The sequence below is a fragment of the Tympanuchus pallidicinctus genome, unplaced genomic scaffold (assembly GCF_026119805.1).
Source record: "Tympanuchus pallidicinctus isolate F22 unplaced genomic scaffold, pur_lepc_1.0 scaffold8, whole genome shotgun sequence".
Lineage (NCBI taxonomy): Eukaryota > Metazoa > Chordata > Aves > Galliformes > Phasianidae > Tympanuchus > Tympanuchus pallidicinctus.
The window spans coordinates 28507178-28616692 of record NW_026294802.1 but is presented as its reverse complement, the minus strand read 5'-3'; the positions used below and the strand labels follow the sequence as shown (position 1 = coordinate 28616692).

The window sequence follows — 109515 nt, the reverse complement described above, 5'->3', positions numbered from 1 at the left end:
GTTAGATTAAATCTTTTTAATCAGAGACAGCATCCATGGCATATACTGTCCCACCAAAGATTTAAGCTGTCACTCATCACTTTCTATCAGCAGCAGCAACTCTGTTCGTTGAGAACAAGGGGGATGTGTGCTTTTATTTCTAACAGGACTTCCAGCTTTTCTCATTGCCAAGCCCCTTAAGGAAACAGATAGGACTTAATTGCCCTGATCAGACTTAGTCGGAGCTCCTAGCCAGGCACCTTCTCCCTGTATGGGAAGAGGCAGAGGCTCAAGGGCTCCCTTTAAGCTCCCAGGTCACCAGGATTTGCTTGCACTTTGTTTTGGGTTGTCTTGACTAAGCAGCCTTCCCTGATTGTTACTGCCTTGGATGAACCTCAGATCTACTCATGTATAGCTTGGGAAGGAACCATGGGTTGAATGAAAGTGTTCTTTAAAACAGATATTTTGGGGGGAAAAAATTTACTCTTTCTTTTTATGTCTCTGGATTTAATAAAAGGGTTTCAGCTTTTAATTTTAACCACAGTTTCTGTAGTTTGACGCTGTCTGACTACATACAGCATAATACTGGAATACTCTGACAAAATAAATCTGTTGGTGATTAATTTTAGCGCAGTGAAATGTCTTTGGAAGAGTATTGCTTTTATTTCCCGAAATGCAAGATGTCTAATCTGGTTAAGACAGCAGATTGTCATGCCAAGTACAGTCATGTACAGGATTAAGAACTATAGGATTACAGATCCTAATTATAGACTCCTGTCGGTTTACTATGTCTTAATACATTGTTTTCAACTTCTGATTACACTTGTCACGTCTCCTTTGCAATCCTGTTTTAATGAACTTCCTGCCGCATCTTCTAATTTGGCAAACCTGTGTTCTGATAGCACTGCGTGGGTTCTATTGCATGGCAATATTAGCAAATTAAATCATTTTAAAGGTCGGAGCTCTTCAAGCTGAAAATCTCTTTTCTATGAGGCTTTGTGCAACAACCTTCAGGTTATACTGCTATTTGAGTACTCTACTCTTTGCACTGCTCAGTTTTTCAATTACATCCAGAAAAGCTGTGGGTGATGATTCTCTGAAACCATTTTTGCTGTCTGAGCCTCCTCTGTAGATTTACATGCTGAAAAGTGGTTTAATCTTACCATTTATAGTTAATAAATCTACTTTGTGATGAACTACATCAGTGTTTCTCTTTTGTTTTTCTCACCTTTCTCATCTTAATTTGTCATCTTATTTTGCCCCAAGTGAAGACTTTGCTAGGTGGATGCAGTAGTTAATGCATCACAGAGAATATGATTTGTCTGCGGCTGTGTCCTTAGGACTGGTCAAACAGGATTCTGTCACATTCAGTAGAAAGCTGTCAAGACAATTAACATTTCAATTATTGACTAGAATGTGGCCTGGATTCTTGACTGATGAATAGGACAAGACCTTGTTTACATGTATTTTTTGCTTGAGTAATGCCTCCTATTTTATTATGTTGGCTGATGATGCCACAGACGGATGTTGGTGGTGTGGCAGTAGAAGTTAAACCTTCTCACCAATATCCCATTCCGTGTTGTTGCTGTGTGACAGATGGCAGCAGAGGGGCAGTCTGACAGAATGGCATCTGACATGGAACCGTGGACTGAGCGAAGGTGTGTCACTGAATCCCATTTGGGAAAAATGGCACCCACCAACATTCATAGACACTTGCTGAATGTTTATGAAGACCAAAGAGTGGATGTGAGCACAGTGAGGCAGTGAGTGATGTGTTTCAGCAGTGGTGAAAGCGACAGTGGATCACCTCTACTGGAGCAAATTTGGCAAGTATGGCATTCAGGCTTTTGTTCCTCAGTGGCAAAAATGCATAGCTAATGGTGCCGACTGTGTTGAAAAATAGTGTTTTATAGCTGAGAATTTGCTCTACCAATTAATGTTATCATACTCTTTGCACTGGTTGCAGTTTCTATGGAAATAAGTAGGAGGCATTACTTTTGGAGCAACCTATGTAATTAGGCCAGTGGTAAAATGGAGTCTTGTTTATACCAGCTTTCCAACATTTTGCCCATTGCTTTTAAAGGTATATAAAACATAAAATTATTCAGTTCAAGGCAAGAAAACCCGTGAAGGCCATGTGTTAAACTCCATGCAGCTGGAGAACTGCTGGCTCTTCCTGGGCTCCATTGAGGCAACTGTAATGAGGGCTTTTGGAAGGAGGTAAACCAAGAAGTGGCAGTAACCTTTCTTTACCGGACAAATTAGCAGAGTTCGAAAAACACATCAACACATCCTTTTGGCGTGCGAGCTGTTTTAGCTGTGTATGTGGCCTAATTTCACAAGTCTCACACACACGTCGCAGCTCAGCATGACTGCAGTGGACAGGCTCAGAGCCGGACTGGGGGCAGCGCGTGCCTCACCGTGTGAAAACCACCACAGAATCACCTGCCACATGCCTCATTTTCTCAGTTTCAATTGTGCAATAAAGCACCTTTGTTACTGTGTGCCACTAACCACAGGAGGATCAATTTCCCTACATTTCCACAGTAAAAAAGCGTTCAGGCTTTAGTAGCCCTGTCCTTGAACAGCCTTGAACACAGCAGTGCCTCAGCCCTCGCTCCAGATGAAGAGCACAGAGATGCCGCCGGATCCCTCCTGACATCGCAGGGCTGTCTCTCAAGAAGCGCCTGGCACCATTTACACCAATTCTCTCAGCGCAGCATTTCACTGCGGGCAGCCACGGCTACGGGGGTGTGAGGGCGATGCCTCCCATTCGAGGCGCTCTCCTCCCTGGAGGCCCCGCCACCATTACGAAGCCAACCGCAGCCCAGCGGAGGGCGCGCACCTGCCCCCCTCCCAGCGGGCGGGCCGGTGGCGGCGCGCATGCGCGACGGCGGCTCAGTGCCCGCCTCCCTCAGGTTGGCGGAGAGACGCGGTGCGGCGGCGGAGGTTGGGGTTGGCTCGGCGCAGGTACGGAGCGCGGGGCAGTGCCGCTGGGGCGCCGTGCGGGCGGGGCCGGGAGTGGGACCCGGCGGGACGTGAAGTGGGGGTGAGGGGATGTGCGGTGGGGACGGAGCGCCGAGGGCAGAGTTTGTTGTGTGGCGTGAGGGGAAGCCGAGCGAGCGGTGCTCGGGTCGATTCGTCGTCGCCGAGCCGCGGCGGGGCGGTCGCCGGGTGTCGGATCCGCCGTCGCGCGGCATTGCGGAGCGGGGCGCGGAGAGGCGGCTCCGCCGCGCGCCGTGTCCGGGGTCGCCCCGCTCACCTGTGGGCGCTGCTGGGAGGCGCGGCGCTGCCCCTCGAGCGGTCGGGGCGGCGTTCCGGCCGGCCGTGCGGTCGCCGGCTCTTCCTTCCAGGCGGACGTGGGGTTGTTCGGTCTGGGAGCCTGCATTGGCGGCTGCCATCTGTTCGGTGTTTGCGTTCGTCAGTGACACGCAGGGCAAAGCCCGCTGCTGTGCTGCTGTGGTAATTTTATTGTTGTTGTTAGAGCCGCTCAGCGAGGGGCTCGGGCCGGGCCTGCCGTGCCTCTAACTCGCAGCAGGTCCGCTGCCCTTGGTTCGCGTTACCGAGCGAGCCAGCCGGCGAAGAGCCATCAATAATTCACCGCTCTCGTTATGGTCTTAATAAATAACAAAGGCGAACGCACCGCCAGCTGCGGCGGAGGCGGCGGGCTGGTACGGCGCTGGGTGCCGTGCAGGACCGGCTCCCGGCAGGCTGCAGCGCTTGGTCAGCGCCGTGCGAAATGCCACGGCAGCCGATCTTCCTTCTGCTGGATGGATTTTCCCCGGAAATAAACGCGTACTTCAGGTGTTTGTTTTTCTTTTTAATACGGCGCTCGGAGTGTTGTCTGCGGTAAACGGACTAGAAGTTGTACCGGACCCCGTAGTTGCGGTTAGTAAGATGGAATGATAGAATGGGTTGGAAGGGCTCCTATCGATCACCTGGTTCAGGCCAGATGCACACGTGTCTAGAAGGCTTTACGTACTTTGTGTGATTGCTTTTAATTAAATGTTTTCAGTGCTAACTGGAGATGAGCTTATCTTTAGCCAAAGCCTCGGCAGGAGTTACACCGATTGTAACGGTGCGACCCAGAGCAAAGCTGAGCTGTGCTGCGGGGCTCCTCCCGAGGTAAGGCAGAACTGCACTGTGCCTTCAGAGCAGCGTCTGAAAAGGGAATACTGGCTTCTGGTACATCCACTGCTTTTAGTGAGGCTTTGTCATCTAAGTGCTGTGCTTTGGATGTTTTGAGGGATTCTACCTCACAGAGTGCTGATTTTTCCTCTGGATTAAGAGGTATAATGTGTAGCCCACTCTAAGCCGTATTTATAAGTTTCACAAGGGCTTTATAAATGCAGCTGTCTGAATCTTGTGTGCTACCTCCTGTAAGAAAGGCAACACTTGCTGTTTGCACCCGACTTCTTCTAGTTGGAGATATCCCAATGGTAATTTAAAAGATATGTTTTGCTGAGCTGTTGATTTAAAAAAAAAAGAAAAAAGAAAAAAGTTCTTTTTAACTTTATGTAATCTTGTTATTAAATAGTCTTATATACTTCTTCAGAACAGTGTGAAATGGTGTTTGAATGGCTAGCAGAGTAAAGAATGGAAGAAGACTGCATTATAGCATGATATCACAAAACAAGGGGGAGTGCAGTAGAAAAACCTCATATTCAAGCAATTTTTTTTCTTTTTGCTAGTTCTTGAATTATGTGGACTTGCCTGTTTCTTTTACTGCCTGTTGGTAAATACATCATCTAGTATCACTCACAAATAAAAGCTATTTAATAGCTGTTACAAGGGTGGGTAGTGATAGGACAAGGGGAATGGTTTTAAACTGAGACAGGGGAGGTTTAGGTTGGATATTAGGAGGAAGTTTTTCACACAGTGGTGATGCACTGGAACAGGTTGTCCAAGGAGGTTGTGGATGCCCCATCCCTGGAGGCATTCAAGGCCAGGCTGGATGTGGCTCTGGGCAGCCTGGTCTGCTGGTTGGTGACCCTGCACATAGTAGGGGGGTTCAAACTAGATGATCACTGTGGTTGTTTTCAACCCAGGCCGTTCTATGATTCTGTGAAAAGCAGTAACTAAACACTGGAAAGGACAGTATTTTGTTTTCTCTTGTATGTTTCTGCTCTCCAAGTAACTTGTTGCGAATTTGGATGCCCTGAGTGAAAAGTTCTGCAAAAAAATCTCACCTTTACGGTTATGACAAATTTGAAGGAAATTCCTGTGTCAAATCTGGAACTGTCAGTGCAGTGAGCTAGCATCAGTAGCTGTGTTTAAATTTGTTTGGATCTTGTGGCTACGTAGAAGTAGAAAACAGATTAGCCCTGGGGAAAAAAAAAATAAAATCACCAAACCTCTTTATAAAGCGCCAGCATCTGATGAACATCTCATACACTGTGTTGATTTGCTGTTCCTTAAATTTATGTCCACATAAGCTCTTACAAAGAATATTGGGTATGGAGTTGCAGTAATAGGACTGCTTCTTTACCAGGTGTGTATTTGTTAGTCCACTACTATAATTCCCTATTGAGTTCTTTAGGACTTAAAGCATCTCGCATTCCAGGCTGTATAAATGCCAAATATTTCAAAACCCACTGAGAAGAATGCAGGCCTTATGGTGGGCAAATGCCAGTCCTGAGGAACTGGTACAAAAAATCTGCTTGTCTGTCCTGCTCCCCCTGCTGCCCCCCCTGTAGAAGCAGGCTCTGGACTCTAGTAAATGAGGCCTTTGAGATTTCATTATCCCCACACAGAGGGCCTTTCTAGATATTAAAACACTCCAGGCAATACACATATTTTTTGGAAAATGCTAACTAGAGTTTTCTTGTCATCAGAATGTTTAGAAATAGTGACTCCTTTCATTTGTATTTTTTTTCCCCTCCTGTTTCCTTGAGCAGGTAACAGTTTTGTTGTGCTCTTGAGTATTGAAGCTAAAAAATGAGCTTTTTGAGGTATAAAATATTGGAAAGCAATGCCACCACCAAATGGCTTTTCCAGCAATTAGGAAGTTGCTTCCAAATACCAGCAGACAGAAATGACAGCTTTGAGCAGACTGTAAAAGAGAAACTCCAGAGCTTGCAGCAGGCAGTCTTAAACAAAAGCTTTGTTTTTTAGAAGAAGACTTTGCGCTGTGATAAGTCAAAGCTCTGTGGTGTTAACTGCTCTGACTTGGGCCAGGAGCTTCTCAAAGCTAGATGAAGCATTTTGATCTGGCTGTTCACAGCTCTTGGTTCCTGTTAGAAATGTTAGGAACATACTGAACTGTTTTTTAACTGGTTTCTTTGTAATCACGTTTAATGAATCTTGGATAAAGTAACAGATTTGTGCATAGTTCCTTTGGGAAGTTATGTGGGTAATCAGCAGTGCAAATGGGACAGCGGAGAGGTATGAAGAAGGGGCAAAGTTCTGATAGTGTACACCAAATTTGCATTATTTTCAGGTAATAATATAAGGAAATTAACTTAAGCTGCTGTTTGATACTGGTTTATGGCAATCACTTGATTTTTGTACATCATCTGAATTGCATACTATCATCTAAAAGAAAAGGGGTCACATTGGGTAGACGCAAGTGCTATTCCAACCTTTCACTGTATATTCATCTAGCAAAGAAAGTACAAAGGATATTCATGATTTTGTTTGTTTAATAAGTGTGCTGCCCTGATATGTGTTGGGATATTGGCTGCTGTTCGCAGCGGCAGTGAGATAGAGCAGTGTGTCAACACTGGTTTTTACACGCTGTCACAGCACAGCTCCTGGTGAACGCCCCTGCTTGCTGTGCACGTTGTCGTGTGCCTTCACAGCAAGGCTGTGTGTTTGTCACTTAATGGGGAAACCCACAAGGCTTGAACGAAACCCATGCTCCTTAATAACACTGACATTTGATATGTGGTGGTGGTGTTTACCAGTACTTTACAGAGCTCTTTGCCAGAAGCAAACTGTTTTTTTTAGGAGCGCTAAGCTTTTTGCATTTAGGTTTGGTTTTGTCTATGCATAACGTGTTCAGCAGACATGTTGGTAAAAGTATTCTGGCACTGGCCGGTTTGGGAATGGAGCTGCTTCACACAGGCTTCTTCTGATATGGATGGTTTGCCTCACTGCTGCCTCTCCCTGCAGAGCGAGAAGTAGCACAGGGAGGAAAAAAGATGTGAACGGAAAGTGTTCAACAGATGGCATGCCTGGCAGTGCCCATCTGACGGTCTGTGGAGAGCCTAACTGAAGGGTTGTGCTTTATCACTTCTATGAATTTTTTTTTACTTACTAAACCAGAAGAAGCTTCCTTTTTAATAACTGAGAAAATTTCATCTCAGTTGGGTATGCAACTGCAAACAGCTGGTGATGCTGAGCAGTGAGCTGGGCCCTGCTGCTGGGCATTGAGTTGGGCTGTTTTCAGTGGAGCCAAAATGGAAACACTTGAAATGGAAACGAGTCACCAAAGGGAAAAAGTAAAAGAGTAGTTGTTCCCATTTTGCTTTCATCTGCGTTCTCTCTGTGATTCTGGTGGGTGGTTTTTGGTGCAGTTTCCTAGGTGCTGTAGGCAAAGTGTGCAGGCAGTCTTCCAGCATTGCTATGCAGAAGCCTGTGTCTTCCTGTATCTTGTGCTAATTGTGAAGGCTGGAATCCAAAGGAACTGGGAATGAGAAGAGACATCAATGGTGCTTGTAACTCGTGTAGTATTATTGGGTATGATGTGTTTGGTAGTGGGAAAACAGGCTGGTGGCAGCAGTGAAAGGAGATGTGTTCTTGTAGATGTGAGTCTGACTTCGAGACTAGGGATATGGATATTTTCAGCTTCATCAGTGAGTTTTGAAGGACTCTTTCTGGCACTTTAGTTCTTTCTGAGATGGCAATGTTTAGCTTATTAAATGCTGAATGCCAACATGGAATTGTTTTACTGTTGATCTGAAAATGTTTTTGGCATTTAACCTTAAAGAAATGTCCCTCAGCTTTGGCTGTCCCTTTGGTTTAGTCTGTTGGCTCAACAGGTTTTATCGTCACACAGAGTATATAATCAGAATGTTTCTAATAGCTAAGGAGAGCTATAGAGAAAGCAAACAAGAATATTTGTAAAGCTTACTTGAATGGAGCTCAAAAGTAAGCTGTTAATGTTTGCATTGCAGAAAAGCTCTGTTCCACAGAATTGTGACTGTTTTCTTTATAAATGACGTTTGTGTGACTGTTCATCAAAATAAAACAGATTCCTGCATAGAATGGAAAATGGAATCACAGAATGGTTTGGGTTGGCAGGGGCCTTAAATACGATCCAGTTCCAACCCCTGCTGTGGGCAGAGTTGCCAGCCACTGAGTGTCCCTTGTCGTTTATGCAGGGTCCTCTGTGTGCTTGTTTGGTGGTTCCTTAGCAGTTGTTGGTTTTGGGGGCGAGCAATTAAGAAAGGCAACAACACTGTAAGGAACTCATTCTTGCTTTCTGTGAAAATTAATTTCTGACTTTTGCTCCAAATGTTCCTCATGATGTGGTAAAGCAACTTGTTCAACGTGGCTGTGCGTTCACTCAGTCAATACAAAAAAACAAATTTTGAGCAGAGTTCTTTGTGTTCAAGGTGATCGAAACACGTTGATGTAACTAAAACACAGGTATGTATACTAACTTGGAGATTCCATTCATGGCATTTCCTTTGCTTTATGAAACAGATAATAAACTGGACATACATTGCAGCAGTAAGTACCACATCTCTGTGGTTGTAATCATCATCTTTCTAATCTGTTTCCTATCTGCTCTTTTCAACTGGAAGAGTAAAACAGATTTTCTCTAAAACAGAGTGGATTGTCAGTTAGATGATGCTACGGTTCTCTTCCATGTTGGGTTTCCTCGTGAAGTCTTAATTTTATCTTTATAAAGTGCCAGTTTATAGTTTTGAATTGTCAAAGATTTTATGAGGTCTGATCAACCATGAGGAAAATAGGAGCTTCTTTGGAGCTTGTGTAATTTGCTGTACCATATTGTTATGAAAAGAATGAAATTAAAAAAAAAAAAAAAAGATAATGTGTGTTAGATTATCTGAATTACCAATTAATTGCACACTTTTATGTGTATTATATGCAGTGAACTCATATTTTATGTGATACTTATTAAATGCACAGTCATCATTCAGTTATGTTAGATATTAAGCGCACATCATGCTTCAGGAGAAGTTTTATTGACTAGCTCTGTCACTCCAATGAAGCGTTACAAGGTTAGACGTAAATTAACCAAAACTGTTATGGACTATAATTTATTTAAAGGTACACTGATCTCTGTCTCTAGAATATTACACACTGGAACAGGTTCCCCAGGAAGGTTGTGGATGCCCCATCCCTGGAGGCATTCAGGGCCAGGCTGGATGTGGCTCTGGGCAGCCTGGTCTGGTGGTTGGTGATCCTGCACACAGCAGGGGGGTTGGAACTAAATAATCATTGTGGTCCTTTTCAACCCAGGCCATTCTATGATTCTATGAATATTTGCTTCATTGAGATTAAAAGTGGAAGCTTTGGGGTTTTTTTTCTTCTGGTTCTCGTTCTTGAATATAATGTGTGTTTTGATACAAAACAGTCTTAGACTGTATTGACTTTTAGACTGGGAGTTTGTCCTTAGGTCTTCTGAGTTCACAGTCTAATGAAGAAAAAATTTGAGGATGTTGAAGTTGATGCTTGTTTCCATTCCAACATGAAGTATTTTGATTGTATTTGTCTAGTTTTAAAAAATTCGAATGACTGTAACAAATAATATAATGATGTTTATGAAAATGTAACTATTTCCTGTTTGCATTCTGACGATGTGACTCTTTCATTTAGGGCTTCATATGATGAGGCATTTATTATGGCCAGTGATCCCTTGGAAGGCTTTCATGAAGTGAACCTCGCTTCGCCCACCACCCCGGATCTTCTTGGAGTGAGTGAGCCAGGAACTCAGGACCAAACTACCTCACCCAGTGTTATTTACCGACCGCATCCGTCTGTTGTGTCCTCCACACCAATCCAACCCAATGCACTGAATGTTTCCGACCTTCCCACACAACCTGTTTATTCATCTCCCAGACAGCTGAATAGTGGGGAAGTATCAGGTGTCAGGTAAGCCTTGTGCATCTCTTTACTGGGGCTTTTTGTTTGTAGGACTACTTGCTTTACTAAACATAGAGTTTTAATATAGTGTATAATATTAAATTGTATCTGTAACAGTGCATTCAACATTACTACTGCCATTTCTAAAATACTTTTAATTTATATTACAAATTAAGAAAACCCTATCCCTTTCTTTGCAGCATCAATGTTACCGACGCAGTGCTTTGTTCTACCTCTGGACCCCAGGGTGGGTCATTCAATCACAATAATTCCAGAAAGGAGAGCAATAATGCAGAGAAAGAGTGTTTGCAGGGTGCTACAGTAGCAGATGTTGCTGAAGGAAATGAAGATATTTTTGGTTTGAGTACAGACAGTTTATCTCACTTACGGAGCCCATCTGTACTGGAAGTAAGAGAAAAGGGCTATGAAAGATTGAAAGAAGAACTTGCAAAAGCTCAGAGGGTAAGGCTTGTTGTCTTGTCTCCTCCTCCTTTTTCTCTGTTCAATGTGGTTTTCGTGTGGCAGAATGATAGGTGGGCCAGAAGGTGCTGTCTGAGTACTCATTTATAATAGAATTATTACAGTGTAATTGTTGGAATTTTTTCTGCATGTCTGCAGTGCTGATGTCTTAGATTTATTCCTAGACAGTGGTTTTTTTTTTTTTTTTTTCCTAGTGCTGCTGCTACATAACATGTAAAACTTTTGCTTCATTTCTGGTTAAACATTTTTTCTTAGAATTTAGCCCAGTCTTTCATTCTGACATTTGAGAATAAGAGTAATTCTTTTGTCATCTCGTTGTTAGTTTTTAAGTATTTGTAATGTTGATGATATACCTCAAATTTTCTTTCTCTTAGGAATTAAAATGGAGCTTGTATTGTGAACTATAGAAGTATTTTAGAACGTGAATACTTCTGAGGCATCAGAGGGAAATGCTTGCATAGGAAAAAAGCAATAGAGATGTCACTGCAGCTCTTTAGAGTACTGTGGCACCACACTTCAGACTGAATATGGACACCTCTGAGGGAACTGTGGCTCAATTTGTTAATATTTGTAAAGCGCTTTGTCTTGTTTGGATGGGTGGAGCTATATAAATGCAAAGCCATTGTTTACCATTCTAACATCCTTCTATGTTTAAACTCCTAGTAGACTTTGTGCTGTTTGTGCCCTCTCCTCTACATGATTTCATTCTTGTTGAGATTTAAGCTCATCTTTCCTCGTGTTTGAACTTTTCCTCTCTGCTTGCTGCCTCTTTCTGTTGAATGTAGCCATCGTTTCTGTCGTAGCTGTATTTGCCCTTGTCAATGTGAATCTTAAATATGAATTCTGATATCACTGCTTCTCTTGGTTGTTTTGTCACTGAATAGTTGCTTCCTTTGCCAAGGTGTGTTTAGTGTCTGACCAAAGAAAGGAAACATTAACCTGAGCTGAGTTTGAGAACCTTGCATGTGAATATTTAAACCAAGCAGTTAATCCTGGAACCTTAGGAAGTAAGATCAAACTAAAATTTAAACTTCAGAAAAGGCATTCCTGCTCCTGATGGCATACAAAATTGTAACTAAAGTAGTTAAAATCAGCAACTCAGATCTGTTACTGTTATCTTTGAATTACCTGAAAATGTTAATTCATAAAAGTAGCATTAAAGCTGTTAAGACCATAAAAAAAAAAAAGAAAAAATTCAGTAGTTTCAAACAGTTTGGATGTTATTAAAATAATAATAATAATAAAAAGATTCATCTCGAACTTGAGAATGATGTCAAAATCCTTGTTAGTTCTCAGCATATAGGTTGATCCTTACAGTATTAGTCTTGGAAGACAAGCAAACAAATGTTGTCCATCTGAACTTCCACTGGTTCAGGATTGCTCAATAACACAGGAGGCTTTACAGACTACATGACAACAAACCCTATTCATTTTATAGTGTATGCTTTCTTCCACTGTGTAATAGGAACTAGTTTTTGTAAGACATGGCTGTTCATGTAGGGCTGTGTCCCCCTGCATTATTCAGTGTCGTGCAATCTTTGAGTGTATATCCAGCTACATTTAGCTTTGTCAGAGAGTACTTAGTGTAAAAATTTGCAAAGAAGTAATTAATATGTGGTGCTTACATCTTGTTTTTTTTTTTTTTTTTTTTTTTTCTTGTGCTTTTAAATTCTCTTTAAGACTCTGTGGTTCCCTTGGGTTTATGAGCTTTGTCAGGAACAGTGAGAAAAGTAAGAATGGCAATTTGCACTTGAATTTTATGAGATCATTCATCCTAGAAAGCATACGGACTTTCCAGGAATGAATAAAGTGAGCACCAATTTGCTATCTTACTTGTTTCATTTCTTCCAAACTTCTTTTTATCCAAAGCATGTGTGCAATTGTACCATGTATTAAAGACAGATGGATTTGAATTTGTTGCAGTTGTGATTGGAAGGAGAACCAGAAGGGAAATAGAAATTTTGAAGCTGAGGAATCCATTATCTGAATTCTTTTTTAATGTCTCTGCTTCTTTGAATGCAACTTTTTTCTTCATCCCTGTTTGTTTTTTTTTTTTTTTTTTTCTTAATGTAAGAGATATATGCATGTAACATTTTTCTGTGTCAATCTAGGTAAGTTGCAAGACTGAATCATAGCATAAAATTGTGAGAAAGGTTGAGCCTGGGGTAACAGCAGGACAGCGTTTTGCAGTAACAGTGTGTAAGGTTGGGTGCACTTTTGCCTGAGCATAGTTTCTAGTTATTAAAACTTGGCAGATTTTTCACCCTTTGCTGAGCCCGTTCAGGCCTTCTTTTTTTTTCTTTTTCCAATGTAGGCTTACCTTCTGGCTGCACTCTCTGTCAAATGGAGCTGAAGAGCCCATTCCAATGATCTCAACTTTTTTGTGTGTTTTGTTACTCTTTTTAAACAGCATCAGGAAAATTGAGGTGTTAAAATATGTAATGATTCAATGCCTGGGAGTGCATCTCCTCAAGTCTCTGTATATTTCTTTATTTTTCTTCTTCAGCTATGATTGAGACATAACCCTATGGCTATTGAAAGTAAATAAACCACATCTAGGTAACATTGAGAGAAAAGTGGTGGCATTTTGCTTTACGGAATTTCTTGACATGCAAGTTTAGTGGAGCCTTTGCCATAGGACGCCTTCTGTTTGTCTTTCAGATGAAGTAACAAGCACATCACCTGTGCTTCAGATTGCTCACTTACAGTTTTTGAGCTGTGGCAGCTCGTGGTCATGTCTTCCTTCAGTTTTTTTGTGCGACTTGGCCATGAAATTCATCACTGACCATCAGTGTAATTATGCTATCCATAACCGCAGAGACAAACTTAGGTTTGATGTTTTCTCTTGAAATGTTGAAGTCTCCAGCTCTTACTACTAGTTTGCTCCTTCTTGCTGGATGGAAGAGCAATCTACCAGAGACGACTGTAAATATCATACCCTGAGGATGAATTCCATGCTTTCCACTGTCTTTAGAATGAGATCTGTAGGCTTGTTGGCAGCAAAGCCGCTTATGATTTTTGTAGCAGAAATCTGCATTATTGTTATTTCCCTAGGAAGAGTCAAACTGAGAGGTTTTCTTGCACTGATGAAGTGACTCTCACAAAAGAGTAACAGTATAGAACATGGCACTGTCAATTTCAACGTATTTTTTTTGACCATGGTACTCAGATCTGGATTTTGTTCCAGAGCTTTCAGTTTCTGTATGCATTCTTCCTGTCATAAGATCAAAGTAGAGTACTCAGCATTGTTTGTCTTCAGATCTTATGTATCACCACAGGGTTTGAAGTAGAGTGCAGAGCTGATTGCTCCTGCTGTAGTGTCTCTGAGTAGACTAATGCTAGTGGCTAAATCTTTTATTTTTTTCATAGACAAACATGTTATTTTGCAAACTCTGTATGGGTTCATGGATAAATATATTCACAATAACTACTAAGGAATTCCGGTAGCATTGTAGGGGAACATCTGGCATTCTTAAATTTCTGCAGTCATTTGCTTGTGAACTAACAAGAGTAAAAATGAGAAGGGCTCTAGCATAAAATAACATCCCAGAACTCCACCAAAGAGTGTTTTCAAGCTTTATTACATTGCAAAAGACCGCTAGCTTTTGACTGCTAAAGATGAGTTGTAGCTGTTCTTCACTGTCTTTATGTGTTGAAAGGCTTTTTTCATACCTCTGCTTTAAGCCAGTATAGCATCATGCTGCAGATAACAGATTTATTCTTTGGCTAGTGGAAGTTTACATGCAAGCAAAAGAAACGTTTTCACTGGCAGCGTAGGACCAAATGATTCAGGAGCCTCTTAAGTCGTTACCTCTGAAGAGATAACAGTTTCAGTTGGAAGGGTCCCTGTGAAAGTGGACAGTCCAATTGTCAGACTGCTTTTGAACTGACCCATTGTTAAAAGTCTAATTAAGAATGTTATTTGAATGCCATAGACAGGCATTGAGGCAAGATGCAACTGCTGGAAGTCTGTTCCAGTGTCTGAGTATCCTCCTCTTGGTAAAATGCTTTTCCTCATGTCTAGCAGGAACCTCCTTGATGCAGCTTGAGCCAGTGCCATATATCTTGTCATTGGATACCAGGGAGAAGCTGGGTGCTTCCCTCTCTCCACTCCTCCTTAGGAAGCTGCAGAGAGCAATGAGGCCATGTCTTAGGCTCTTTTTTCCTGAGCTTACCAGACCCATTGTCCTCAGCTGCTCCTCTTGGGACGTGCCTTCTGACCTATGAACTTTTTTGCATCCTCCTCTGGATGCATTGAACTATCTGCACCTCTTTTTGAAACACGGAGCTAGAAACTGTGCACAGTACTCCAAGGGAGCCATGCAAACACTAAATACATTGGGAGAATCACCACTTTTGACTGTGCTGCAGCTAATGCATCCCAGAGTACAGCTTACCCTCTTGGCTGCTTCAGCAGTATTCCACAGCCCTCATTTTAGGTGATATGTATATAATTTTTTTTTGCTCTCTTATCTTCTGCATCTAGTGGTGACTTGCTTAAATTGTTGAACTTGATCCAGGATGATTTTCTTTCTAGAATTCAAAGCGTTAATTGTTCTGAAGCAGCAATTTGTGTTTCTTATTGCTTCTTTCTAGAGAACCAACCTGCATTCTTATCATGAAAATCAAAGTGAAATAAGCAATAATATGACTATTTGATAATAGGAATGTGTATATATATGTATATATATATACATTATATATATATACACATATGTATACACACAAATATATATAAGTGGGCTTTTTGCCCTGCAAGTTAGAAACTTTTATCACCTGCTTCTGTATTTGTGTGTATTTTGCTTTATAATAGCTCTTCTTTTTTTCTTCATGTAGTTACTTTTTCAGAACAGCAATGTTGGAAGGACTGCAGCATGGGGGCAAACTCATTGCACACAGTTGTCTGTTCTCTAAGGCTGTGTTCAGTGATGACTTTAAGGCACAAGCAGTAGCAATGGCTCCAATAGCTTTTGATTATTTGAGCACTCTTTATTTTTTTTCCCTGCATAAAAAACCACATCAGCCTCAGCTATTAAACTTATTTGACAAAATAAGGTGACGTTATATTCCTCCCAGATCATGTTGCAGGAATTTGCCCCATATTTGAGAAATGTAGCTAAGCTGCTAAGTGCAATAGACAGCATGCTGTTGTCTCCTTTTTGCTTTCATTAAGTAGCTTTACTTGTCTGCCTAAATTTTAATCTAGGCCTCTGCCTGATCTTTCCATTTACAAGCAAGGCTGCAACAGTCTCACCTAAAATAGTGTATTGATAGAGATAGAACAAGGGTAGTTCTGCCTACATGAGTTTGACAAGTTTTGACCTGAATCTTATTCCAATCTCCTTCTACAATGTCTTGTAGCACTTCTGTGTTTAAGATGTGCGTAGCATATTCCTAATAAATCAGTGAAATAAACCAAAGAGCTGAAAAGTATTTTTAGCTAAAAAGATGCATTCGCTGTGTTTATAGGAACATGTGAAACTTGAGCTTGAAGCATTTTGTATCAGAATCTTTCGTTTCTATTAGCAAATGTACCTTATGTGTGAAATACTGGAGAAATTAGAACCTCCCCCCAAAAAAACATTTTAGTGGTACTTTTTTATAACAGCTAAAAGGCCACATATGGAAAGCAAAAAATCAAAATAGCAAACTGGAATAAAATTTGATCAAAGTGTCCATAGTTGAAAACAAATAAAAGGAATAAATAATTTATTTTACAATACATAGGTCTTGAACAGCCCCCAAACGCTTGTCAAATTTAGGAGCTGAAGTTTGGCAGGAGGATCTTCACCCCAGAGGAAAATTGCTACCAGTTTGGCTGCAGAAATAGAGAGCCTGCTGTAAGGCAAGATTTGGTTTGCTACGTTATTGTGTGCACAGTACTCAGTCACAATAACTTTGGGAGAAATGCCTTGCAGGAAAATACAGAAGCTGACTCTAGAAACTGGCCTGCCAGAGGTTTCTGAAGGCAGGTGTATTCTTTGTTTCTACAGTTTTGGACGCAAACGATTGCTAGGTTGTATTTGGAATCTCTGAAGTGTCAGTGACAGGTTTGGATCAGTCTTGGGAGTGATGGGAGTGTAGTAGCAAGATAGGCAGGGGAGAAGAAGGGAGAGAAGGTCTAGATTGGGGCTGGGGATGGGAGAGGAGTTGTGGGCAAAAGGAATGCTTAAAGGTCAGAATGGGTTGCTTTCTGCTTTTCTTACCCTTGCTTTTTTTTTTTTTTTTGTTTTCCCCTGTCCTTCTCTTTCCTGCTACATCTTCCAGTGTTTAATGGGTGTTTAAAGGGGAACTCTTCCAAACTTGTCAAACTTTTTGTATTCCTGAAAAAATACTCCCCCTTTTCCCTCAGACTTAAGAAAATACAGACAAGATTGGGCATGTTTAACCCTTATGCTGCCAAATCTGTGCTGGGATCTTATTTTGATTCATGGTCAGGCCCTTTTCATTCAAGTGATGTCAGGGACAAAAAACATAGTTTGAATTTCATAAGCTACTTTCATTTGATTTATGAATCTGCATTAATGAGAGTAAGGATATAATTACGTGTGGCTTTGTAATTGTGTTAGTTACAGGGAGACCTAGAAGGGAGCTGCTATTTCCATCATGTTTTAAGATTGTAAGGGAATTTAAAAAAAAAAAAAAAAAAAAAAAAAAAAAAAAAAAAGAAAAGCAACCAACTCCCACACCCAATAAAATCAAGTACTTGTGTATTAAGTATCTGTTAAGGAATAAGTAAATAGAATTGATATTCTGTCCTATGTTTAAGTCTTCTAAACTTTTGGGAAAAGAAAAGCTGCTTTTGTTTTTTTTTGTTTTTTTTTTTTCCATAGAAATTTGGAAATGCTGACGTTCAGGTTAGAGATACTGTAGACATTGCTGCATAGAGGAAGAAATAGCTACGTATGTACAGCATTAATTTAACTGCTTCTAGTTTTAAGATGAATATGTTGAAAGGCTTTGTTTAGCAAAGGGTTTTGTTTCCCTCTGATCTTTTTTTTCCCTTTTTTTCCCCCCTTTTTCTGTGGTGTTAGCTTTAAGAGGCCAAATTACTTCTCTAAGTCAGAATAAACAACTTTTAATTTTCCATAGGAGCTGAAGTTAAAAGATGAAGAATGTGAAAGGCTTTCTAAAGTGCGAGATCAACTTGGACAGGAATTGGAAGAACTTACAGCTAGTCTGTTTGAGGTTTGTTGGAGTCTTCGATGTGATATACTTAAAGGAAGCTGAGCCAGATGTTTTATATAGAATCAGTGTTTTTCATGCAATTTCTCTGCAATAAGCTTATAAAGGGATTTTTGTTCTAAAGTCCCGCGTGTGGTGATAGAGAACTTAAGAGCAAGTAGTAGGCTTTTCAGTCAGATGAGAGACTTTGTTGAGCTTGTCAGTTTGCCTTGGCACAAAATGAAAAAAATAAGGAAAATGTATCAGAAAGCTTGAAAGCATTTAGGCTTATTTTTTGGCATAACTGTTTTGATGCAGCTTCTGTCTGACAACGAGGCTATTTAGATAAGAGCTAAATTTGGGGTTGTCATGGTGATTAAATACAAAATAGCATAGTTCCCGATTAATAGAGGGTGGAACATAGTATAGAACTCAACCATGTTTTCAGCTTTTGAATTTTGGGTCTGGCAGCATGTTACACCCACAAGTTTGAAGACAAACTGAATAATGCACCGGGGTGGCGCCTGGTTGCAATCTGAAACGCCTTGAACTTTAAGTGGGATCTTTTCTTCTGAGAAAATGGCAGTGATGCCAGCAAAGATTGTGAGCTTGCATCAACCAACTAAACAAAAATCTTAAATCCACCACTTGAAACAAGATTAGTTATCATTTTCTCATTGAATGGAGGCATACCTGTTCGCATAAACTTCATGAATCAGTTATACTTTTTGCTTACCAAATTGAAGGTCTTAGTTTTCAGCATATGCATAAAGAGAAAACATGATTTAGAAACAACATTGTTGATGTTGTAATGCTACAAAAGTGCTGTCAAAACCTGGAAAGTATTGGCATTCATAAATAGAATTGCAAACTGCTCTGTGGATTGGCAGAGCAATTTATTTCATCATCCCAGTAGTGCAAAGCTACTAAAAATATTAAGTGTTATAAATATTAACCAGTGTAAGTGGAACACTGGAAGGCTAGTTTTTTTAGTATAAATATTTGTGTATACTGGGGGGAGGAAAATGCTGGGCAGGCATTTTGACTGCAGAGGAATAAAACTTATGTTATCCATTTAACTTAAAGCAGTTAATCAATTTGTGAAAGCTACATGTGAAATGTAACACACTGGTAATGATTATTTAATGAGTTTTAATTATTCAGAACTCCCAGCTGTTGTGGGCACATCATTTAAATTCTCTTTTGTGGTATGTTTTCACCAAGAGTCTGTAGTAAAACACAGTGCTGAGGTTTCTTCACTTTTACAGTGGAATCTGTAGTCCTAGGACTCGATTCTATACTGAATCCCACTAATTTCAGTGACTGTGTAAGATGCTGCCTAAGTTGGTATGGTGGAGCTGATGTTAGTGCATCTCAGTTGAGGATCAAGACTTGTTTTACACAGCTGGTTCTATATGTTACGTTTTTCCACATATAACATGCTTTGCTTTCCAAGATGCATCACTAAACAGAAACTGCATGGTCAATGTTAAATGTATTTGTACACATTGTATAAATGTGTATGTTCTCATTCCTGCATGTGTATGTTACTTAAGAGAATTTTAGAGACCCATACTGTACAGCTGTGTCGTTTGCCACTGGCAGCCAGATCTTTTGGTATCACTATGGATGAACATTTTGTTTTATTTATATAGTGTCCAGACACGTGCTAGGCGCTTTACAGATATGAGAAGGGTCCTACCTCAGGTGATTTGGTTGGTGGCCCTGATCTTTCCTTTCCTTTTTTTTTTTTTTTTGGCCTTTGTTAAGTACCAAATAAGAACAGAAAATTGGATCATGGGTGCAAATTGCTGGATCAGAGCCAAAACAAATAAGTTACCCAGACAAAAGGCTTAAAAGTCTGACGTAAAATGATGTTTGGGAAAAACAAAAATTGAGAAAATCCCAATCCTTTTATGCTTTGTTATTAGCTTAGTCCTGCTTGTTTACTCAGATTGGTTTCTAGTGCATTTTCTGTTCTACTTAAGAAATGTTTATTAATCCATAAATTATTTTTAATCCTTTACTTTACATTTTTATTAATGGTGAAACTTCAGGCTTGAGTTGTTTGACCAGTTCCTTCTGCATTTGAGTAAAACTGGTTATTCTGGCTAGGAGAGAGAAATTCTTCTGAATGTGCCCTTGTTGCTTTTGTTGCTACTGGTTGAGTCTTTCCCCTGGGGGTCAAGAAACTTCAATGGTCAGCTGCTGAAGTGTGTCCAGAGGCTGGCATTCATGACAGTTATTGTTTTTGTTGGGGGGGAGGGAGGAGGTTGGCTGACAGCGGAGGGAGTCGTTGAATATCTGTATCTCGGCTCTGGACCAAGGAGAAAGGACTTGCTGGTGCAGTGAGGAATCCAGATTATAGATTTCCGGCTATTTTTTGGTTTGTAACTATTTAGATTCAGCATATTGTTGCACAACTTATTTACAAGTAATTGCAGTGAAGCAAAAATATGATGCAACTCCTTAGGTTGTTTTTTTTTCTTTAAACTTGTAAATTGGTGTGAAACATTTATTCCAGCTAAACATTTTTTACAGGAAGCACACAAAATGGTTAAAGAAGCTAATGTCAAACAAGCTGCAGCAGAAAAACAGTTAAAAGAAGCACAGGGGAAGGTGAGTTTATTTCCAACTTGCTTGTTTTGTCTTTTTACATGAACCTACAGCTGAAATGTGAATGATGGAAAGATTATTAAAATATAAATTGACTCGTTCTGTGTTGCCATGTGTTCTTAGCTAACAGCAGTGGATGCAGCATCGCATTAGGTAACTAGCAAGGTGTGCAGGAAACCAGCTACTGTTGTGGTAACAAAGAGATCTCTTGTTAGCACTGCTGGAAAATGAAGTCGTGATTTGAACAGAAGTTACTGGAAATGTCATGAAATGATTTAACATCAGCCCACAAGTACGATATTTTTGTTTGTTAATGACTTTGTATTTTTGTTTTCAAGATTGATGTCCTTCAGGCTGAAGTAGCGGCGCTGAAAACACTAGTACTGTCTACTTCACCTACATCTCCAACTAAGGAGTTTCAGTCTGGTGGAAAAACTGCTTTTAAGAAAGGGCACGCAAGAAACAAGAGTACAAGTAGTGCTATGGGTGGAAGTCATCAGGACCTTACTATGATGCAGCCAATTGTAAAAGACTGCAAAGAGGTAAAAGTATGAGGATTGTCTTCTTTTGCTGATAAGCCAGTTTAATTGCTTTGTTTTTCCTCACAGTAAATTTGGTATGTGCTAGATCTTTATAATACGATTGTAGAGAGATTTTTCATTAATGAAAGAATTTTTCTTATGTACCAATAGGTGTTGATTTTTCACTTGTATTTACCATTGAATCTTTAAGGAAGGATGCGATAAAAATTGAAATGCTGGAATTACTAATGTAAAGGTAGGAATTAAAAACAAAGGAGGGAAAAGTAATAACAAAATTCAACAGTGTAACTGAATGGCAAGTCCTAGTGGCTTTTTTTTTTTTTTTTTTTAAACCAAATCCATCACCAGCTGCCACCAGGAAGAGTCATTTTATAAACAAATAGTGGATGAAAGAGTGTAGGAAAACCTTATCAATCAGAAAGTATTAGAGAATAGGAGAGAGTTACCACTGGAGTCCTTGGAAGGCCTTGGGTTTATCTCCTCCTGCCATTGAGAATGGGGAAATATTGAGGCAACAGCTTGGTGAAAGCAATCTGAGAGTTGTGACAGGGTTGGACCTGCTGGTGGTGAATGAGTAGTGGAATTGAGGGTGCTGAGGTTCTGCACACAGCTATGATACCTTCATGTCTGAAATAAAGTAGTGAAAACGTGATGGATGATCAAAGCCAAATGAGTCTGTCTGTGTAGGGAGACTAGGGCTCTTTATGTTGAGACTTTCTAAAAGCAGGACAAAAATGTATATAATCACAAGTGACATGGGGAAGATGAATGGTGAACAAGTTGTAATTATTTCCTGTAATGAGAAGGCTCTGGAAACTAGAAGGAAAATCATTTTGGTCAATATATAACTAAATTTAATAACTAATTGTCACAAAGTGACAACAGGACAAAAAACAGTATTCAAAGTGATGCATAGTTGCCGTGGAAAAACCCATTGAGGTACATACAAATATATGATTTGTATATCAGGAAGCTTTTTTAATTACAAATTGCAGGAAATTGGGGGGTACATAATGAAGGCACGTTGCTGTATTTCTTCTCATTCTGTTCTGCAGGCCCTCAGTCACTGCAGGTCATTAGCAGAGAGAGGGATGAGCTAACTGGATCTGTAATATGATTCACAGTGGTCAGTTTTATACTTCTTTTTGCCAGTCATCATTGAATGCATTTATGCTATCTGTCTTTTCATTAAAGATTTAGAGAAGGTATAGTTATGTTTCCAAAAAAAGACAAATGTCCTGTTAATTTACTCTCAGTGATATTCAGGATATTTTTCTTACTAAAATCAATTTTGTTGCTCTTCAGAAAGATACAAACAAAAGGGGGAGAACTGGTATGGAAACCAGTTCCAAACCTAACTAGTTTGGAAGCATAACACTGAGGTTTTGACTAAATAAATTTGTTAAATGTTGGGCAAGAGCATGAAGAGGGGAAAAACTGATTTTGTTTCAATTTCCTATGGAAAGAAAGTGGTCAGTGTAATGGATATATTGCAGAAAATCCATCCCAACATGCCAACATCCCAGACAGCTCCTTCCTAGTATGCATGAGTGATCTCAAGGATAAATAGATGTATCTAACTAATTTAGAGTTTATGAGCAGGATTTAGATAAGCTGAACATCTATACCCAGTGTAAATGCTAAATGCATCAGTGGATTTATTTTATTTTCCCAAGAGCTGGAGTGTTTCTCTGTTGCAGGTAATCAAAACTTGGATCTAGTGAAAGTGCAAGTTAAGACAGAGAGCAGATACACGCATAGCAAACTGTAGGCTGGAAAGAAGGAGCATCAAACTATATTCACTGAGTAATTTTTTCAAGGCAGCTTCTTTATAAACTATAGCTTTGGGTGAAGTTTTGTTAGATGTGGAAAACAATCAGTAGTTCCTAATAAATGCGTGGCACTTTCTTGATTTGTGCTGTATGGTTCTAAAATAGCATTTTTTTTTCTGCTGATGTCTCTTGGTTGTATTTATTTTAAAGCCAAACTGATGTGGGTTTCAAGGTATGAGAAGTACCTTGCTCATTCAGGGAGCAAGTTACACCTATTGAGTTTCATTTGTGCAGTGAGGTTGGTGGCTTAGCAACCAGAACAGTTATGGACTAGTTTAATTAAGATGGTTCTTCCTGATTGTACCTGAGTGCAAGACAAGTAGCTCTAATGGAAAACGAATTTGCCTGTCTAATTTTTGTAGGTTTTTTCTCATGGAGGGAGGGGGAAGGGGAAAAAAAACACACACAAAAAAACCTCCATGTGAAAGAATGGTTAAGTGTGGGGAGCTGTGGTAAGGAGTAAAAGACTGAAAGAGGCTGGTTCAAAGCAGTGATGCTCTTTTAAAATGGATTAAAAAACAATTTCAGCTCTTAGCATATGTTTTCACTTTCCACACTCTCATCTATATTATTTGCTTTTGATATTTCAAGACTTTCAAGTCACATTGCTTTATAGAGGTGCATATTATGAAAGCAGTATTACTATTTGTTGGTGGTATCTAGTGTTTTCCTGAAAATGTTTTCTTCCAAAATACTGCTTTTCATTCTTGTTCTCTCTTTTTTATTCTCTTTGTACTCTGGAGCGGAGCAGCAACCTAAGAAGCCCACAGAGGGAGCAGCATTAGGATCTGCTTCTCATTTTTCCACTTCAGTAACCTTTTTGTTTGTCTTCTGTGCTTTGACTGTACATTTAGTGTTTTTTTCCTTTGTTCTCCATGACTGCCTGCCTGCCTGCCATTTCTAGGGGCATTTTTTCTACATGACATTTTCTTTCTTTTGTTGCATGGTATTTTTGATGCCCCTAACCTTCCTGGCCTGTGTTTGGCCTGCAGTGTCTTTCCCTTCATATAGCTTTTAGGTTTTGGTTTTGGGAGTACAAGCCTGTCACAATACAGGAATGGGATTTAACAGCCAGTTGGAAGGAAAAGGTGCTGGTGTCAGCAGTCTCAAAGCCAGTTAGGGTAAATCAAGGTGGTACTACAGTCTTGGGAAAGTGAACTGGAGAAGATGTTTGTAGCTGGGACATAATTATATTCTTTCACAGTGTGGAAGAGAACACAGTTCTGATGATCACTGTTTACCTGTGGGTACCTGTAGGTGACACACACTAGTGTGATAATTACAGTGTTTAAAACTTGTGAATGTTTGTGTGTTTTAGGCTGACCTATCTTTGTACAACGAATTCAGATCATGGAAAGATGAACCTACTATGGACAGAACATGCCCATTCTTGGACAAAATCTATCGGGAAGATATTTTTCCATGTTTAACCTTCTCAAAAAGTGAGGTATGTACTCTAAGTGTTGTCACTGATGCTTTTTATTTAAATGTGTTACATGGAAAAAGTAGACTATCTTAATTGACGTATGAAGTTCTACCATTTTGTTTGACTCGGGTATGAGAGTTTACAGTGAAATACCCAAGCTTAGTGTGGAGCATTGAAGCAGTCAGTTTTTCTTCTCCATTTGCTATTCTAGATGTGACTCTCTTAGGTGGAAGCTGTCTACACCTTTCCGTGTTAATACTACCTATCAGAATAAGTCTGTAGGAAGGAGTGCTGGGTTTCCTCCTAAGTCACAGGTCCCATTTAGTAGAAATGGTGTCCTGTCACTGTCCGTTGTTCATACAGTATGAACAGTATGGACCAACATAGCAGTATGGACCAACATAGCTAATTTTGTGGACCTGTTTTTCTCTCATTAAGCAGAGCAGGTGGAAGGCACAATCTGGGTGTCTTCTCGAAGAGAGGTTTGTGTTGCATGAATCAGACTTTGGGATTTGAAGTGATTTATCATGGACAGTTTACAAATACGGTTTCAGATGAAAGAAACAATGTGGCTTTTTTCTTTGTGTGATTTTTCCATTTCCTCTTCCTTTCCTAATATAGAGGAGGTAATGGTATTTTACTCATGCTGGGAACATGATGGAACTGGTTCCAGCTGCAGCTTCAGTACCTAGTCTTTGTTCTTAAGTAGCATTTGTAGGCTATAGTTGCAGTATCTGTCTTCGGGGGAAGGGGAGGCAGTATTGCATACCTTTATTAAGAGTAACAAATTTTAAAGCTCTCAGACTTGATTTTTTTTTTTCCCAATGAAATTAAGTAAATCACATAAAAAAAAGGTGGTATATTTTCCTCAAATTTGTCTCTTACGGTGTGTGCACTTCTCCCGTATTCTTCACTTGTATGAAACTCTCCCACTAAGATGTTTGTTCACTTACTATTTAACTTAAATTACTTCTGCACTGTGTGTAAGTAGGTCATCCTGTTGTCCCAGCAATTTCGTTTTGTTTTCTTCTACTTCAGTGGCAATATGGTTACTGTATTTGTATTTCCTCTTTAAGGAGAGAATAAGGCTTCTAGCACAGGTCAGCTGTGTAGTTAATGCTTGCAAATGCTGTGCACAGTGACATACTTTCCTTTGAGTATCAATAAACTGCTGTGTAGCTAATAAGTGACACATTGTGGTTTTTGAATAATTGAAAATGCAGTTATCTAAATGGTTGAAGTAATACTTCAGCTCTTTGGAGCCTGTTGTCTGTGTGTGTAGTCTCCTGTTTTGCGTTTAGCAAATAGTATTGGGAAAGAATATTTTGTATGAAGTGCTTTTGTAGTAACATTCTAATTTTGAAATGCTCAAAGTACAATAGAAAAATATTTATATTACTCAGCAGCAAAGGAACGTGGACAAAGAATTATTAAACAAATAAAATAAATTGCACCTTATTTTAAATCAAGTAATGACTATTTCTTGTCCATACTTAAACACTAATCTTGGGCAACTATTGAGTTCAGTCAAGCAAAATGAGCATATTTCTAGTGTGTTTTTGTAAAGAATTAACATAAAAAAGCCTGAGGGAAGTTGCACTTCCTTTATGAAAGTGATATTTTAACAATACCAGTGTTCTGAAGGCACAGTAACCTGTTGTCTGTTTTATATATTGTTCAATCTTAAATCTTTGAATGTCTTTCTGAAGTAATCTTTGGCTGAAAAATGGGCTAATATTCACTTTGTTTTACAAGTTACAGAGGTTGCGTGCTGTTGTTTTTTTTTCCCTGCAGAACACAATAAAATTAGAGCAATTTTTGAAATACACAAGGTTTGTGCCGTGTCCAGTATCTGGCAAAAACAGTGTGCAAATGTATGTGCTGCTTGGGTGCATGAGGAATAACTGAATATATGGTTAGCATGCTAACCATACATTCCCTGCTGTAAAGGCAGTTGTCTTGCCTGAGGGAGGATAGGGTTATTTGGAGGGCAAAATTTCAACTGAAGCCTAGGAATTGGGCCTCTTGTGTAGGAAGCAAGCAAAAGCTTATTTGTAATTGAATTTGTTTGGTTTGTTGGCTTTTTCAGTGTTCCCAACTTAACAGAGACAGAAACGTGTCACTGCTTTGAGGCAGTGGATCACATGGAGCTGTTTTTAACTGCTTTCTACATTTCTCTTGCAGTTGGCCTCAGCTGTTCTGGAAGCTGTTGAAAACAACACTCTGAGCATCGAACCTGTTGGCTTGCAACCTGTTCGATTTGTGAAAGCTTCTGCAGTTGAATGTGGGGGACCAAAGTATGTTAAGCTAACAGACAGAGGGGAAATCTGGACTCATTTGAGAGAACTGTATTCTCAATCCAAGAGTTATCAACTGATCGCCTCATTGAAATTTGTATATGTTAATCTTGTAAATATTTATTAAAATATCAGACTTCAGAATTGCTCTTACAAAATTTTATGGGGGAAGTAAGCAACTAACAATGCAAATGTTAAAGGTTTGTTTTATATTAACCTTTTTTAAGATAATTCCCTTCTTGAGAGAGCTGCTTATGATGCATTGACTGTAAGAGTAGCATTCTCTTCCTTGGAGAAGATCAATCTGATTCTTAAAGCAGAGATTTCCGAAGTAGGGGCTGTCACTTGGAAAGCATCGTGAAAAAGGTATAGAAGTAGTGGGGGATCAATGTCAGACAGCTAGATTTATTTGTGGCATAAGAAATCTAATACGTACAGAGCATATTGACAAAGGCAGCTGAAGTATTTGAGAGGAGATAAGGAAAGTAAACCCTCTGAATGTGAAAGAAGGAATGTAATCAGGGAGTAAAGGTGAGGGTGAATTTGAAGGTAAAGAAGGAAATATGGTTGAATGGCAAAATGATTGCTTTAGAAAGTTTGGAATGGCTTCAGATTCCTCTAGGACAAGGCTTATGTGTCAGGTGCTGATGTAGATGTTAAAATGAGTGAGAGGGACCTGCCTGAGGCACTGGGGCTCTGAATATGAAAGGATTTTAGTGCTTTAGCTTTAGTGTGTATCATGGTTAAGCATGTAAGGCCAGTATCACAATCCTGAGCTTTCCAAGCGTATTAGAAGTCTTGACTACTTGTGCAAAAGATGTCCAGCAGAAATAACATTTCTCTGTAATATTTTTTTTGTTAGAGCTCAGTTTTCTGATGGAAAACTTAAATCAGAATGTGTTTATCAGGATCAACTTTTTTTTTCTCATTGCTGCTGTTTTTCAATTCTCATTTTTCTTCATGGGTTTTGAGTGGCAGAGAACATTTAACATGCCAAAGGAAATTCTTGCTTTCTCTCTAAAGAAGCTGTATTGTGTTCTCCAATGTAATCCATAAGTAGTTGGCTGGGTAAAAATTAATGTTTCGAGATGCCTGTGCAGAAATTGTACTTTAGTTACATTAGTTACATTGATAGTCAAGATTTACTCTTGCCTCTGTTTTGCAATTGTCATGAGGTGACAAAAACTTCTGTATGCTTGTTTGTGGTTAAGTAATAGGTAAGGGATAGGCAGTACGTAAGCTTAATTTGACAGCAAATGTGCATTGCCTTAAATATTACTGGCACTGGGTGGGAAACAGCTGTTTCACCTTTCACGTAATCAGAGTAGCAGCTTTGTATTTTCTGTTTTTATGTGGTGAAAATCACTTTTTATTTAAAGGGCATGGTTTCATAGGTAATGTAATACATACAAACAGCATAAATAAATAATAACAGTAACTGGAATAATGCTCCTGAAGGAATGATTTCATTGTCCAATTGCCTGGGGGACAGGAAGAACGGATGCATAAACTAGTGGGATGGGTAATAAACCAACAACAAAACATTGAGTGGAGGTCGGGGAGCTGTGATGTAGTAAAGAAAGGTTTTGGCATACAGAAGTTACTGAATGGTGCCAGTGGTGGTGTGTAGTAATAAAATACAGCTGGGTTTCCCCACAGGATTCAAGTAATTGTCCCCATGGGGAACAAAGCACTAAGCTGCATGTGTGCTGTACAGTGCAGAACTGAGTCATTAGCAGTAGCTGTCATTCCAGCATTTAACCTGGTGTGATGCAACACACTGTATAGAAGGTAAATATATTGCTGGAAAGAGAAAAGGTTTTTTTTCCTTCTTCTTCTTGGCATTAAAAATCTGTCTGTCTTCTCACAAAGGCTGGACTGCATTTGTGATCAGCTTGCTTCTGCAACTATACAATTTCTTGGATCAATGTCAGTCCTCATAAATTACTGTGGAAAATCATATACACTACAGTTTTCTCCTGTGTTGCATGGTTCTATGGACCAGCTGCAGACTATTAAAGGGGCTTGTAGGCTGCTATTGAGACTGTGCGAGCTTAGAAAGGTGGCTGCTTCTTAAGACTCCCTAATTTTCTGAGATAGAGATGAAAGGGAGGAGATCCAGAAGCTTTTCAAGTCAGTGGAACAGTGGATACCTGACAAGCCAGTTCATCTGGGATGGGATGCTGCAATATAAAAATTCCAAGTCAAATTCCTGCTGTTTACATTTATTAAGATAGTATTAATAGCAGCTTCCTCTTCAGGAGAGATGTAAAAATTTTTTTTTCCTGAAGAATGCTGGAAGAGTTGTTTGGAATTGAAGAATTTCTGACTACTGACCTCTCTTTGTTCGTGTATGATATATTTGCATATACACTAGAAAAAGTAAATGTAATTATTTTGCCATCACTTCCTGTAATGATAACGGAAAGAATTATTACAGTCAACCTGTTTTCCTTCACCTCAAGTTCTTTTATACTCTGAATGTAAAAATGTGATTTCAGTTTGGGCATAAATACAAAGCTGATCTTAGAATGTGTCTGACAGAGACTTTGTGAATTGACTGTTATTCTATGGGGCTTGTTTTATTTCTTGGTATGCAACATCAAGAGGAAATTTAAAAAAAAAAACATTTTAAATGTTGGGGTCAGCCGATTATTTAAACAAAGCTTATTCCATATATAAAGAGTTAAAGAATTCCTGCTGTTCTAGACTGTCAGACTTGAAGCTGTGAATGTGAAAGTATCTGACCAATGCTGATAAAAGATGTAAAATTAGGAATATATCATGATGTGCTGGTGTTGGAACAAAATTTGTCCTTATCAAGCTAGAGTAGTTGATACCATTTTGTAAGCTGCAATTACTACATTAAGGCAGAGATTTGAGTACCTATGCAAATAGGAAGTAATTACATTAACACTCTAAACACATGCAGGTGTTAGACATTAATGTCAGATTTGTTTATTAACTTATGTAAACTTCATGTTTTGTAGGAAATGTGCTTTAAGTGGACAAAGCAAGTCGTGCAAGCATAGAATCAAATTAGGAGATTCAAGCAGTTACTACTATATTTCTCCTTTTTGTCGTTACAGGGTAAGCAGATTTACCACAATTTCATTTTAAGTAGTATTTTTTTCTACAGTCATACAAAATGATGTTAACCACCATTCTTTTATATGGATTTAGATAACTTCTGTGTGCAACTTCTTTACGTATATTCGATACATCCAGCAAGGACTGCTGAAGCAGCAAGATGGTGAGTGACAAATTGCATTTTGGTCATATGAATCAGAGAATCATAGAATGAATCATAGAATGCTTGGGTTGAAGGGATCTCAACGATCATCAAGCTTCAACTGCTCTGCCGCATGCACAGCCACCAACCTCCAGATCTGCTACTAGACCAGGCTGCCCAGAGCCCCAGCCAACCTGGCCTTGAACACCTCCAGGGACGGGGCATCCACAACCTCTCTGGGCAGCCTGTGCCAGCACCTCACCGCTCTCTCTGTAAAGAACTTCTCCCTGACATCCAACCTAAATCTTCCCTCCCTCAACTCAAAACCATTTCCCTTTGTCCTGCCAATATTTACCCTTGTAAAGAGTCGACTCCACTCCTGTTTGTAGGCCCCATTTAGGTACTGGAAGGCTGTAGTGAGGTCGCCCCCACAGCCTTCTCTTCTCCCGGCCAGCTCCCTCAGCCTGTCTTTGTGGGGAAGGTGAAGAAAAAATGCGTACAGTGAATGTGCCTGAAACTTGCAGATGGTAGTCATTGTGACTGTGAGACTTTGGTGAATTTTCAGTAAAATAATAAAGAAAGAAATGGTGCTTTTCAGTCTATCTTAAAAAAACCTTCACATGAAAATTCAAGAGAAATTCCACGATGAGTGGAGCTATGATAATTTTCTACACAGTATTTAAAAAAATAGAGACTGGCAAAAAGACTGGCAAAGTATGGAAATATTTATGATCTTTCCACATCATTTTTGCCTTCCACTTCCATTGTTTTGTTGTTAAAGACTGAAAACAAGTTCTATTTTATTATTATTTTTTTAATCTAATGCATGGAATAACCAGCAATATCATTTTTAAAAAAAGAAAAATTCTGCATTGGTAAGGGACCCCAAAGAATCTTAAGTTGGTTTGACCTGGTACATTCTTCCCTCCCTTAATGCACAGACACATCTTCTCTCACTTCATGCACTGAAAATTCAGTCAACCCTTCTTTGTCAGATTGTTGTGCAGGGAGAACTGATTAATTAAAACAAACAAACAAAACCCCCAAACGTTAAACCAGACTGTAATTTTATTTGAATGCAGCTGAAAATCAAGCAATTAATCTTCAAATGTGGCATCGCGAGATTTCTTGATGAGGGCTCTCTGTATAAATGTATTAGCTAGTGTGAAGCATGAGTTTTTTCATTGTGCTCTGCCTCCCCTCTCAGCACAAGAGAAAGGTAATTTTACTTCTGTTGCTATTTTTCCTCCCCAGAGTTACCTGGTTGCTTTTTTACTGTCAGGATAGCAGTATATATCCAACAGCTGCCTATTTAAACTGTTATCTCTGCAGTAAATCAGAAATGTGCTTAAGTGTGTGTGCTATTTGGTTTCAGTAAGTCTATGTAAAAGATGGCTGTGTAAACACTGCGCACCTCTGAATTTGAAAAGTAGACTGCATGTAAGAGTTGTGGTTGTTCTTCATTTACTATTATCACTCTAAAAGAAAAAAATCATGATTGTATTTAAACAATTTAGCTAAAATTTCCTGTCTAGGTAAAAGGATAAAACTAAGTGGCCTTCAATTTTTACTTATCCAACAAATTCTACTTCTTCTTCGCAGTCTTTTATACAGAAAATGAGTCAATGAGCAGAACAATTAAGTTAAGAAACTAATTAATTGAAGCTGAAGAGCACTGATGCATTTCTTTTCCCAAGTTAAATAAAAGCATCAACGTTTAAAAAACAAAGTAAAATTTGGTCTTTTACTATGACTATCTCCTAGAATGTTCAAACTTTTATTTCTTTATTTTTTCCAAAACCAAGCACAGAGAGCTCGCACAGCTTAATTCTGATTTCACTGGGAAGTAACAAACTAGGGAATTTGTTGCTTCTGAAGTTTCCTTAAACTAATGTACAGGGAGGCAGAGTGCCTATTTCAGTTAAAATAAAAACCTAATTCATTGCGTCTAGTGATATTTCTGTCTTTTTCAGTGGATCAGATGTTCTGGGAAGTTATGCAGCTGAGAAGAGAGATGTCACTAGCGAAGCTTGGCTATTACAAGGAAGAACTCTAAATCTTTTTACTCTTGAGCATGCATGAACTTCATGTAAGATACATAACTCTAAAATTGATGAATCTTTTTTGTCACTTGATATTTATTTCCACAAAGTGGGTCCAAGATCTTTCTCCTTTGGCAGATTGCACTAAGAAGTACTGTGATTGTTTTAAACTGACCTATGCTGTATATGTGTCCATATAATACCTAGTTGAACAAATGTGGTAAGCATTTGCAGGTGTATTAGTGATTGTAATTTACATTTAAAAACAAGACTTCTGATTAAATAAACGTTGGTCTGAAGCAGCATCTGCAGCATCTGTTGTCTGTTCTTTGTGAAGCAGTGTGACGTGAACCTGCCTGAGAAGATAAGCAGTTTCAAACTGAAACCAAGATGGTTATTGATGGTTTTGAGGGAACAAATGCCTGACATGGTGCAGTGTGAAGATGTATGTATGCATCCTTTGTGTGTGTGTATGCCAATCCAGTTGACAATTAGAAGGTCGTGATATTCTTCTAAATGCTGCATTCCTATATTCTTCATTTCCAAGTAACATAAGAGAACTGTATACTGCAAATATTCATGCTGTCAACAGCATAATAAATCTGGCTTTCTCCTTAAACAGGAGTGCTTTTCAGACGTCATAAGATAGCCTTGAACACTCTTTGGGTCTTTCTTTGATTAGAAATCTATCTGTGTGACTACTAAAAACTTTATTCTTTTGGTTTTTTTCTTTTTGGCCTTATTGCCTTTAGATTAATCTTTGTACTTTTTTTTTTTTTTTCAATTTTTTTTCCATTGTTTTAGACATCCATTTCCCACAGCTGTCCTTACATCTGCAAAATATCCATTACATGATTTTTTTTAAACATGTTGATTGTAATTTGCATGTAACGTTAGTGGCTTTTTCACACAGGCAGCTTGCTCCGAAGACAACCAGAAAAGGGATCATGGCTTTTTTAAGGAAGATCTATTTTTTGTTCAGCTGCTACTTTTGCTAGTCCTTTTTCCCAAGGTGTAGTGTAAGCTGAAGCAGAAAATTCATTAGGAAATGTGGAACATAGTTGTGCAGGTGTGGTATTGTGGTGGTTTCACACTGCCTGAGCAGTACTGTGTTGCTGTTGTTCCCCTTTCTCAGAAGGGTGGGGAGAGAAAAAGGGATGGAGAAAAGCTTGTGAGTTGAGATGTGGGCAGGGGCATAGCTCACCACTTACCCAAGTGAGCAAAACAGATTTAACGTAAGGGAGTTAAATGTGATTTTCTGCATACTGAAATAGAAGAGAACTAAAAGCAAACTAAAACCACCTTCCTCCCATCCACCTCTTCTGCCTTCTCCCTCTCCCTGAGGAGAGCAGAATGGGGGCTGTGATCTGATCAGAGCAGCTCTGGCTGCTCCAACACAGCCCTGCTGCAGCCAGAGCTCTGCTCACAGAATGCATCCCTGCAGACCCCAGCTACCAAAACCTTCCCACATGAGCCCTATACAAGGAGATTTGCATGTAAGAGACCTTCTGGAAAAACACTGGAGTCTTGATTATGACAACAATTTGTCAATCACAGGTACTCATAAAGCAGTGGCAGATAGAGTTTCTGCTGCAGAAACCTGGAACAGTTCTCACTGCAGCTTCTAAAGGAAGGTTTTTCTTATTTCAGTTGAGCTAAGAAAGTCTAGTTTCTCTGTCTAAGAAAACAAATTCTATTTATTGCTGTTACGTTAGGCTTATAAATGCTTCCTAAAAGATTGTTAATCTTTGGTTTACATAATGAAATCAAACTGTTTCCGGGATTAGCTAACAGTAGTTAAATTATAGCCCGTAGATGCTGCTATTCTGACTTAGTAATCCTTTACAGGTGTTGCCCATTAAAGCAAAGAGATTTTTTTTTTCTACATAATAGTGCCTAGACAAAAGGTATCTAAAGTTTATTGTGCGAGGACTGTCTTCATGTAGAAGAACTACAAAGATGTACCACAGGTGGTAATGCCTCTTTGGCTTGATTACATTGATGTCTTGTAAATACTGGGCTTGCTTCTGCCTTTATGTCCCTTTCCCAAAATTATTGTCTATTTTTTTTTAATACGAACTGCCTATCATGAGAAACCTGTGACACTGTAAGTGTCTGGGACTGGTAACAACTGCACAGCGGTTACATGTCTGGTAAATTCAGCTGCTTTAGAGAATGGCTGCCTCCCACGTTTCTTGACTCCATTGGAGCTTTTGTTCTTAACCAAAGGCCTTTTACAGATCTCCACTCAAAAGGTCTGAGTATTTGCCTCCTGTTTGTTATAGATGACAGACCAGGGCCAAACCTGAGTGTGCAAAGACCAACTGGGATGGAGTGAAACGAGTTTTTGCTGTTAGCCCCAGTTGAATTTTCAGCTTTCCCATAGGCTTACCTGGGATGGACAGACTAGTCTGTAGTTTAAATTCACTACAACAACGTAATTCTGCTCCGTAATCTGCGCTGCAAGATGAAACAGTTCTTAGAGCCATTGGGTAGCGTGGCGCTCAGCTGCTCTGGTGGGACAGTGCGCATGGCAAAGCTGCTGCAGCTGGTGGAAGTGCTGCTCTTTACCAGGAGCTGTAATTGTATCACCTGTGTGAAAGTACAGAGACAAGTCATTTTTATTGCCGCATTTTTTGCGCATGTGTAACTGTGATCAGTGTTGGGAACAAAGGTCCCTCAGACACGAGCATTAAGCTCACTGCACTGAAGAAAGCACATCGCCTTCATTTCGCCTCAAACTTCGTTCCAAATTCTTTACGCGTAGCAGGGTTGAAGTATATCCCTGACAGGATATATGAAGGAACAGGAGCAGCTGGGATGAAGTCAGCCGAAAGCTCTGCTGGAAGCATGATTTGCTCCTTCATATATTCCTGATTGCCTGGGAGGGGACGGCGTGTTTCCTCTGCAGGACGCTTCTGACTGCAGGAAAGTAAAGGGCCTCCAGTGGCTCAGCATGGATGTGGTGGGAGAAAATGAGGCCTTGCAGCAGTTCTTTGAAGGTAAGGGCTTGGCTTGGTTTTAAGAGTCTCAACAATCTGTTGTGGCAGCAAAAGTATACCAACTGTTTGAGATGAATTGAAGAAGAAAGGAGGAAGCCCCCAAACAAAAGCTCTATTTACACAAAGCAGTGGTGTAATGTGATCCTGGAACGAAAACAGCCCCGGCAGGAGAGATGTGCTGCTGTGCGTTTTTCCTTCAGGGAGAGCAGCAAAAGGAAGGTGCCAGGGCTGAGCCCGTGGGAGGGAGGCGCTGGTGACTGCTGGGAGGAGAATGGGGAAGGGGCCGAGGGCTCCTGGCAGCTTCTTGCTTCTGACGTCCCAGTGATCTTCATGAGGTCAGGGAGCTCCCTCCTTGTTCCAGCTCATCCGCTCGGGTTAAAGATGGCTGTTCTTTCCACTCCTATGTCTAACTGCCATTTTTTGCCTTTCTCTGAGATCTGCCTTTTTTCCCAAGACATTTCCCACTCAGGCAGGTCTCTTGTCTTTCTCTTACCACAGAGAATTTGTACTAGACTCCTTGATCAAACTGCATTGCTCAGACCCTGCCATAATGTAATTAAAAATGACTGTTAAAAGGTTATGTATTCTTTTACTTTCTAAATCTTTCTTTCCTCGTGTAGTGTTCTCCTTGCATTTTTTTTCCATGTTAACCTTGCAATTCCAAGTTTCTGTATTCTTTTTCATTCTGTGTATTCTATTTTTCATTCAGTGTCCAGGCATTCTTCATGTGATACTGGTCTTATCTAGAAAGGCTACTTTTCTGGCTTGGCCAAAGCGGGCATTTTTTCTTCACCTGCATTTAATTTTCCATTATGCTAAACAGGTGAATTATTATTACTACTATTATTTTGGCTGGCATTTGTGGTCTAACTGAAAGGTGGCAGCAGCTCTAACTTTTGACCTTGAATTTCAGATGTGGAAATTAAAGTTTTGCTTGCAGTCCTCAGGGAATTGTTTTTAAGGCAAGAAATAGAAATCAGTGACTCACAGCTTCTGGCTGCTAGCAGACGAATGTGTCTTTTTCTAGATATTACAAAATTCATGTTTCTTAAATTTACTTTAAGTCACAAAGGTCACATGTTAGTAGACTTTCCTGGCTTTGCTTTTAGCAAGGCGTTTGTTTTTATCAAGCTACTGTTCAAGTACTGTGTTGCACAGCTGTTAAATTCTCTAAATAGCATTGGACATGAATTACCTAAAATGTCTGAAAACCTGACTTGGGAAGCAGGGTTTTCTAGGGAGTGTGGACTGTGTCATATTGACTTTTGGGACATTGATACTTTGGTAGAAGGTGTGTCAGGGGTTTTAGCTGTTTAACGGTAATTAATAACTTTAATTCTAGAATGACTGATTTAAATGATGTTTGGTAGAACATCTGTATAGGGAAAGGAGAGAAGGAGAAGCTCTGTCAATTCCGTCAAGTAAAAGGAAGGGTGAAACATCTTGGAAAGTTGACATCCTTCAGAAAAATGCAGTTCTGCTGTGCAGCACTAGTACATGGGAAAGGTCTGATTTGAAGCATGGTTTGCATTGTTTTGAAGCAGGGCTTAGCTCCGCTGAACCTGCTTAGCGCTACAGCTGGTGGTTTGGCTTGTGTGTTTGTTTTGACAGTCATTGGTATGATCAACTTGCATTTATGTTATTGAGAGAGGGCAGTCTGGAGTTCTCGAGAAAAAGGACATAATATTTGTTTTCCTATCAATACCTACTTTCAATATTCAGTAGACAGACTAGATACGACACTCACTGGGATTTGACCCTGGCTTTTTCTTATTGAAGTAAATGGCTTTTCTGTTGTGCCTGTTGTCTTCTGCCTCATTTCATTCCTCTCACACTAGATACTCCAATTTTGACCTAAAACTTTTCTATTGTTTCTGTTAAAATTAATACTTATTAAAACGTTTAGATTTTTGACTCTGTAACTTCCTATTTGCCAAGGATAGGGCCTGCCCCTGCATAGCAGAGCAATCTCTTATTGCTAATGTTATCAGTAGGCTGAGACACTCAATGAAGGCCAAACTAATTACGCTATTATTTGTTTTTTTTTTTAATTGCTGGAAGGTATTTTCGTGTCTGAGATGCGTGTGTTTGGCCTCAGTGCCCTTTGATACCAAGATGTTTCTTGGTTGTGGAATCACCCCCTCTCTTTGTAGTCCTTGTCCTGCATGGATAACACTGAGTATAGTTTGGTGCTCTTGGCAAATGAATGAAGCCACAGAATAAACACGGCTTTAAACATGAAAAAACCAAAGGCCTCTTCTACTATTTTAAGGATGAGAGATTAAAAACAGGATTTAAAGAGGAATTGAGCACTCGCTGTGAGATTTCTGTTTCTCTGGAAAACGCTGATATTTTGGGGGAAAGCTGTCTTTCTTGACACAAGCTTACTCCTTGCCTTTTGGAGTGCTATAGTTTCTACCACCACTGAATACCTGTGGTCTGTGGTATATCCCCACAGGTTGTAGTTCTGCCAGGTAAAGCTTTTTTGACCTAAATCCTCTCCTGCTTATTGCTGCCATGTGCCTGAGCTCCATGTCCTTGGCTCTGATGGATGAGCAGCTTCTATCAATGGCTGTAGTCTGTTTTAGTCAAAATGACCAGGACTATCTTGCACAACTTAAATAGTGAGCAATACCTGAAGTCCTTTAGTGTGAAAGAAATTAAGGAATTATTAATTAGCCCCCTGTGTAAGAGTAACTCAGTCAGTATAAGTTGATGAAGTTCTGCTGGACTTCCCACTGAACTCGTACAGTGACTCAAAGTATTTTAGGGGTAAAGTATCTTCAGATGAAGATTAGTTATTAATTCTCAAGAAAACCTTTCCTTCAAGTTGCAAGAGTTTGTAGCAAACCTCATGATTTTGTCCTCCATGAAACAGGTACTAATTATTATTGAATGTGTGTTATTTTTATATCTCCAGCTTTATGAAAGGATTGTTTCCTGTATAGAATAGCTGATATTTTAACACAAATCTTACTACAAATAGCTGGACTTGACTAGGAACTTCCTGGCATAGCTCTTTTAATGATACATAATGATCAATTTAGTACTGTTTTAGTCAATGCTAAATGTTTGAAAGGATATTTTATTGGTTGTGGACTGAATTTGTTCACACAAACAGCACAAATAGCTTGGTTATTTGCTGGCTCCTTTGGAAAGTGGTGGCTGTGGTTTAAGCCACATTCAGACGTGTGTTTGACTTCTCTGAGATAACTACTCTGAGGAAGGCATCAAAAGTACCATCCCCCTCATCCTTCACTTTGCATTAGATGTTGCTGGAAAGAAGGCAACTGGTTTCAATGCAGTTGTGTGTAAGGCTTCTACAGCGAAGTGCTGGGAGAATTAATGAGGCAGGTGATTCAGGGATTGAGTCTGGGGCTGCTGTCTTCAGGAGCATAGATGGAGCTCAGGAGCCAGGTTACTGGAGCTTGGTGGCAGGAGGTTGCCAAAAAGAGAGATAAAGTAGAAGGCCAGTGATCAGCATACCGTGGTGCCTGTGTCTGGAAACAGGGAAAGGCTAGGGGAGAATGGACAGGGAAATAGAAGCCAGTGTAGAAGAGAGGCTTTGGACTTCAGATCAAAGGGAACAGAGCAACAGAATACTGGTTTGATGGAGAAATGGGCAAAATATGATCCTATGTTGCCTATGACTGCAGGCTGTTCTGCATGCAGCTGTGTATAAAAGCCATGTCACAACACAGCCTTGTACCTTCATCTTCCCTTGCTCCTCACAGATGACAACTGTTTATTTCCTGGGTTTCTGGCAATCCTCTGCAGTGACACCAATCCTCTGCAGTGACACCGCTCAACCAGGGCATGTTGTAGACTGGAGTGTGGACTGAGAGCAGAGATCCCCAAGCATGCTGATAAAGGCTGCTGACTCTGCGGGTCCCCTTTTCCATGTACATACACATTGTTCTCTGCCCTCATAGTGACTTTGGATAGCTGGCTTGGGTGCTACCAGGGAGCAACAAGAACAGTAACCAAATTCTCAGTCAAAATATCAGTGTATTTTACCCAAAGCCTGTAACTTTTAACCACTTACTGTGATCAAGGTCTGGGAAATGGATGCCAGTGTTTTAAATAAGTTTGCATATGATCCAACAGCTCCTCCTCTGCTGAAACAGATGCCAAAGCAAGCACAGGAAAGGAAGTACACTTAGAAATAAAAAAAATATTAGAGTTAGGCTCTACAGCGCAGCCAGCTGTAGTTTGTTTATTCTGTGCATTGGTACTATGAAACTTTCATTAGTGGCAGATGTCTTCTTGCTGGTGTGCTTCCTTCCTCTCCCAGCATAGATTTGCTTTTTTCTTCCTGCCCATTTAGCTATGCAAAGCAGAGAGATTAAGAGAGAATGAGGCGTATTGCTGTTGTTGCTTCTGCATTGCAAGAGACCTACTCTCTGGACTGTGGGATGCCCATATTGAAGGCCCTGTCCTTTTATGGCCACAATTCAGAAAAGCTTGTTTCTGACCTTGGTCAAAATAAGCAATTCCTGGTTTTGTGGTGCAGGAAAAAACACATCAATAGCAAAATTTTTTTTAACTATGCATGAGGGCCGGGTGACTTGAGCAGGTGTTCAAGTTTGAGGAAGATAGGTGAAGAAAGCCAGCCCCTTGTGTATTTTCAAGACATTTTTGCAGACAGAGAAGTTCACCACCATTTCAAGACTGCACAGGGAACAAGAGCAGAAAACAGAAGAAATTGTATGACTTCTGCTATGCACGTTGTGTCCCAGGCAGTGGCAGAGTGAAGGGAAAATAGCTGGTGTCAGCTGCTCAGGGCTGAGCCCTGCAGCTCTCAAGCTACTCCACTCTGTCCTGTACAGCAGTGGGACAGAGTTGGCTAGCTCCAGTAGATGACTGTAGAGAGCAGTAACTTAAACTTCCTTATCTTGCTCTCTTTCTGACTGGCCACTCCTTTATTTATAGAAGGCTTGCTGGAAAGGTGGTGAGTCCACACAGTTTTGTTTGCTTTTGGTTCTTTTTCTGTAGGAGAGTTCCGGCTGACTTGATTGACTTTCTACAAAAGAACTCAAGAATTTCAAAGACTTCACAGTCATCAAGTCTGTTTATAGCCTTCCGTAACCAAGCAGCAAAGGACAAAGTACTGAACCTTTCTGCTCAGTAATACATCTAGCATATTATTGGACTGTTTTGTTGGGATTTTTTTCCCTCTAGGAAAATAATCAGAAGCCTCAAATTCCTTCAGTGTTTCTAAAGCTTTATTTATGCTTCCTTAATCAAAGCTTAGGATAGTGGGTTTTAAAACAGTTTCAGAAACTCACTAGTAGTACTAATGCAGGGAGTGGATCTCTGTGAGACATCAGAGCTTTGCTTTGCTCACCTGTTTTGATCCCAACATAAAGGAGTGTAACATCTTCAGAACCTTATTTTTGTAGTTGCAAACAAGGAGCCCCTCTTGCTGTGGCAATGCCGTGAGGCCTTCGTGACAGGCACAAACTGATGCTTTTCTGGTTCTGTCATCTTCACCTTCTCTCTTTTACTCTGCATTTCCTGTCATTCTTTCTCCCTCAGTGAATATGCCCATACTTCCAAATAGAAGTGTGACTTGTCTGTAACACACGAGATGCTCACCTGTGGTAGGACAGGACTGATCTTATTTTCCTTTGAGTGAGATAGTGGGCAATGTTCCTTAGTCTGAAGTGCTGATGACTGTGTACAAATGTCAGAAAGACAAATTCCAAGAGTGACCTCTTTGATTGCAGAGCAAGATGTTCATAGAGCCTTGGAGAACCCCATGGTGGATACCAGTATGTTGGAAGAATTCCTCAGCAGTGACTTAGAGTTTGGAACCTTGTAAGTACTATAGCAGCAAATTAAATTGTTTTCAGTGGTGCACTGGTTAAAGTCTGAAAGCAGCAGTTAGACCTGAAATCTCTTAGGTTCAATAGGATTGTAGGGTGCTTATTTCCATACTTGAAACTGCGTGAAAGCTGGAAATATAAACTGCAGATAGTAAGGGAAATATGTTATTTTGGAGTTCCACAGAATGGATGGTAATGAAGTCTGGAACAATTCACAACTGTTATGCTAATTATGGCATTAAATGCAAAGCTGTTATTTTTTAATGTAACTAAGTGCTAGTTTAGTGTTTATGTGCAGAGTAAATGATGTAAATGAGATTAACTGTATAATAAATTGAGAGACTAATGTAAACCTTCCAGTCTAAGGGAAAAACAGGGCTACTGCTTTTATTCTAATGCTCCCTTCAGAGCAGAGGAGTTCACCATTAATCTTTTCTGAGACTTGTTCTTAGAGTTGCAAAGGCTGCGTAATACAAGGGGTCATGGTTAAGGGAGAAAGGTTATGCAACACATCTATCAAAGACTTCAGACCCAAACTGTTCATCTAGACAACTGTCACATGATTGTGGTTAGATTCAAAATGCTACAAATGTGCCGACGTTTGCCAAGAGCAAAGCTATAGTAGATGTTTTTTATAGGGTAACAGCCTGCAGGATTTCTCACTGTGGACTCACTTGCCATTGCACATATTTATTCACAGTAGCTTAAGTAGGCTTCTCTCTACTCTAAATAACGAATAATGACTTGATTATTTCTCTGGCCACAGTCATGAAATAGCAATGAATGCTGTTTATAGATCTTCATAGCATTTGATTTTCAAATGTCTAAATATGTATCAGATTAAACAGATTATCAAACTCCTTGATCATAACTTTCAAATGTATTCTGTTGCTTTCATACGCAAAAGCATGTAGCAGTTGCACAGATGTACGTATCTGCTGCCATGCAGCTTAGGTATGCTACATAGATATTACGGTTGCAGTGCTACAACTCTCTATGTGCATATGCAAGAAAATAATCTGCTCCAAGGCAGTGTTTGAACCTACAGTTGGTAAGTATGCCTGGAAGGGTTAAAAGCCAATTTCTGAACCTCCATCATTTCTAATGCAATTGAGGATCGCTTTATTATGTCCCTTCACTGAATCACAGAATTGCAGAGTTTGGAAGGGACTTCTGGAGGTCATCCAGTCCAATTTCCTACTAAAGCAGGCTCCCCATAGCACGTCGCACAGGAAAGTATCCAGCCAGATCTTGAGAATATCCAGAGGAGGAGACTCCATAGCCAATCTAGGCAGCCTGTTCCAGTGCTCTGTCATCCTTACTGTAAAGGAGTTCTTCCTTGTGTTTGAACAGCAGCAAGATGGCATGGGATTTTCTCTCGCTCAAACTGCTTTAAAACATGATTGTGAAGAGCTGAAAAACTTAAAAGAATTATGAGATGTGACAGACCTATGCCCTCATCTGACTGAAGCCAGCAGCACAGCCTCTGTAACAGTCTGCTGGTGACTTAAGCTGCTCCCACTTCCAGCACAGAAGAAATGGTTTTGCTATGTCGTGTGGGAACACCTTGCTGCTGTGCTGTGAGCTACTCAGGAGGGATTTGCCCTAGCTTAAATCATGGTCTGGTTCCACACCTCTCTGTAAGGGAGTAATCCTTTACAGTCTCTGAAAGGAGAAACTCCAGAAGCACAAAAGTAAAACAGACTATAAACTACAGTAACTTCTATGGGGTGTGCTACAGTATAATCAAGTAAATGTGCCAAAGAATAAATAATCAAGAAACATCTTTCAAACCTCAGCCATGAGAGTGAGGCTGAGCTCTTGGTTATCTGTTGAGCCATAAACAGAGCAATGCTCCTCATGTCAGCTGTAGACAAGGAAGTGTTTGGTTTTTTCACCTGTAAATCAGAAGGAAGCAGCAACAGTAAAATACCACAGGCAAGCTTGTTCTTGTACAGAGCAGCATTCCTGAAGTTCTTTAAAAGGAACCAGTTCTTTTTCTCTTAGATGCATCTGTCTGAATAACAAAAAAAAACCCAAACAAACCAGCAAGCATTTTAAAAATCAGTCTAGGCAATAACACACTGTAAACTGCTTTGCTTGCTCAGTGACCTCTCCCAGCAAGGCTGCTAAAACAGAAACCTCTCCTGCTTGTCTATGGGTTTTGGCACAGAGGCTGCTGTGGATCATGTGGAATATCTGAGTCCCCAGCCAGGATTCCTCTGTCAGGCTGCCACCGCTTGGCTCTGGTCAGAGGACAGCTGCCTTCCTGCCTCTTAGCCCCTGTGCCTTCACACCTGCTGCCGGCCACCGGTGGCTGAAGGAGCTGAGACCTTCCCTCACAGAGGGGTGTGAGGATTCCTCCTGTGCTCCTAATTCCCTATTCATGTAACACGAAGTGGGAAAGGAGCCTCTGCTCGTGTCACCGTACACAGAGGGCAGCCCAGCTCTGCCTGGATGTGGCATTACACAGTGCTGTCCTGCAGGTGTGACACAGGAGCTGCTGAGCGGCGGTGCTGTGTGTGGTGTCGCATGGTCTGCTGCACTTTGTGAGCGCTGGGACTATCTGGAACCACTCATGTCTGGCTGCAGTCAGCTGGGATAGGCACTGGGCTCATGGCTGCCTCCCTTCATGCAGCCTGCAGCTCCTGCTGTGCAAACTCTTAAATCCTTTCCAGTACACCTTAAAATTTGTTCTTCCTTCGAGTGTACATGTCAAGATTCTGCCAGCTGCTAAACCCTTGTATTATATGCAACAAGTCAGCAATGGTAGTCAGGGGTTCTTGTGCCTTTTTCAAATTAATCTTTGCTTTGAGAAGCTCCTGGGGCTGACCTCTTAGTTGTCTTTATTTTTAATTCTTTCATCATCTAGATATAGAAGGTGTTGGTCCCCCCTCAATGTTTTCCAAATGGAACTAGGAAATTTATGTAGGGTTATGAAGAGGGAAAGTAGCTTGCAACTTTAAGCTTCTGGACACTTCCGGTGATTTCATAAGGAGTTCTTGCTTTAAATAGGACCAAAGTGCTTCTCACCGTTTCCTTCCTCCCTTGGGCTGCCTCCTGGTGCTGCAGTGTGACCTGCTGACTCCTTGATGGTGACTGAGGGTGCTGTGCCCAAACTAATCTCAAGAAATTATTTATTGTTTGCTGACAAAGGTGTTAAAGATCTTTAAAATGTAGCCTAGAGAGAATGGAGCTGTTGTGAGCCCGTGTGCTCTGCTGTGCCAGGAAGTTACTGAAGACCAGCTCATGGGAAAGAAGAGGGGTTTGAGTCCCCCGCCTTGGAGGGATGTTTGGTCAAGAATTGGTGGCGATGGGAGCTCTCTGCAAGATAAGGAGGTTGTCATTGATCTGTGAGAAGGGGCTGCAACCTTGGTAAGCAATATATCCTGAAAGCCATTCCATGTAGCCTTGTGGTCCCTCTCCAGCTGCTTTTAGTTTTGCCTTACTTCCATGAGAAAGAGAGGTCTGTTCTCCAGATCTTCTCTCAGTAAAAAGTTAAATCTGTTTTTTGTTCCTAGGCAAAGACAGTTGCCAGACTCTCCACCAGACTCTGGGTCAGAAGCATTTTCTCCACCACAGCTCAAGAGTAGGTGACGTGAGTTCTGGCTCCCCCCAAACTGGTAGGAAGGTCTCCAGCTCTTTTTTTTACTATTTGCTTTCTTGTCTATTTGCTTGTAGCCCCGTGGGGTGATGCTACGTTGCCAAGTGGGCAGCAGTCTCCATTCCCATGTCCATCGGCTGTGGCACCCAGCAAGCTTCCCTACAGATTCCTGGAGACTTCTTCTGACCCCAGTAGCAGTGGACATCCTTGCAGCATTCCTTGCAGTATGAAGAGAGATAATGCTGTGACTCCATGGAATGACTCTACGTCCTCCAACTCTTTGGGTTTTAATTATTCATACTTTCAGCCAAATGTATCTCAGATTTATAGGTAAAGCCTTTATACAGGAAATGAGGCAGATACAGTAAAAAAAATAATAATAAATAGAGCTGGTATGTGATGTGGTGACGGACTAGTGTAAAATCCCTGTGGGTACAGAATCTTCCACAGGATGGCAGTGTTTAGACGCGTTTGAGAAACTTAAGGTTGAGGGCTCTTTAAACATCTTGATTAAAATTAGGATTAAAATGCCGAGGAATGCATTTCAGTTTGAAGAAATATACAGGGCTAAGGAGGAATCCGCAGGTAGCTGATAACTGGATTATAAAAACAGTTAGGGGTTTTGCAATACTTATTGTAGGGACTTGTCCATAAGGGTCTTGGAAGTATTCTGACACATGGCATGAGAGGAAAAGAATTGTCACATCCATGTAAGCAAATGAAATGGTATTCGTATACCATCTGCCGTATTTATCTACTAGTGTGTTCTGGATGCTTGGTTGTTTAAAATTCACTGGGTAGTGCAGACATCCCACCATGGTACCTACTAAATAAGAATGGATTGACCAATGTGTGCTGGAATGGGATCTGCGCAGTTGCTGGGAGATCGTATGAATTCATCAGCATGAGTCTTGGGGTTGTAGATCCTCTGTGTGAAAGTCAGTTGCATCTTATCTTGGTGATGCGAGTAAAGGAAGCTGGACCTTGGTTCCTTGGTGAAACTGGTTATATATGAATTGTTTCCTTTGCTGTAGAAGGTTCCAGTTGGTCATAATCGTTTTTTGAGAAAAAGTTTTCATTATTGGAATTTAAGGTGCAAAATACTTCTCAACCTAGTGTAGATTTTCTGAACAAATCCAGAAAAAACTTTTCTTCTACTTGTGGAGAAAGCTAAACATCCGAGCCTATTAGGACTGCCTGTGACTTGGAGATTGGGTTGGCTTTTTTCCAGAAGGAGTGACCCATCCATCAGGATATTCCAAGTTCCATCTTATAATATCAAAATTTTGGAATAGGGTTTCTCCTTTGCAGAAAGGGAAAATATTGAAATCTCACTTTCTGAGAAATTGCGTCTAACCAGTTTTTCCTTGAGGTGTCTTTATTAAGAGATTAGTTTAATAACAGTTGATGGTATTTTGTTTTCTGTATAAGAAAATGAATCCACACTCAGTAGAGTAAAATCAGTCAAGAAAATGCTATGTTATTAATTAGGATATTGTGATTTTGCTGATTGCACTCTGTAAACCTTTGTAAGAGATTAAGTTCTCCATTAATATGATACAGAAAAATATATTAATTTATGTTTTAGAAAGAAAAATGCATAATTCAGTTTTTAAAAGCCATAAACAATCTCCTCGTCCCAGCAAATTAAGATCTGGGTGACAGTACAATTAGATTGTGATAGCCGAGTGTTCTCTTATGACTCTAATAACTGTGTTTAGACTGAAATGAGTAATTCAGTGTGTTTTTTTAAAAGCACTCCCACACCATCAGGCATAAAAAGGAAGCTCTCACAGGTGCTTGGAGATACCACCGATCCTCAAGTCTGGTGCAACAACTCCAGTCAAGGTAAGCAGCTCCATGCAAACAGAATTTGATATTTCATACCGCAGGCAAGTAGGCATTCAAAGAGCATATGTCCTACTGGCTCTGAAATGGTAGAGGTATTGACAACCCATTTGCCACTACCAGCTTTGGAGCAGTTCATCTTTTCAGTTTTTTTGAAAATAAAGACCTATTTATATTTTGCAAAGGGATTTGAAATATTACATCTATTCTCCCTGACTGCCTGCCCTCCAAACGTTGTGCCTTTCTCCACGTGTGAGCCTGAGGATGACACCACGCTCTGCTGACATGCTTGGTGCTAAATAGAATGGGCAAAGAAACGTGGGTCAGTTCAATAGGGAATTAATCTGGTGTGTGAGCAAAACGGATCACAGTTTCTCTTTTTGATCTAATTTATCAGCTCCATACATTTTCTACAGTTTGCCTGAGGAACTTTTAGCCTCGTGGAAAATGTGAGAGTTGCATGTTATTTCCTTAGAGTTAGTTATTTCTAAGTTTAAGTCTTTTAGATTTTTTATTTATGAGTAGCAGGTGGAAACCCACTATGGTAGTTTGCCATCGGTGCCTCCTTTTGTTTGGTCAGTGTCACTTGCTCGTGACTGGCTCTCTAAGTCTGCCACTGCTGGAAGAAGAAAAGAGGCAGTTCCAGAGCCTCTGTCTCTGAAGTTGTTGTTGCTGGTTTTAATACTTCAAAGACATGATTTTAAATATGCTATCTTTAGGAGTCTGTGTCACACAAATCTACACCTAGCAGGAAGAAGAACACAACCATTGAAAAGAAAAGGCATGGGAATCTTCTAGAAATGAAGTGTGAATGTCTTTTTTTAATTATTTTTTTTATTTTTTAGTATATTCACTCCCTTTTGTGTGTCAGACATGGGGATTCACAAATGATGCTTAGGTTCTGAAATTGTTCTGCTCAAGATGAGCTCTATCTCACTGTGCTGCCACAGGAATATCTTTGCTTATATGCAATCATAGAATCGTAGAATCACTCAGGTTGGAAAAGACCTTAAAGATCATTGAATCCAACCACAACCCAACCATACTACCCAAACTAACAGTCCCCTGTTAAATCTTGTCCCTGAGCACCACATCCAAACGGTTTTTGAACACATTCAGGGATGGTGACTCAGCCACCTCCCTGGGGAGCCTATTCCAGTGCTTAACAACCCTAACATATTCTCTCCCATCCTTACTGCACCCCATTTATCTGTCTCCCTTACTGCATTTTCCTCTGTCATCATGAAATGTAAAACATCTCTAAGAATTACAGTTTACACTGTCTCATAATGCTGTCATATATATGCAAAAAGCATTAACCAGGTAACCAGAATGGAAACTGTGTCTCTATCTCTGGAACTAAGAACCTATTGCAGTGAGTACATTCAGTTCAAACTTCCACTGGAAAGAATGGGACTTGTCTGTATTTCTTTTGCTTCTTGTACTTGCACTGCACTTCTTTATCCCACTTGCTTCATGCAGTTTCTTACAGAGCTACTTATTTAGCTCTCCATTTGGGGCTGGTTCCTCCCCTCCCCCAGTTCCAAAGGAACTACACTTCCTTTGGGAGGTAATAAAAATAGGAAATGCTACTTGTGTAATATTTTGCAAATCAGGCAAGCGGAAAATTTTATTTTCTAGGACAAGGTCTTTTGGAATAGTTGGAAGGAAAGTTAAGATTTAAATATATTTGGAATAATTTGTGCTTTATGTATGCAATTATATAAAGATGTTAATGCGGGATTTCTATCTCTCTACAGCAGTTCTCAAGGACTGTGCTGCTGAAGTGCAAGAATATGACAGTGATGGACAGAATGCAGCTTTGGAAAAATGCTGCCAAGCTCTAACATGGCAACCATATCAAACTTCTCAGTGGAACAGCTTAGTGAACTCTAATTATGAAAAACTGTAAGCACTGAAGATTGCACTTGGAAAAAAAAGTTTTTTCTTTATTTTTTTTTCTGGCACTGTGTAGGAATAAATGCTACATTTGTCATCCCTTGCTCTTCCTGAATATAAAACTGGAGAAGGAGGTGTAGCAGTGGTAGGATATGAATTTTCGGATGTATCAGATAAGCTCAACTTCAAACACTGCTTGAAATTCATGCTAGGTTTTCTAATTTCCCTTCAGAGATTTCAGAGAAAAAAAAAAAAAAAAAAAAAAAGAATTTAACCCGAGTACCTGCTAGTTTTTATTTATTTTTTTAAGCATATTAGTGAATATACTTACTGAGCATAAAAGAAATGGAAATAGAAGATATCTGTTTTACTTCTGGGCTCACGTAACTGAAGTCTTCTAGCTACAGACATGTATGTAAAATGTTCAGTCAAGAATTAAGAATATTCCTGTATAAAGGAGAGCTGTAAGAAACCTCCCAGTGCTTCAGATGTGTTTGGGATATGAAGTGTCCATCTGGATTATTGCTATACTTTCAGCTCGTGGCTACAGTAGATCTTGGAGATGGTGGTGGGAGACTTCTCACCTGCTGCCTGCCCAGTTACATTTTAATTCCCGCAGTCTTAAAACTGAAATTCCAGATTCACCTTTCTTGGTAGCTTGTATCAACAGAGATAAGACAATGTGATGCTTATCTTTAAAAAATCCAAAACCATGTGTGATTACGATAAAGGGCGATTAAGATACTATTAGCAGAAGAAATCAGTATTTCGCTTTAGTGAGGTCAGCGGCAGAGCTGTTGTTCCAAGATGCGCTGTAATTTATAGCACAGCACACAGTTTTTGCTTCCGAATAAGAACACAAATTATCAACAATCTGACTGTGTTGTTTTGAAGTAGTTTTAAAGAACTTTTCATTTCTTGTGTCAGATGGTCTGTGATGTTTGGAAGGGACTGATTCATCAGTTATAAAAAGATAACAAAGTTTGTACATTGCCTGGGAAGTCTGTACATTTTGACTCTTCCAACCAGTAACATGCAAATAAATGGATGAGTTCTGAAAAGCCATCTTCAATAGTTGTAGTAATCACAGAATCATAGAATCATAGAATCACCAAGGTTGGAAATGACCTAAAAGATCACCCAGTCCAACCGTTCACCTATTCCCAACAGCTCCCACTAAACCATGTCCCTCAACACAATATCCAGTCTTTCCTTTAACACCCCCGAGGTTGGTGAGTCCACCACCTCCCTGGGCAGTCCATTCCAGTGCCTGACCACCCTTTCTGAAAAGTAATACTTCCTCATGTCCAGCCTAATGTAATGAGAGTTTCACAGTAGCATCAGACAAGAGGTAGTAATTATCCAACTTTTTATAGTTTTATAGTGGTCTGTCCAGAGGGTCAGTTTATAACTTTCCTGTTAATTTGAGCAAAGGCTGCAGAGGAACTTCATGTGGGAACTGAGGAACAGAGTAGGGAATATTCTCTCTCATTAGTGCATTGTTGTCTGCATTAGTAGTTCAACTCTGTGGTTAATAGCAATGTTGTAATGAATACTTGAATATACTAAAATGTTTTGTTGTACTTGTAGGTGCACAGAGTTCCTTCATATCATCTTCAGAGTTATAAGTGAGGATTATGTAAGCTCCCCATGTCTGTTTTTCAAGCATTTAATGTGTCCGATGAGAATTACAGTACATTTTACATGCATTTTCATTCTTACACCTTGAAGAAGCTAAGAAGAATATAACTGTAGAACTGGTGATTGAATGATGTATTTCCACTCCCGTTTGTCTGTAAAAACAGATGAATTTTTAATCCATGCAAAAGTGGGAATTAAAGATACAAATATGCCTGTATTTAAAATTGCTATCCTTTCTTGTTTTCACAGACCTGCTGTAGGATATCACATTGTCACAGACAAAGGATTTAATTTTTCAGCAACAGATGATGCCTTTGTGTGCCAGAAGAAGAATCATTTCCAAATCACAGTCCATATTAGAATCACTGGTCATCCAAAATATGTCAAAACTCAGCTGGGGGTGAAACCAATAGAGAAGTTTTACTTGAAAGCTTTTGGAATAAGGGCAAGTATTTATCCTCTTTGTGTGCGTTGCTTTTAATGTTAATACACGATTATCCATAGAATAAGATCAATAAATGAATCCTTTTTGTAATGATGTTTGACCAAGAACTGATAAAAGACAACTCATCAATTTACTAATGACTTCTGTGTGGAACGTTACGGGAGTGATGGTTTGTGGATGCTCGTGCTTGATACATGGTGAAAGATACAACGTTTGTCTTACTCACCTTTCAGTCACGTCCCTCTCACTGTCTGGAATTTTCTTCCCTCTGTGGGTGGTGTAGTGATGCCAGTTGGTGTGTAGGTGGCCAGTTTATCCACTGGCCGAATAGCAGTGTTAAAAGAAAAGCTCAAAAATCAAAGAAGATGAATCAAATCTTTTTTCTTTTTTTTTTTTTTTTCCCCTGAACAATTCACATGTAGAAAACCAGTGCAATACCCATGTTTATTCTTGCCAGGTTTTCATTCTAAGAACCAAATTCTTCCCAGCCAGTATGGGTTCACAGTCTTACATATAGAGAATTAATATTAAATTTTCTTCTTCCTGACAGATTTTACCAATTTTTCACTTCCTTTCAAAATTTAGTGATTAAAAAAAAATTCCTGTGCCTGTTTTGATTCATATGTTCTAAAGCATTAATGTAGTAGAAATTACTGAGCATTAATATTGTGTGTTTCCATCTGAAGCAAAGCGCTGAGTGGTAACATCCAAGAAAGGCTCAGACATTTACATTAAAGTAATTTAGTGAACTGCCATACATAGCTCAGTCCTTGTTAAATATTTACATCTACGATTTAGGATAGAAGCAAGCAAAATTCAGAAATCAATCTTTCTTTTGCAAATTATTACATGTTTTTTCCTATTTTCTTTTCTTTTCTTTCAAGTTATGCCATATAGACTACATGGAACAGAGCACTGATTAGCTGTCAGCTGAACAGGTGTCAATTCCCTGTTACTTTCTCAGCTGTTCCATGTGAAACGAGAGAAACTGCACTGTTTTAGGCACAGTTTGCCTGCTGATTAATATTGCAAAGTTCGTGTGCTTCCAAATTTAATATTATTGTCATTATTTTTTTGTAGATGGAAGCTCCAAATCAAACAATTGCTATTGAGCAGTCTCAGTCAGATCGAAGTAAAAAAACTTTCTATCCTGTTAGGTAAGAATTTTGAGAAATTTATTCAATTTTATTTCAATTTGACACACTTCTTTCTTGGAAACTCACAGTAACTAAGCCAGTCTTCTTGTCTTCATTCGGTTTCGTTCTGGGTGAGCAGATAGAATTGCAGATATATACCTGGTATTCTTTCACAAAGGGAGAAATTTGGCAGCCTTACAAATGTATGAAGTATGCCCATCCAAAGTATTTGTACTCAGCTGGCAGCATTGCTGTGTGGCACTAACGCTGGGTGGTGGATGCATTTCCCACCTTAAGAAATGTAAGTAATGCTCCTGTTCCTGTGCTACAGGGACATGAGACTACACAAGGATGAGATGTGTTTGCAGTGCTTTTAAGGGGAAGTGGCTCTGCTAGAGACGTATGTGCAACTTCTCTTGGGAATTGTCTGCCATTCTTCCGCATCTTAGTCAGTGGCAGAATCACTATTTGTTTTTCTGGTGTGTCTCCTGCTGGAGCTGATGTGTTCTTTATAAATAATTGAATAAGCCTTAGAGCAAAAAAAAAGATAAGCTGATGTCAACTTTGACAGGACAGTGTTATGACAAAGGTTGCAGTACACAGTCTGCAAAACTGAACTTTGAACTTGGACAGAGAGCTGGATTTTCACTTAGCTATCATAGCATTGTCATTCCTTTTACATTCTGAAAAGTAATGCATCTGGGTGCGTGTCAGTTGTTTCATGTGTGGTGATGGTGCGATCTGCACCCATAGCAGCTGAGAAGATGGAAGGTGTTTTTTCCCCATGCAAACTCCTTAATGTTATTAGTAATCACTTACAAAAGTGGTGCCACAATGTGTACATTTTATACTTTCAAACACACAAATTAGATGCAGATGAACAAAACATCAAGCAGTAAAATTTATTTATTTTATTTTGATGTGCAAATTCAAATCCAATAGTGAGAAATGATGCCCTTTGCAGGCAACAGATTCTCATCATATAGAATCATAGAATTGCTGAGGTTGGAAAAGACCTCAAAGATCATCAGTCCAACATCAACTCAACCATACTACCCCAACTCTAACAACCCTCTGCTAAATCATGTCCCTGAGCACCACATCCAAACACATTCAGGGTTGGTGACTCAACCACCTCCTTGAGAAGCCTAATTCCAGTGCTTAACAAGTTTCTGTAAAGAAATTTTTCATATAGTTTTATTATGTTCAAGACCGTGTACAAACAGACCAAGAAACAACGATTCTTACTAATAAGAGCAATTTCTCTGTTTATATCACTGATATAATCATTGTGATTTTAATGCACTTTCACAAAACCACTCTTGCTGCATTTTTACTGGAGTTCCCCTGTTGTTGCTTTCATTTGTCAGTTTCTCTTAAGACTGCTCTAATGAGTTTGAAAAAATCTGGCTAGAGCCAGGTAAACATTTATTTCCCTGATCTTGTTTCTTTTCTTGTTTCAGAGTTGATCTGCCAGGGGATCAGATAACTAAAGTGACACTGGGAAGGCTGCATTTCAGTGAAACGACAGCAAATAATATGAGAAAAAAGGGGAAACCTAATCCTGACCAAAGGTATTGTTGTAGCTGATTGGCCAGAGTGTGGGAAGTGGGAAGAACATCCACTCTACCATGGAGCTTAAGTTTGTGGATCTGCATGTTGCCAAATCTGTGGTTCATTGCTTTCAAACTCTTTGATACTGGGTATCTGCTTTAAGGCCCCTCTTCTAGAGTCACAGAATGGTGTGAGAATTAAGAAACAAAAAAGGGGAATGCCTTATCTTTGTGGTTAAAGATCATTTCAGGAAAACATTGCCAGAATGTTGCCTTACATAATGAAGAGGTCAAAAAAAAAAAGCCAATAACCCAATCCTTACTTAAATATTTCAGTTAATACCAACTTTGTTCCTTTTAAGTGACTTGGGGGGATTGAAAGAGTGTAATGTTTGAGAGTGGAGGAAAAACTTTCATATTCGCTTTCATATTACAAATAAGTTTAAAAAACATTCTGACTATCTTTTTATGCATCAGTAATAGAAATTGTATTTAAAACATTTCCCTTTATGACAAAGTGTTATTTCATTTTTTTTCTCCATTAAATCAATTTCAAATTAGATACTTCATGCTGGTGGTTGGACTTTATGCTGTCTCTCAGGACCAATTCTACTTGCTGTCTGCAAATATCTCTGAAAAGATCATTGTAAGGGTAGGTAGAAACATATATTGCTTTCACGTTTACTGTTTTGACAGTAGACTGTTGGGAGGGATCCTTGGGCATAAAAATTATATTTATTATTAAAATAAAAATTATCCAGAAAAAATATCAGTTGCATCTGATATGAATACATTGGTATCTTGTAATTACCAGGATTTTGAAATGCTAGAAGTAGGGCAAGCAAAGAAGGACGAGTAGCTCTGGGAAGATTAAGACCTATTGCTGGCACTTTGCTGTGTGTATGAGCTCTTAATTAAGTTGGTGTTGTAATACATGTTTCAAAACAGTAACAGGGAAAATTTCTCTCTTATTTTTTTTTACCTTTATATGGATAAGGGAGTCGAAAAAATTATCCTTTTAATATTCAGCCTTAGCCTTCATTTAGGCTTCATTTAGGCTTTAGGAAAAGATTAAAAAGTCATAGCTATAATGTAACAGGAGCTATGGAGGGGCTGTGCAAGGATTTAAAAGCCATGCAGGAACTTAGCTTCTCCCAGCAGTTTGGATTAGGGTTCCAGTTGGATTTTAGAGATAGAAATAAAGTGAAGAGATGCAGCTGAATACATGGGCTGCTTTCAGATTCTTTTTCTTTTGTGTGAGCCATGTCTGAGGGGTCTGTGTTGTTCCTGAGCACTGACTAAAAATGGGGTTAAGGTTTGAAAACTGAGGTACCATAGAGTTCTAGCATACCTTAGTGTGCAAACAGAAGGCTAGGGCTTCCAAAACATTTATTCCAGGCCCCTTTTTCATGTAAGTTGTGTGTGGGAGTCTGTGTTGGATCTGGGCCTCGTCCAGGGTTAGGGCTAGGGTTTGTTGAGAGAGGAAGCACAGAGTTCTGTTGTGAATGGGGTTTTAATGGCACTGCAAAGGGAATGTAAGGGCTTCCAAATGCTTTCAGTCCCAGCCCCTTTTGTGTGTTGGTGTTAGGTGCAGGTCTGTGTTGAACCTAGTCATTAGTGTTAGGGCTAGCATTTGTAAAGGGAGAAAGCCTACGCAGGGTGATTTGGGCTGAAAATGAAAAGCAAAGAAAAGGTGAAGGCTGCAAAAACCTGTCTCTTTTTCTGTGTGAGCCATTGACAGGATTCTTTGTTGGACCAGGGCACTTTCTCTGGTTTGTGTTACAGTTTGCTGAAAGAGGAAGCCCAGAGCCCCATACTGAGTTGGATTCTCCTGGTGCTGTGAAAGATTGGTACGGGTTCCCCAGAGATTTCATTTCTGGCTTGTTTTCCTTGTGAGTCTTAGGTGGGGATTCATGTTGCATCTAGGTGCTTCCTAGGAGTAGGACTAGGGCTTGGGTTTTGCTGCGAGAAAATGTCCAGAGCTCCACTGTTGGGCTTAATTGGGCTGAAAAGGGCTTGCAAAGAGGAGGTGAGGTCTGCCAAAAGCTTTCAGTCCTAGCCCATTTTTCACGTTAGCCAAAGGTAGTGTTCTGTGTCAGATCTGGGCAGTATGTAGATTTACCTACAGTTAAGATTAGTTGAGTGGTGACAGTGCAGATCCTGTGTGTGTGATTGAGTACAGTGGAGCTGCAAGGGGAAGGTGAGGACTGCTAAAACCTTTCAGTTCTCACTCTTTTTTACTGTGATTTGTGGGTTAAATTTCACATCTGATCTGGGCACTATCTTGGATAATGTTTAATTTTAGTGTGGAGATTATTTTTAGGGCTTTTAGCTGAGGGAAATTGTAGTCCTAGGGTCTAGGAAAAGAATATGAGTGTCATCAGAATATTGCTGTCCAGAAAACCTTTCTACTTGGGCCCATCATGGAGCTTCTTGTTGGGATCATGGAGCATTTCTGGGGTTTTGGTTATGGCTAGTAGTAGGCTTTGAATTTTGTCTTAGAGTCTAGTAAGACTAAGAGCTTTTGCACTGTTGGAGTAGGAAGGGGCTTCTGAAGAAAGATGAGTTCTTAAGGTATTTTCAGTCTTAGCAGTTTTTTTTCTGTGTAGTTGTTCATGATGAGTTTTGGTGGCAGTTTATCTGCCTAGGTTTAGGATTACAGTCTGGTTTAGGGCTAGGGTCTGGAAAGAAAGTGCATGTGCCCAGGATGTGTAGTGTTGCATGGAGGCTGCTGAAGAAAGATTAAGAATTTCAAACCATTTCACTATTGGCTGCTTTTTCGTCTGAGCCATGCCTCTTGTGCCACAAGACTCATTCCTGGAGCCATGGTTAGGTTTTTGGAAAGTGATAAAGCCTGGAGCCCTTTGTGAGTGGAGCTTCGAGAGAGCTTTGAAAGCAGAGTTTGAAATTTCATTAGTGTGGTAAAGAGTTTTGTTGTTCTGGCCGCTGCTGTGTGTTCTTCCATTTCAGTGCACTGACACACTGTGTTTGTATTGTTTCTGTATGTTTATTTCTTTTCTTTTTTTTTTTGTTCATTAATTTCCACAGTAGTGCTCTCCTCTGAATTTTTCTGAATTTGGCAACGTTACAAATATTGTCTCCCTGCTAATGTGGGAAAGCCATTGAATTTTCACATTTGATTCCTTCTTGGGATTCTTTTTATTTCCATGATAAATATTTTGGGCTAAGATTTAGAAATGCACATTCTTCTCTAGTTTTTAATGTTAGATTCTGTTGAAATTTCAGTGAAGAATGCTTCTTTGATGCATGTGTGAACAGAGATTTTTAAAAGAAATACGGTGAATGAGATAGGGCAAACCTGCCCACTATTCCAGCCAAAGGAAAAATAAGGCAGAAAAGCAGAAAGAAAAGCACTGGCTGTGATTTAAAGCAGTGAAAATGTCAACAGGAAAGCTGGACAGTATTAAAACAAAAATTAGTTTTCCAGGCATCTGAAAGGATTTCAGTGGATCTTGAGATAGCCAGTGGTTCCTTTAAAGGAGCACAGCTCTACAAATGCACTGCTGGAGAAAGTGGCTCCTGTTCTGGCCCTTTATACCCTGAAACATAACATAACGTAACTACCATCTGAATAGTGGTTATCAGGCATATCAGATCATGCTCTAATTGAGGCAAACAGTGAGAAGTGCACAACACGGTGCATTGTAGATGTCAAAGGCTTGAGAAAACCTGAGACTTTAAATACACCCAAATTTCCTGTTGCAATCATCCCCCAGTCAGGCTCAAATTTGAAAGAGCCAATTCAACATTTAAAAAATAAAAGGAATAAATGAATCAACAAAATTGATTATTCAAAACAAATGCTTTTTCTAATTATACACAATTGTGTGTGTGTGTGTTCTTTGGAAGACGCTGGTTGCTCGACATGAAATGTCTAACGTGGATTCCTTTTGAACACTGTGGAGTGGTTTAGAGAATTTTAAAATGTGTTTACTTTTGGATCCGCCACTGAAAATGGCAATTGGTTAAATGGATAGTTGTCATGATTTGTGTTTCCAGATGGTGTTCTCTCCAGCAACTGCTGTGTGTAGACTTTGTAGGTCTGTAGAGCCGAGCAAACAGGGTTTGAATGTAATTTACACTTGAGTAGCTCAGTTTCTGAATGAAAGCAAAATTCATTTGGTAGCTGTAACTTGCGGGAATTTCTACTGGAAAGAAATTTTGTTCCCACCTGTTTCATTAAGCCTTGTTTTCTACCAGCTCCAAACTACAAATAATTAAAAAATATATCATCATTCTGTTTTCTTTTTGTGGCATATTAGTAAGACTTACATTGCTCAAAATGTCAAATGACTTTTGATTTAGTGACCTTTTTGTGCATGTGTGTATTTTATTGTGAAAATGCCCACAACAAGACGTATCTCCTGGGCCATTTGGTCTTAGGTACATTTCGTTTTGGGACAGTGTTGAATGATCAATGCTTGACCCATTTTTGTTCCTATCAAGCCTCTTGCTCTTGTTTCCACACTCCTCCTCAGTCATGCTGGCGGAACTGCTTTTCTGGGGTCCTGCAATGAACTGGAATGGGGGTGGATCGGTGTTAAAAATAAATCTAATTCTTTTTACTTGGTTAATTTTAAGTCAGGTTGGCTCCTCCATCCTGTTCTATGTCAGGGTATCAACTGTGGTCTCTCAGGTGGGGGTGGTGGTCAGGAGTGGGCTGCTTACATTGGTCCTATTGTCAAAAGGAATGTACATCAAGCTGAAGCCCCGGGGCAGGTTTTGGATGCCCTTCTCTCCCTGAGCCACCGTTCTCCATTCCTTCAGTTCTGGCTATGTGATTGTCTCTGTTACATTGCTGCAAAACAACTGCAGGAAATAGAATGGACCCAAAAAGAAAATCTAAGCCCTATAAAACCCAATCTCCTCCATGATCATGACTCCCCTGCAGATGTTTTGATGCTTGTGAAAAGGCAGTGTAGGGGTAGTGACCTCACTACCTCTTTCTGCCTCCCTTTCTGCTCCTTGTCTCAGTATTTCCGTTGAGGAGCAAGGCTCCTCTGTACTTGGTGCAATCTTAACAGAGAACAAAACAATCCCTTTCCACAGATGATTTACAGCGAAGTTTGTAATTTGCCATTTAATCAATGTAATCGGACTTTTTTTCCACTTACTTGTTTTCAAGGGTTATTTGCGGAATCTGCAATATGTGATGTTTATGGTTTGGAGCATCTATTCTATGGATCCTGTGAATTCAAGCAAGATCACCTCTGATCTATTCAGCACAAGCTCTCAGAAAGTGCTGAATATGTTTGTGAAATCAAGGGAGGCTATGTTATGTTAAAATTTGAAAAGGTTTAAATGTTGATAATTTAGCTTACTGTGGTAATAAAAAAGAACTCAGGGGACAAAGCAAGTGCTGTATGAGCAGAAACTGACTCCACTCTGTTTTTTTATGTTAATGTTTTAAAAACCCCTCATGAATGCAATTGCAACATTAAAGATTAGTTATTCCAAATTCCCAGCGGAATACAGCAATACCTACATCTATGCTATATTGTATTTTTAAATACATATTTTTTCTTGCAGGCATCTAACCCAGGGCAGTTTGAGAACGACAGTGATGTGTTGTGGCAGCGAGGACATGTTCCAGAGACGGTAGTCTGTCACGGTCGAGTAGGAATTAACACAGATGCACCAGACGAAGCACTGGTTGTCTGTGGAAATGCAAAAGTTATGGGCAGAGTCATGCATCCATCTGACAGCCGAGCAAAAGAGAATATCCGGGAGGTAAGGGCTGTGGAGTACTTAGGGCTTTTGTGTTTGCACCACAGCGTGTTTATGGATATTGCTCTGATACACAAAGCTGTGCCTCTAACTTGAGTGTGCTGAAATTCTGGCCTAAGGAGATTCAGTAGAGCCACGACCAGCGGCCTTTGGGAGCCTGCCTGTAGAAGTTGGGGATATCTGTAAATGTCAGTTTTTAGACTGAAGGGTAGCTGGCAATACAAATACAAATAGCATTCTGCTAATGAGGAATGGGAACACTGTTTATATTGTTTGATGCTGAGATTGACTAAACGACCATATCAGGCTTGTTGCTATGTCAGTGAAGTCCTAAAGGCCACTACTATCCTTGGTGCTTCAACACATTAATCTTGGTATTTGTCCAACTAGGTCGATACAAATGAGCAGTTGAGAAGAATAACACAAATGAGGCTGGTGGAATACAACTACAAGCCTGAATTTGCATCTGTTATGGGAATAGAAAATACTCATGAAACAGGTATTCAGTCAGTTCTGTTGCCAGTTTTCAGTTACATCCAGTGTTAGTCATTGTGCCCTACTGCCCTTTAAAATTTCATCCTAATTTCTAGAATACTACAGTTGCTTACTTTTCTGTATTTCTCTTGTGAGTTAGAAGTGCCTAAACTGAGCATTTCTGGTGTTTTTCCAGCTGCTATTTCAATTATTAAAGACAGGTGATAATTTTTCCAGAGGTGTAACAAGAATGAAGTACAAAATCAGAAACAATTTTGTTCTTATGACTTTCTACTGTAGAATAGAAAAATTATGAAATCACAGATTTTCCTACCATAGATACATTCTAGAGTATGTTTGGCCCTATTTGCAGCTTGTAGGACGGACAACTCAATTTAAATACACAGTCATGATCAGTGGTATGTCACTGCACTTCCTGACTTTAGTTTCTGTTATCTTGTGAACAGGAATAATAGCACAGGAAGTGAAGGAACTTTTACCTCAGGCTGTTAGAGAAGCTGGAGATGTCGCTTTTAATAACGGCGAAAAAATAGAAAACGTCCTCATGGTTGACAAGGTATGGTCTCGAACAAGAAAGTGGGGATGTGTCTTTAGACTGTTCCTTTCATGTGTGGTGCTATGAATAGATGCAGTGCTTTATACAAAGAGGTCAGCCTGCACAAAACCAGTTTGTGTCATGTTCCTGGAAAAAAACGGAGCCATCAGGTGTTAGTAAATGTATGAATCTTTTAAAAGCAGGAAGTATTTACATGAATTAAAACGGCATCATAAATCATAAATCATACAATAGCAGGGAACATACAAAAAACTTCAAATTCACTGAAAAATATGGATAGCAATTTCATAGCATTGGTCCAAAGGGTTGGACTCCAGAGCAGGTGGGGAGAAGGGCTTTCTGGAGAGAGCACTGAAAGAAAGATTAGAAAATTTGCAGCCTTCATAGCTGATTTATAGATCCTTATAGAAAAGAACTAGGATTAGATGTTTTACATGGTTTGATAGTGATAGGACAAAGGGAAATAAATTTAAACTAAAAGAGGGGAGATTTATGTTAGGTGTGTGGAATTTCTTTACTCAGAAGGTGGTGAGGCAGCACAGGTTGCCCAGAGAAGTGGTTGCCCCATCCTTGGAGCTGCTCAAGGCCAGGTTGGATGGGACTCTGATCCACCTGATCTAGTGGGTATCAGCCCTGCCCCTCCAGGAAGGCATTGGAACTAGATGGTCTTTCAGGCCCCTTCCAACCCAAATCATTCTACGATTCTATGATTTGCTGCTGTTTCAACAAGGCTGGGTCATTACTGCAGCGCTTTCTCTTCTTTCTCCTAACAGCTGTGGCAGAACATGTGAATATTCAGTTCTGTGACCTTGATGTAGGGGGGACAGGGGAATGAGAAAGAGCTCCACCTAACACCTCAAGATGTAAACTGAATGTAGAGCTTTGGGATATCTAATGTTTCAGATAGAATATCTGCGCTAAGTACCTGGAGCTCCCATCATCTGAATATCTCAGTCTCTTCAGTAACAAGAGTACATGTGTATAACAGTGCTTTTTGTCTCTTTCCTTGCAGTTAGGCAGATGATGAGGCCTTGAACTTTGTTACCTTGCATTCCAATTTTTGTTCAAAATAAGCAAGGTACTCGCTGGTGTGTTGTGTCTTAGTTGCCTGTGGAGAGCTCTCAAGCTCTGTAAAACTGATTCATTGCATTACATATTTGAACTGGGCTCTGTTACATTCTAGGGAAATATCTTAATGATGTGGAAATTTGATGTTTTGGGACAGGAATTATTCTTCTCTCCTTAACCTCACGGTGCTGAATATTTTTGTCATCAATGAGTCAGTAAAACTCTAATCAGTCCTATCTGTTTGTTTGTTTGTTTTTCTCAAAATAAAGTATACCTTCATTTTTTGAGGGTGAGCCATTTTCTTGACTACCTGAAGCCACCCAGAATAAATTCATGCCTGATTTGAAGAGAATGGAATGAGTGGCTTCTGTGTAAAATTGACATGAGGGTGACTGACTTGTAGGATTGATTTTTCACAGTTCTATGCACAGAAGGTTATTTTGAACTCACTCTTTTATAAACAGGCTGTTTGTTAAGGTCATCTGTCAGTGGAGAAGTCTGCAACTTACCATACCTGTGATCTGGTTTTGTTTATACAAAATACTGTTTTTGCAGAATGTAGTCATCTTTAAATGAAAGGTGTGTGAGGTATTTACAAAGCAACAGGCAAAATTAATTTTGCCTTACTGCTCTATGGCCTAAATAGGCTGGGACAGTTAGCAACATTAACTGCCAGTAATAGCTTTGTTTAAGGTGGCATCCAGAAGAGGAGAAGGCAGTATCTGACCATCACAGCTTAACCTTCTGGTTTGGATCTTTCCCCATCTTACTGCTTTTGTATAATTCATATTATATGTGGAAAGAGCCTGGCTGTAGGTAAATGGATAGATGGACATTCTGTTGGGGGTTTCTGAAATCAATGCTCAGCTCTAACACTACAAATCAAATAGCCAGGTCCTGCTTTGACAGATGTAGTATTTAAAATTCAGCACTGTATGAATTCAAAATATAGTTTAAATCCTTGGTCTCCAAGCCCTTTAGTTTCAAATTTTTCGGTAAGTCCTCGTTTTCAATTTACTGCAAATTGAGTACAAGCAATTTTTTAATCTAGCAAATGGGTTTTATAGTCAAAGTGACCTCCCATTTATAGTGGCTTAAATTGTGTTTGCATTTTAAATATTCAGTGTGTTCTTCCATAGGTGAATTCTGCATGCATTACTGCTTGTTGCATCTAATTGGTGAATGTACTGTACCTGCTTTTGTCATTATTTTGCCCATTTTGCTTCTTAGGATCAGATCTTCATGGAAAACGTAGGTGCAGTAAAACAGCTTTGCAAACTAACCAACAGCCTTGAAGTCAGAATAGAAGAATTGGAACAGTGGAACAGAAAACTGGCCAGGCTGAAACGGTTAAGCAGTTTAAAGTCAACAGTCAGCGAAAGGAGCACAGTCAGGTACCTCAGTCTGGAATATTCTCTGATCATTGTCACAGAAATTAACAAAACAGTCTCTGTGGGAGAAATGAAAACTGATTTTGCTTGATAGTTGAGTTCAGCTCCTTTCAAGAAATGAAGTTGGGCAAAAAATTGCAAAATTCTTGTGTTTTAAATCACTGCCACAGTTAATAGTGAAATGGCAGTTACACTGCAGTCATTTCTGTAGTTGCTTCAGTTGTGTAAATCAGAGATAGATTCTGTCCAGTTACAGCCTGCAACTTGGAAATTAGTGCTGAGGGAGGTCTGCAGAGCCTCTTCTGCAATAAAATATGTTCATTACTGCTTCAGTAAAAGTGATGATTATTTCTTATTTCTAAGCCACTTTTCTTTGAAATCAAATGTAGCATCTAATAACACACATCCCAGTGAGTTAACTGGATGCTTTTCTTCTTGAAAAAAAAATCTGATGATTTTTCTGCCTTTCTCTTTTTAAATGTTACAATTGCAAAGCAAGCGACATTGACACTCTAGTGAAAAATGTCATTTTTTTTTCATTTACTGCTTGCTGAAGCATTTGAATGTCAAAGAGGCTTTGTCTCTTACAGCAGGTGTAGTCGAGTCACTAGTCTCTTGCCATCGAGAAAATCAGTCCAGCCAAAATCCAGCAAGGTGAGTGACACTAAATATGTGAAAGATGCCTACAAGAGAGTTTTTGTATATGCTGAATTACAGATGAAAGTTTTGTGCTTCTACAAATACAATAAAATCCCTTAGCTAGTATTATTTAGCATCATTCTAGAAGCTCAAAAGCTCCCTATACTAAGATATAAAAGATGTATGAGACACTTCTACTTCTTGCCTATGCTTTGTGTGTATGGGGTGGATCCAATATGGCAGGAGGAAACCATCAGGAAAGAACTGCTGAGCTAGTTGGTGAGCTTACACGATGCAGTGCAGCCTTACATGAAAATGATGCAGTTGCAGTTTGGAAGTATGTACAGCGATCATTCTTTCTCAGCTCAGTTTCTTGGTTGAGTCTTTCTCTGTGGCTTGTTGTTTGCATGTCTTGTTTTTACTTGTTAATACTATCTTTCAGGGGATAGAAACAACCTGAAGCAATAGGATGTCTTTCCTATTGCTACATGACTGTAAGTTACCAGTCCTGAATAGAATGAAGAGAGCCATTTTAATAGGGACTGAATGAGTTAGGGAATATCTCCAGGTTGATCTCTTTCAGGACAGCCTTCCTAGGATGCTAGGTCCTTTTTTAAGCTGATTCGGTGCACGTTTACCTGTCTTGCTTTGTCAGTGCCAAAGTGTGAGAGAAAATAAGAGGTTGAATGTTCTTAGATCTGTAAGAACAATCAAATACTCTATGACCTAAACTCATTCTACTTGCCTGAAAAGTACCTTTCTTTTGCATTTACACCAGCTCTGGTTTAATGAGGTCTAATCATACACTGAAAGCTGCTCATCTTTCAGATGTGGCCACTGCTTACAGAGTTCTTCATTTGATTTTTAAATTCTTGTGGAACATGAAAAATGGCAGCAGGAAAAGAGAAGGAGCTGTCATTTTTATCCATTCTTTCTTTCTGTGTAATGTTTGTGTCCCCTGACTATCCATAGTGCGCACATTCATGCTTTTCGACAGCCTGTCATTGCCCAAGTGTTTTGCTTTAGAAGTTGACCACCATTTAAGAATGGTGCATATGATCCCTCTGAAAGAAAAAGTCAGACTAGTGCATTATTTCTTTATTTCTTTACCTGACCAAGCATGCTTTTTTTAGGTTTGTATATCGAAGAGGAAAGATTCTTGCTCCAGGAAGATTTTCCGGGTGACTGTATTAGCTTTGGTTGCTGTTATGGCACTATGGTAACAACTAATTATCAACAGTTGCCTTGTTTCTCTCTTCCCCCTTTCTAATAGTTTCATCAGAAAGAAAAATGTGATTTCTTTTTTTTCTATCATCCTTCCTACTTAAAGAACACAGTATATTAAAATTAATAGTGAATGTGTCTGGTCATATGTCAAGGTTGAAGTTGTTTTAGGAAAGTGAGGTCTGTGTGTGGCACACGTACAACTAATCACTGTCCATGTAAAAATGTGTGATGCACCTTGAATGCATCTTAGTGGCTCGTGCTACAGGTCAGACTTGTGAGGCTCTGTATTTTATGCAACTCTTCTTTGCCTAAGTACAAATTCTGATGTGTGAAATTAAACTACCCCTCCCACTGTGATGGGCACTTCTGTCACTCTGAAAATTTAACTTGTGATGTTGGATTCTTGGAAAGAAAATTTACTTGAGACATTGAGATTGCCATTTTTGTTTCAAAGATGTGGCTCACAATCTCTCCACGTATCTTGAACTGATGTTTTGATTCTATTTGCAATGGAAAAAATAACCATAGTTTGTTTTGAATTTATCTGTACGCAAGTACTTAATCTAAAAAATATTTAATTCAGTGAGATTTCCCCTTTCCTAAAGGGGAAGTGATTGGCTAGTTAACCCTTCCATTACTGCATTTGGGCAAGGTGTTATCGCTGTGTCACTTAGAAGATTGATGTGAATTAACAGAAAAATTCTCTTTTTACAGTGTTTTGACAATATCGACCCTTTATGTACTTAGCATCCATGACAAATATCTTGAGAAACATCTTGTTTCCAGGCAAGTAGTTGAACAAGTGCTAGAATTAATATTGGATTGCGGACCAATGTGTTTTGGTCCAGAACTGTGAAGACCATTTCTTAATGAATTGTTTTTCTTTTTCTCCATCAGCAATACCTCAAGTTCTGTTGTACTCTTTCCCTCCACCACTACAGCAGGTACTGTATCTTTGCCAATCTGCATGCAAATAAAAGGCTGTTATAAATTCCAATAGACACATAGCACTGGTGAGAATTATGTCGTATTTTCTTTAGCATTACAGGAAAGCACAATTTCTCAGAGCACACAAACCGTCAGCGGGATTCCTGATGTGAACTTTTGTGATCTTTTGCCTTGTGACAAGGTTTATTGTTGTCCAATTCATCAAGCAATGGTCAAATATCAAAGTTATGAGGAAACCAATTCAGAGAGAACACGTAAGTTGAAATGTGAATTTCCGTTATTTGCTATTTCAATACAGATTATAGGAAGAGAGTGAGGGAAGAAGCAGGAATATTTGAAAGTAAGCTACGTGAGATAGGGCCTACTGCAGAGAGTTACAAAACTGCTGATAGAACTAGTAATCACTGCTGCCAGTATTTTTTGAAATCTCTGGCCTGGTTACCTTCAAGAGTTCTGGGTCCTAAAATGTTTTGTCAGATGTCACTGTTCTTCCTGGACATTCACAGTAAATGAATTGATGTGAACCAGAAAGATCACTAATCCCTTTAATTAACCTTTGGCTACAGTTGGCCAGGAATTCATTGAGCATAGTGAAGGGTGAATGTACAGTTTTAAAACAAAACCCAAAGCACTTAATAGTGTCACAGTGTGGTCATACTGCATCTGTTCTGTGGGCAGAAACAGAAATTCAACTGCCAGAAAACATAAAACTTCCAGTTATAACTGATCATTCAGGCAGTGATTTCGAGTAGGGGAATATTATTTGAAGGCAGAGCTCTATGAAATAAATTATTTTTATTGGAATGAATTCTCCTTCAGATATTGTCTGCCAGATATTATGTGTGTAATATATGAGTAGGTGCATTGCTCACAACTTTTGAGACATTTATAAGAAAGAGTTTATACGTAGAGTTATGTGCCAGTTGTAATCTGTATTCCTCAGTCGCAGACCTTAACACTGTTAATGTGAAGCAGTAAGTGTTCGTCTTACTAAACTCAGTATTCATACTTCTTCTTTCTTGGTCTTGGCAAAAATTCTTGCATCAACCACAACTGATGTGTTGAGGTGAAACTGGGGACAGACACAGTTCAGCCTCTGAAGCACAAATTTCTACAAGGACAGGCATTGCCACTTGCTGTGAAACTCTTGCCTCATGAATTGCTTCAGTGAGGTTCGCTCAGTGGCCATTTTTTATACTGCAAAGTGCTGTTGTCTGCAGACAAGCTGCATGTTAGTGGTCTTTGCCATTCTTGTGATTAATGCCACAGTAAGCCCTGTGGCAGATATAGCTCAGTACAACGCTTTCAAGAGGTCATGTATTTAAGTGATTTGTATTAGTCTGAAACCTGAAAGAGTGTTGATTAATTAAAAAGATGTTGATCTCATTTACAAATGAGGGAACTGGAGACAGATGAAAATGAAATATGAAAACCTTCTATCCCCAGCTGGCTGCTTTTGATATTAGGTGGAAAGAGAAGATAAGAATAAACACAAAGCATTACATTCTCAAAGTCTTATGCTCCAAATAGCATTAAGTGTAGATCCAACAGTGAAAAATCAACACAGCACACAAGCTACTGAAAGATTTCAGAGCTGCCCAAGTTTAATGAAGCTGAATTTATCCCCAGACAGAAGAATGTCAATATGAAATCTAAACAGAAGGAAAACCAACAAGCTGCTTAATGTAGCTGTAGCCAAAATAAATGAAAAGCGAAATCAAAAAAGAAGAAAAAGCTGAGCATTAAGTATGGGGAATAATCAAGATAAAATGTGGATATTTTATAATCAACTGATAGGTCTGTTTCATGGAAAGCTAAAACTATTTGAAGTACATGCTAACTTAAGAGTGCATGCTCAGTAGACCTTTTATTGTTCTGCCATATGAAATTCTGAATTCTGTGCTTAAAGACTACTATTGAGCACATCCATTGCAGATCCTACTTTCTAACTTCTCAAATTGGTTGAGAAGGCAGCTGTTATGAGTGCTCAGCCAGAAAGGAAAGCATTCATAAGCAAGACAAAATTTATTAAGCAAAAATTCAAGACATCTTTGTGTAGTCTACCTTAATATGGTGTTGTTTCCTCATACTTTATTTCTTGTAAAAACTGGATTCTCTGAAAGATTTAGACTTTCTGACTTCTGCTGGCTTGAGTGGAAATGCAAAGAATGAATACTCTTTGGCATCTGGGCCTTTCTACCAACTGCTTCCATTCCAGTAATACTCATTGCTTGCCCATTTGTGTATTTGTGTAAAAAAGTATACCAGATTTATTTGATAAGTTTATGTGAATTATGTCTGGACAGTGAGGTTGTTATCATTTCATTCTTGTCATGTCCATACTTCTGTATTTGTTAGTGAATAAAAGTGGAACTTCCCACCCCACATGGATCTTTGAGAAAAACATCTGGGTTGCTGTAGGGGATAGAGCAGAAGCATATCACCATTTACTGAACTCTACAGTGTTTTTTCAGTAGTTCCTGATGTAGTGGACTAGCAACTGGAGTTCTACTACATGAAAAAAAATCTGTACTGGCAATTGACTCAGTTTAAATTGTTGAAATCTCAGTTAAGAAAATCTGTTTTCTTCCTAGTTTTATACAGTTTTCTGGTATCCACTTAATGCCTTCTTCTACAATCTGCCAGACAAGAAATCATAATATTAAATATTTAGTAATTCAGAGTATGTAATGAGTATTCCTGCCAGCACTTGCATAGTTGAAGTATTATACCTATGGGGAAAACATCTTTCTTTCAGTGAATAATCTATTGCTTTTACCAATTGGTTTTCCTACAGAATGGTTTTCAGTTAATGAAAATGCAAACATGAGGGAACATTCAGTGCGTTGCTAACACACCAGATAGCAGATGACTTCTAAATGCAGCACTTGCCATCTAAGTTGGTGAAACTGGCAAATCTGTATGAGGAGCAGGTAAATAGAAAATGGATGCAAAGAATAACTAGCAGCAGTAACACAGATTCACAGCAAAAAAAGAAAAATGCTGGAAATCTCTGGATGTTGTTATTTCCCAGTACAGAAATAAAACAAAAGCCAAAATCTGGAATAAATAAATGAACAGTAGCATCAAATGCAGCTGTTCTGTTTCAGTCTCATGGATATGATGCATTTTGACCCATAATTTTTGAAAGCAGATTTTTATATAGTGAAATAGGGACTTCTGTTCTAAACAGTCACTCTAAATCAGCATGTTTCCTTTGGAAAACATGGAAATGGAGTATTTCAGTATTCTATTAATGCATGATTCCATTTTTTGTCCAAATGAAATGGTATTTGATGAAGCATATTATTTTAGGCAAGGTCCACATTTCTCAGTGCCAATTTATTGGTGACATTTCTCAGGACGGATACTTGGCTGGCAATTAGTGTAAAAGCACAAGAACAGATTTAAACCATCTTCCATGGGCTTGAAGGGCCTTTTGCTCTCCTCAGATTCTACTCTATAATGGTTATTCGAACAATACTTTAAGGTTCACTTTTCTGGATAAGTGCTGCGTGCTGAGAAAATTAATAGAGCAAAAGAAAATTCAACAACTGAAATTTCCCAGCCTAATTCAGTGTTAGAAATTACAGAGGTGACATATCATGACCGTGGTGATGATATTGTTAGAGTTATGTATTAGTTTCTTTAGTTAAATGACACATCCCTCTGTGTTTGAAGCACCACGTCTTGGGTCAGTCCTCTGCATCTTACATCTCAGATTCAGAAAGCTAAGTTATTCTTCGCTCACCTCTGCACAGCAGATGCCTACTTCCACATTTTCTCACTAATAAGAAAGAGTTGCTTTATGATCAGATTTGTGCTGGATGTTACCTTTCACTTTGTCTTTTTATTATGATTATTTGTGATATTCTCAGTGTGGGATAAATATTTTCTGTTAGGCTATTCTTTTTTTTTCTTTTGGTGAAATATCTGAGATATCCTGCAGAATTTCAGAAAACTGTTTCTTGTAACCTACAGACATCTTTTGTCTGTAAATATCTTCTTCTTAATAGAGGTGGTTTGCATTTTAAAGGTTTCTCCTGTTGGTTATAAATGAGATAATTGACAAAAATGTCTTGGGGAGTTGTATCCATATTTTATTGTTACAACTATGAAATGCTAACTTGGAGGAAATTTGTAAATACTCCTCTCACAGGAAACAAATGTGACGTGCTGCTTGGAGGAAATGCTGATGGGAGACCTGATCTTGGAACTGATTGTAAGTCCTTTTTTTAAAAAAAAAACAAACTGTTGAAATTTGTAATTGTACAAATTTGAAAGGCTGCCTTTAGGGTTGGAATTATACTGCTGGAATTTGGGGAAGTTAAAATTATTACTGGTCATTATAGAAAATTAGAGCTTAGGAATCTGTTAAATATCTGCAGTTGACTTTAATTTTCTTATTGCAATTCTTACATCTTCAGTAGGTTTTCGTAGACATTCTGGCTGCCTTCTTCAATGAGGTCTACTACTTGGCTTCAGATGCAGTAAAATGACAAGTTACTTTTTCTTCATGAGCTGAGATCTTGTAAGGTGATAGGTAGTGCTAACTCCTACCCAGCAAAATGCTTAAGCATATGACTGTGGCAGAAAAAAACATGACAGAGTGTAAAGGAAATGTTTTGAGGTTGGCCTGGATGACCTACAGGATGCTAGGTCAACATCAGCTGCTGAAGGGATTCATCTCTGCCTTCATCAGTCATTCCACATGAGCAGAAGTCTTTTCTAGACTTTTCTAGTCATGTGAAAGCTCTGTTTCAAGTGGTATTTTGTTTGCTTGTTTGGTTGTGTAAAAATGTTTGATTAAAGACTGGGGAATACTTGCACAACAAAATGTCTGTATACTGACATGAACTTAAAGCAGGTTGGCACCTGGAGTTGTCATACAACTAACAGAACACAGGTTCTGTTTGTAGCTTGGATGTGTTCCAATTGGGATGATCTTGGAAAAATTATTCCCCTTCTAAGTTGTTTACAGTGGCTACATAACTCAAAGCATGGCCTCTGTGGCGTTGCTGTGATATATATATTTTAGTGAGGCACTGTGTCACAGGGAAATGTTCTTCCACACTAGTTCTTTGGAATGAACGTGCTCAGTGTTCATCTGTGTGGAAATGTGCTTGTTGGAAGTTGAGTAGATACACTCACACGTCAACCTATAATCATCAACTTCCTCTGCAGTGTTCACAGTTCAGTGTGGAAAACAGGCTTGGACCTGCAGAAACATGTCCTCTACGTGCTGTCACATGTAAGATATGAGCACCTCTGTACTTCAGGGAAAAGCCAGAGTGTAGCTCACTCACTGCATCCGCACCTGGGTTTTCCCCATCCTATTGGCAGTGTGAATCTCAGTCTTCCTGGTGGAATTAAACCAATTCATTCCCTTCTGTTTATGGACCTCAAGACAGGCTGAAGTAGGTTGGCATAGGGTCTGAGTTGTTGCCTAATCATGCACATACACTGATGGATGCTATAGATGTATCCAGAGCAAGTAAGCTTTGTGAGATGCAGATCAGTGCAGTTACTCCAAAGCCAGATGTGAAAGCAGAAGCTGTGCAGCTGTGTCAGCGTGCTGGTTCTTGCCCTGAACACTCCACAGGGCTAATCTGCCTCACGGAAAAGCCATGTCATTGTAGCTCACCATAACTAAGAGGTGCTGGCCCAAGGTGTCACAGGAAGTTTGTGGCAAGCAGGGGAACTTGATCCATCCTGGCTAGGAGCAAAATCACTCTGATGATCACTTTCCTTATCTTTCCTGGTAATCAGTGCACCAGCTGTGCTTTGAAGGTCCCTTTTTCCTCTAGAAACTAGTGTTTTCAATTACCAGGATCTAAACATCTAACTGCATTTTGTGTTACCCAAAAAGATATTACATATATGTGCATATGCACAAACTCAATTTATATATCTGTTTATACATAAGATGTTGAGCTAATTCCAGAATGTGATTTTTTTTGGTAGAGGTTTTTATTCCATGTTCCTATTTATTGAGCTGTAAACTTCTGCCAAATTCAGGATGTAGTTATTATGAAGTTATCAGTCTTGCTAGTGCTGTTTTTAGTTCTTCTTATTGCCAACATGGGACACTGAGAGGACTGTTGTAGTTAAACCCAGCTTCAACTCAGCACTGTGCAGCTGTTTGCTCGATTACCCCAAGTGGGATGGGGGAGAGAATCAGAAAAAAGGTGAAACTCGTGGGTTGAGATAGAATTAAATAAGATAGAAAGGGAAGGTGACGATAATTGTAAAGATTGAATACACAAAACAAGTGATGCACAGAGTAGTTGCTCACCATCATCACTGACCAATGGCCAGCTATTTTCTGAGCAGAAGCAGCCCTCCTAGCTGGTTTCTTCCAGTTATCTCGTTCAGCATGATACCACATGGTATGGAACATCCCTTTGGCCAGTTTGGGTCAGCTGCCCTGGTTCTGTCCCCTCCCAGCTCATTGTACCCCCTGCAGTATCCTTGCTGACGGAGCACCGGGAAAAGCTGAAATGTCCTTGACTCTGTGTAAACACTGCTCAACATCAACTAAAGTATCAGTGAATTATCAATATTATTCTTATTCTAAATAATTCTCATTCTAAATCCAAAGCACAACGCCATACCATCGCAGAGCCAGGAATGTGGCCTTGCAGCCCAGAAAGCGATCTGTATCCTGGGCTGCATCAAAAGAAGCACAATCAGCAGAGTGAGGGAGGTGATCCTTCCCCTCTCTACTCTGCACTGATGAGACCTCACCTGGAGTAATGCGTCCATATGTGGAGTCCTCAGTACTGGAGAGATGTGGACCTGTTGGAGTGTGTCCAGAGGAGGGCCACAGAAATGATCCAAGGGATGGAACACCTCCTTATGAGAGGCTGAGAGAGCTGGGGCTGTTCAGCTTGGAGAAGAAAGGCGCTGAGAGATCTGAGAGTGACCTTTCAATATCTAAGGGGGGATCAAGGTCAGGCTGGACCAGTCTCTAAGCAGCCTGATCTAGGTGTGGGTGTCCCTGCTCATTGCAGGGGAGTGGGACTAAATGATCTTGGAAGGTCCCTTTCAACTTAAACAGTTCTGATTCTATGATCTACAAGAAAGAAAATTCACTCTATCCCAACTGAAATCAGTGCAGCGTGTTTCTATCCTACTTGGACTTTCATCAAAATAGCCTTCATTGTCTGCGCAAAAGAAAGTATTGCAGTATTACGTGCATGGATATGTCTTTGAGAATGCAACAAGCATTTTTTTTCCCCCTGTAACTGTAAAAGGCAATCAACCAAAGTCTTTTCACTGAAAGCTGATTTAGACCTGTAGCAACTCCTGCAGTTGCATGCAAGGGAATAACTGCTGCTCCATTATCTGCAGTTTTATTATAATTTTATCTAAGATTTTGGAAAAACAAAAAACAAAAAACAAAACAAAACAAAAAACAAACAAGAAGAAAACATTATTTTTCTTATATCTTCAGGGATTGATACAACGATCAGATCCGTACAGATTTTGGAAACACAGCAACTAATTGACAGTCGCTACTGTAGTAAAAATCTACAGTGCAGGTAAGTAAATTATTTTATTATGCTTCATTATACTGGGATAGAATACAATTAAGGTGGCATGACTGTCTGGCTGGCTCCTTCTCGCTGTTGTTTCCTCTTATGTCCGTGGATTTTTTCCTACCTTTAAGTAATTTTTCTTTTTCAAATTTAAATATATTTCCATGTTTGTTTTGTTTGTTTTCAAATATACCATCTGTTTTGAAATCCGATGTGCACTAATGTCATCTTTTTCAGGTCTGGAAATTACAGCTGTAGTATTCCCATTAGCAAGTACACACCCATAAATGTAGAAATCTCACTGGAAATCAAGTAAGTATAATTAAGGATAATATAATGATAATGTTATGAGATGATAGTACTTTGTTTTTGACAGTAATTCTTGCATTATTTCTTTTGTGGCACTAATTTGTCCATATTCAGAGAAGTGGGACAAATCTATGCACAGGCAAATCCTTCTTGTAGACTCTTGGGTTGATCCTCTGCTGCAACACAGGCCCAGTGCCAATCTCAGTTTAAGGACAATTTCATCCATCGATGTAGGTATTAAAATGCAGTAATCTTCAGGTTGGAATTCATAGGAATTTGAGCTTATTTTTGTTTGTTTGTTTTAAACGTAGAGGAATATTATTAAGAACATACAAAAAAATCTTATGTGAACACCTTTTCTAAACATGAAGGGTTTTTGAGACTGTCTTTTTGCCTTTTATGCTGAGCCCTGCAAAAGGGAATTCTTGTGCAGGAATCTTTGGCAATACATAACATTATAGCAGGAAAAAGTAGCAGACTTACCTCTAAGCAGTTATTTTCACTTCAAATATTAATCTGGCTTCATCATGTTCTCCCATGTTCTCCCATAGTAACAAATCCTTTCTTTTGGGGATCATCTCTGATAAAGGTCACTGATAGCCATAACAGCTGCCAAGGACTGCTTGATGACACTTCATGATTCCCTTGTCTTCAGTACAGTGCTTTATAAAGTTATGTATGGCCCTTAGGCCCAGCTTTTTGATTTTGGAATACAATGGTAGTCCTGAAGCAACTGCTTGTTTCATACAACAGTTGAGCATCTGTCTGTTGGGTGTATGCCATTATAAACTAATAACACAACACTCTCATGTAGGGATTAATACACGATTCCCAGAGTTTCACTGAAACAGTTGCTGAATTTATTTTGGATATTGGTTTTTGAATTTGGGGATGAGTTTTTCCAGTATGTGCCTTCAATAAAGATAGCTACAAACTGAAGAACAACATAAAACCAACAAGAACCAAACAAGAGTGGTTTACTAGATTACTGCTGTGTCTCAGTACTGTAAAACACTGTGAATACCTACAAATTTGGGAAACTTTTATGCCCACAGAGTAAAATCAAATGAAACTAACACATGATACTGACAGTCCCTTAGGACACAGGGAATGCTGTACGTGAATTCATTGCTCCCCACTGCAAAAACTGTAAATAGTCATGCCAACTTTTCCACACCTTCTGCTTTTATTTTGCCTCTAGCCATTTGCATATATGTATTCCTTTGGATCTCCAGAGTACCTTTGCTCTGGATGCATTGGGTAAGATAGGAAATGCTGTGCAATCTCTAGGGATAGTTTGGAGAAGATACGGCTATAGGGTCTTTGCTCTTGAAGAATTATGAATGAAATTCTGTTTAACACTGTATACCCAGACAAGGACACTTTTACTTCTTTTCATGATATATCTGTATGTGTACAGGGACAAATGGAAGTTACTTATATAGATCCCCATCTTAAGGCTTTTTTTATTTTGTTTTTTATAAAATTATCTGCTGTTGTGTTTAGGTGTCAGAGCACTCTTTGACATAGGCATGTGGTGCCTGTGGATGACATAAGACATGCAATTCAGACATGTTGTAACCATTAATTTGTACAAAAACTCATATACGATAGCTTCTGGTATGAATGTGCTTGAAGTTTGAGGAAGTTTAGTGTACATGTCTAAATTTATCTTAACAGCTGCAAAGACCACCCAGGTTTCCAAATACAAAGCTTCCGCCCTGCTTGGGGGGGAATGGGACAAGTTTAGAGGTTGGTGGCTCAGGTTCCTTTGTATGAACCAATGAAGTAAGGTCCTTTGCTTTATTTCTCCAGAATTGAATTCTTTGGAATGTTTACCTGTGATTATATTGTATTATATTCATGATTTCTCTGTTTAAGAGTGATGAGGTAGATCCTTGTTTTTCTCTTTCTTGAAGCACAACAGAACCATTAATTATATTGCTCTGCAAAATCACATTTGGAAATTATTGCTCCTATTATTCTTCAAGGCGAAACAGTGTGAAAAATTTCCAAGAAACCACACAGGTAATGTTAAATTCTTTAAACAATACTCTGGCTTACAGGAATCAACTATACATGCTGCCCACCACATGGTCGTTTTTTCATCTCTTTCATGGAGGTACTGTGCCATACTGAATATAAAATTGAGCTTCGTGTAGAAAAAAAAGTATTCAGTTTTCTGATGGTTTTGGCTATTGAAACCATACAGTGCTTAAATATTTTATTTGCTTTCATATCTTCACTTGCTTGTCTGTCTAACTCAACTCCAGAGATAGTTAAGAGTACTTTTCACCCAGGACATTAGGAGAGTTGTCTAACCTCTCATCTTCTGTACTTTTCCTTTATCGTCATATGGGCAGTGAAGTACAATTTTTAAGCTTTGAATTCACTAAAAAAATATTGGTAGTATTTCCCTTTATTCTGTGCAAACAGGAGTTTACCAGCAAGCCCCTCTAGGGAAAATTATTCAGTGAAAAAGCAAGAAAAGTTTTCTGTCATTCTCTTGGTTGATGGGAATAAAAGTTAAAACATCTTAACTTTTCCCAGGAGAGATGATCTTGCAAACTTTTGATTGTGTCCAGTAAATTAATGAAGACCCTAAACTCCCCTCCAGTTCTCTGGAAGTATAGAACTCTTCCATGTGACCAGGTTCTCAGATTTGTCCACTTAGCTTGGAAATGTTTATTCTGGCTAAAACAGTGGGAAAGGCTGAAGCAAGGATAGTAACACTTCTCCTAAACGGAGTAGAAGAAACCTCTGCTAAGACGAGATCTTCTAGACTTCTGATTCATGGAACCATTCACAATAAGTTCTTAATTAGTTTTAAATTACTTTTTTTGCACTTTAACAGATCAGAGCATTTGGGATACGTTTTGTCCTTAAGTTGACTTTCTGATAAACTTTTAAAATGTCTTCACAAAAAGTTACAGGCTTCTCTGCAACTGCGGCAAAGTCATCAGACTGAAGTAAATAAGTTGTCCAAGTTTTGATCTATCAGCTGCAATTCTAATAGTTCTTGAAATTAAGTCAGTCCCAGAGAGTTTTCCCGTGCAGAAATATCCTTGAAGCTTACTGCCAAAAGTGGTCAAAGTGATTTTCTGTGTCAACCTGAAATCTACATCAAAAGACTAAAGCTAACTAGCCTCCAGCAGCAGTGTGCATTAAGTTTGATGTGACTTGGAATAGAAATGCTGCCTGGTTGGATAATATTTGTCAAGAGGATTTTTCTAAGGACTGGAAGGCTTATTACCTACCAAAGGGCAGGATGGCAATCATTTAGACTCCAGGCAATATAAATATAAGTCTTATCATGTGAACACACCATCTCTAACAGAGAATGTGTCAGAAAGAAGGGAAAGATGAAGGAAACACTTGAAACTGAAGAAATGAGTTATCACAGGCATACCTAAATGGATCACCAGGTCAACAAGAGGTGAAGATTGAATTTTATTCTGTGTAGCATAAAAAATTCAGATACAAAATCTGTTATTTCAGTTATACTTGGCAGGACACTAGAATCAAAAGAAAAGTGAAATCTTCCCTTCAGACTTTTTTGAAACACTGAGTAAAAGTGCTGCTCATATCTTGAGCATATGTGTGGGAATTTTCACTGCCTTCCAAGGACTGCTAATGTTGCTGTTTCAAAATCAGCAGAGTTGCCATTTGTTGCTGTTATGCTTGAAAGCTTTTGGGCCACACGGCACATCAGGGACAATCCCTACTTGCTGTGGGATTTGCTTGGAAAACTAGAGTTATACAGTTACTCAGAGCCAGCTGAGAGCTGCAGGGAGCCAGATGTCTGTCAGATCCTATGCAGAGCTGATCAGAGGAAACCCAGATTTGCAAGGTTTAAAGTCAGCACTTTGTCTTTAAATGCTCCGCCTGCGGCTATCAAGTCTCGTTATCGTAATTATTTTGCACTGCATTTATCAATGAAATGTTTCCAGAGCCTATTCTTCTCAACAGTTCCATGTGAAATCAGGTTATCTAATCTCTCTCTCACTTATCATCTAGGGACGTCAGCATATTTGGACTCTCCCAGTCGCTAGGCTGTATGACAGCGCTTACTATTTCCGCGTAGCCACACCGGTAAGCCTTTTTCAAATGGGAACACAAGAGACAAATATCATTTGAGCTGAAAGGAGAAGATCCCGCATGAATCCCTTTTATTTTTCTTCTGCAGGGTCTTGTGAGCTGCTCAACAGATCCTTATTATGCTGGAATTTTTTTTACTGATTACTACTTCTATTTTTATCGGAAGTGTAACTAAAATGTTGCTGATCACTCTGTACTTTGGAAAAAAGAAAAAAAATGAAGTTCTTGATATGAAAAAGAGACTTGTGTATGGCCCTGGATTTTTATAAGCGTTTTACTGAGTTGTATGCCATTTTCTTGTTTGTTTTGCTTTTAAATTAAAGAAAAATAAAATTTTTGACAACAACTGTAGTTCTACATTTCCAGGAACTGTTTCTAAAAGGTCATGAGGCAATAGAGTACATGACGTATAAACAAATAATCCCATCCATCTTAGTGCAGTTGCATGATAGTATACATACAGCAGACAAAAACAAATGGGTGGGAGCTCTGCTGAACTGGGATATACTCCAGCCTTCAGAAGATGGTAAGATAATACAATGTTACTTGCAGTTAGAAGGCGTAATTCTGTCCTGCAGCAATTTAAGTTCTCTTAGTACCTGCTGCCTTTTGTTTGTACATAAACCCACTTCTTCTCCAGAACCTAACAAAACTTCCAGGGAGAAGTGAAGCGCAGCGCAAATGTCCTCTAAATTAAATGCTGTAAATTGAGTAACAGTGGTGTGGTTCCACTGTGTGTAAATATTTCCATCTCAGAAAGTAGGCTCTCGTTACCACTACAGTTGTGTGACTGAACAAAGCTGCAGCTGTTTGGATGAGATGTGTTTCAGGTAACTTTTCTTTAAAACTGTACAGCAGAAATGAACTGCTTACTCCTAATTTTCTTGGTGGTTGTGATTTGTGCTAGTGTGATGAAAGAGGAGAAATATTTGAGAAGAATAATGACTTGCCTGCATAGCTTTCCAAGATGGATGTGGATACACACTTGCATGGGAAAAAGTCAAATGCAATTTCACATTAGTTGCTCAGACAAAAGGAGCACAGATGGAATAACCAAAAACAGTATGAGTAGTGATGTGGGACATGCCTAGAACAACCAACCGTTCATTTTGTGTGGAGAAGGGAAAGTAAATTTAATGGTGAGACTGTAGGCTTTCTAAGATTTATAATGTAAAAGTTAATGTGTGGGCAACCTTGCTCTGCATGAGATTCTTTATTTAGTGGTGGAAAGGAAACATGAGGAAGAAAAATTAATCTCTGAATATGAGCTAACCATAGTCTTTGTAAACACCAATGCATCTTAATTGCATATTTCTTGCCTGACAAAGTGATGGCAGAGTTTAATTTGTTTCTGTTTCTATGGCTTCATTTGCTATTTCCTTTGTCAGTGTTTCTGGATTTCCTTTAAGAGTGATCTTCTTACTGATTTTTTTAGTTTTATGTGTTTCTGTTAGTGGTTTTTTTTTTTTAGCTTGGGAAGTATTTACAAAGCAGATGACATGTTCTGTTGTACTTTGAATCTTCAAATCCAAAAGCATCGTTTGTTTGTGCCTGTAGCTTTTTATGGTCCGTGCTTGACAGCAATTCCTAAGAAACATCACCCAGTCTCAGATGAACAATAATGTTGTGTGCATTTTGAAAGAAAATACAGATTGATTTTTCCAAATGAAAAATGTGGTTCTAGAGCACTCCAGAGTTTGTTTCTCTGCCATTTCTGTTTCTCAGTGACAAAGCTACAACAGTTGTTAATAGCGGGCATTACAATGTAATTTGAAACAAATCTTGTGATTAATGAGTTATGAATGTTTTACATGTGCTCTACCTGGACCTGCTCACAATGTGGCTGAATTGCAGAGACCTTCAGACATCCTTGAAATGTTTTCTGCTAACTTGGGAGGAGGAGGGGTGGGGGGAGCTGAGGCAAAGCAAACTCCAGCCTGGGTGACAAGCCAGATATGAATAGGGCAGTCTGGTACAATCTGAGCTCGATTTCAAACCATGTTGTTCATATCAAGAATATGATACAACAATTCATATTTTTACTTGATTTTAATGCAAACTGCGTAGCCTGAGTTTCAGACATTGATCTAGCAGTGGCATTTTTAATGAGGACTGAGGTCACCTGAAAGCCTGATGAGCTAAGAGAAGAGACTATAGATGGGAAGTCCTATGGAAACAAACAAAAAAGAGGTACAAGAGAAAAGTGAGTGATTCTGGGGTAAGTCTCCATCTGGAAAGGGCAGTAAAACTGTTTTGCCTTCAGGCACAACCTGAGCTGAAGCTGTACACTGATCATTCTGCTCTCTGCCTGCAGCTCAGTTCATGTAAAACAATGCTCTCTTTCATTTGGGTGAGGTCTGGAAAGTAGTGAGGAAAGTACTCCTGATGCATTGGTCAGATGATATGAACCTACTGTGAGAAGCCAGCAACCTAAAAACTGAGTTAGGGTCTGGCACAGCACAGGGTTGAAGTAAGCGTCCTCCCTACCTGCATTTTTTTGCACTACTTTAGCTTGCTTTCTGAAATCAGAAAAATATTTGCATTAAGAATCATTAGCAAGTGAAGTTATACCTGCAGAGTGAGAAGTTCCTCACTCAGGAATCATTCACTTCTTATCTTACAAAATCCATTGGAACCTAAGACAATCCAAATAGAAATTGAAACTAGATTTGTATCACATTTACTCCTGCTCTCACTGTTGAACTTCGTGCTAGAGTACCTTAGAAGTAATCATTGTAGATATTGAATCTAGTTCCAGGATACATAGAAAAATAATCATAATTTAGAAGCTAGTTGCAGTATTTTAAACTAATTGCAGTGTTTTAAGACTTCTGTTTGGTGTGGTGCTTTATTTGAAGACATGGCTTTTATATAGTGACAGCACAGTATACTTAGAAGCATTGAACATGTATGGTAGAAACTTGCTATAGGAATTATTATAGGAATATAGGAAACTTGCTATTGTTTGCTGATCCTACCTTCATCCCCGAATAATTCACTTAATGTCTCATCTAAATTGTGGCACAAAGAAGCTAAATTTCCTGTAGAGCTATGTCCTGAACCCTGACAGTGCCCTGCTGAAAAAACCCATCTGCTCTGCCATCCCTTGGATCTTTCAGCCACATAATATTTGCTTCCTCCCACCTTCGCATTGCCCCAGAGAGGACTGCACGTGTTTAACTTTAGCTGTTCAGTTTGAATGCTTTGGTCTTGGTATGTTAATTCAAAGTCCTTGTTCAGCTTGAACTCTGTAGCTGTCTCCTACAGAGATGCTTCTTCTGCAAAAGCATGAACGTTTTTTTAAGGGGACAGCACTGATTGGAAGAAATGGTTTCGCTGCTAAATTTCAACATCCTCCCCTGTGTATGCACAGTACTTGTCACTTTGTTCTATTCTATTAAATATATCTTTACTCACCGTGGAATGAATAACTTTAATGAACATTTTCAAGCCTCCAAATAATACTCCCAATGGCAGCTGCTGGCTGTGTCCCACATTTGTAAAAGCATTTGGCTGAAAGGACAGTTCATCCCAAGGAAAGGCCAAGACATAATCATGTCCCAGTCCCAGGTTTTATCTATTTTTGTCTGCAGATTTGCTCAGATGGTGATTACATGCCTGGGCGATGCTGTGCAGGCCCTGTGGGTGCTGCCTTCAGGGGAGGGCTTGGCCAGATGTGGAGGCTGCCGTGAGCTGTCACTGGACCACATCCTGGATGCAGGAGAGGATCAGGCACAGCAAGAGAGGTGTTCAGGCACTTTGGTTGGTCCCAGTATGTCTTACACAGAACCAGTATTGATTAAAGGATGAAAGCGTTGCTGCACTTGCAGCCTGAGGCAGCCTGATCACCTCATAGAGTCTTCTCCCCACTCCAGATTCCCCAGATGTTTTTCTACCAAAATTGCACCGGAGTGAACATTGTTAGTGCAAGTACAAGCCCTATATTCAAAATAACCAGTTTCACACTGGCAATCCTGACCCAATTTTAACATTGGTTGCTATGGTGCTGATGCAGGTTGGGTGGCCAGCACAGTCGGCGATGTGGGTATGATGCATGAGCCTTTTGTTGCCACCTGGCTCGGATCCAGCCAGTGTTTCCCTCTTCTCCCCTCAGCAGCTGGCAGCAGCCTACGTCTGCTGGCGAGGAGCAGCCCGGCAGCTCTCTGTTTTGTCTCCATAACGAGCTGCTGTCATTGGGTTTCCCTGGTTGGTCCAAGCTAGGGAAGCCTTCATCCCTCTACTTGTGGGCTTTCGGTGGGTTCCCTCTCCTCTCCCCTCACTGGCTGCTTCCCAGTCATCCTGCATCACTCTTTCCAAACAGGGAGCTTGTTACGATAATTATAATCAATGAGATTTAAAGTAGGTCATCTTCTTAGCAAGGGGTAGAAGGGAAAGTGACTTTTATGAACAGGATTTAAAGCAAAACTCATTATTTTCAAGGCGGATGTTTTAATTTCTACTTGATGTTAAATATATTGCAATTGCCTACACACAGTAATATAAACACAGGATTTGCAAATTTGAGTTTAATGTTAATTTAGCGCACAGAGATACGCTGTGGGGTAATCAGTGTTTTGCATTTTTCATTCAATCTTAACGTTACACTTTCCCTTCCACAACATAATCTAAACCACAGACCAGCTGGCTGTGTTGATTAAAATCCTCTTTCTGCTTTTTATTAATCTTCATGGTTTTGCCCTGGAATTATGAAGTGGTCATGGTTTATCAGAAAGGAAATCTGTTGGAGCAGAATGCAGTATTTACAAATCAAGATTTCTGCCCAAAGCATATTGCTGATGCCTAAAGTAAGTCATGTCCTGAATGCTTTGTTATATGCAGAGAGCCTTACATGAGTTTGGAACAAAGCTCTTCAGATTAAATTACAAATAATTCATTATATATTTGGCAGACACGTGTCCTCGGTGAAAACCTTGATGAAGAGAATGTCACTGGGGATAGGGCTGACTGAGGACTTCTGTTGTCAATAGGCCAAATCCTGTCTTTCAGAGGGGTACAGTCTTGAGAGCTCCACATGTGGACCCTTGTTACCTTTACTTCGAGAGTAGAAGGAAAATGGAAGGAGCCAGGGTATTGCTGTAAAGGGGAGCATTGATCCAAGTGTCAGGGATTCCTCAGTGGTAAATCATGGAATCATTACAGCTGGAAAAGAGCACAAGATCATCTGGTCCAACCACTGAGGTTGGAAGGTAAGCAGTGGGAAAGCAGCTCTATCTGCCAAAATTCATCCAATAGGACACAGCCTGGGCTCTCCTTGCTCTGTAGAAGTTCCTTGCATGAAAGCTGTTTGTCCATACTAGATGAGATTCACCCTAAACAAGTGGCATTCCTGAGTACACCTCATTATGGATGTGCTCTGTGTGTTGTCAGTTTTATTTCTGTAAATAACTGTTTGAGCACGATGAATTGATTTTTTTAAACTAATTTGAAGTGATGATTAGGCAATCACTTTAGCATGCGTGTTTTCAACTATCTCTCATTAACAAAATGAGGCAGTAACTCAGTGTAATCTGTCCTTTCCTGATTTCTCACAAGGATGATTTACACCACCAATATTCTTGCTGAGGTGTCTAGATATCTTTGGATAAAGAAGTAGTTAACACGGTTGTATCCTGTAGTTATGCCACCTGTACTTCAGCCAAGACACTACCCTTAAGGATAAATAGGCAGTGAGAATTTTCCACAGGCTGAGAGCTCAACTTTTCCCTTCCTGTGGTATATTGCTGTTGGGGACTGTGTCAACGCATAACTTGGAGTAAGGGTAGGGACAGAGTGAGCACAAAACGATGGTGGATGCCTGTGATTGCTGCCTCAATGTAAACAATAATGCATACTAATCCCTCAGACTCTTCTTACCTTGAAGACTGTTTCTCATTTTCTGGGTTGGCTTGGAATCTACTGCAAAACCTTACAATTTTGCGATTTTCATCTTCAGCATTCCTAGTCTCTTACTTTGGAGGGTTTGGGGTGAAAAAATGTCAGTTCTGGTTTCCACTCTCCACTTTTGTCTGTTTTCCAGTCAATAAGATGCTGGTGGGCATTGACTGTCTGGATACAGACGGTTTGTGTGCATCACTTAAAAACCACCAAAACCCAAAAGATTACTGGGTAGGGCAGGTTAATTGACTCCTCACGGCTGCACAGCTCTTGTTTTAATTGGACTTTTGCTTTCTTAGGCATTTTCTGAAACACAGCACATACAGTGGCTAAGCTCTGTCTCAATATTCAATTGGTGACTTCCCTTGTAGCATCTTGAATTCCTATCTTGCTTCTCCCTATAGCACAGAGACTGAAGGAGCTCAAGCCATCCTTTTCACAGTTATCACTTTTTTTTGTGACCTACTTGCTTTAAGGATCAATTTTTTTGCCTTGTTTACCTGCTTTTGCTTGGTCTCTTGGTAAATATCATGTCAAATTCAAAATCCCTGCCCTTATCCTTCAGAAATATTCAGCAACTTGCAATCCTCTTGCTTTTATACTTGTTCCTCTTTTGAGGCCAACGGTCATGTAAATTCCTGTTAGCGTTTGCTATGTCTCAGGAACAGTAGCTCGGGTTCTCACAGGTTATAAATGCATGTTTAATGAACTTTCATACCATGATATTGCACAAGGACTGCTCTGAAAGTAATGCCTCCCATTTCATTATGTTTGCCCATGACATCACAGGCAGACATTGTGGTACAGCAGTAGCGATTGGACTTTCCCACCAATGTTCCATGACATTTTGTTGCTGTGTGACAGATGGCAGCAGAGGGGCAGTCTGACACAATTGCATCTGATGTGAAAGTTTGTATGAAGCAAAAGTGTGTCACTGAATTCCTCCTTGTGGACAAAATGACACCCACTGACATTCATTGACACTTGCTGAACGTTTATGGAGGCCAAACACTATGTGAGCATGGTGAGGTGGTGTGTGGTGCATTTCAGCAATGGCAACAGTGATTTGAAAGCAAACTACTTTCTGGAAGTCCATGCACCATTGTCACACCATTTAATGAGAATGTCTCAAGCAGGTCATCCATGTGAATTGACAGATTACGATAAGGGAACAGTGTGTGGAGCTGAATATCAACTTCAATGCATTGGAAGCAGTGGTGATGACTTTGGAATACCACAAAGTTTGTGCCAGGTGGATCCCACTTAATGCACACACAGGAACAGAAAGAACGCCATATGCAAGTTTGTCAGGACCTATTGAACTAACATGAGGCTGACAGTCACATGAAAGTAACAGTTTTATGGATCACATCATTATTGCTGGCGAGACGTGGTGTCACCGCAACAACCAGAATCAAAATGTCAGTCCACAGAATGGTGATGCAAATTCCCCATAGAAGCACAAGACGCAGCCTTCAGCAGGTAAAATGATGTGCAGTCTTTTGGGATTGAAAAGAGGTTTCTGGATTGCCTGGAATGGGGATGAACCATTGACTCTGACGCACTGCATTGTGACCCTGACTTAGCTGAAGGCTTGAACATCCAGAGTCAGGCCAGAGAAGAAAACAACCTTTCTCTTGCGACACAGTAATGCCAGGCCCTATGGAGAAGATAATGGAGCAATCTGCCAGTCTGGGTTGTCCTACCACACCCAGTGCACAGCCTGGGTTTGACAACTTCTACCTTCTGTCTGTCAAGAATGAGGAAAGATAGACTGTATGGACAACAGTTTCCTAGCAGTGACACCATCATAGCAGATGTGAAACAGTGGGTCACCTCTGCTGGTGCAGGTTTTTACCAGTGGGGTATGCAGGCTCTTGTTCATCACTGGTGAAAATGCACAGCTAACAGTGGTCACTCTGTTGAAAAACAGTGTTTTGCAATGAGATTTGCTCTATCAAATAGTATTGTTGTACTCTTTGTCTATGTTGTAGTTTCCATGGAAATAACCAGGAGGCATTACTTGCAGAGTGACCTACATGCCTTCAGTGGGCTTCTGTGCTTGGAGAGGGTTCAGATGCCTTCAGCTGCTGCTCCATGTAGCACTGGTGGCCTTCTCTCACCCAGGCCTCGGGGTGAGCAGGGCTCTGGGTTCAATCACACGTGTTCCATAGCACAGAACACAAGCACTTCACAAAGCAGAAGATATAAAAATCAACAGAACTTCTTAACAAGAAGTTTACCAACTTTGTTTTCCTGGGTCACTTTACTGTCCCTTAAGTATTTCTTTTTACGTTAGGTTATGCAGCTAAGAGTATTTTTGAAGGCAACAAAAAGACTGACCTAAAGGATCTCCCTCAAGTTGGAGCAAATCTTGGAGATGAAGGAGTTTTGGGTTTCTTTGCTTCTGTTCAGAGAGCTACCAAGAATCATACCCTCTGTTTTTACAGTGAGTGCCTAACTGAGTTAGGCACTGTGATTACACAAATCAGAAACCTGTCTGTATATATAAGTGGCAGCTGATGATATGTTTCTGGTATAAAGTATATGCAGAGACTTTTTTTCAGTGCAAAAAGAAGAAAAGAAATCCTAACCTGACAAAGTCAAGCATATTTAAGGAGATGGCTGCCAGAAGACCTACAAACTGTACATAATATATGACTTTCTTTCTCTTCTATGCCTGCCCTCTGAAAAATGAAAAACTACAAGGGCTGAAACTGAAAGCATCATTAAATGTTAATCTGCTGGGGCTTCCTTAGTGCTAGTGAGGTCAGGTTCTGTTGCAGAATATGGTGACAGATGGAGTTTCCTCTGTGAAATAATGCAGCTCTGCCAAGCACTGTCAGCAGGCAAACCGCGCGTCCCTGGGCACATGCTCTCACACACAGCCGGGGCTGGAGGGGTGCAGGAACACTTGGGGAAGGCACTGTGTGAGGACATGGAGTGGGGGGACCAGCTTCAAGTCAGGCCCAATGCTAAGCTCTATGTCTCTTGGAGCGTACTGTAACCTCTGGGCAGGAAAAGGCACTTTCTGAAAATGGTTTGTCCTGTAGCAGTGCTGAGTCAGGGGATGCTGTGAAGGGCAGGCACTGGTCCCTACAGAGCATGGTTCCTATATTTTTCATCAAGTTATTAAAAAAAAAAAGCCAATCTTGGAGACTTAACCATGACTGCAAAATTATTTTTAAACCTCTTGGCTGACAGAGTTTTTCCCATAAACAAGCAAAGATACTTTGCAACTTAGACAGAAATGTAGGGCAGGAGATGGCCTTCGCTTATTGTCTAGATAGAACTGATTTTGAACGGGCCTCCTTGCCCATTGCTATGCTTTTTGCTTCATGACCTTGTAACTCACCAGCTAACTGAAGATGATGGCAGGAAGACAAACCATGTAAATCCCTTCCTAATTCTTCAACACAGCAAAAATGGGAACAATCTCCAAACCAGTGTCTGTCCCAAGTCCTTTTTGCTAAACATAATCCTTTACAGCGAAGGAGCTGAGACTGCGCCCCAGGCTGGCAGAGTTGGCATGGAGGCATTGCGATCTTAGGGGCTGTCCAGGTTCAGGCAGGAAACAACATGAGCACTGGTTTGATGTGACCTACCCCACGGCCATTTCAGGGAGCTGGTCAGCAAGCCTCACCCTGTACCTCCAGTGCACAGCAGAGCTCTTCCCACTAAGCCAGCAGACGAAACAAAGAACACCTCTAGTGCTAATGTACAGGTTCTGGTGTCCTGAAGCTCTGGGGGTGTTGTCTTTGCCTCAGAGCTGATCTGTTCCGTTTTGGTGATGAGATAGCAAACTGTACAATATACAAATGTGTTTCAAGCAGCACCTGAGATGTACTTTCACCATCAATAAATAATACAATGTTTAGGGTTTTACCAAAACCCTGAGCAATGACACTTCACTCAGTTGCTGCTGCTTATGAGCCCAGGGTAGCACATTTTCCCAGTGTGAGCAATTTCCAAAAGTAATTTGCTGGGCTTGATTGACTTGATTGGATGACGATGGTTTGTGAAAACTAAACAGAGCTTTTAAACTGAAGGGTTGGAACAAGAATTGAGTTTTTATATTCAGGTTCTTTCCTCAGCTGGAACAGGATCCAACCTGATACAAATAGGCTGTGTCACTTAAGCATTATATCAAACAAAAAAAGCAACACAATCATCTGCTAATAGAAATATCTGCTAATAGAAATACAACCAAAGTTGTAGTATTTTCTAGCTTTTGAGACATATATAAGCCTTCATTCTTAGTGAAGAAGAGAGAAATGCCTAGAATATGAAGATGGCTCATGCCAGAACAGCATAATGTCATAGAACCACACTATTGGTGGTGTAGCTTAAAATGTCAGTAAGTTAATGCCAAGCTTTAGCTGACAAGCAGTTCTGGTGTCCACGAAGTGCGGACAAGGCAATGCACTGTCAAGCTAAGCTAGGAACAACATGACAGACTGAAATACTTGACCTTACCAATAAGGGCACTATCAGAGCAAGGAGAGAAACCGCATTTCCAAATTGCAGAACACCTCCAAACCAGCTGCTCACCTTTATTCTCCCACGGACATCTCCTAACCCCATTCAAGAGCTCTGCTCTGTGCCTACATTTCAGTAAGTGGCAAACAGTGAAATGTGTAGGCTGTCAAGGAGTTCTGGAGTCTGATAAAGGTTTGTTCAGAAAGGCAGGCATGATTGTGTTGAGGATGTGACAGTTTCATTCAGCATGCTGAAGATTACTAATCTTTTCTCTCCAATAGACAAGCCCTTGTTTTTTTTGTGTGACAAACGCAGGGGAATTGTAAATATGGAGCAAGAGTGATGTGAATTTGCTTCTACTGAATGTTGCATCATGCTAAGCAGCTCTGGTCAAGATGTGGACAGTGATATCCAGCTCTTTATGTCTCTGAAGTAAGTATTTCCAATTTCCTTGCTTGCTTATGCAGGGAGTACGCTGCAGGTCTGAGCAGGGAGATGTCCATTTGTGTAAAAGAGATGTCCGTTTGTGTAGCACATCTTCCAAAGAAAACCTGGAGACTGCTTTTCTTTTTCTTCTGTTACTGTTTCAGTGGATTCATATTAGCTACTCAAACTAAAAGTGTGTAGCTGTTTCATGTGCAAGAAAGATGCAGTAATGATTGCTGTTGGATGATACAGTCCTGATCTCTGCAGTGAGCACTATAAAACCGAGGTGCTGTCATTTGGCTGTGTTCGTTAGTGACCCAGAGGAGAGTATGAGTCATTACCTTGGTTGCATACACTGCTTGACACTACAGGATGATGGTAGTTGTTATCACAGTTTGCATAACTTCAGATATTTGTCCTGGTGATGAACTTCTCTTTCAAGGATCTGGGCAGGCAAGTTGTTGTCAGGCCAAGTGTTGAATGCATTCATGCTGTGTAACTTACTGGGTGGCCAGGGCTAAGCACCAGCTCCCAGTCTGCTGAAAGACATTTGGGCTGTGGCTGCCATACATCACAGCTGCAAGATGGGAACCAGAGGGAGCCTAGGGAGCACAAAGGCCACTGGCTGCCTCCTTCATCCCCCAAAAACAAACCCACTTCCAGAATCAATCATTAATCTTGATTGTCCAGCCAGCAGCAACTCTACTCTGGTTTTCTTATTATGTGATGCTTTATCTCTTGGAACAAGGGCTTGTATTGATTTTGTTTGTCCCACTATTTGTTGTTCTTTTAAATGAGTTCCTCCAAGAAACCTTAGTTAATTAAACAAAACTGGAAATGTGAATATTAGAAATATTTAATATGCTGATGTATCTTTGGCTCAAGCCCAGCAGGCAGGGAAGATAGGAACTCACAGGAGAACGGGAACACTGCCTGAGAAACTGCTCAGTGAAGAAGCCCTGTCCATTCTCAGGCACTTTGAGTGATTTCCAGATGAGATTCTGCTTGATGGCTCTTTCTTCAGTCGCAAACTATTTAAAGGCACAATGGTACAGGCTTGCTGTGAGATGGGGATGGTGCATGCAGGCTGCAGAAGATATTTAACCAGTCTCTGAGACTGCTTTGCACTCACTGGTTTTGCTTTTGTTTGGATTATAATGTCAAAGGACACAAAATAACCAAAGTACACACAGTCAGAATTTACAGGATTAGAGATTTGACTGCTTGAGGAGGAAATAATGGAGTTTAGTTACCCGAAATGCAAGCTAGATGGTGCTAGAGCACACAATTAAGACGATGTTCAGCTAATAGCTATGTGAAATTATAATATTCAGAATGAACTAGAATAAGAGAAAACTCCTCAGAGTTCAAGGCTTTCTAGCATCTGGATTTGCCTTTAGTATTTTTTTTCTGTGTAGAAGTGGCTTCTGCTTCCCCGAACCTCACAAAAAGCCTGGCCAAAACTTATGGAAACCTGCCTATTGTGTTCTCATATTGAACAGGTGATTACAGACCATCTTACTTCGTGATTTGAAATGAGGTAAGTGCTCCCCTCTGCCTTTCTGCAGAAGCTCTTTATTACCCCTCAGCGCCAAGCTGGGGTTCAGCACTGGGGATGGCACCACCATGGCCACCGGAGCAGTAGGTGGGAGAGCAGTTGGCATTCACCAGAGCCAAGGGGCAGGGACTCTGTGTGCAGCCTATAAAGAAGGACCCGTGTTGGTAGAGATGATGTTCCACAGCATTTGCAGGGCTGAGGGGCATAATCCCCATCTGAAAGCAGCAAGAGCTGAACTCAGAAGGGTTTCTTATACTGCAGATTTTCCCCAAGTGCTTACTTGGGTACCACGCCAGTCCAGCCTGGGAAATGATGCACCCTTGGCTGTGAATGGCTTAGATGATTCGGCAATTTTTGAAGTTCTGGCTTGTTAGAAAACTAGCAGGTTTGACCCAAGGGAGGAAAGAACTTCACTCTTTCAACTGTGGCTCCAGTCAGAAATTTTGAATCACCAGTGTGGCTATAGGATTGGATTCCTCCAGGCTCTGACCCCTTTCTAGTCCTGTGCCACTGCTCTGCATTTTAATGGCTCCTTAAGGCCAAATTGTCTCACTGGACCTAGCTCAAGGTGCCATTGGGCATAAGTATGCACTTCATTCAGAGTAGAGGAGGAGATACTGTACAAATTAACAAAGTCTCCTTTCATGTTTCATATTTTAGTAAACTTTCATTCTTACAGAATTTGAGATGCAAAATTTTTATATTTATAAAAACAGGGTCCATGGAATGTCTAGTGTATTTATTTTATCCATGCGAGCAGCTGCACTGCAAACAAAGGCTGTTTGTTTGGGTAGAAATCCTGTATGTGCTCTGACTGCACACTCAGCAACTCTGAATTGGTGCAACTTTGTCAATGTGGGGCAGATACACTAACGTCTTGGTGGAGAGGTGAGGTTTGATGGATACACCTCTGGGTGGCGAGTCAGGAGATATATCTTCTATTTCTGGCCCTTCCCTTGACTTGCTCTTTGATCTTCTGCAGGACTTTCTCTGCTTTTCTTCACTTACAAATGGTATGAAGATATTCTCTGTGACACATGTATGACTGAATATAGCAGAAGGAGTAAAACTGGGAAAGCTGAATATGTTCAATGCATTTAAACAAGCCTGGAAGTTAATGACATCATTGGCAGACAGCTCTGACTCTGTGCATCTGGAGATCCAAACAGCCCTGCTCTATCCTGGCACATTTTGGTGTGAGTGTCAGGACGTGGTGACCATGATGTGCTTGACCAAACTTGGTGCTGATGTCTGGGACCTGAGGAAGTGGCTGAGATCAGTAGAAGTTCTACTGAAATACTCCGTCATTGCAAGTTTTGTTGCTGTTTGCCTAAATTTGGATGGCTCACGCTGCGCAGCTGGGAGTCCAACTGCCTTTTGGGTGCAATAGAGGGTTTTGTTCAGAACCAGCTGCAGTTATGATCAGCTGGGGACAGTAGCTTAGTGGAGGAGACCTTTCATATCCTTTCTTCTAACACTTACTGTTTTATTTGCTGTTCTGCAAAGCACATGTTGTGAGCTCCTGACACAGAGCTCACAGTAAGGAAGAACTGAGCTCTCTGTACATACTGCAGCAGAAGCACCCCAAGCTGCTGCCCACAGCTTTCTTTCTGCTCTCCTGAGGCCCGAGGACTGTACAGGAAAACATCCAATTCCCAAACTTCCACTGAATACTTTACTACTCTTCATTCTCTCTATGGGCTTACTTGCCCTTGAAATTTGCCCACATTTAGGAATGGCTAAAAACTTGCTCACAAACTTAAAAAATTGGCATGAGACTTCCATGGGCATGGTGATGGTAGGCTAATGGTTGGAGTATAGGTCTTTTCTGACCTTAATGGTTCATGTTGGCAACACAAAGACCAACAAAGCTTATTGTGGTTTAATACTGAAGAACACATTTTTTGAAGGAGCCATTCTGACAAGCATTATGTTCCTAGTCAGGTGGGCTTGTCCAGAATTCTCAAGTACCCCCTTCCCTAACTCAGTAATGGAAACGTACTGCAATCAACTTCCCAACATGTAACCTCAACTTCTTGATGTGATGAATCTTCTGCCCTTATGCTGACTTCAGCTTCTTTAGATAAGGGAAGGAAGAAAGCAAAGGATTAAAAAACCATCTCCCCTCTGATATGTTCAGAAACTACACTAGCATTGACAACAGGCTGGCTGATATTCATAATAATGTTTTATCTGGACTGCAGCAAAAGTTGTACCGCCTGTACTAAGCTTTTGGCTGTTCATGTGTATTGCATGAAAGAATCCAGATTTATCAATGTCAATCTGTAAATTGGCAATAATTTCTGGTTTTGCGTTAGAAAAGTGGGGGTCAAGAGAAAAAAACAGAGGCTTAAAGGAGGATGGGATTGTCTTCCTGCCATTTAGTCTACTGTGTTTGATTTCTTCAGCTCTGTGCTGCCTGGAAATCAGCCCAAGATGTTACAACAGATGTCTGACAGCACTTCAGCTCGCTGCTCAAGATCTGAGCAGTGCTGGGTTTGAAGTCAGCTGGTGGTAGCACTTGACCCAGGTTCAGTGAGCTCACCCCAGGGCTTACTGAGTGTGCTGTGATTGCTGGGGAACACTATCCAAGCAGATGTTTAGCTGGCAAACTTGCCTCTCTCTGTTGTTCTGTCCCCTGTGAGAACATGTGAAACACAGGATGCTGGATTTTCCTTGGGGGAGAAGCAGGCCGTGGGGAGAAGTGCTGGCTGGTGGTTGTAGCCAAATGTTCCCATCAGGAATTCAAACTGTCCCCCTGCACATCTCAAAGCAAAACTGCAAGATTTGGTCCACCGCCAGTGCTTCCAAGTTTCCTGCGGGGTCTGGTTTGTGAAATGAACTCTGCAAAACGTATTCCATATGTTTGTTCCACCAGAAATCCTATCGGCTTGTGATACCACAACTGAGCTTGCTTATGGATATTTGATCCCTGACTGGGTAATATGAAGATTCGCTCTATAAGGAATTTAAAGTCAAATGTTAGTTTTACCTCAACCTGGACTATATAGGTGCTGACAAAAATAGATATGATATTTTATTCCTGCCTTGAACAATGTGAGGCTCCTTTTCAGGGATTCCCAGATTGCTCTTACCTAGTAATTAAATCTTCATCATGTTTTTGCCAAAAGCAGTATGTTCAGCTCCCAAAGGGGGATTATTTCTTCTGTATCCCTCCACTTGTCATACAAGATCTCCCAAGGCCCATCTGAACCTCCTCCTCCCTCTCAGCTGCACTTGTCTCATTAGTTGTTCGGCCCCGACTCTGCAAGCTGATGCCTAGATCTGCTGTGCTTGAAAAATCCCTCATCTGTATCCTGCCAGGAGGCATTTTGTTTTGCTCACTTGGCGTCTAGGACAAGGTTTTCCCTCCCATGAATTACACTCTTTCTTGGCCAGGAATTACAGATGCAGATTTTTCCTTGTGGGGGCTGCTGAGGGCCTCTGGTCAGGAGCTTCAGGGAGCTCAGGTTCCTCATCCATCCCAGAGCTTTGCTGACAGTGTGACATTGGCCGTGTGGCTTCAGCCCTTGAAACAGCCAGCATGGAAAAGCTTGTGTGTGATGGAGCAGGGAGACACGCTAGGGTTAGAAGAAATGTTTATAATGCACTGGGCATCTACTGTACCTACAGAGTATACACATGTATATGCGTACGTGTAGTGTTTGATCAACATTGTAGAGGTGTGTCTTCTTATGAAGTCAGTCCTGTATACAATCTGTCCTGGGTTCTGACATAATGTTTATCTTGTCACGAGTTAAGTTCCCAAACCCAAATCCTTCACTGATATTCAGTTAGAAAATCATCCCTCCATATCCACTGTTTTTGTGTCCAAGTGCCATTTTACTGCTATCCCATTTCTATAAATGCTAATAAAAACAATGTACTATTTTTCAGGAAGGTGGTTAGCTATCTCACTGACTTCCAGCTTCAGCTTCAAAACAGTGGTGCGCCACACTAGTGGTTTCACAATGCCTTGTTTTGGATAGAAAGGTAGTTATAAAAAGCATAAATTCATTCAGCTCTACCCAACATTTGTGCACATAGTTAAATCTATAAATGAATTAACTGGTAGTGAATTGCCTAACAGAAAAACCATCACAATAACAATAACAAAAAAAAACAAACAACCAACAACCCAGCGAACAAAGATAGAACAACAAACAGGTTCTGATCAAATTTCATCTCTTGCTCAGACTGCATTTATTTGTTCCAATGAGAAACCTTTAGAATTAATAGTGGTTTTATAAAATAGTCCAATAGTCCTTTTTTTTTTTTTCTTTTTTCTTTTTTCAACTAAGGACAGACTATGATAATGCACTCTAATGGAATGAAGTTTTCTTTTGCATTCTGGAAATGTTTCCTGTGCTATAAGGGCTTTTCAATTTAACATACAAGCCTTTATCTTTTCCAGCCAAGAGCAAAACTTATTTTATATGTATACAAATGTAATTACAAATACTTGTTTCTGTAAGAACTCATATTTTTACCTTTTAAAATGCACATAAACATTGCTAGATATGAAACCTTTCAGCTTGTAGGGCTGCTTTCTACTGCTTTAGCATTTGCACAGTTATGTCCTTTGCACGACTCAAGGACTTATTCTGCTATGAAAATTACATGCATTTCCTTAGAGAAACCTTTTATTTTTCCTTTCTTTCTGTTTTCTTTTGCAGAAATAATCTACAGGATGGCAATAAAAAATTAAGCTAGAGTAGACTCTTGCCAGGAAGAACATTAGGATGCATACCCATCCTTCTCCTGTTGATCTTGGGAAGAGGAATTTGGTTTAGTTCTTGTTGCCAGATACATACACTCTGCAGATGCCAGAAGGACCTCTTGGGAACTCCCACACTCTCATGAGCAGCTTCTGGTATTGGTCATTGTGTGCAATTTAGAGAACTCATTCACTAATTCCTTTTGTGCTTCTGACATGAGTTGGTGAAAACAAACCAAAACAGTGGCTTCCAACGATCAAACCAGTGATCAGTGAAGGAATAGAACTTTTTTTCTGAGTCAAATGGTCCATAGTACGTGCTAATGTTCAGCCTTATGGCCTCCTGGCCAAATTATTTAAATAATTATCAAGCACGTTGCAAAGAAAAGCTCCCATGACTACTCTAAAAGATCAAAAGCTTCCAGGATGTGTAGGTGTTTCACAGCCAGTGATAACAGATTTTATATTTAGCTTCACTGTAAAAGTACTTTTGGATTTTGTCCACTTGAAGTAACACAGCAGTTAAGATTTGCCTGGCTCACAGTGTTCAGAACTATATTACAAGCAATTTGCCTAATGACCAATCTGAACCATTTCCTTCAGCAACTCTTCTGGGGCAAGTCCACTGAAAACAAAGTTGCTGCCTTTGCTTTGCTAGTGGAATGGTCAAACCTCAAACCTCCTTGTACTAAGTAAGGCATTCAACTACCTTGTGCCTTTAAAGATGGAAGTAACACGACAACACTGGGACTTCTTTAGCTGCGTTCAGTTTTCACTTTGGATATCTGTCCTGCTCTATTTGACTCTCACCTGTGGACCACTAACATCCCTGCCTCTCAAGTGGTGTCTCCAATGCTCACATCCCGGTACCTTGCCGGGCAGTACTGGCAGCCATGTAAGCTGCAGCTTGTTTGACTCAGTGCATATGCTTCCATTTCCTACCCTCCAGTTGGTGCTTGGGTCAGCCACCTCTCTTGTTTTGCCTTCAACATGGCACTGCTGATCCTGCCAGGGTTTATGTGCTGACTTTCATTCATCTGCATAGGTATGTAGGACTTATAGGAGTGGAGCCCAGGGCTTATTTGCTCTCGGTCGAGCAAGAGATTTGGTGCTCTCAGTGCTTTGGTAGATTAGAAGAAGTTAAATAAATAAATAAACAAACAAATAAATAAAGTGTTTTGAATCCACCTTTAAAAAAGCCGACTTTGAGGTAAGTTACAGCAAGTAATAAATACTGCATACTTGTAAATTACGTTAAAACTAAGATGTTCAGTGTGCTATCCTATGTGTCAGCAGCTTCATTCACCATAAATGAATAAAACTGACATTTAAGAGAGCATAGTCAGTATTTTGATGGCTAAAGAGACAGAAGTTGAAGAGTGGTCAGTAAGATCCCCACCGGCCCGTGCCAACATCCTGGTAAGCACTTTGGCAGCACAGTGTAACTGTGCATGTAGCATCTTCCTTGTGAATCAGCCATGAAATGAAACGGGTTTGTTACAGCATAAAGCATTCAGTTTACCAGCAAGTCCAGTTCCATAAATGTAGCTAAAGATTTCTTTTGGTTGAGGTGGGTGATTGCAAGCGCTACCCGATCTGTAGTGTACCTAGGGGAGAACGAAGAGAAGAAAAAGTCAAGGATCAACATGTTGGTTATGTTTTAGTCCATTGAGAGAGCATCAGTGATATCAAGGGGCAGGGGGAGTGGAAGGAATGGAGGATTATCTACCTCCACCTGGTCTCCTGCCTCTCAGGGTAAATGCATGTCTTGCATTTTTCCTGCAGCCTTCATCACGCTGAAATTGATGTCAGTTTGCACCGACCTGTTATCTTACAGTGAACTTGGTTTGCATATTGGCATTTTCACAGTCCATATGGTCTTGTCAGGTTCCTCAGGTGCTTGGCAGAAAGGGGTTACTCCTCAGCAGCTTAATTTACAGCTCTTGGGGGATTCAGATAAACTCCTTTGGGAGGGCAGGCAGCTAATCCCAAGCACAGTCTTACTGTCCATCTAGGATGGTCTGGTAATTGGCAACATGAAGTGTGGGAATAATTTAACAACAAAATGAACAACCTTGATGAAGGAACAGTTCCTGGAGTTATTGTAATAACACCTACATGTCTGTTGGAAAGTCTGGTTGGATCTCCTACTCTAACAGAGGCCATAGACTTTTACACTCATAAGGAAGAATTTGGAGCTGGTTGTTGTGAGGGAAGGGCAATGAAGTGCAAAAGCTTCAAAGGCTTCAGCTACTGTTTCCTTCTTGCTGGGGTCAGTCCCCTTAAAAGTGAGACGCTCTGGATAATCAAGGCCTAGGAGATGTGAGAATTTCTGCCAGAGCAGAAGGACTGTGTAATCAGTCACATTAATTTGGGCTAAGTGAAGCATGAATGAGGCCTTTACCATTCATTCAATGTTAATCATATTGTTAGCTAGAATAACAAAACTGACTCTGTAGAAATCCAGTCTAATTTCCTTTTGTTGTAAAGTTAATCCAACCATGTTGTTATTGCATAGAATTTCTGTCTTCCTAGAAGATCTTTGACATTGGCTTAACATCTCTTTCACAGGCTTAATTCTCCTGATTGAATGCTGTTTTGGTATTTAGTAGAGACAACCACTCCATATATTTTGTGAAAATACACTTGTAATCATATGCATACCCTTGAAAAGAGAGACTATCAAATATATGTCGAAGCGAAGCATGATAAGCCTGAAATAATAAAGAAGAATGACAATATAAATAGGGACTGAGATATCACTCAAAATGTGAAATTGAAAGAAAGACACTAATGTGTTTCTTCCCTGAGGGACAGACAGACAGACGCTGTTTATACTTATTTTGTAGATGAGTGGAAATAGAACTTGGAAAGGATGTCTTAGTCATCATTATTTAAGGTGCAGTCAGATTTGTTAAGAGTTAGATCACACGTATTGCCTAAATCTTGGCTAATGATGATTATTCTTTGATATGTGCTTAAAATACAAAATACAGCACAGAACGAAAGGTTTGGGTCAGTTAATCCAAATCTACCCCGATCTCAGCCACTCGTGTTGAGATAATCAAATGTGTTGAAAAATAGAATTAAATGTTATTTTCAGGTGTGCCTTTTGAGCACACCTTGTTTGCTCCACTTAAATTAATAGCTCCAGATATCCTCACAGATTTTATATGAAAGAAACTATGAAGATACGTGCACCTCTGTAAAAAAGATTCATGAACCTTGAGGTCCCTTCCAACCCTGACCATTCTGTGATTCTGTGATTCTGTGGTCCTCTGTGTTCCCAGAGTCTTTCATGCATGGTTGCACTAGCAGCTTTCTCCTGTGTGGAACCTAGCTGCATCCCACCAGAAGGTCAAAATAAATGGGAAGAAGTGGCAGAGAGAGACCTGAGGCTAAAATCTGTCCCTAAGTCAGGCTCAGCTTGAAGTGAAATGGAAGCTGCTTCCCCCAACACTGAAGGGAGGTGATGTCCTTCTCCTCTGACTTCAGTGACTATAGCTCATAGGAAGGAAGCATGGTACAGAAAGTAGGAGTTTCCCTGTAGAGAAATTGGGTCATGCTGAAGAGCTGGTGTGTAGCCATGAAAGGTTCAGGGAGCGGCCATGAACCCCCCATAGGGGTAAATTTTAACTGGGTGAGCAGAAGATTTGTTCATCTTTTAGATGTGCCTGGCTGTCCAGGCCACAGTGAAAGCAAGAGTGAAAAGTGCCATGCAGGTTGTCTCCAGACCAGCAGCTCAGTCATGGTCCCCATGACCACTTCAAGATTTCCATCATATACTTTAGCAGACAAATGTGATTGTGAGGTCAGGTGGCTTCCAGATCTCATGTGCTGGGATCATGCCTGAGGTGCAGCATCTTTTATTATCCTTAACTTGAATTACGTTACATTTGCCTGCTTACATTTTGTGTTGCAGAGATCTGTTTGTTATTTCAGTGTCCTGTGAGATGATCTTGGCTGCGATCCCCTTGCCATGGTCACGGCTTCTTATTCCCATTCTCTAGTGGATTGCAGATATTTTTATTTTTACTTTTTAAAGGTAGAATCTGGTGGCTGGAGATATTTGGTTTTGCTCTTCAGTACAGAGAGTAAGATAGTAAGATGGCCCATTGGGAATTTACTTTTTTCAACAGCAGAAAGGGAGAGTGTTGTTCCGCTCTGTAGAGATCGTGGTGACAAGATCTCCAGCATACAACCAACAACTTTTCAAACTGTACTGCTTCATGAGACAACAGTGCCCTTCTCTTTCCCCTTAGGATACCTCTGACTCATCTGCATTTTACCAGAAGCTGGGGACAGAACGTGCCTTCAAGAAATTTCATTAAGAAGATGTGGTTGGGGCTTTGGCTATTTTGCTTAACAGGGTTGTTAAAAGATTGAATTGAATGTCCTAAGTACTTTTTGTTTTGATTTAATGGGACAACGGCATAAGGTTAATTAAGTGTCAATTGGTTTTTTCAAACAATATTGGAGAACAGGAATTACGAAACATAAAATTAGTTGCAAAGTTACTAACCTTCAAATGCTTTGAATCAAGTGGCTATTAATTAATTGACAATTGTTACTTTGTATTTAAACTTGCATTGCAATTGCTGAATTTTAATTAAAGAACTATTGATCACTTATAACAGAAGAGGGTAGAAGAAACCTTTTCCAAGAATTTCCAACTAAGAGTGTAGATTTAAGCTGCCCTCTCTGCCCTCACTCCAGCACTAGCCCTGTCAGATATCAATAATATGTGGAGAGAAAGGCTCTCTCACAGGGATGTAATTAAGCAGTAAATTTGTATTAGTTATGTGACAACAAACTGTGAAGACTCCGAAATGCTTTGTGCTGGTGGTGGTAAAGGCCTGGATGGTGGCCAGGGATATAAGCAGCTCTGCCAGCTGTGCCCAGAGCTACTGCCTGGAGTGCAGGGGTATGACAGAGCCCTGAGTGGAGCCCATTCCACCAGGACACCCCACTTCCCTCCAGGACCATGGTAAGGATGTGCTTCTTTGGTGAAGAATGTAGCAGACCCAGGACTGACTGCATGCATGTGGAACAGCAGTGGAAGCAGGTTCAGTATCCACCCTGAATGGGCATTCCTGTGGACAGGATAGAGGTAAAGACTGCTGACTCTGGAAGTTTTCACCCATAGCTGTTACAGCCAGGAGGAAGGTTATCTGTGTGTGTCATTCATGTTATTCAGCCACCAGCCAGGGAGAACCCTTGCAAAAAGCTGGTATTGCAAAAGAGTTCTGCTGTGCCCAGTTTTGGCAGGAGATCAGGGACAAGTGAAGGATGGATTTTTTTCATGCTCTGAAAGCTGAGCCTTTCCGTGTAGATTTGAGCACACGGGAATGAGACGGTCTGCAGGAGCTGATGCTGCACTTGCGTCTCTATGAGGTGTCCCTGAATTAGCTGGTTTAGCTTCCAGCACTGCCATGTCAGCACTTTGCCTACTTCAAAAACAATGTTGGGTGTGGTTTTCAATCAATGACAAAGTAGTCATCACAGAATTTACCCTTACAATAAGATCCGCTTCCAAGTTTACCAAGTTTACCATCTTCAGTATATTTAATAGCATTTTAATCTGCAACACTGGATCCCCCCGGTAGAAAAGTTGACATTGAGCTGCTTCCTGGAGTCTCTCAAGGACTGTAAAACACAATTATTTGTACTCAAGTTCTCTGCAGATATACTACAAAATGAATTACTCTCAGACATTACCCTTCAAGAAGTTTATTGAGAGAGAATACAAGTTCTAAGCCCCACAACTAAGAGTAATTGTTTCTTGTGGGATGGAAGTATCTATGCGGAATCTTCAGCACTGAAATAGCTCCTGTAATGTAAAATTCCCAGTGAAGAACATTTTTAGTATTTAGTACTCATTAGTATTTAGTACTCAAGGCCAAGCCTATGTGTGGGATCCTGGGCTCCATCAGGAGAGGGGTGGTCAGCAGGGACAGGGAGGTGATTGTCCCTCTCTACTCGGCTCTTGTGAGGCCCCATCTGGAGTACTGTGTCCAGGTGTGGAGCCCTCAGTACAAGAAAGACATTGAGATTTTGGAAAGGGTCCAGAGGAGGGCGACTAAGATGATCAGGGGCTGGAGCACCTCCCCTATGAGGACAGGCTGAGGGAGTTGGGCTTGTTCAGCCTGGAGAAGAGAAGGCTGCGGGGTGACCTCATTGCAGCCTATCAATACCTGAAGGGAACCTACACCCAGGAGGGGAGTAAACTCTTCAAAAGGGCTGACAACAGCAGGACTAGGGGAAATGGATCCAAGTTGAAGGAGGGAAGATTTAGGTTGGATGTTAGGGGGAAGTTCTTCACAAGGAGAGTGGTTAGGCCCTGGAACGGGCTGCCCAGGGAGGTTGTGGATGCCCCGTCCTTGGACGTGTTCAAGGCCAGGTTGGACGGGGTCCTGGGCAACCTGATCTGAATGTGTACGTTTGGTGGCCCTGGTAGGCAGGGGGGTTGGAACTACATGATCCTTGAGGTCCCTTCCAACCCGGGTGATTCTGTGATTCTGTGATTCTGTGATTCTGTTTTGCCTCAATGACATTCCTGTAAATAAAATAGTGATCAAGACTTTGTTTCCCTCTGGTTTTGCTTTCATCTGGGCAAGCAGGATTCACGCTTCCTGTGAAGATTTCCTTTGCCTCACAGAAGCCATACAGCCCAAAGTCACTACTTTGAGGCTTTAATTGAGCCTGATGTTTACCTCTCAGCAGCTGCCTCCTCCTGGTTCTCACAAGCAAGGGGTTTCTCACTACTTTTGTCACTCCTGCCAACCATGAAAGGATGGGCCTCTGCCCAGCCAAGAAGCTCTGGTGCCTCCAATGTCTTGTGGAAATGCCTTGCCTCAAGTAAGTGAAGCACACAGTAGGCAAAGCAAACTTTCATACAATGTTTCTGTGCCAACCAAGGGAGCAAGGAGATAGCCAGGTTTGAACCTGGCAGAGCAGTGCCTACAGGAGTTGAGCCACAGGACTGTTTGTTCATCTTAACAGGGATCTAAAGAGCAGATGGGCAAATTAGACAAGCCATAGAATCATAGAATATCCCAAGTTGGAAGGGAGCCTGTAGGATCATGAAATCCAGCTCCAGCTCCATACAGGACAACGCAAAATCAAACCCTGTGTCTGACAGCGTTGTCTAAACACTCCTTGAGCTCTGCCAGATGGGGCCATGCCCACTGCTCTGTGCAGCCCGTTCCATGCCCACCGCCCTCTGGTGCAGACACTGTCCCCAACCCCCAGCTGCCCTCCCCTGACACAGCTCCCTGTCGCTGTCACACAGAGCAGAGCTCAGCGCTGCCCCTTTGCTCCCTGTGAGGAGCTGCAGCCGCCATCAGGCCTCCCCTCAGCTCCTCTGCTCTGGGTTGGACAGACCCAGGGACCTCAGACGTTCCTCCTAAGTCTTGCCCTCTGGAGCCTTCACTGTAGCCCTTCTTTGGATGCACTCTAATATTTTATGTCCTTATACTGTGGCATCCAAACTGCACACAGCGCCTGAGGTGGGGCTGCACAAACACAGAGCAGAGAAGGACCATCACTTTCCTTGCAGAGCTGCGCTTCAGTTAGGAAAAAAAAAAAAGAAAAAATGCAAATGTGTGCTTTATTATTCATTGGCAGTGACTTTCCTCTTGGAGCATGGAGCATGCAGATTAGGAAGAGCAATTAGCTAATGCCTTGTGTTTTCATGTGTGTGATGGGGAGCACAAACCATTCGGTTTACAGCACAGCAGCAGAGACAAGACGTACTTCTGCCCTTCCTGAATGATGGAAGAGAGCAAGCCCCAAGCGAGCCTCCTGCTGCTGGACCACATTCAGGGCAGTTCATGCCTCGAGGTGACCTGGCTTTGGCTGGGGACAAGACCGGCATGGCACTGAACAGCTGTGTCCCTACTGAGGTGAGGAGGATGGGACCAGTGCATGCCCTGGTGAGCCAGGAGTCCAGGAGCTGCTGACATGCGTGATTTGAATGATGGGTTTGCCCCAGGGGACTTCGGATTAATTTGCAGGAGGAACAGAGGGGAAAAGCTCAGAGTGACTGCCGACAGAGGTTCACAGTGAATCTCTGGTTGATGTACTTAGTGGTTTAAACATAACAGCTTAAGTGCAACACTGTATAAGGAATGGAGTGAAAAAAATTATGTAGCATCATTATTTTCACTCTCCAGGAATTCACTGTCCCCCTTACAAGAAACACTGTTCTCTGTTCTGTTTGCCTGCTGTTTAACAGAGCAAAGAGTGCTCTGAACTGGGCAGTAAAAATTAATGATAGCAGGAAAAAAGATCTCTGGGAAATACAATAGAAAAAAAAATAGATTTTTTCATTTAAAGGAGAGATGGTTGTAAAGACATGGTGGGAGATATTAAAAAACAATGGGAATAGAGAGAGCAAATTGACCCAAGTGAATTTTCTTCCAGTACTGAAATAAGAGGAAGCTTTGTGAAATGTATTCATTGATGTAAAAAGAATGACTTAAAGGAAAATGTTAGCAATCTTACTGAAAGGAACAAAAACACTGTATTTCAAAAGCTCTACACATCCTAAATCACCCAATTACACAGCCATTGCAGCAGTCAGATGGTCATCACAGCATTGCCATTTTGAAGACATCACACTGAAATACAGTTATGTTTGCTACGAATGCTGGTTTCAGTAAGGAGTTAGTTAGGGTGGCTTAGCATTCAAAATTATCTTAATGGTCAGTATTTCCTCTTCAGACATTTTACTTGAACAGATATTTACTTGTGGAGCTTGGGATGAGAGCTCCACAGAATCTGGACCTTTCCCTCAGAAGTGAGAAGAGACAAAACATGGCAGAGGATGTTTTGCATTGAGATGTGGCAAAATTCAGCACTCTTCTCCAGAAACAAAGGGGCTTTGTGTGCAGGCTGTGGGGCATGCAGACAATCAGCTTGGGCAGCACAGCGGGGTTGGCTGACGGCCTTTGCGTGCTAGTGGCTGATCAGCAGGGACTATTCGCCCACCGTCTTTTTTTCTACTTTGCAGCCAAAAGGAGGGAATAAGCCTTGCTCCAGACAAGTCTTGGCATCTTGCGGCAGCAGATCCATGGTTTACGTGGAGCCAGAGAGGATGCATTTCTGCATTGGTGGGAGCGCAGGCCAGCAGCTGTCCTGGCTGTCCTGGCTTCACAACTTTGTGGATCATGGCAAAATTGAATGGTGCCATATCAGCATCTTCCAGGTTCGTGCTAGGGCACCCAAATTAATCATTACTTATAAACAATTGTTCAGATGGAAATATCTCTATGTGGTATTTTAATATGCTTATTCATACAATTGATAGCGATGCGCTGTAACCTGGAGGTTGTATTGTGGTGACTTTAATGTAGTAGATTAGCCCAAGGAGTTAAAAGTAAGAAATCACTGGATGAGGAATGTCCTGTCCAGCAGGCGGCAGGGACGCATCCTCTTTGCCCCACCCTCAGCCCGTTTTTTTCATGTGATTTCCTTACAAGGCACTGTACACTTTGCTTAGGAGCAGTCTGAAACTGCCCATGTCCTGATCTGATTTGAATTATCATGTTGTCTAGAGAAACAACATCCAGATCAAATGCCTTTCAAAAGAAATCCCATATGTTGCGAATTGCAAACAAAGCTGGAGTTTGCCTGGGACATAATGACACCAGACTGTTGTGCTCTTCTGCAGCAGCCTGTAATTATTTCTCTTCTCAAACTGTGCATACATCACCAAGGAGGCAGATACATAAATAAAAAGGCTTCATTTCAAGCTACATTAGGAACATGGGAGTAAAAATAACCAATGGCTGATAGATAGAGACAAAAAGGCGAAATTAGAAGAAATCTGGCTGGGAGGTTTCTTGGGGAGTTACAGATCAAGGAGGAAGAAATAAAACCATTGGAAAGTAAAAGAAGTTTGCCATCACCACAGGATTCAGTATTTGGGGTGTGTGGGCTCCTCCAGCTCTTACACTTGATTATTTATAGGCTGTGCCCTGGCAGAGTGTCAAGAGTCAGGCAGAACCTGTGGGTCTTTTATCTGCAGGAACAGCCTCATTCTTCAAGACCAGGGAGAAGATGGGATTGTGTGAAGCCTGATGTGATTTTCTAAATTGCAATCTTTGCAGAATGATGAAAACACTTCTTTATCCAGCTCAAATGTGTTGTGAAATGGATGGGCTAGATGAGGTAGAGAAAGGCTTTCAGCTGGGTGTTCCTGCTTTCCTCCTGCTCTTCTGGAGTTTGCAGTTCAGCTTCAAAGGTATTCATGTGCCCCAGGATCACCTATTTGAAATAATGGTTTACATTTGGATGGGAATTTCACACAACACATGGATTTAACATGATAAATGTGTCTTCCTATCCTCTTGGTCTCACACCTGGTCACTTCATCTCAGCTAAACACAGATATCCTCTTCCTTCTCCCCAGCGACTCTGTTTTGTCTACCAAGACCAGCTCTTTTTGGCTAAGGGACATTTTCTATTATTTTGATTTTCTCATAGCTGCCTCATCCTCACTGCTTCATAGAACCAGGGAAGGGGTAGCCACGTTTTTCAAACCAGTGCGTGAGAATTTAAGCTTTTCAAGCCACAGTTAGGTACTTTAGTCTGAGCAATTTGGTGCTTGGAAAATCTGAGCACATCTTCTCCTGAAATCCCAAGTGTGACCATTTTGACCAGGAGATTAAAAAGAAAAAAAAGCCTGCATGCTATTTACAAATGGTTGGACTTTTAAAACAAACAAAATCAATTTTAATCTTAAATGTTGAAAAATCAAGGCTTCTGTGAAGACTAAGGAGTGCAACAACACATAACCTGGACATCAGTGTCCTTTCCAAAGAGCGTGGCACAGCTGCCTGAACCAAATGTGCTCAACAACAGCTGTTGCTATTTTCTCTTTCCTGATATCATATATTAGATCTAGCTTTGCCAGTTAGGGTTGAGTAGTAGTTTCTTTCACTACAGGATTACTGTTGTAGAAGATCTGCTTCCTCACAGGGGCTTTTCCTGAGGGAAGCAATGCTGATGCTCCAAGCCCTGGGAAGGGAGCCTTGAGCCAGGAGGGAGGACTGGGCTGGGGTGGATGTTGGGTCCTTCCAGTGCATTTGTGAATGGTGTACTCTGAGGAGAAGGGAGGAGGCACTGGGGTTCAGGAAACAAACACTGCAGATGAGCAGGAGGCATGTGAGTTGGGGGAGACTTGTGTTGAATCTTCTCCTTGAGCTGTGCTGAGACCCATGAGCCTGGATCATCCCAGGATGTAATGAATTTATGAGTTGGTGGTTTTTCAATGTTTGGAGGCTTTTTGTCTCTTTTTTTTTTTCCCTGAATGTGTGAGTTCTTCCTTCTATTCTGATTCTAAGATATAAAATTCCAGGTTTCAAGTTGGTTTTTTTCTCCCCTCTATTCTGTATCTCAGCATTTGGAGGAAACGAAAGAACTAAAAGTGAACAAGAATCTCTATTTAAGTTCTAAAGGAGCATGTTATTAGTTAGCTTTCCATGTGATGAGTTAATACTTAATGAATTATCAAGGTTATTCATGCAGGATGCCTGACAGGAATCTGTTAAAATGCAAGCACTAGCAGATCACACTTTCCACTATGGTTTAGGATTACATAGCTGCTACCTGTGTTATGACTGGAGTTGTAGCCTAAATGCAATTTCTGGTATGCCATGGCAGGTTTGACCACACTCTCCAAGTCAGACTCTGTAACTTGACTGAATGGCACCATTGAGAAACTCAGGCAACAGGAGCTAACAACTTTCTCCCCTACAACCAGTTGGGGATTGGCCTGTTATGTAGGCAGGAGCAGAGCCATGTGAATTCTTCTGGCAGACTTTGCTGAAGAACACCTGAATTTGTCTTCTGGAGTAATCTCATTTTACTATGGAAATACCAAAGTAACAATAGATCGTTTGGGAAAACATTCAATTCTTTTTCTTCCTTTCTCTTCTCACTGCCATTGTCTGATTGCTTTTTTTCTACATCAGCCTCTTTAAACAGGCAGCAGTTATAGCTGTGTCAAAATAATTTTCTTCTAAGAGCTCGTGTTCTTCTTTTGTTGATCAAAAGCAATTAGAGAGAGAAGAGCTGACAGTTTCACTGAACTGTCAACGAAAATACTGTAATGAACACTTCATTTTAAAATAACCAATCCTTCCATTAAATGATCTGTAGCCCTCGGGGGGAGGGAAAGCCATGTAGGAACAAAAACTTGTTTGTTGTAGAGCCTCTATGTTGATCTTTTGATATTTTCTAGGAACGCATTAACTTCAGTATTTTGAAATGAACACTCAGAACTGTGAAAGAGACTGTAAAGCATCAGGAACTGGCCTGACACTGGTGACTGCAAAGTTTCCTTCTCTCTTGAGGAGCATTAGGTGTTTTACCTGTCAGAAGCTTGCTGTAAGTGCAGACTTCTGTGAACCTTGGTAGGAAAAGGGATAAGAATGCCAGTTTATCATCTTAAATAGGCTTGTCTGATTTATTTTTGTCACTATCCCAATTATACAAGTAATTAGTGAACTATTTGTTTTTGTTTTTTTTTTTAATGATCTTCAGTGGTTTGAGGTGCTGCCCTTCTTCTCTAGGAATGATTTTGCGGGATGCTGTAGATATGCACATATGGATATGTAGGCAATTGCACCCAAAGAATGTCAGCAGCTGAATATGCAGAGCAGGGTGCACTGACCCTCTACAAGACCCCAGCTGTTCTTCATGGCCATGCTGCTGTGCAAATGCCAGCGCTGCTGTAAGCACCTCCAGCTCAGCCAGCCCTGCTCAGAGAAGGGGGATGGCAGAAAGAGGAATGGCTTGTGGGTAGACATCGATGATTAAACTGTACACTATAAAGTGGTTAAACCATTGGTGGACTATCAACCTGGTTTTCTAAGCTGAGCCAATGCTGTAATCTATGTTAGATATACACTGTTCAACTAAAACCCATAAGAGAAGAATGTAGAGATAAAAGTTGTTCTGTGCTCTTAAAACCTCTCAGACTTACTTCCTACTATTTATATAATTTATTCTTCTACCCATCCATAGACAAGTTCATGCCCCCTCCTGTCTGCCCCATCTCCCTCTCCTGTTATTCCTTCCCCGTGCCACATAAGATCACCGGGCTTCTGAAAGTGTGAGAGCTCTGTGGTCACTCCTGATCCCAACCAACTCAGTGCTGTGACAGTACTTGGCCCATTTCCAGGTCAGAAGGCATTGGTGTGAGTGGCTGCCAGCCCTCTGCATTTCACAGGAATAACCCAAACCATGCTGCTTATTTCTGCAGCACAGTGATGCTCTTTTTGATCAGCTGATGAAGTCCTCTCCCTGACAAAGTGGGGGAGAACCTCAGATCTGGTATTACAAGCCTCCTTCAGTGAAACAAAACTTCCTCCAAATGCATCCGACGATAAACTGCCTCCGAAATGGTAGAGCTCTCGTGTTTCTGTTGTATATGTTCTCTTCCTACCCTGGGATTTGAAGGGCTTTGCTCTTGGGGTGGGGCCAGGCCTGTGCTTGCCATGGCATCTTAGCAGTGTATCGGATGGCAGATGGCTTGTCCTTCATACAGCCTACTCAAGCAAGTGTTCTCTGAGGCACTGCCGTGGTGCCACAGCAACCAGAGCTGCTTTTCTGACAAGTGTATTTCTTCCACAGGTCACACAGGAGGCCTCACCCTGCTCAGCACCACATCTCTGATTTGAGCACCTGCTCCTCCTAGATTGTCTCTGAAGTCAAAGGAGAGATAGGAGCTGGGGCCCTGCAGGAACTCTCATTCCACAGCAGGTATGTGCAGAGGTGAGGTGAGGAGCATACGTGCTGAGTGAGAAGCTTGGTGGTCTGAAACTCTCCCCTGAAAGTCCTTGTTTCCATGTCTGAACTTACTTAAATTTATATCTTGTCATACACATCACTGAAATGACTGGCTAACATGTCTCACCCAGCCAGGTGAGCCAAACAGGTGGTAATACCATTATAACCATCTCTTCTGATCCTTGCTGGCCAGCAACTTATGTTACGGCTGCAGCCCAGTCACTGATGATCTCATTCACTGAGGAATCTGCTTTAACTATCAGAAGCTCCAAAAAATTGCCTTCAGCAAATACCTTGTGGCTTTAGGGCATGGCAACCATTGGTTGGAAAACTTGGTGCAGTTTGTGATCAGCTACTTTAAAATATAACCCTTTTGTTGATCAGTTGTTCAGAAACTAGCAATGAATGTAGCAAGATAAAGATAGATGGATGACCAGGTTGATGTCCTGTCTTCCAGAGATGTGGAAAAAAGAACTTTCCTTCCTGGCACACTGACCAAATCCCCCCATTTGTTACGACAACTTTCAAGCTACTGCTTCACTTCCCTACTCCAAAGCATTCAGCTGAAATTTCAGAGCTCATTGCATATTTTTCTGGCTTTGCTTAATCTTTTAGCACTATTTCTCTCCCGTAATGTTCATGGTATGCTTTTTATGTTAGTTCCTTTGTTAACCAGTGAAAGGCTTTGGGGGAGTGTAAAATGGATCCCAAATAATTAGCTCTGCCTGGTTATTGCTTCTTTCCCCAATTAATGTTTCCAAATAAAATTTGTCAGTTGATGTCTCCTGACCCAGACGTAATTATGGCATGGCTGTCAAATAAAAGCTGGTTTAGAGCCAGCAGTTAGGGAAGCCTCCTTTGTAGATATAAGGAGACTGTTACTTGTAGCTTCTCTTATAGGGTTTAGGTCCTATTTAAGTAATGAGAAAATAGCTGTCTGTCTCCAAGAGAATAGTACAAATGGCTGCCTTTGAGTAAAACATTTGGTGTTGTTTTTATGCTTCTCATGTTGTAACAGCGTGCTGTCTGAGTGCAGCCTGATACAACCTCTGGTGTATCCAAGCTGGAGATGGAAAACAGCAAACATAACAATTTAACCGGTCTGTTTGTTAGGATTTTATTCAGTTTTCCACTGGGAACCAATGCTGCTGGAGTCTTGCTGGCAAACACAGAAGTATTAATTATAGAAGAAAAGTGCATCTCACTTTGGTTTAAGACATGCTGGGCCATGTTATTTTTTATGTGACCCATGGAATGTGATTTCAGTAATGCCTTAGATATGGATGGGATCTTTCCTTATTTTAAGAATGTTCACGAATTCCCATGGGTTGCACAAAGGCTTGGATATGGTGCACCAAGCACCCATCTGATATTCTGGTGATTTACTGCTTTTCATATGTGGTCCTGTATTGTGTGGTAAGAGCAGCCATTGTATGACTGTGGTATTCTGGCATCTCTACACTGGCTACAGAAAACTGTATCCAAATGACAGTTTCTTCAGGCTTCTCATCCTAGAGGTTTAACAAACATCTATGGTGATTTAGAAGACCAGAGGTTTCACACAGAGAAGATCAGTTCCTGTCAGTATGTTTGCAACATCTCACATAATTCATCTTAAAAATTCAAGATGCCCTTGACACCATGCATCTTGCAGGAGCAGGAGGTTCTGCCCATCACCAGGAGCTGGTAGAGCCCATTGCTCACAGGGTAAGTGCCTCCTCTTCTTTTCCAGGTCTGGTTGTGTTCCTTAGAGCTCACAGCTTGGTGGCTTCCCTGAACTCCCCAAGGTCAGAGCTTCAACCTGGTGGTGTCTAAAGCAATATCTCCAGGCACCAAAATGATCAAAGCCCTGTTGAGAGGTAGAAATAACAATTGCTATAATTATATGCTACATCAGAAGCTGCATTTTTTCCCCTCTAATTTAACCTTTTATCTAATTTAACTTCTCTTTAGTTGCATCTACCCTTATTTGGGCCAGGGAAAGTTTCTAAGGCCCAGCTT

General features: G+C 40.5%; 2 protein-coding genes across 6 annotated transcripts; both read left to right on the top strand.

Annotated features, from left to right (window-relative positions):
* The first annotated feature begins 2818 nt into the window (after positions 1–2818).
* On the top strand, positions 2819–31971 carry RAB3IP (RAB3A interacting protein). Of its 2 annotated transcripts, XM_052668968.1 has the most exons (11): positions 2819–2949; positions 9769–10044; positions 10236–10497; positions 17608–17703; positions 20221–20298; positions 20634–20837; positions 23988–24116; positions 26280–26392; positions 29383–29482; positions 29576–29645; positions 31598–31971. In XM_052668968.1, the coding sequence occupies exons 2-11, from the start codon at positions 9794–9796 to the stop codon at positions 31678–31680; spliced, it is 1386 nt and encodes a 461-aa protein (XP_052524928.1). In that variant the 5' UTR covers positions 2819–2949; positions 9769–9793; the 3' UTR covers positions 31681–31971. The 2 variants fall into 2 exon arrangements, with proteins under 2 accessions (XP_052524928.1, XP_052524927.1); XM_052668967.1 differs by lacking the exons at positions 2819–2949; positions 17608–17703.
* Positions 31972–34338: 2367 nt separating this feature from the next.
* Positions 34339–76993, top strand: MYRFL (myelin regulatory factor like). Of its 4 annotated transcripts, none has more exons than XM_052668953.1 (25): positions 34339–34668; positions 40398–40488; positions 44018–44085; positions 44178–44430; positions 45857–45948; positions 47709–47856; positions 49738–49933; positions 51014–51090; positions 52533–52643; positions 53184–53274; positions 58173–58373; positions 58761–58869; positions 59312–59421; positions 61720–61883; positions 62474–62534; positions 63653–63738; positions 64461–64532; positions 64644–64690; positions 64787–64948; positions 68854–68916; positions 72151–72238; positions 72473–72547; positions 74464–74572; positions 76562–76636; positions 76731–76993. In XM_052668953.1, the coding sequence occupies exons 1-25, from the start codon at positions 34623–34625 to the stop codon at positions 76815–76817; spliced, it is 2682 nt and encodes an 893-aa protein (XP_052524913.1). In that variant the 5' UTR covers positions 34339–34622; the 3' UTR covers positions 76818–76993. The 4 variants fall into 4 exon arrangements, with proteins under 4 accessions (XP_052524913.1, XP_052524912.1, XP_052524914.1 ...); XM_052668952.1 differs by having other exon boundaries at positions 62471–62534; XM_052668954.1 differs by having other exon boundaries at positions 62471–62534; positions 74439–74572.
* Positions 76994–109515: the final 32522 nt, after the last annotated feature.

What these genes read in the sequence shown, in the direction of transcription:
- MYRFL (XM_052668952.1), top strand. Translation starts at nt 34,623, where the DNA reads ATGGATGTGGTGGGAGAAAATGAGGCCTTGCAGCAGTTCTTTGAAG. An exon ending in ACCTGATCTTGGAACTGATT is followed by an intron (nt 68,917 to 72,150) that starts GTAAGTCCTTTT and finishes TTATATCTTCAG; the next exon opens with GGATTGATACAACGATCAGA. An exon ending in ATTTCCGCGTAGCCACACCG is followed by an intron (nt 76,637 to 76,730) that starts GTAAGCCTTTTT and finishes TTTCTTCTGCAG; the next exon opens with GGTCTTGTGAGCTGCTCAAC.
- RAB3IP (XM_052668968.1), top strand. Translation starts at nt 9,794, where the DNA reads ATGGCCAGTGATCCCTTGGAAGGCTTTCATGAAGTGAACCTCGCTTCG. An exon ending in TAACCTTCTCAAAAAGTGAG is followed by an intron (nt 24,117 to 26,279) that starts GTATGTACTCTA and finishes TTTCTCTTGCAG; the next exon opens with TTGGCCTCAGCTGTTCTGGA. An exon ending in ACTGCTGAAGCAGCAAGATG is followed by an intron (nt 29,646 to 31,597) that starts GTGAGTGACAAA and finishes TGTCTTTTTCAG; the next exon opens with TGGATCAGATGTTCTGGGAA.